The 121,148-nt window shown below is 42.1% G+C and overlaps 1 protein-coding gene and 1 pseudogene across 2 annotated transcripts; one reads left to right on the top strand and one right to left on the bottom strand.

The window, feature by feature from the left end:
- Positions 1–10,304: 10,304 nt before the first annotated feature.
- Positions 10,305–111,297, top strand: LOC110489724 (heparan-sulfate 6-O-sulfotransferase 1-B). 2 transcript variants are annotated; one of them, XM_021562515.3, is made up of 2 exons: positions 10,305–11,103; positions 109,321–111,297. In XM_021562515.3, exons 1-2 carry the CDS (start codon positions 10,586–10,588, stop codon positions 110,030–110,032), a joined length of 1,230 nt encoding a protein of 409 aa, XP_021418190.1. In that variant the 5' UTR covers positions 10,305–10,585; the 3' UTR covers positions 110,033–111,297. The 2 variants fall into 2 exon arrangements, with proteins under 2 accessions (XP_021418190.1, XP_090055544.1); XM_090199418.1 differs by lacking the exon at positions 10,305–11,103 and adding an exon at positions 46,419–48,706.
- Positions 111,298–116,766: 5,469 nt separating this feature from the next.
- On the bottom strand, positions 116,767–117,942 carry LOC118938947 (uncharacterized; annotated as a pseudogene).
- Positions 117,943–121,148: the final 3,206 nt, after the last annotated feature.

Here is a 121,148-nt window from a genome sequence, read left to right on the forward strand (position 1 = left end):
CTAAAACTCTTTAACATCATCATTAGCTCTGGCATCTTCCCCAATATTTGGAACCAAGGACTGATCACCCCAATCCACAAAAGTGGAGACAAATTTGACCCCAATAACTACCGTGGAATATGTGTCAACAGTAACCTTGGGAAAATCCTCTGCATTATCATTAACAGCAGACTCGTACATTTCCTCAATGAAAACAATGTACTGAGCAAATGTCAAATTGGCTTTTTACCAAATTACCGTACAACAGACCATGTATTCACCCTGCACACACTAATTGACAACCAAACAAACCAAAACAAAGGCAAAGTCTTCTCATGCTTTGTTGATTTCAAAAAAGCCTTCGACTCAATTTGGCATGAGGGTCTGCTACACAAACTGATGGAAAGTGGTGTTGGGGGTAAAACATACGACATTATAAAATCCATGTACACAAACAACAAGTGTGCGGTTAAAATTGGCAAAAAACACACCAATTTCTTCACACAGGGTTGTGGGGTTAGACAGGGATGCAGCTTAAGCCCCACCCTCTTCAACATATATCAACGAATTGGCGCGGGCACTAGAATAGTCTGCAGCACCCGGCCTCACCCTACTAGAATCCGAAGTCAAATGTCTGCTGTTTGCTGATAATCTGGTGCTTCTGTCACCAACCAAGGAGGGCCTACAGCAGCACCTAGATCTTATGCACAGATTCTGTCAGACCTGGGCCCTGACAGTAAATCTCAGTAAGACCAAAATAATGGTGTTCCAAAAAAGGTCCAGTCACCAGGACTACAAATACAAATTCCATCTAGACACTGTTGCCCTAGAGCACACAAAAAAACTATACATACCTTGGCCTAAACATCAGCGCCACAGGTAACTTCCACAAAGCTGTGAACGATCTGAGAGACAAGGCAAGAAGGGCATTCTATGCCATCAAAAGGAACATAAATTTCAACATACCAATTAGGATTTGGCTAAAAATACTTGAGTCAGTCATAGAGCCCATTGCCCTTTATGGTTGTGAGGTCTGGGGTCCGCTCACCAACCAAGATTTCACAAAATGGGACAAACACCAAATTGAGACTCTGCACGCAGAATTCTGCAAAAATATCCTCCGTGTACAACGTAGAATACCAAATAATGCATGCAGAGCAGAATTAGGCCGATACCCACTAATTATCAAAATCCAGAAAAGAGCCGTTAAATTCTATAACCACCTAAAAGGAAGCGATTCCCAAACCTTCCACAACAAAGTCATCACATACAGAGAGATGAACCTGGAGAAGAGTCCCCTAAGCAAGCTGGTCCTGGGGCTCTGTTCACAAACACAAACACACCCTACAGAGCCCCAGGACAGCAGCACAATTAGACCCAACCAAATCATGAGAAAACAAAAAGATATTTACTTGACACATTGGAAAGAATTAACAAAAAAACAGAGCAAACTAGAATGCTATTTGGCCCTACACAGAGAGTACACAGCGGCAGAATACCTGACCACTGTGACTGACCCAAAATTAAGGAAAGCTTTGACTATGTACAGACTCAGTGAGCATAGCCTTGCTATTGAGAAAGGCCGCCGTAGGCAGACAAGGCTCTCAAGAGAAGATAGGCTATGTGCTAACTGCCCACAAAATGAGGTGGAAACTGAGCTGCACTTCCTAACCTCCTGCCCAATGTTTGACCATATTAGAGAGACATATTTCCCTCAGATTACACAGATCCACAAAGAATTTGAAAACAAATCCAATTTTTAAAAACTCCCATATCTACTGGGTGAAATTCCACAGTGTGCCATCACAGCAGCAAGATTTGTGACCTGTTGCCACGAGAAAAGGGCAACCAGTGAAGAACACACACCATTGTAAATACAACCCATATTTATGCTTATTTATTTGATCTTGTGTCCTTTACCATTTGTACATTGTTAAAACACTGTATATACAGTGCCTTGCGAAAGTATTCGGCCCCCTTGAACTTTGCGACCTTTTGCCACATTTCAGGGTTCAAACATAAAGATATAAAACTGTATTTTTTTGTGAAGAATCAACAACAAGTGGGACACAATCATGAAGTTGAACGACATTTATTGGATATTTCAAACTTTTTTAACAAATCAAAAACTGAAAAATTGGGCGTGCAAAATTATTCAGCCCCCTTAAGTTAACACTTTGTAGCGCCACCTTTTGCTGCGATTACAGCTGTAAGTCGCTTGGGGTATGTCTATCAGTTTTGCACATCGAGAGACTGAAATTTTTTCCCATTCCTCCTTGCAAAACAGCTCGAGCTCAGTGAGGTTGGATGGAGAGCATTTGTGAACAGCAGTTTTCAGTTCTTTCCACAGATTCTCGATTGGATTCAGGTCTGGACTTTGACTTGGCCATTCTAACACCTGGATATGTTTATTTTTGAACCATTCCATTGTAGATTTTGCTTTATGTTTTGGATCATTGTCTTGTTGGAAGACAAATCTCCGTCCCAGTCTCAGGTCTTTTGCAGACTCCATCAGGTTTTCTTCCAGAATGGTCCTGTATTTGGCTCCATCCATCTTCCCATCAATTTTAACCATCTTCCCTGTCCCTGCTGAAGAAAAGCAGGCCCAAACCATGATGCTGCCACCACCATGTTTGACAGTGGGGATGGTGTGTTCAGCTGTGTTGCTTTTACGCCAAACATAACATTTTGCATTGTTGCCAAAAAGTTCAATTTTGGTTTCATCTGACCAGAGCACCTTCTTCCACATGTTTGGTGTGTCTCCCAGGTGGCTTGTGGCAAACTTTAAACGACACATTTTATGGATATCTTTAAGAAATGGCTTTCTTCTTGCCACTCTTCCATAAAGGCCAGCTTTGTGCAATATAAGACTGATTGTTGTCCTATGGACAGTCTCCCACCTCAGCTGTAGATCTCTGCAGTTCATCCAGAGTGATCATGGGCCTCTTGGCTGCATCTCTGATCAGTCTTCTCCTTGTATGAGCTGAAAGTTTAGAGGGACGGCCAGATCTTGGTAGATTTGCAGTGGTCTGATACTCCTTCCATTTCAATATTATCGCTTGCACAGCGCTCCTTGGGATGTTTAAAGCTTGGGAAATCTTTTTGTATCCAAATCCGGCTTTAAACTTCTTCACAACAGTATCTCGGACCTGCCTGGTGTGTTCCTTGTTCTTCATGATGCTCTCTGTGCTTTTAACGGACCTCTGAGACTATCACCGTGCAGGTGCATTTATACGGAGACTTGATTACACACAGGTGGATTGTATTTATCATCATTAGTCATTTAGGTCAACGTGGGATCATTCAGAGATCCTCACTGAACTTCTGGAGAGAGTTTGCTGCACTGAAAGTAAAGGGGCTGAATAATTTTGCACGCCCAATTTTTCAGTTTTTGATTTGTTAAAAAAGTTTGAAATATCCAATAAATGTCGTTCCACTTCATGATTGTGTCCCACTTGTTGTTGATTCTTCACAAAAAAATACAGTTTTATTTATTTATGTTTGAAGCCTGAAATGTGGCAAAAGGTCGCAAAGTTCAAGGAGGCCAAATACTTTCGCAAGGCACTGTTTAATATGACATGTGTAATGTCTTCATTGTTTTGAAACTTCTGTATGTGTAATGTTTACTGTTAATTTGTATTTTTTATTTCACTTTATATATTCACTTTATATATTATCTACCTCACTTGCTTTGGCAATGTTAACACATGTTTCCCATGCCAATAAAGCCCTTGAATTGAAATTGAATTGAATTGACAGAGAGACAGAGAGACAGAGAGAGAGAGACAGAGAGATATATAGAGAGAGACAGAGAGACACAGAGAGAGAGAGAGAGAGAGAGATAGAGAGACAGAGAGACAGAGAGACAGAGAGAGAGAGAGAGAGAGAGACAGAGAGAGAGAGACAGAGAGAGAGATATATAGAGAGAGACCGAGAGACAGAGAGAGAGAGAGAGAGAGAGAGAGAGAGAGACAGACAGACAGAGAGAGAGAGACAGAGAGAGAGAGAGAGAGACAGAGAGAGAGAGACAGAGAGAGAGAGACAGAGAGAGAGAGACAGAGAGAGAGACAGAGAGAGAGACAGAGAGAGAGATAGAGAGAGAGAGAGAGACAGAGACACAGAGAGAGAGAGAGAGATAGAGAGAGAGATAGACAGAGAGATAGAGAGAGATATATATATATAGAGAGAGAGAGACAGAGAGAGAGATAGAGAGAGATAGAGAGACAGAGAGAGAGATAGAGAGACATATATATATATATATATATATATATATATATATATATATATATATATATATATAGAGAGAGAGAGAGAGAGAGAGAGAGAGAGAACACGTGCCTGTGTGTGTATTGGTATTGCTCCATAACCTTCCAGTGAACTTTAGGATACTTTTTTTTTTACCTGTCCTTGATTTATTGTATGTTGATTTATTGTATGTCTCCTCTCCATCGAGGAAGCTGACTTCAGATCTTTGGTCAACAAGAGAACTAATTAAATGCAATTACGGAGGGGTTGGAGCAGGCTAGGCTAGGTGCTCTGTCCTAGCACATTATAGGAACTTAAGGTACTAGCTAACATGCTCCACTGCCTTCAATCCCTACAGGCAAATAGCTAAGGTTAATGTCAAAACAGTCCACCAATGTACAAAACTGAGGACAGTCCTGTGCGACGAGGTCATTTGCACCAATGGTCATTCATTAGCAATAGAGCCCCATGTGCATGTGGAGTATTTTTATTCAACCTTCCATAGGGACTGAGTGCCCTAGCTAATTATCATTGAATGGCGTGTTTAGTAAGTCAAATAGTGGCTTTTACTTCTATACATTTGCTGAGTACAATTAACATGTTTTTTTTTATAGAAAGTCACAGTTAACTCTGTTTGATATAGCTTCAATTAAACCAAACAAGTCAAATGTCTGTTTACGAAACTGCAAAATACACATCCTTATCCTGACAACTGAATGATCTATCTGACTATGAGGTGGGAGTCAGCCTGTATCTCTATCATTGTGTTTGTGCTAAGTGCTATCAGTTCTTATTGAGGCCTGGGTCAGGCTAGTGCTCTGACTTACAGTATGTTGCTCTTCGTTCTGTTTATTATTTTGTAAATATTGTAAGTATTTGGTGCTAGTTTATTTGCACTTTGCAAAATAAAAGACTTCACATTGGGCAGAAAAACAATACTATCCGTGTGTGCCTCCTTACTGCAACAGTATATTCACTGTGGTAGACTACCTGACAGACCAACACACGCAAATGGTTTATATGCTAGGCCCACTGCATTGTAATACAATGGTGTTTTGAATTGATCCCATTCTAATGAAAGGGCTATGATAGCCTAGGCTTCTTCTCGGCCTGTCCTCTCGATGCCCTTTAAAGAAAATGCCATATCACAGTATAAAAATGAAAGTTTCCCAGCAGTCAGGGAACATAATTTGCACATTGGAGATAGGGAAATTATCCCAGGATATAAGTCAGTCCAGTTTCACACTGGGCCTAGTCGTTCAATTAACAGCTATTTCCTTTCTCCAGATTAGAAAACCATATGGTGTACAAAAATCGATATAAGTCATTATCTTGGGAAGATATGAACCTGTATGAATCTGCTCTGAACATCACATAACGTTAATGCTATTTGTTAATTCATATTTTTCTCCTTGAATAAGATCAATTTCAGGTTTATTCTTCTTACGTTTATGCATGGATACAGTGCAAGGACACTTTCCCTAGGCTACTTGAGATGAAAAATGTATTTTGAGCAGGCTATTATTATTATGATCACTTAAACAGCCATAGATTGTAAGAAAAGTACCCAAATTATCCCGAACAGTCAGAGATCGCGCCAAATGAGGTTTGATATTGACCTGTGACATTGAACTACTAACACATAAAATTATCAAAAACTGAACTTGATGCCCTCTCTGCACCAAATAGTTCATATTTGCATAAAAGATAGGAGGCAGATAGGAGTTCATGTACGGCACTGGATGCGTTGTAATACTGCAGCACTGTGAGGCACATAGCATCCTAATAATGCAATCCAGATACGCACCAATAGATTTGCATAGTTCAATTAGACATGTTGCGGAACACAATCTGATCATAAATAATGAGTGTAAATGCGTGGGCTGCTATTTTGGGAACAAATAGGCACGACATTTGAAGGCATCATTGCATAAACATCCTTTATTTGCATTCTTAAACGTTAAAAGAGCTATAATGCCGCCTCTTAGTACGTTTCAAGCTGCAAAATAACTATCATTGTGTGTGCTAAAAGGGAGCAGAGTCAAGCCTCCCACTAGTGACTGCTAAACAAATGGGGTTAAAGCATGAATAAATGGCTGCACACAAGTACTCTTACAGCGCCGGCACAGAAGAGTGCATGTTCCTAATAGAGCACCAGCACTCAATCGCAGAGATTATGTTGCAGATTTCAGTTCATTTCACTGACAAGTGTGTGGCATTTTGTCATGGCACTGCTGTGATCATGCTACACACGGTCTGCCACCAGCCGTTTCTATGGTTCATGGTCTGCAGACTGGCCAGCGTTTAGCATATGATTCAACAAAAACATACAGAGTAGAAAAATGTTCATGGTTTGATTAAACCTGCACTGTGTAAATACGTTTGTACAGCTGTTTTTGGAGACCCCTCTGGCAAGAATTGAGTATTTATTTTATTTTTTTCTAGATTTGAACACGATATCCCAGAAACCTCATATTACATTGGTAGTTGCCGCTGGGATGATGTAGCATCAACATCTGTTCTGAGACTTTGTGGCTGTGTTATCTAACTGAAACTCAGTGTACACAATTGTTACTTTGTGGCGGTGGTAACTAGTGACAACCCAACAGAGTCTGGAAATGTGAGACTGTCGATGCGATAACAGTTACGTACAAGATGGAAGACAACCCAATTCAATTTGAGCAACAATGTTGTCAGAACCAGTCCTAAAAAAGTGATACATGTTATATTTACATTGTCAGCCAGAAAGATACCATTCTGTATACCTCTGCCCCTTCTTTGGACACTGTGTTAACAAACCTCGAACTGAGCTTCAATGCCATACAACTCTCCTTCCGTTGCCTCCAACTGCTCTTAAAAGCTAGTAAAACTAAATGCATGCTCTTCAACCGATATCTGCCCGCACCTGCCCGCCCATCCAGCATCACTACTCTGGATGGTTCTGACTTAGAATATGTGGACAACTACAAATACCTAGGTGTCTGGTTAGACTGTAAACTCTCCTTCCAGACTCATGTCCAATCCAAAATTAAATCTAGAACCGGCTTCCTATTTCGCAACAAAGCATCCTTCACTCATGCTGCCAAAACTGACCATCATACCGATCCTCGACTTCGGCGATGTCATTTTGCAAAAATAGCCTCAAACACTCTACTCAGCAAATTGGATGCAGTCTATCACAGTGCCATCCGTTTTGTCACCAAAGCCCCATATACCACCCACCACTGCGACCTGTATGCTCTCGCTGGCTGGCCCTCGCTTTATACTCGTCACCAAACCCACTGGCTCCAGGTCATCTACAAGTCTCTGCTAGGTAAAGCACCGCCTTATCTCAGCTCGCCCATCCAATCTACCTCATCCCCATACTGTATTTATTTATTTATCTTGTTCCTTTGCACCCCAGTATCTCTACTTGCACATTCATCTTCTGCACATTCTACCATTCCAGTGTTTCATTGCTATATTGTAATTACTTCGCCACCACGGCCTATTCATTGCCTTACCTCTCTTATCCTACCTCATTTGCACATGCTGTATATAGATTTTCTTCAACTGTATTATTGGCTGTATGTTTTTTAATTTAATGTGTAACTCTGTGTTGTTGTACAGTATGTGTCGAACTGCTTTGCTTTATCTTGGCCAGGTCGCAGTTACAAATGATAACTTGTTCTCAACTAGCCTACCTAGTTAAATAAAGGTGAAATAACATAAAATAAATAAATAAAGGTAGCGGTTTTATTTATTTCATTTAACCTTTATTTAACTAGGCAAGTCAGTTAAGAACTATCCTGGCAAGTTAGTTAAGAACAAATTCTTATTTACAATACTGGCCTGGCCAGACCCTGACAACGCTGGGCCAATGGTGCGCCGCCCTATGGGACTCCCAATCACGGCCGGTTTTGATACAATCGAACCAGGGTCTATAGTGACGCCTCTAGCACTGAGATGCAGTGCCTTAGACCGCTGCGCCACTGATGCCTGTTGCATCACACATTGGATGACCACTAGCAAGTTATTGGAGCTTTTGAATATTTAAAAAATACAAAGAGTTGCAGCTTTAAGTGTGTGATGTATAGCCAAGTGGTGTAGCCTACACACAAACCACCAGAGTAAGGTACAGGTATCAATATATCTGGGCAAAAAGTATGTATATTTCGTCTCTGTGATAAGCTACATGCCCATACCATAATCATAAGTAGAGTACAAATCTCATCCGTATCACATCAAGAAAGCAATTTGCATTTGAATTAGAAGAAGTAAGAATACTATAGGCCTAATCTGGACAATCTATGGATGTGTTACATTCTTGGTACATAAGAACTGCATGATTATGACGGCAATAACTATTTCACAAAATTACTTGGTTTACCCAAAATCCTGTTCGGAGGATTGCGGATTTAATGCTTAGTCACTCCTGACTCTGGGAATAATCCAACCAGGATTCGGGAAAACCAGGGAATTTATTGAACATTCCAGGAATTGTGCAACCCTATACATAGCCCTGGGAGTAATATAGCACACTGTTTTGTGTGTCTGAGGTAAAAGAAGTATCGCCCCCTTCTAATGCACCCATGTAAAACACCTACCTTTTACATACCTGAAGCTTCCAAGGTTTTCTGCAGGTTTGATCTTCTGGTTAACATTCTACTACCGTATTGATAATCATTACTCTCATTTCGGTTAAATTTTTGTTGCTTGATACAATAATTTCAGAGACATTATTACAGTGTATCCAGGTAAACATTATACCTTGTTAAAACAAATTTCATCACATGCCCGTTGAAACTGAGGGGATAATTTTTGGAATACAATTATACAATACAGTGAAATTATGTAAATCCGGGGATTTGGCCATAAATGCACCCTCAAAATGTTGTGGTGTATGACACCACTGTTTTTCACAGTGAAGTGTTTCATTGACATTAGACCTACAAATGCTTGTTGTTTGATGAAGATAATTACATATTTTGTCACAGTGCCTTTCATTGAGTACGTTCACATGAACATTAATAATTTGATATTAATAAACTGATTATGGCAGTAGGCCGAGTATGGCATTAGTCATGTAAACACCTTACTCTTCTTATCTTAATCCGTGTAAACTCATAATCGAAGTAAGCATACGTTTATTAAAACACCTGGTTTTCTGAGCAATCTTTTGAAATAATAGGACATGTAAACGCTTTAATCAGAGTTAGAGCGAAACATTTAATCTGCGCACGAGCAGCGCGAGTTTCCTTCTTTTGCGCGAGTGAAATTAGTTCGGAGAAACTAAAAGTAGGCATTTAAGAAATAGTTTTCACATACAAACCATAAATGTCTGAACTCCGCACCGCAAAAATAACATGGTTGCTGTGGTACATTTATTCTGATTGGCAATTTTCTGCATCAGGTGGCCTGATTTGAGATGTGTCGATGCAAACAGGATTATTAGGGCAATCATTCTTCTTGCAAAGCATGTAAACGTTAAAATCGAACTATTACTATTCACATCGTATTATTGTGTGCATGTAATCACACTCATTGTATTCATTCCTTATTCCTTTGTATTCATTCCTTAGGATAAATTAGACACATTAGACTAATTATAAAACACATTGTAGATACCATATATGATATAGAATATGTTGTTAATTCAGTTTATAATAGTAATTTAATATGGTGTTAGAGACAAGGAATTCCACTGTGGGCGTTGTATTGTAAACAAATAATTACACGTGTAGGCCTATAGGTAGGTTTTCTTGCGTGTGTGAGATGAACGTAAATGTGTGTTGAGAAGTGGGTGTCGCTGTGCATGCTGGTCCTAGAGCAACAGAACAACCGGGTTTTCACTGGTTACCACGGCCACAAAGTGATAATTGGCTATATTATTTAAAATAAATGTTGGTCTTAATTTGAGGTTAGGCATAAAGTTAGCAGTGTGTTTAAAGTTAGGGCTGAGGTTAGGTTAAGATTTGAAAATCAGATTTTAAGAAGATAAATTGTAGAAATGGGCGGGATTTATGATTTTGTGGCTGTGGTAACTAGTGACGACCGAACAACAGTGTAGAGGGGGAAGACGATTCGAATGCTGCTTACTTTGGTAAGAAGCGAACAGTTCTTCTGCAGGAGCTGAGAGTGCTGTGACTGTCGGCGTACCAGGGTTCAAAGTTGCTTCTGATCCGCAGCTTTGGGATTTTGCCAACTCGGATTGAGGTTGCTCTGTGAAAGCGGGCGAGATACAATGTATCCAAGCCTGCTCTCTCATTGCTCCCTGGTCCTCTGACGAGCTAAAACCCCACTGTCTATGGAGGGACAAACGAAGAGCGCAACGCTCAGGTACCAAGTACCCCCATTTCGGTTATCTGGGAGATGGTAACAAATGAACGGCACTGGAGGGAACATGGTTGAGAGGACCAGCAAATTTTTGTTGATCGTCGTCGGATCCGTCTTCTTCATGATGATTTTATATCAGTACGTGGCTCCTGGGGTGATGAACTTCGGGTCTCCACAGGGGTACCTCGCCGAGGACAATATGGATATTTTCCCCACTCCGGATCCCCATTATATAAAAAAGTACTACTTCCCTGTCAGAGACTTGGAACGCACCGTTGATTTCGAGATCAAGGGTGAAGACGTGATAGTGTTTCTTCACATACAGAAAACTGGCGGAACCACTTTTGGCAGGCATCTAGTGCAAAATGTTAGACTAGAAGTCCCATGTGATTGCAGACCAGGGCAGAAAAAGTGTACATGCTACCGTCCCAACAGAAAGGAGACCTGGCTGTTTTCGAGGTTCTCCACTGGCTGGAGTTGCGGGTTACATGCAGATTGGACCGAGCTCACAAACTGCGTTCCTGGAGTGCTCAACAAGAAGGAAAACAAATCGAAAAAACTGAGGTATGTTGTTTTGACATTCCGTTTGCCATCTCATCAGTGATGCCGTAGGCTATATTCGAATAAAGAGCCACACAACCACAGCCTATGCTGTTGACCCTATGCCCCACTCAACCCAGCGGGCGGTGTAAACACGGGCAATCTGCTCCCAACTGTGAAGTGAAAGTGGAAAATTACTGCGTTATCAACAGCTCTTGTAAACACCGATGGGATTCCTGTTCTGTTTTAAGTGGTTGCAATATCACACCAGGGTACATGTTCACATCGGTGTCCTCTGGAGTAGAAAGTACACTTTTGCCACCTTTTTATCATGACATTATAGGCTACTTAAATGTGTCTATTTCTATGACTACATTATTTAGCACACTGAACAATATAATGATTCTCTACGGTTTTATCACATTGCTGTAGCTTACCTGATGGATTCACTTGACTTCAAACCTTTGTTGTTCATGGAGTGCTGCAAAAAAGCACACACATACCATGAATTCACACATTTTAGGTTTGGACCAGATATGGCCCACCCCATGCTTCATAAATGCCCGTTTTCACCTCAGTGTTGTTGAGATGTGTGGCACAGGCCTGGCTGCAGTGCAAACTTTGCAGTTTTTTTTGGGAGGCTTTGTTACACTCTAGCAACTTCCAATGCTATTTTGACAACAGAGACCCTCTGCAGAATTCTTCCCATTCATTTGGGTGGTGCGAGGGTTTCCCTCTGAGTGCGGGTCTCCTGGCACATGGTACCACAGTAATCAGCATGCTCCCTAGCTGTGGACCACACTATTATGGGTGTAGTTTCACCTATCACTATGCTTCCAGGGCCATCTTTGTAGTAGTTTTAATGGCCAGAGTCCCAGTGCTGGTTTCGTTTAGCCTGGTGAAAACCAAGTTCCACATTGGGGCTTAACAATCACTAATAACCTAGTTAAATTTGCCTAGTTAAATACGTTGTTTAAAAAAAAACACCTGTCCGTTATGTTACTATCAAATCATCATACAAAGTTAGGTAACAGAATGACGGAACAAACGGTCGTTCTGTTACGAAACTTTACATCTGCGCTGTTCTTCAAGTAAATTTGTTTTTGTTCAATTAAAAGATCTATGCACAGCGATTTTTGAACTTTTACTATCGAAAAGCGATATCCCAAGTATAAATACAGTAAAGTACACACACTAAAGGGTAAAAAAAATAATGTTTTTAACAAAAGAGGGGGGGGGGGGGTTTAGACACAACTGCAAACTTCTAGGAGTAGGGCATTCAGGGAGTTTGTCTAATGGTAATACTTGATGTCATCGGCCTTCCCCCTTCCTTGAGGAACAATGGAGAACAAAAGAGGAAAGCCCCCCCCACTTGTGCTATGTCATGACTTATCTGGACCACCTATTGAGATGTGCCTTGTGTTAATTTTAAGTAAATGAGGTGAAAAGCAGACTGGAGTGCCATTATCTTTGCAATCATTGGTTTTTGTTTGGCATACCTACATTTTTTTTAAAGTGAAAAATCTTGAGTCTCGGCATCACTATGCTACCATGAAATTGCCCTCATGCAGTATTATGAAAGTTGAGCCACAGTTTTAGGAGCGCAGTGGTTTGGAACATAGAATTGTGTCTGGGGTAATCATTCAAAAGGCATGCCGCATGCATGTTGCATACCCGTGTTTCCATGGCCAGTGTTAGTTGCCCTGATTCAAGGTCTCCTGACATGCTGTCAAATATACATGGCGGTGAACAGTAATACATTTGGTTAGTTTTATTTTGTCGTGGCAGACGGAGCCAACATCTGAGATTGGTTTACTGTTTTTTCTATGTACATTTCCATGTATATTGAGACATTCATATCTTAGAAATGCTTATTATATGTGTATGGCAAAAAAAATTGGAGCTCTATTTCCTGGGGGTGTTTTCATCTCTACCGTTGACCATTCAGTGTGAGTGATTGGCCTCTTTCACTTATATGAGCTCTGGATACCACTGACTGTTGTTGTTCTAGTCTCTGATGTGCCTGTATCACGGACGCATTTTAATAACGACTATATCCCTCCTTTCCCAACCACCGTGAAAAACAAAGCCCTGGATTGTGAGCGCCCCAAAAGACATGAAAAGGGGCCTTTTTAGAATGCGGCACAATGGCCGACCATCACGGATGGTCCACCACAGGCTATACTGATGGAAATTGGGCATTTCATGGATGATTATGTCCAATCACTGGCTGAGAAGGGGGTAAAAATACAAGCTCAAGTGGTCTATTGCTGCACACTGCTGGCTGAGCGCATCAATTATGTCCTGAAGCGCGGGTCTAATCTGGTTCTGCTGCCAGCAAAGCCTCATAGTTATTACAGATGTGCATCACAACCTGCAGCTCTGACCAATAGAGCCACATCAACAATTATCCCTCCCACCCACCTCTCTGTTTTTAACAACATGGATTGTGTGAGTGAGTTGGCTTACCCTTTGGCTTAATGAATGCACCACGTATTAGAAACCTGATTACGGTCCCCTCTAGCAGCTCATATTTTGTATTATATTCTACACAGCATGACATGTGCATCTAGCATATTCATTATCAGACAGCTGCCATTACATTTCGCTTCAAAATAGACACATGATTATCTGTGTGGTAATGTGAAGTAAACATGAGCGTGATGTTTAGGTACCTCAACCTCATCATTGCTGGGTTTGAGGGACTGGTCACAGCCAGGGCATGCTATTCATGCTATTCACCAACAGCCTTGGTTTGTCAAATGATTGCCTCGCCTGGTTTACGAACTACTTCTCTGATAGAGTTCAGTGTGTCAAATCAGAGGATCTGTTGTCCGGACCTCTGGCAGTCTCTATGGGGGTGCCACAGGGTTCAATTCTTGGACCGACTCTCTTCTCTGTATACATCAATGAGGTCGCTCTTGCTGCTGGTGAGTCTCTGATCCACCTCTACGCAGACGACACCATTCTGTATACTTCCGGCCCTTCTTTGGACACTGTGTTAATTCTTGCTCCTACTTGAGACGCAGACGTCTCAAGTAGGCACCTGGAAATGCAAATGCGCTACGCTAAATGTACTCGTTAAAACTCAAACGTTCATTAAAATATACATGCAGGGTATTGAATTAAAGCTACACTCGTTGTGAATCTAGCCAACAAGTCAGATTTTTAAAATGCTTTTCGGCGAAAGCATGAGAAGCTATTATCTGATAGCATGCAACACCCCAAAATGCCTGAAGGCGACGTAAACAAAATAATTAGCGTAGCCGGCGCTACACAAAAACGCAGAAATAAAATATAAAACATTCATTACCTTTGATGATATTCTTTGTTGGCACTCCTATATGTCCCATAAACATCACAAATTGGTCTTTTTCCCGATTAAATCCGTCCATGAATGCCCAAAATATCCATTTGTATAGCCTGTCTGCATCACGAAAAAAGCTCTCTTCCAACACGCAACGTCATGTTTAAAAATTATAGAAGTTGCCTATATTCTTTGACAAAACACTTCAACCTACTTTTATAACCCAACTTTAGGTATTTGTAAACGTTAATAAGCGATCAAATTGATCACTGGGCGATCTGTATTCAATAGCAGCTACAAAAGAAAACAGTGTCCATTTTCCATCTTCCAAAATCGATTGAGGTAGGCTGGATGGAATCACGGATCTATTTGTAATGTCTCAAAGGATTTTTGTCAATGAAAATGACGTTTTTGGCGACATCGTGTGGAAGCTGTAGGAATTGCATCCGTCTCCATATTAAATTTGGTTTCCTTTAAATAATCCATGAAAGGGGCGCATGGATACTTTTTTCAGATTTCAGTGACCAGTTTTTCTTGCGCTTTTCGATGAAACACACGCTCTGTTATAGTCACAGCCGTGATTTAACGTTTTAGAAACTTCAGAGTGTTTTCTATCCACACATACTAATCATATGCATATACTATATTCCTGGCATGAGTAGCAGGACTCTGAAATGTTGCGCAATTTTTAACAGAATGTTCGAAAAAGGAGGGGGTAGGATAAAGAGGTTAACAACCCTCCAGGCAAGCTTCAATGCCATACAACTCTCCTTCCGTGGCCTCCAATTGCTCTTAAATACAAGTAAAACTAAATGCATGCTCTTCAACTGATCGCTACCTGCACCTACCTGCCTGTCCAACATCACTACTCTGGACGGCTCTGACTTAGAATACGTGGACAACTACAAATACTTAGGTGTCTGGTTAGACTGTAAACTCTCCTTCCAGACCCATATCAAACATCTCCAATCCAAAGTTAAATCTAGAATTGGCAACAAAAAATTTTTGGCAAAAAAAGAATTTCGCAACAAAGCATCCTTCACTCATGCTGCCAAACATACCCTTGTAAAACTGACCATCCTACCAATCCTCGACTTTGGCAATGTCATTTACAAAATAGCCTCCAATACCCTACTCAACAAATTGGATGCAGTCTATCACAGTGCAATCCGTTTTGTCACCAAAGCCCCATATACTACCCACCATTGCGACCTGTACGCTCTCGTTGGCTGGCACTCGCTTCATACTCGTCGCCAAACCCACTGGCTCCATGTCATCTACAAGACCCTGCTAGGTAAAGTCCCCCCTTATCTCAGCTCGCTGGTCACCATAGCATCTCCCACCTGTAGCACATGCTCCAGCAGGTATATCTCTCTAGTCACCCCCAAAACCAATTCTTTCTTTGGCCGCCTCTCTTTCCAGTTCTCTGCTGCCAATGACTGGAACGAACTACAAAAATCTCTGAAACTGGAAACACTTATCTCCCTCACTAGCTTTAAGCACCAACTGTCAGAGCAGCTCACAGATTACTGCACCTGTACATAGCCCACCTATAATTTAGCCCAAACAACTACCTCTTTCCCAACTGTATTTAATTAATTAATTTATTTAGCTCCTTTGCACCCCATTATTTTTATTTCTACTTTGCACATTCTTCCATTGCAAAACTACCATTCCAGTGTTTTACTTGCTATATTGTATTTACCTTGCCACCATGGCCTTTTTTGCCTTTACCTCCCTTCTCACCTCATTTGCTCACATTGTATATAGACTTGTTTATACTGTATTATTGACTGTATGTTTGTTTTACTCCATGTGTAACTCTGTGTCGTTGTATCTGTCGAACTGCTTTGCTTTATCTTGGCCAGGTCGCAATTGTAAATGAGAACTTGTTCTCAACTTGCCTACCTGGTTAAATAAAGGTAAAATAAATTAAATAAATAAATAAATTCATGTGTTTTTGCACATCTAATTCAGAACCTCTAGAAAAGTAATGCAAGTACTTCAATCAAATAGCCGATAAGAGTGATGGCATCAATGCCATTTAAATTGTGAATTTGAAAAGAAAGAAATGTCCTAATCACATCATACAGGGCATTCAAAACCTGTCTGTTGTTTTGATCACTATAATGACCCTTTTTTGCAGTTTTGAAAGTGGCTCCAGTAGACTGTGTGTATGCCTCTGATTAATCCTCCTTGTTAGTTATATGTGGGTAATGTGGTCATGTGATACTGATGTAATTCAGTGCAGAGCTCAGACTTTTTTTTAATATCCGCCTTTAATGGATTTCATGGAGGGGGCAGTAACTCATTATGGCCATCATAAAGTCCACAGTAAAGGCTCATTATCGGTGGCCGGCGGGTCCCCCCCCCCCCCCCCCCCACACACACACACACATTTTCTGCGCAAAAGCAAACCTCTTTTTGTTGTTGCTGGTCATAAGACTGTAAAGTCACCAGGGCATCACCTCAAAGCACATTTAAATGAGGAAATCTGTTCCTAAGTATTCCCATGCATAACTAGAGAGGCATATGTGATTTGTAATGTAATCAATGTTTGCCATTTTTCTGGTTTTGTCAAATGCTATGTCTGTTTGGGATTCTAGTGGTCAATTTGCAGTGTACAAATGATTTAGAACTATGTTCCGGCCCCCCGACCATCAGCTCAAGGAAAAATCGGTTGAATGTAATTGGGGACCCCTGGCCTATATGTTATCACACGCACTCATGCATATATTACATAAACACGTGTACTGTACACACACGTGACAGGGGGGAAGAAGGTGATGAATGGGTGCTTTGGAGTTAATCTCCCTTGATGAAAGAGCAGTCTGTGGCATTAAGTTCTTGAAGGCTCTGAATGAAAACATGAAAAAAGATCCCTGAGTGTTCTCACAGCAAAACCTCTCTGGGGAGTAGGATTCTCAGGGTACTCATGAAATATCGAAAGTGCTTCCCTCAAGTATTGGTGTCTTTTTTCCCCCCAAAGTCAAGCTTCATCACCGTTGTGGCAATAACAGCTGCAGTGAATGAGGTCTTGCGAGCCGACAAGTACCTCAAACTAACTGAGGCATGGACCATCACCCTATCTCATCACAAGTATGCTCATATCACCCATGTTAATCTCTTCCATATGTCATGGGTCATTCCACAAGAAAGAGGATTTTGACACCCACCATCTCGGATTGTTCTGAAAATGTTTCTGTTAGAAACAGATAAGATTAGCATTCCTGCAACATTATTTTGTTGAAATATAATTTGATCTCTTGAGAAATTAAGCTAACTGATTGTATGCAAATTTGCCATTTTTTAATTTATAGGATTCATGTAATTTTCAATAAATATATAGTACCTAACATCCGATTTAGACTTTTTTCTAACAGTGAGTAGGCTGACATGAGGAATCCAAAGAAATGGTCAAAAGCCACACAATTAGCTTAATTTCTCAGAGATCAAATCATATTTCAACAAAATAATGTTGCAGGAATGCTAATCATATCTGTTTCTAACTACAGAAATGATTTCAGAACAATCTGAGATGGTGGGTGTCATGGCTTGCTTAAATTACATGGAACGACCCTCATGTTTTCCTAACCTCCTTGTTGCCTTAAGCAGAAATGGGCCCATTTTCTAATCCGCTTGCATGATTAATTATAGAGTCCCTCAAGAATGAAGACAGAGTTGCCCAGGTGTGTCAACGCTTTTGCTTGCATCGGTTTACGTAGGTATGTGAACTTTGGCAGACCGAGTTTCTTTCACATTCTCTCAGATTCTGCAATATGTTTTTTCTAGAATGGCTGTGTCTGTATTTGCGTGGGACTGGGTCAGGATAGTTGTTATATCAATTTTACAGTATATTGCCTAATCTGTGAAGTATGTCCTTCAAAATGCATTCAACAACATTTCCTCCCCCCACAGCACAAATGATTAGTTCCTGGAAAACATCCCCGACCTAGAAACAAGTTTGTGTCTCTACTCTACCAAATTCACTTACAATGGTTGATTATTTGAGCACTAATCTCTTAAGTATCCCTTGGCAACAGACTGTTTGGATTCCCTGTGGGACTGACTGTCTTGTCCTTTGTCTGCCAACAACAGAAAACATAATATTTAGAAAACAGGTACAATTACCCTATAGCCTTTGGGTTTTAATGACCCTCCCCGAGGAAGTTGCTGACACTATTTCAACGTAATTCCCTGTCCTAGAGAGAAAATGCACGTTTAGGTTCCAGCTCTGAAGAATGACAAAGGCTACTTATACAAATTGGGTGTGGGAATTTCCAGGTGGAGTTGATAAACATCAACAAATAGGTCACTGACGGCTTTCGGTGTAGCTAGCTAGCATGCTAACCTAATCTCGCTATTTTGCAAATTTTTATCGAGCGAGCTTATGTTATCTGTTGCATTTTTCCCTTTATTTTTACTACACCATGTTCAAAAGATTAGCCAGCTGGCTCTGGCTGATTCTGGAGCTGGATTTGTCAAACGCATTGATTTATGGAAATATTTGCCACCGATAGAAACCACTGGCCTATCTCTGAAGTCTGATATGTGTTTTTCTACATTGAAATGGACACCTCAAACGTCTGCCGGCTGCGGCCCAGAAAAGCCAAGTCAGTCCATGCTCATGGTTCTCACAGGGGATGTGAAATGATAGGCTACAATGACCTTCTGATTTTATTTTGTGGGTGCCTTTTCATTATCTGTTTTCTAGCTAACAATACACCAATGAAAGCAGTGGAGCATTTAGTGAAGCAAATCTTTAGTGGTCAAAAAACATTAATCTTGGGGGGACTGGGGGAGTAGGTTTGCAAAATGCTATCGTATCATGCAATTATACAATTTTGTAAAATGGTCAGATACTGTTTATGAATTTTTAATACAGACTAACTAAAAAATAAAGGAAAATTGACCTTTGACTGACGTTGCATCTGTTTCTGATTAATATGCACTGCCAGGCTGAAACTAAATGTAGGCTGAAAAAATGTAAATGTCATATAGGAAAAGCCACCTCATTTAAACAGATTTTCGCAAAGTGGGCAGTTCAGATTTGTCACTTCAAGCCCAAATATATCATACTTTGAAAAAAACTTGTATTTATTGATGTAAATAGTTGAGCAACATCATGGAGAAGATCTGGCCATCATCTTTAAGCTTTCTACTGGTGTGGCTGTTTTAAAATTGTCAGTCTAGTCTCTTGCTTTGTCATTTAGACAGACATCAACAATTCTTCCCCCTAGAAATTGAAGTGAAGAATTACAGTTTGTGGCGTTTACCTACTCAACCTGCACACTGAAGAGGATCAGTTTGCTGAAACATTTCTGCATAACTTGACTGCTGCGTGCATTTACAAATTTGGCCTCATGTTAATGAATAGAAAAATGTAATGACCCTAAGAATGTCTTGTATGAACAACGATTCGCTAATGCGCTGGTATTCCTGCAAAGGACAAATGTCGTCTACTAGTCCAGCAGCTCAGACTGTGCAACAACATTGGTGTTGAGTGTAACTACTGCCACAATAGCAGCTTGCCTTTCGCCCAAGTGATGCCATTGTTCCAGATTTGACACTGTAGCTTTTCTTGGAACTGAAGGTGATCTATTTCATCAAATTAAAGGACACTGTATATCCCCCAGATCTGATTATTAGTGAGTGGTTGTGGGGTTGGACATTTTATTGGATGTACCACACTTACCACCTCAGATTTGAATGCTGGTGCCAATAATCATTAATAATCAAATAGACTAGTCACCTTGTATTTATTAATCATTAGGTGACAGATGCTTAATTGATGCAAATATAAAGAGAGACCCTAGTTATTTTGAATAGCATATTCTACCATCCTCTTAATAGAACAGGAATTCAGTAGCCTATTCTAGATGAAGGATAATGTGTTGAGCTAGTAACTACACAATATCACCTATAGAGGCTTGGTGGGATAACGTGCTTGGTGTATTAAAATATAGGCTAGCTTGAGCAATGGACTTGGGCTGATTTTTCAAAAGGGGTCAGGAGGGTACGGGGGATGAGCAGATATAGATAACCTGTCAATTGGGGAATCCTCCTACCCCTGTAATCCTGTTGAAAGGTGTTCCTTAGAGGTAATAATAGCACCGGTGGTTTACGAATGTGATTTAGTGCATGGCTGTGGGACAGGGCCCGGCCAGCGTGTGGCAGGGTATGGGGGCCATGGTTAAGCTACTAATGGGCTGTCTGTGGAGACAAATGAAAAGCCAAAGCCTCTCTGGCTTGCTTTCCCTCTGTGTGCAGTGTTTAGCAGTGGTGCAAATAATACTTTTCGGGATGGTAAAAGGTTTTCAGCAATGGTGGGAAAAGTACCCAATTGTCATGCGTGAGTAAAAATAAAGATACCTTCATAGAAAATGACTCAAGTGAAAGTCACCCAGTCAAAATACTACTTGAGTAAAAGTCTAAAATTATTTGGTTTTAAATATACTTAAGTATCAAAAATAAATGTAATTGCAAACATCTACTTAAGTATCAAAAGTAAAAATCATTAAATTCCTAATATTAAGAATTTACGGATTGCCAGCAGCACACTCCACACTGTGAGTCTGCCATATCAGAGGGATGACCAGGGATTTTCTCTTGATAGGTACGTGAATGGGACTATTTTCCTGTCCTAATAAGAATTCAAAATGTAACGAGTACTTTTGGGTGTCATGAAAAATGTATAGGGTTAAAAAGTACATTTATTTAGGAATGTAAGGGAGTAAAAGTTGTCAAATATAAATAGTAAAGTACAGATGCCTAAAAAATGACTTAAGTAGTACTTGAAAGTATTTTTTACTTAAGTACTTTACACCACTGGTTTTCAGTGTAAACTAAAATGACTAAAACCAGATAAAGCATGTAAAAAGATAATGGAGTATTATATTTTTTAATAACATCATCTTTGAGAACTAACATTCACTGTCCGGGAGAATATAAAATTCCAAAAATGTAAAATTCCATTTCGATGGCTTATGCCTTGTTCTTATGCTATGTCAAAAATGTGTTTAATTGAAGGAAATTAGCTTTGAAACTGACATTTTTCTCTCAGCCCCATGACAAAAGGTGTAGAATTGCAGTAAACTAGCTTTATTTAAATATATGTGTGTGTTATATAATATACATATACAGTTGAAGTCGGAAGTTTTACATACACCTTAGCCAAATACACTTAAACTCAGTTTTTCACATTTATTCCTAGTAAATATTCCCTGTCTTAGGTCATTTAGGATCACCACTTTATTTTAAGAATGTGAAATGAGAGAATGGTTTATTTCAGCTTTTATTTCTTTCATCACATTCCCAGTGGGTCAGAAGTTTACATACACTGAATTAGTATTTGGTAGCATTGCCTTTACATTATTTAACTTGGGTCAAATGCTTTGGGTAGCCTTCCACAACCTTCCCACAATACGTTGGGTGAATTTTGGCCCATTCCTCCTGACAGAGCTGGTGTAACTGAGTCAGGTTTGTAGGCCTCCTTGCTCGCACATGCTTTTTCAGTTCTGCCCACAACTCTTCTATGGGATTGAGGTCAGGGCTTTGTGATGGCAACTCCAATACCTTGACTTTGTTGTCCTTAGGCCAGTTTGCCACAACTTTGGAAGTATGCTTGGGGTCATTGTCCATTTGGAAGACCCATTTGCGACCAAGCTTTAACTTCCTGACTGATGTCTTGAGATGTTGCTTCAATATTGTCACATAATTGTCTTTCCTCATGATGCCATCTATTTTGTGAAGTGCACCAGTCCCTCCTGCAGCAAAGCACCCTCACAACATGATGCTGCCACGCCTGTGCTTCACAGTTGGGATGGTGTTCTTCGGCTTGCAAGCTTCCCCCTTTTCCTCCTAACATAACGATGGTCATTATGACCAAATAGTCTTATTTTTGTTTCATCAGACCAGAGGACATTTCTCAAAAAGTACAATCTTTGTCCCATGTGCAGTTGCAAACCGTAGTCTGGCTTTTTTATGACGGTTTTGGAGCAGTGGGCTTCTTCTTTGCTGAGCGGCCTTTCAGGTTCTGTCGATGTAGGACTCATTTTACTGTGGATATAGATAGTTTCGCACATGTTTCCTCCAGCATCTTCACAAGGTCCTTTGCTGTTCTGGGATTGATTTGCACTTTTCGCACCAATTTACGTTAATCTCTAGGAGATAGAGCGCGTCTCCTTCCTGTTCGGAATGACGGCTGCGTGGTCCCATGGTTTTTATACTTGCATACTATTGTTTGTACAGATGAACGTGGTACCTTCAGGTGTTTGGAAATTGCTTGACTGATTTCTTTTGATTTTCCCATGATGTCAAGCAAAGATGCACTGAGTTTGAAGGTTGGCCTTGAAATACATCCACAGCTACACCTCCAATTGACTCAAATGATGTAAATTAGCCTATCAGAAGCTTCTAAAACCATGACATCATTTTCTGGAATTTTCCAAGCTGCTTAAATGCACTGGAAACTTAGTGTATGTAAACTTTTGACCCACTGCAATTGTGATACAGTGAATTATAAATGAAATAATTTGTTTGTAAACAATTGTTGGAAAAATGACTTGTCATGTACAAAGTAGATGTCTTTAACCCGACTTGCCATAACTATAATTTGTTAACAAGAGATTTGTGGAGTGGTTGAAAAATGAGTTTTAATGACTCCAACCTAAGTGTATGTAAACTTCTGACTTCAACTGTATATAGTGCTATTTTACCTTTTCTTTTTTTTTTTTACATTTGTAAACAAACTTTTATACATGTCAACGACAACTTATAGACACATAAAAACAACGACTACATCTGCCCAGCCCAGCCCCGCCTGCCCCCCCCCCCCCCCCCCATCCCTAATGCCTGCGTTATTGTTTGCCACCTGGTCTTAAATTGTACCAATTGTGTTTTCCTCAGTCGCCCATGCTATTTCAATAATAAATCATTTGATATTCCCATTGTGTCAATGATAGTGGATTGATTGACTTTACTATGTTTTCTAAATGAGTGACGACAAAAAAGAATAGTCCAGCCCATCGAGTATCTCACTACACACCTATATGTCATGTTTTGAAATATGCAGACAGATGGATTAAAAGTATGCTTATACTGTAATACTTCTGACAACCAACTTTCTAGCTCCGCCTAAAACTTCAGAACTTTGTAGTGTTACCAAAAAGCATGGAGTGAGTCATTATTAGTTTTACACTTATTTTGTCTCTTGTATAGTAACTTCTATACATTTAGTTTACACTGCATTTGAAAGTATTCAGACCACTTGATTTTTGTCCACATTTTGTTATGTTGCAGCCTTATTCTAATATGGATTCAATTGTTTTCCCCCCTCATCAATCTATACAAAATACCCCATAATGACAAATCAAAATAGGCTTTTAGACATTTTTGAAAATGTATAAAAAATAAAAACTGAAATATCACATTTGCATAACTATTCTAACCCTGTACTAAGCACTTTGTTGAAGCACCTTTGGCAGCGATTACAGCCTCAAGCCTTCTTGGGTAAGTTTGGCACACCTGTATTTGGGAAGTTTCTCCCAATCTTCTCTGCAGATCCTTTCAAGCTCTGTCAGGTTGGATGGGGAGCATCGCTGCACAGCTATTTTCAGGTCTCTCCAGAGATGTTCGATCAGGTTCAAGTCCGGGCTCTGGCTGGGCCACTTAAGGACGTTCAGAGACTTGTCTCGAAGCCACTCCTGCGTTGTCTTGGCTGTGTGCTTAGGGTCAGTCTCCTGTTGGAAGGTGAACCTTTACCCCAGTCTGAATGGCTGAGCACTCTGGAGCAGGTTTTCATCAAGGATCTCTTTGTACTTTTCTCATCTTTCCCTTGATCCTGACTAGTCTCCCATTCCCTGCCGCTGAAAAACATGTCCACAGCATGATGCTGCCACCACCATGCAGTTTGGCATTCAGGCCAAAGAGTTCAATCTTGGTTTCATCAAGTGCCTTTTACTGAGGAGTGGCTTCCGTCTGGTCACTCTACCATAGACGCCTGATTGGTGGCGTGCTGCAGAGATGGTTGTCCTTCTGGAAGGTTCTCCCATCTCCTCAGAGGAACTCTAGAGCTCTGTCAGAGTGACCATCAGGTTATTGGTCACCTCCCTGACCAAGGTCCTTCTACCCCGATTGCTCAGTTTGGCCAGGTGGCCAGCGCTAGGACATTTCTTCCATTTTAATGATGATGTAGGCCACTGTGCTCTTGGGGGACCTTCACAGCTAAATACACTTTTTTTGTTACCCTTCCCCAGATCTGTGCCTTTCAACACAGTCCTGTCTCGTAGCTCTATGGACATTTCCTTCGACCTCATTGCTTGGTTTTTGCTCAGCCATGCACTGTCTACTGTGGGACCTTATATAGACGGGTGTGTACCTTTTTCCAAATCATGTCCAATTCATTTACTTTACCACAGGTGGACTCCAGTCAAGTTGTAGAAACATCTCAAGGATGATCAATATAAACAGGATGCACCTGGGCTCAATTTCAAGTGTCATAGCAAAGGGTTTGAATATTTATGTAGATAAGATATTTCTGTTTTTCATACATTTGCACAAATTTCTAAAAACCTGTTTTCACTTTGTGGCATTGTGTGTTGATTGAGGGAAAGCATTTATTTTATGAATTTTAGGATAAGACTAATGTAACAAAATGTGGAAAAAGTGAAGGCGTACTTTCCGAATGCACTGTACACTGGGTTAAGAATACAAACTGTATTAAAACTGTAAAATATATTTTACATCTGCCCCATTGCAAAATGAATAGAAATGTGGAAAATGTGCTTTAAAACAGCAGTATTCTGGCTCTCCCACCAAGAGGAGGGTCTCTAAAACGGCACAAATCCTAGTGAAAACAGTGTGTGTGTGAGCGAGCGACTGGTTTTAACCCAACCATATTTTTATGAGTAAATTCTTTACTGTGGGATCTTGACCCCCAAGTGTGTTATCCTAACCCTGTAGCATGTGTAGACAACAATCTCTCTTGCTCATTTCTTTACCCACACTGTTCTGCTAATAAGAAAACAAAGTGCTTATCCAGATGATGATGTGTTCAATAGCTGCTGTTTATTATTTTTTTAAATGGCCACAGTTAGCATGTGTGGTCAGTCTGGGATTTTGACTGTGGTGGGTTATTTAGGAGAGGGCATTTAGCTGACTTGATTAAATTGCCCGAGCCATTGCCCGAGGCATTTGTCAGGCTATCAAGTGTTTCCCCTGTATTCATTTAGCAGGGGTGGGTCGTGGCTGAAAAATCATTACCGCCACTCCAACAAATAATAATTTTTGGGATGGTAAAACGTTTTCAGTGTAAACTTAAACGTCATTTTAGAGAATATGGCAGTACATCAAACCGACCTCGCAACCGTGTAACCACGCCAGCCCAGGACCTCCACATCCGGCTACTACACCTGTGAGACCAGCAACCCTGACAGCTGATGAACCGGTGGGTTTGCACAACCAAATAATTTCTGCACAAACTGTCTTAGGGAAACTCCTCTTCGTTCTTGTTTTCCTCACCAGGGTCTTGACCTGACTGCAGTTTGGCGTCTTAACCAACTTTGGTAGGCAAATGCTCACCTTCCATAGCTACTGGCACACTGAAGAAGTGTTCTCTTCACAAATGGCATCGTTTGTAGTTTGCTGATGTTCACAATGTTGTGAACAGAGTGCCCCATGGTGGCGGTGGGGTTATGGTATGGGCAAACATAAGCTACGGGAAACAAACACCATTGCATTTTATCGATGGCAATTTGAATGCACAGAGATACCGTGATGAGATCCCAAGGACCATTGTCGTGCCATTAATCTGCTGCCGTTACCTCATGTTTCAGCATGGTAATGCACGGCCACATGTTGCCAGGATCTGTACACAATTCCTGGAAGCTGAACATGTCTCCGTTCTTCTATGGCCTGCATACTCACCAGACATTTCACCCATTGAGCATGTTTGGGATGCTCTGCGTCGAGGTACGACAGCTTGTTCCAGTTCCCGCTAATACCCAGCAACTTCGCACAACATTGAAATGTAGTGGGACAACATTGCACAGGCCACAATCAACAGCCGGATCAACTCTATGCAAAGGAGATGTGTCGTGCCTCATGAGGCAAACGGTGGTCACAGCAGATACTGACAGGTTTTCTGATCCACACACCTACTTCTTTTTTTTAAAGGTATCTGTGACCAACATTATTTTAGAATTGCAGGAAATTCGAATTAGCTCCAGGCAAAAGTTCAAATTCTTCAGCCATTCCTGAACCTGCTGCGACCAAAAAACAAGCTACATATGGACAGTACCAAAACAAATGATCTAATTATTCTGTCTCTTCGCAGCAAAATCTGCGCTGAATTTGCCACCCCTGCTAAAAAAGAAATCCAGTGGGCTATCCGCATTAGCCTCCGTCCATGAGGACGGCCACCGCAGACACATTCCAAGTAATTGGGAGTCTTAGTCACTCTCACTCCCACCCAATCCCCTTTGGCAACATTGCATGAACTGTTCAGTCAAGTATGGCCTGCCCGCTATAACACCATTAGCTTTGAGGAGAAACTGCTTAAAGTGGCTAAAAAGGGGAGAAGATAGGAGAGGGAGGATGGCTTAATTGAAGTAAATTATTGAAGAGGCCCACTTCGCCACTGCCAATAAGCAAAAGGAGGTCATACCCAAACTATTTTAGGTCTGACTCCTCTGGATTTAATTTAGCTGCTCCTCTGAACCTTGTTTTGCTCTGTCTCTGAGCAGAGTGGAGAGAGGGGTCTGTGCCACGGCATCTTGACAATCTATTTCAAGCTTATATTTGATTTCTGTCGTTATGTATTGGAGAGTGCGGGTCTTCTTGCCGTGCATCTGTTGCCAAACCTTCAGTTAGTGGGTTAGTCAGTCAGGGGCAAGCTAATACGGTCATTGGCACATCTGAGGGTTTGGCTTCAAAATGGAAGTGCAGATGGAAATGGAATGCATAATGGGATTTCATATCAGATAGCGCCCTTTGTGCCCTATTTGTGTGCGGTCAATCCGCCTGCAATGGTTTTTCTCGTATTACGATAACCTGCTAACCAAATGCCAGTATTAGCCTACCTCACGATAACCTGCGAACTGGATACCAGTTGACAGTCTTTAGGTCACCCGAGTTTCGCCTAAATCATTTCTCCCCGTCGAATCCGTCTGACCTGACTTTTAGGCGAGCCCAAGGCACCGGAGCAAAGCCATGGCTCTCTGAGCCAGCGCCAGCATAGTCCTCGTGTTAATCCTATCAGATCAGTGGGGATTAAAGGCCGTCGGCACCAAAGAAGGCTCTGCGGCTTTGAAAATCCTTCAGCTTTGTTTGCCTGGGCAAGGATTGTACAGTGTTCACTGCTCTGTTGCTGTGTACATGTAGGCCTATACTGTATACAAGACAAGTTAGTAGTAGTTTATTTTTTAGGCAGTAAATCCAGTACATGCCTAAGGAGGAGGAGGATTTCCTTTGATTATAGAGTTGTGGAATATTATAGCATAAGCGATGCACTAATAATAACGTGAGAAGACACTGGGCTTAGATCCACCTGTTCGACTTGATCCTCTAAACAAATCATTTGATACTTGCTTGCTATGTTCTAATTGAGAAACATTTTTACCGGTGTTAGCTTATCTCAAGGCATGCTATAATGGCTTACATTGCTCAGCTCACAGATTCTAGGCTTTTTTTTAACATGGTTCATCATAAACTCACTAGGAGGACAAGGACAAGAAATGTGCCTGATGAGTACAGGGCATTCGGAAAGTATTCAGAACCTTGTGTTATGTTAGTGCCTTATTCTAAAATGGATGAAATATTTTTTTCCCTTATCAATCTACACGCCATAACCCACAATGACAAAGCAAAAACAGATTTTTAGAAATTTTGGGAAATGTATATAAAAAAATAAAAAAAACTTGATTTACACAAGTATTCAGACCCTTTGCTATTAGACTCGAAATTGAGCTCAAGTGCATCCTGTTTCCATTGATCATCCTTGAGATGTTTCTACAACTTGATTGGAGTCCACCTGTGGTAAATTGAATTGATTCGACATGATTTGGAAAGGCACACACCTGTCATAAGGTCCCACAGTTTTCAGAGCAAAAACCAAGCCATCAAGTCAAAGAGCTGTCTGTAGAGCTCCGAGACAACAGGATTGTGTCGAGGCACCGATCTGAGGAAGGGTACCAAAGAATGTCTGCAGCATTGAAGGTTCCCAAGAACACAGTGGCCTCCATCATTCTTAAATGGAAGAAGATTGGAACCACCAAGACTCTTCCTAGAGCTGGCCGCCTGGCCAAACTGAGCAATCTGTGTAGAAGGGCCTTGGCCAGGGAGGTGACCAAGAACCCGATGGTCACTCTGACAGATCTCCAGAGTTCCTCTGAGGAGATGCGAGAACCTACCAGAAGGAAAACCATCGCTACAGCACTCCACCAATCAGGCTTTTATGGTAGAGTGGCCAGACTGAAGCCACTCCGCAGTAAAAGGCACATGACAGCCAAAAGGCACCTAAAGAACTCAGACATTGAGAATCAAGATTGAACTCTTTGGCCTGAATGCCAAGTGTCATGTCTGGACGAAACCTGGCACCATCCCTATGGTGAAGCATGGTGGTGGCAGCATCATGCTGTGGGGATGTTTTTCAGCGGCAGGGTCTAGGACACTAGTCAGGATCGAAGGAAAGATGAACGGAGCAAAGTACAGAAAGATCCTTGATGAAAACCTGCTCCAGAGCGCTCAGGACCTCAGACTGGGGTTAAGGTTCACCTTCCAAGAGGTGAACAACCTTAAGCACATAGCCAAGACAACACAGGAGTGGCTTCGGGACAAGTCTCTGAATGTCCTTGAGTGGCCCAGCCAGAGCCCGGACTTGAACCTGATCGAACATCTCTTGAGAGACCTGAAAATATCTGTGCAGCGATGCTCCCCATCCAATCTGACAGAGCTTGAGAGGATCTGCAGAGAAGAATGGGAGAAACTGTCACACCTGTATTTGGGGAATCTTGTAGTGTCATACCCAAGAAGGCTCAAGGCTGTAATCGCTGTTGAATGTTCTTCAGCAAAGTACTGAGTAAAGGGTCTGAATACTTAATTGTACTTTATTGTACTTTTACCCCTTTTCTCCCCAATTTCGTGATATCCAATTGTGCGCCGGCTCATGGGTCTCCTGGTCACGGCCGGCTGTGACACAGCCTGGGATCGAACCCGGGTCTGTAATGATGCCTCAAGCACGGCGAGGCAGTGCCTTAGACCTCTGTGCCACTCGGCACACTTTTTCATTCGCAAAAATAAAATGAACTGTTTGTGCGTGGTTATCATAGAAATGTAGTGCCCTTAGTAGAAGAGAAAAAAAAACGAATCAATTTTAGAATAAACCTTTAACGTAACGAAATATGGAATGTCAAGGGGTCTGAATACTAACCAAATGTGCTGTGTGGTTAACCCACAGAAATCTGTAACAATCTAGAAAGAGCATGCCGGCGTGTGAATGACCCAGCCATCGAAATTGATTCTAGTTTCAATGGACCCAGCTATCATTCCTGAGCGCTACTGTTAAAGCTTTTCTGTAATATAGCGTTACCATGGAATGCCCCAGAAAAGGTAGCTAGATATCGACCTCGGTCGCTAAACACACGACGACACACGTCGCTAAACAGAAACATTCAATGAATCCCTGCCTTATCTGTTTGCTGAGTTAGACAGAAGAAAAGCAAGCAGCATTGACTTTCCCCAGGCCATTGCACAAACAAGCTGCTTTTACCTCTTAGATCTATCAATTGAAGATATACCTGACTCAACTGTAGCAATTTGAAGAAACAAGGCTTAAGAGCTCTGTTAAGGGTTATCATTTTCTGTCAGCCATTGACTGATTCAACCCAATTGATTCTCCTTGAGTAATTCTAGCCTCCTTATAGGCTCTATGTGCCTATGACTGACAGCTCACGGAAAATGTTGCCTCATGATATCTCCACTGTCAACGCTGCTATCGATTACAGTAGATATCATATAGGATTGCCTATCTTATCAGCGCAACATGTCAGCAAGCCTTTGGAAAATGTCATTCCCCTTGGCTTTTTTTGCTAAATGAACTTGACCTTGGTGGTGGGGTGTCTTTCTCAAAAGAAAATATTTGAACCAGGCCTTGATGGAGTGGCGTTCTGTCTTCTATCACACGCCGGCTAACTTGTTGAAAAATGGCACCCGGTAGTCATTTATAGCACAAAGACATGGTAAATGGGACATCTTCTGTGTGCACTAAATTGATTCTCCCGACAAGGGACAAATTGCAATGAGATGACTGATTAGCCGGAAAAGGGTTATTTAATTAGGACTTTGTGGCCTTAACGTATGAGTTTGAAGGACAGCGTTGGAGCGATCATCGCATGGTTTGGTTGTGTTCATGAGTTGACAGTGAAATAACAACTGATTTTGTAGCTTTTTCTCTACTCTCTTCCCCATCTTTTTTTCTGTGACCTAAACTTGAATAAAGAGTCCTCAAATGGTTCAGTCTAATAAAAGATAAGAGGCCTATCACATCAATCTGAGGTAATGTTCCTCCTCCAACTCCCCTGGAAGGGTAAGGTCCTCAGAGGCCACCGCTGTGTCAAGGAAACACTCTGATGGGAATTGAGCACATGCCAGCAGGATGTCTAATAGTTCGCTTAGTTTCGGTTTATGTGACTAAACAGGCAAGTATAATGTAGAGAGTCATTGTACTATCTAAACCGCTATAGAATTATATTTTTCATAAGTACAAATATTGTATTTTCCGCTGTTTGAAGCTGGTGTACAAAACCGAAAGTAAAAGACGCAAAAACAAAACTTAAGAATGGGAAGCATAGAAAAAGTGCACATAGAACAAAGCTACCGCTTCATAGACTTGCTTTTAATGAGAAAGAAATGTGTGTTATATATATGTCAATGTGAATTTGGTCGGGTCACCCAAAAAGTTACATATTGCTGTGTTCATACCCCTGAGTCAATAGAATATAAACAATAGAATCACCTTTGGCAGCGATTACGACTGTGAATCTTAATGGGTAAGTCTCTAAGAGCTTTGCACATCTGGATGGTACAATATTTGCACATGATTCTTATTAAAATTCTTCAAGCGCTGTCAAGTTGGTTGTTGATTATTGCTAGACAGCATTTTTCAAGCGTTGCCCTTGATTTTCAAGCAGATATAAGTCAACTGTAACTCGGCCACTCAGGAACATATGCTGTCTTCTTGTTAAGCAACTCCAGTGTAGATTTGGCCTTGTGTTTTAGGTTATTGTCCAGCTGAAAAGTGAATTAGTCTCCCAGTGTCTGTTGGAAAGTAGATTGAACCAGGTTTTCCTCTATGATTTTGCCTGTGCTTAGCTATATTCCATTACTTTTAATCCTAAAAAAACCCTCCCTAGTGCTTGCCGATGACAAGCATACCCATAACATGATGCAGCCGCAACCATGCTTGAAAATATGAAGTGGTACTCAGTAATGTGTTAGTGGATTTTCCCAAAACATAACGTGTTCTATTCAGGACATAAAGTTAATTTATTTTACACATTTTATGCAGTTTTACTTTTAGTACCTTATTGCAAACAGGGTACATGTTTTTGGCATATTCTGTACAGGCTTTCTTATTTTCGATCTGTCATTTAGGTTGGTATTGTGGAGTAACTACAATGTTGTTGATCCATCCTCAGTTTCCTCCTACTACAGCCATGAAACACTGTGACGGTTTATTAGGCTTGACATAAAAGGGTTGGATACTTATTAACTCAAGACATTTCAGCTTGTCATTTTGAATTCATTTAAAACTTTTCTTAAAACAAATAATTCCATTTTTGACTTGATGGGTTGTTGTGTGTAGGCCAGTGACACAAATTTCAATGTAATCCTTTTTAAATTCGGGCTGTAACAACCAAATGTGGAAAAAGTCCAGGGGTGTGAATACTTTCTGAAGGTGCTGTACATGACCCATAGGGCTGATATTTGCCAGGGATCTCATAATATGATATTATAACAACACTTAGGTGCCGATATGCATTGCGTTGCTAACGATTCTATATGTATTGCGATTCGATACTGTTATTTTTGTTGCGATTCGATGTTCCAAACATATTGCTCACCATACGTCTCCGGCGGAGGGACAAGAGGAGAACCACGAGAGAACGAGTTTTGATCAGTCATGGAAAGAAGTGCTAAAAACAAATGGGATTTTTGGTGCAGGTACAGCAAACTAGCGCAAAAATAATATTGCAACATTGATATACCGTCAAAAATAATATCCCGATATGTAACTGTATCGATTTCCCCCCCATCACTAATAACCTACAACATGGTCAAACAAGTTAATGTTTCTGACATTTTAAGACTGCTTAACAACTATTGATTTACTGTAGAACCACAGAGTTGCCGCAAGTCGCAAAAAAAAAACAGGAGCTGCCTCTGCTAACGTCATTTCTGCACCATTTCAACATCCTTCAATCACCTATGCTTAGACTAACACAGTGACAACTTGCATACCGAAAACATTGTAGTTCAATCAACGTAAGCTAAATATCATGTGGCTGTCCATGGTGCTGATTCCTGTGTGTGTGCGCATGTTTTGTTGTCGTCCTAGAAGAGGCTACCTGTCTAAAAGGCTTTTTAGTTAGCATATCTTTAATTGGCAACGATGAGCCAGCTAGTTAACGTTAGCCTACTACATCTACCTACATATTGAACTTCCGTTCTCTCAGGCCAGGGGCACAATGTATGAATTTATGGTTGAATCAGCATTATTATCATTGGCCGGTACACCACGTCCAAATCCCTATCCCCATTCATGGTTGCCCGAGAGGACGACGACACAACAAGATGCAACAATTCACGTTTTTTTCTGTCATTGACGTTTTGCCTATGATGTGAAGCCAAATTCAATCTGGCTTCCCTTGACAATTTCTTTTTTTGGTGCGCCAGGACCATTCAGAGTTGGGCTCACTCAGCTTAACTCAACGCTGATTGGCTATTCTTTTAATAATAAAAAAATATCAGGGAGGCCAAATGCTTGCTTGCTTCCCTTGCTATTGAATTCAGTGCTACTGGCGGCAACAATGTCATACTGTTTTTGACCAGACAGCATCAGATAGATGGGCTACACATACTGAGACAGAGGGACGCTGTTTTGCTCAATCGGATGCTTTCTCTGGTGACATACATTCAGCCACTTGTGGAATGAAGGACAAACACAGAGAGAGAGACTAAATAAAAATGATTTTATATTATTATTTTTTTTTTTAAACATTTTTGGGGGGAAGCCTGGCTTCCCTTGACATCCATGAATACACACCACTGCCTATTGGCCTTTATATATGACATTGGATGAATACTATTCTGATCCATCTCACTGATGTGATGGACTTCTCATCATATCACCGCTGTAGTTCTAGTAATGTGATGGTCGCGCCATACTACACAATGTGAATGAGAAGGGGACGGGGAGAGGCAAGGAGAAAATGCCTGTAGTGATGTATTGCCCCTGCAGTGTTAGACAACTCAAGATGATCTGCTGCAGAGGGAAAGGGAGAGTGAGGGAAGGACAAGGAGAGAGGGAGGGAGAAGAAGAGAGGGAGAGTGAAGCCAGGGACAGTTGCTGCAGTGTTACAGCATGGTTGTTAAAGGGTTTCACATTTAGTTTGTAATGGTACTCCATTCACACAATTGTTTCCAAATGTGTCTGCATCTTGACTGTATTCGCCCCATTTGTGTGTTCCTACCCCCCCCCCCCATTTCAGTGTGTGAGTATATGTCAGTGCAGTGGCTTCTAGTTTCCTAGGGTCTAAACCTACAGGAGAGGCCTGGTTGCCTATTCCCTCGTCTGACATGTATCCTAATGCCTCCCATTCAGAGCTGAGCGAGATTACCCTTCAGTTCTGCGTGCTGGTGCTGCTACCGCCGCTTATGACGCCCACGACCTAGCCTACCACTCCTCACAGAGCACAGCCATCAACAGAACCCCTGTGGGTTGGAGGAGACCTATGGTCGGTTCTGTAAGAAGGTGCTCCCATTTTAAAACCTGTGGCATGCAAATAAGCGGAGGAAATTGTGTGTATCCATTGGTTACATATTGAGATCCACTCCTCTCAGAGTGTGCATCATTCAATGGGACCACCCCGGGCTACTAAAACAAATGATGTGGGTTCTGACAGAAAGGGTCCCCATTTAAATCATACATGTGGGGAAATGAAAGCCATCCATCATGTAACTTCTACAGAAAGTGTCAGCCATTTTGATTTGGCCGATTTTGTATGAGTTTAACCAATTTGTCCTTAGAGAGGCATTGCTCATACTGTACATACCACTGGGGTTATAGCATTTGACAAGCAACCTCGACTCGGAAGCAATTTTGGTTACGTTCTATGCCTCACTCATGCCTTGTGCGATGGCTGACTTGGGATACAAGTCTGTCTCACCAAGCTACATACTCAATTCCAGCTTACTGTCAAGAGCATTGATAGACAAGAGGCTATGGTAAAGGAGAAAACCAAAGCCAGGAGAGAAATCTGAGGGAAGCGAGCGTCTGACAAGTAGGCGAGAGATCTCCTACCCGGTACGCAGCGAAATGTGACACGAGTGGGAGATGGGACTAGAGAAAAGATTGATGCGCATTCCACAGCAAAGATATTAATATCTATGTGGGCCACTATTTATACCGGTGCTATTGCTCTATACAAGGGGGATCCGAGGGCAGATATGTGGGGATTGCCAGAGGGTGAGTTACTCTACCAAGCATGATATACACTCACCGGACAGTTTATTAGGTACACCCATCTAGTACTGTGTTTGCTTCCAGAACAGACTGAATTCGTCGGGGCATGGATTCTACAAGTCGGAAACGATCCACAGGCGTGTTCCATGCTGACGCGACGGCATCACACTGTTGCTGCAGATTGGACGGCGGTACACCACCGCCACCAGCCTGTACCATTGACACCAGGCTGGATGAGTTCATGGACTCATGCTTCCTATGCCAATTCCAACAGGAACCGGGATTCATCAGACCAGGCAATGTTTTTTTTTTCCCCCTTCCACTCCTCAATTGTCCAGTGTTTGTAAGCGTGTAGCCACTAGAGACCCTTCTTGTTTTTAGTTGGAATCCGGTGTGGTCGTCTACTGCAATAGCCCATTCGTTTGGCGAGGTTTGGCGAGTTGTGCGTTCCGAGATGCCTTTCTGCGTACCACTGTTGTACTGCGCCGTTATTTCTATTTGTGGCCCCCATGTTAGCAGGCACGATTCTTGCCATGGCCCTTCGACCTTTCTAATCAACGAGCTGTTTTCACCTACAGGACTGCCGCTGGACTGGATGTTTTTTGTTTGACACACCATTCTCAGGAAACCCTAGACACTGTCATGCGTGTAAAACCCAGGAAGGCGGATGTTTCTGAGATACTGGATACGTCGAGCCTGGCACCGACGATCCTACCACGCTCAGTCACTTCGGTCACTCGTGTTTCCCATTCTAACGTTCAATCGAACAGTAACTGAATGCATTGATACCGGTCTGCCTGCTTTATATAGCAAGCCACGACAAAGTGATTCACTATCTGTAGGAGCAATCCATTTTTGTGAATGTGGTGGGGTACGTGATAATCTGTCTGGTGAGTGTATATTACTGCCGATCAAGGGCCAGAACGTCATGGCAGATAACTGCAGAAGAGCACAGTAAAGGTTGCTCAGTGATAACTTATGTGATGACGGAATATTTTGGAAATGCATATACCTTGGTCGGGGTGGGAACTTTGCATGATACCCACTGCGATTTACCAACAATGCAGTGCTGTAGGTGGTGGTATTCGTTGTGTCAGCCCTTGAACGGAGAATGCATTCGCTCATCTGTGGACCCCATTTGTGACTCAGTCAGCATGAAGCCAGAAATTGTGCAGCATTTATCCTATTTCCCTCCCTCCTGCCGATATTATTTGCAGTTATTCTTGGACCCAGCCTCCACTCCCCACAGCTGTTCTATTGGATGACTCGCAAATGTGCCCATCAGTGCAGAAAAAAATTCCAAACAAGAAATCATGGATCAAGAAAAAAAAAGTAGGAAGACTGGTGAAATGAAGGAGGGGGGAGAGAGAGACCGAATGTACAGTCCTGTAGGCTCCACGTTGACCTCTAAAACTGTTGCCGAAGAGTAATTGATGACAAAAGCGACCAATCGTTTATCTCCTCCTCTTCATCAGGGTACACAAAGGCGTCGCTCCGGAAAATAACTTGCCGCCTTTCATAGTTGTCTATACCCCAGCTTCCCGAGGGGTGCTCATTCACTCTGTCTGCCGGGCCGATAGTGTCGGCGTCAGTCTTCCAGGAAATCATGTCTTCAATCCAGTCCGTGTGTCTCCCCCATACCCCCACCCTGCTTCACTTTATAGCTCGCCGTGAATGAGCTGTCCATCAAAACCCGATGTGTTTTCCCCTACGCAAGAAATCCATGTCAACTCTGGCATAAATCAAGTCACCTTTTTTATTCAAACCTTCAGAAATCTGACAAGTTATCGCTCATCTTTAATGTTTTTTTAAAGAATAGTGACTGATAACTTGACTACTCTCTTAATTCCATTTTGATAGTCACATACAATGTTCCCGCAAAACATATTTTCCGGCACAGAGCAAATTTTAGGTCTGCTGAGCACAAACTTGAAAGTTGTGAAAAGTTTACGTGACTTCCAGTGTGCGTTTTACTGTAAACACTGAGTCTGTACCCCTTTAAGTTACAGTGGTCATGTAGGCTACTGTGGCTATTTGATCATAATGTAGGTCTATCAGAGTGGCCTACCATCATAAACAATAGAGAAAAAGCATCCCAAAACATTTTTACATGTAAATAGCTGTTCTATCATTCAGCCTACAGTAGCAGCCAATATGTGGTGCTCAATGTAGGCCAACATTCCATGAGACTTTTGAAAAAACATGCAGGACTTGACATTAACCTGTTTAACCACTTGACCTTCAGATAAGGTGCCTGAAAATTATGTTGTGTTTGATGCAAGAAACCACTTTACAAAATAAAATGCATTATTATTCTCATATTGATTATTACAGAGAATCAGGTAAATGATGCTTTCCTCTGCTACTTAGCTTATTCAAGCTTGGCTCAAAATACAACCCTGCCCCTTTCGGACAAAAAAAAGCTAGTTACCTGACTACATGTGTTGTTCTCTTGTAGGAAGCAATCACTCCCCTATTGCTGACTACAAATTATCTATAACTGTGCTAATAACTACCTAACTAGCAAAGGATATGAAAAACAATTGCACACATGGCTACATGCAGCTCTTACTTTAATCTCAAAATAAATCCATCTACTCACGACCACTCATGCTGTAAACACAATCCAGTTCAAAGTAAATGTGACAGGTCCGTGATATGGCAATGGTCTATCTGCATATAGGCCTACTGCAGCTCTGATTGTTTATGACGCACAGGACTGTGTAGAGTCGGGGCTGATTAGTGCATGTCAATGCAATAGAAGCCTACTCTGATGCGTTCTGCCTACTACAAAATTGCTTGCATAAATAATTTTGTTTTCGGTATGTTGCATTGAAAGTGGCTAACTTTGCGTTGATTCGATCACAATTGTCACAGTAAAGGGAAATGTTGATAGTGTTAACAGGGAAAACTTGAGAACAGTGGTCACCAAACTTTTTTTTCAAGATGAAAGCCGAGATCTACCGTGTAAGCCTATGCAACATTAGCCAATTAAAAACAGTTCTGTAGCAATGAGGTTTGTGCAGTAAGCTATAGGCCCAATACATTATCACCGCATATCAACTTTCCTTGAATTGCCCTGCCAATGCATTGTCGTTTTGGGCCGTTAAAATAAATAAATAAATATCCACATTTGAGGTAGGCTATATAATCACACCGGTAATAGATCCGTTGTTTTATTACTTGTGAGGCACAGCTGAGTGAGCATACATTTTAAATAATTTGCTTTTTTATTTTACTGGGCTGATGATGCCTGCATCTGATAGTCAGTATCGGCAGAGGCAGAGAGCAGCGGCCTCTCAACATCCCTGCGCTCTCCCTTTCCTCCACTGACACTGACCAAAAAGCCACACCGTCTTGCAGATGATGGCGACACTCGAGTCACACCGCTTTATTTCTGCCTCCTGCACAAATTCATGTTGTTACTCCTATGAACAGAGCGAGTGAAATATTCCTCAATATTAAAGACCAAAGCCTCTAATGATATAGATACACTTTCCTACTCCTTCATTACTGCTGCAGTGCTTGTTGTAGCGCTGAGTGGAAATAGGAACAAACATTTTTATGGCTTATAAAAGTGTTGAATACAATGTGTTGACGGTCTCTCTAGTCATGGTTTTAAACATTTTGATATCTCACAGTATCAGTTTTGCTGTAGCTTTATTTTATGCTTGCTACTTACTGCAGACTTGTTAATCTGAGCAATCCGATTGGCCAGTGCTAGGCCTATAGTGCACTTGATTTGCTCTCTGGCCCCGCCGTGAAGGCAGAGTTAGTACCTTCAGACACATGAAATGGTTCAAAATGGCAACCACTCGCTTAGCCTGCACACAGGGCAGCTGAATCGGGTGCACCTACCGTTAACAGCCCGAGACAAATAAAATATGAATACAAGGCTTTATTGTTTTTTTTTGTTTTTTTTTACAGAAATGTTTGTCAATCGACTAGGAATGCCTCGGAGATCGACCAGTTGATCACGATCGATCGGTTGGTGACCACTGCTCTAGAAAGTTGAGTGAAATTCAATCTCGTGCTTCTCTGTGGGGCAGTCCCGGGGAAGCTGTGCGGCAGTCTCTGGGTACTGCACGCGTGCAGCTTAGAGGGAACATTGGTCACATAGGACTGCTGCTGTAGCATTATTACTATTGAGTTTCATTGGAAATGGAACACGCTGTGGCTAATGTGTTAGCAAGGTAGCAAATAACATCAGGAGATTCCAATTCAACAATCTTATGTCATGCTTTTAAGAACCTGAACGATGACACAAGGTTTTTCAGGCAACTTCATTTTAGTCCAGTTGGCGCTATCTGCGAAATACTGCAGCTCCATGTCCTGCAATATTCAAACATTTTGCTTTGAATTACTTTCAATAGCAAACTCTGGCGCCGGTCCAGCATCTCTCCAGAGTTGAAATGTGATTCAGTGTTTTTCTTTCATTTTTTAAACCACCATATGGTGGACTCCCCTCTCTCTCTCAACACCGTACTCGGAGGAGATTACATTTTTTGTATTAATGAGATAAAAGATGTAGTAGTGGCTGTATAAAAAGACATGAAACTGCAGCCGGAGAAGCTAATTTGATTTTGAGATTGCCCATACTCGATTGGTTCCATTGTTTCGCTTATATCTGCTCTGGCCTGGAATATTTCACCGGCAACATTCCCAGGGAACATCAACAAAACAGATAGTTTATGTTTTTTGGAGAAGACTTCACCATGCCCCAAAAAAATGCATATGAAGATTAAGATTTTAAAACCGTCTGATAGGAAGTTGAGGGATTTGTCTGATTGATTGCCTCAGGGCAGACCGACATTAAAATAGAAGATTGAAAGACTCCTATAAAAAAAAAAAAAACGTTTAAGAATGTGATCTGACTTGCACTCGACTAGTGGCTTCAGTCCACTCCTCCACCTCCTCTCCCTCTCACTGCATTGTAATTATTAGCCCTATGGAGCCCTGGTGGAGGGAATTCTTTAAGCTGCCATCTTGGCGCCCTTCCAAAACAGATGTTTTTGAGAACACAGAACAGAGACCGGCATAATCCTCTGTTAGTGCACTACTGAGCGGCTACCAGAACTGGTTCCTTGAAAGAGATTCAAAGAAAGAGTACTTGCATAGGGTATTTGAGGTGAGTTTCTCGTTCCGTGCCCTCCTTTGTACGCTCTTTTGTGTCACAAGGTAACACCTTTAAATAGCCCCTTCAGAGGTCAATGTTTCAAGTTGGATTCATAGCAACCCACTAAGTGTTGTGTTGGGCGAGCTTGAGAGTGTTAGGGTGGGGAGAAAGCTGGAAGGGGTGGGAGGGGCAGCATTCATTTCCCCAAAAAGCTTAGAAGGGTCAGTGTGAGTCGCGGGGTGCCAGTCTTAGTTGGACGGCATGTGAACAGGCTCAAGCGTCTGACAACCGTGCTAATTGAATTGTGGAAAAATGCAAATGCCAAACCGAGGGACGTATTGGGTTCACTCTTAAACCGTGATGCACTACCTCCCATTGATTCATTAATTATTTTTCTCTTCAACTGACCACAGACAACAGCAGCTGCAAGCAAACTTGCTAGGCAGGTGGCGTCGTGGAGAAGTCGATTTCAGGCGTTTCACTCTCCCCTGCAGCTATGTCTTGAATGCACAGCTATGGGGCTTGACGATTCAGTTCTGGTCTTTGAATTCATTATATACTGTTTACCTAGGGGCATTTTTATACTTGAATTCCTCTGGCCAATGTTAGCCCTGTAATTGGCTGGAATTGTTATGGAGTTGAACCCAACCCCTCTGTATTGCAATAGGAGCTTTAATTTGTAAAACTGGAAAATGGACAAATGTGTGACCTCTGTTAACCACTTTATTCTAGCCTTCTGCATTGCTTACCCGTATTCCCTTACATGCTTTTGTACGCAATGTAGGCCTACTGCATAATGCTATTTATTTTGGCATGGTTCTGCAAAATGTATTCTCTGTGGAAGTGTGACAGCAATAACTAGTGGATGATATTTGCAGGTCACACAACATAACCCCACGGTAATGGGAACCCTTGAGAACCTGAGGGGGAGAGATATATCTTCTTAGCTCTTAGGCCTTCCCCCACCCCATCCCGCTCTCCCTTTCTCTCTTCCTCTGAGCTCTGTTTCTCTTGCTGTCTCGTATTCTCGCTCCCTCTCCATCTCAGCAGGTTATGAATTAAACTTTGGAAGAGACAAGAACCCCGTCTCAACACTGTTTCCGTTTTACAGCGGGAGTTGAGAGGACAGGCGTGGGGCGGTAGCCTAGTCAGATTGGCGTTGCTCTCACACAAACACAGAGTGAACAGAAATTTCAGCAGATTGAGTAAGAACAGTGCACAGGAAGTTCATAGGGAGGTATAGAACCCAGACAATACACCCCCCCCCACCCCCATGTCTCTCTCTTGGAACCTTCCGCTCTCAGAGCATGCACAGTGCATGGACTGAATGGAATGCCCCGGGGGCGGGGGTGTGAAATGTGCCTCTCATGGAAGGAAAAAAAAAGCCTTATTCCCCCAGAGTCTTGTCTGCATTTGTAATGAACAGAGGGGCGGGGTAAAACGTTTGCATGTTTTTCTGTAAATTATTTATTTATCGTGCCGCAAACCCGCACAGGGTGTGGACATGCACCAGACAAAGTCATGTGCCAGGGCAGAGAAAGGAAATGGGATATCTATTTCACTACCCCCGCTCTTATCTGCGGGATGCATCTCTTCCTCAGTGTGAATTTCAGCACATCTTTTAAGCTTTTGTTCCCACCTCAAATGTTTCATGTCAGAGGAAGACTGCAGTGCTGAACACTCGTTTTTCATCTCAAGGACAAAGGGGTTTCACAGTCTCAGGGCCAGAACCTGGCCATGGCAAGAGCCTGTCATTCCAGACTACAGCGACATGAGCTAAAATCCACCTTTGAGGTACAGTACACATGCACATTCAGTCTTTATAATGTATGCGGAAGTACACCTTCATGACTATAGATATCGTAGGTAAACGTTTTCCTCCTTGAGTCAGGATTTGCGCCATTGGTTTCAACTGAAATGGCAGTTAAACCCTGATAATGTGGTTCCCAAAATTGTTGGGGTTGAGGCCATAACCCACCCAAAGCTGTGCAAGTGATCACGGCACCACGCAATAAACAAAGCAAAAGCTTCCAGGGAGCCATGTTCATGTCCATACATACAGTAGAACCTGGGAAGAATTAGTCATGTTCCACCGGTCGTTCCTCCTGATCTGCCATTTGTGAAACACCACCATGCTGCAGGCCTGCATACCCAAACTGCATACAGATTCCTACGGGTCTCTCTCCATCCCCAACATGCAGTAGGTCTCTCCAATTCAGCATCCCCTCCAACACCACAACATCCCCTGCTTACTCTTTCACTCTTGCCCTCTCTCTCCATGTGGATTTGGTATGTTCCAGGCCGTGCACTTCAAAGGGCCACCAGGCTCATCCCTCATTCAGCCAGAGACACGGAAAAGGAGCGCAGGAAGGAAACAGGATATGGACAGGATAAAGAGAGAGGGGGGAATCCCCCTCTTTGTGATTTACTGAGCCTCAAGTTATTCTGAGGTCACTGTATGGAACGTAGTAGTGGGTAGTGGAGACTCCACTGCTTCTTTACACATTGTGTAGACCGCTGTCCTCCTACCACCACACGTGTCAGCTGGCTTAACAAGTTCTTGCTTTTGTCCCATTTCATCCACCTCTCAATCTTTTTCTTTCTCTCTCTCTCTCTTTGTCTCCTTTGGTTGTCTGTCATTTTTTTCTCCACATTCCTTCGCATCCTCTCCGTTTTGTGAACTTAAAAGCTCAGTTCAAATATGTATGGCGCTCGTGTGGCTGTGTAGCATATCCCCCTCAGTGCAAAACGTTTTTCTTTAAAGCCCTGACCCCCTTACCCACACACAAAATGTCATGAAGCTCTCTTAGCAGTTTAACACTAGCTTGTGTGTTCATTACAATATTGACCAAATGCATTTGCATTTGTTTGCATGTGTCAGTGTATGAATGTCTGTGTGTGCTTGGGGTCCACAGACACACATTGACATTATAGACTGTTGTGGTCAAGGACCCCTGCCACCCCCATGGCCATTAAATACAGGAAACGACCACTGGTTCATTATGGCAGTAATCACTCTGTGTACCAGCTCCCCTTCCCAAATGGTCACGTTATTAGAAAGCGCTAATTACATGTTTGGTAGCTGAGGGTAGTTGCCGCACAGAGGGAATGGACGCTTCTTATCAAAAAGGTGGCGTCTGTACCTCATTATCATTTAGTGGGGTCACAGTACCCAGGTAGCCTTTCAATGACAGCTGTTAACCCTGCACCAACGGGTGGTTAATGTAAGGCCCTGGACACTACCACAAAAAGCCCCGAATCTTCAACGTACTGCCATGTGTCCATTTAAAAACAAACAGCAGCTCAAGCCTTTAAAACTAATTAGGGGGTGAGAGGTCAATTTAAAGCTTTTAACATTTAACATGGGCATCAAATTTATGGGACCTTTTAACGCGCACTGGTTTCCTTGAAAAGGTTTAAATGGAAAAACTGCCCATCTCTGTCTGAATACACCTGAGGTTGGCTTCTGAAATAGAAAAAGAGGACTATGGTGTCCATGTTCAGTCCTAATATGGACAATGTATTATGACCTGGACAACATAGAAGGAGAAAGAGGACCTGCTACATCTTGACTGTAGTGTTTACGTTCAGACATGTTGGATTGTTGACTCAGGAGTTTCTCTTCCGAGCGTTTTTCTTGATAGTATGAGACATTTTAATCTCCTATACACAGGCTGTGTAGTCTTCATCAAATGGATAGCTGCCTGGAGTCTTATTAGAAGACAAATGCCATGTTGATAACAGTATGGCTACTTACAAGCTCATGCATCAGTAGAGATTGTGCCTTACCCTGACTACTACCATAATCATGCTTATGTATTTCCTAGAAATACTAACGTCTCATTCCGCGGTGCTATTTCCAACACAAAGCCTTGGGGGACAGTGTATTGATTGCTAATGGTCTGCTCTACTGTGTATAGACACATCTGGGGTATTGAAGGTTTACACCACTGTATAGCCTCAATGAGGCCCGGCCAGGGCTCCTGTGGGCAGGAATACATAAAAAAAAATATATATATATATTAAGTGGAACACGAGGACTATTAGAAATCAATCTTACGTTTGTTGATTTTTTTTGGTTCTCCGGATGGTGTCAGATTGTTATTTTTTTGTGAGTACTTAATGATATACTGTGTGTTCTTGTTTGGTCAATGATGATTGTCCGTTATGATTTAAATATATTTTTTAAGTGTAGTCAATGGGAACAATTTACATAAAACATAACTTTCAGCTGCACTTAACCATTATCATCCCTAAAGTAACATGGCACTTGGAAAAATTCAAGTAGAACATTTGAGAAAGAATGAGGCCCAATGATTTAATTTACTGATCTAATTTGACCCTGTGTAAAAAAAAAAGCAACGTAATTACAGCTCAGAGAAACTGCTTGGCTGGTCTGTGAGACACAACAGACCGACGCGTGTTATCCGACAGCTCAGACCTGTCTATTTTCCTGGAAGATCACACTTTAACATGCCAAAGCTTCTTCTCCATGCTAAGTAGTCCAATCTTCTGGTACCTTAGCATACACAGTGCATTCGGAAAGTATTCAACCTCTTCCCCTTTTCCACATTTTGCTATGTTACAGCCTTATTTTAGAATGGTTTAAATCTATTTTCCCCTCATCAATCTACACACAATACCCCATAATAAAGAAGCGTAAACAGGTTGTTTAAAAAAAAATGTTTTTGTTCAAACTTGAAAACAGAACTTATTTACATAAGTATTCAGACCTGTTGCTATGAGACTTGGAAATGAGCTCAGGTGCATCCTGTTTCCATTGATCATTCTTGATGTTTCTACAACTTGATTGGAGTCCACCGGTGGTAAATTCCTTTTGTTTGACATGATTTGGAAAGGCCCACACCTGTCTATATAAGGTCCCCAAGTTGATATTGCATGTCAGAGCAGAAACCAAGCTATGATGTTGAAGGAATTGTCCATAGAGCTCAGAGACAGGATTGTTTCAAGGCACAGATCTGGAGAAGGGTACCAAAACATTTCTGCAGCATTAATTGTCCCGAAGAACACAGTGGCCTCCGTCATTCTTAAATGGAAGAAGTTTGGAACCACCAAGACTCTTCCTAGAGCTGGCTGCCTGGCCAAACTGAGCAATTAGGGGAGAAGGGCCTTGGTCAGTGAAGTGGCTGAGAACCCAATGGTCACTCTGACAGAGCTCCAGAGTTCCTCTGTGGAGAAGGGAGAACCTTCCAGAAGGACAACCATCTCTGCAGCAATCAGGCCTTTATGGTAGAGTGGCCAGACGGAAGCCTCTCCTCAGTAAAAAGCACTCAGAAAATCAGAAGCACTCAGAAAATCAGACTGGAGTGAAGGTTCACCTTCCAACAGGACAACGACCTGTTGGACACAGCCAAGACAACGCAGGTGTGCTTCGGGACACGTCTCAATGGCCTTATGTGGCCCAGCCAGAGCCCAGACTTAACCCGATCTAACATTTCTGGAGAGACCTAAAAATAGCTGTACAGTGACTCTCCCCATCCAACTTGACAGAGCTTGAGAAGATTGGGAGAAACTCCCCCAATACAGGTGTGTCAAGCTTGAGGCGTCATACCCAAGAAGACTCGAGACTGTAATCACTGCCAAAGGTGCTTCAACAAACTACTGAGTAAAGGGTCTGAATACTTATGCAAACATAATATTGAATGTTCTAATTTTAATACATTTGCAAAAAAAATGTAAATCTCGTTTTGCTTTGTCATTATGGGGTATTGTATTCAGATTGGGGGGGGAAACAATTTAATCCATTTTAGAATAACGCTGTGACATAACGTGGAAAAAGTCATGGGTCTGAATACTTTACAAATGCAGTGTATGCCGGGTGTATGGTTGACTTCTAGGCATCCGACGTATAGCAGACATTATCACTCACTGTCTGTGATGTACACTTCACCAAGTCTTACACACTGGCGTGCAGAGGATATCTGCCTCGTTGCCACTGTCTAGTCAATAGAGCTATCTTACACTGTGACTGTTTCCGCAATAAGCTAAGAGGGGCACTTGTATGACTTTATCTCATAGGGATGACAGCTGAACTCTTGCTCTGGTTTTTCTTAAAGTTTCGTAATCATACGCCTGGTGGTTGAGTCTCTGCCAAAAGGCAGAAAGTCTGCTCTGAAGTTTTTTCGGCCAGCATCTGTTTGAGGTTAGTGGCGCATGGGATAGTTATGGTAGAGAGCTCATGGAGTGACAAATTAAAGAGTTTACCCACACAAGACACACTATGCCCTCTTTGTTTCAAAGAAGGCTGAAAGCCTGGTTAGCGTAGCTACGCCGTTCAGGTTCCCATTTAGTTAGATTGTTATTTGTATTGGATAATCCTTGTTTTGGATTCTGTACAGTCTGAATTTACTCACTGACTCATCAAGCCTGGCCCTTTCTGTAGCCCCCCACTATCCAGAAGGTCACAGTTCATTTAGCATGGTTGCCTGAGTGGTTGCCGCCAGACAACAGAAGGAGAAAGATCAAAGGTCAGCATGGGGACACGTTTCCGAGGGGCGCTCCTTTATTGGTGTGATTAGATTACCGCTCCGGAGGGGGAGGCATCTCGTGTCAAACGCTACTGTTTATCAAGACCTTGGTGGTGAGGTACTGTCCAGCCGGACAAGGCAGGGGGCCTAGCTATGGTTCCAGCACGGTCCCAGCACGGTCCCAGGATGCCTGGGATTTATCGCTCTTTTCCTTCCTCTGATGTTTATCGTATATGACCACTCTCTTCGAATCTTGATAAAAACCAGTAGCCTTGTTGAATCAGTTCATAGTACTATGTCCATGTTATCCCAAATCCAATCTGGATGGGAACATCTAACTAAAATACCGTTATGGTAATCATCTTGATTGATGGTTGGTGTCTTGGCTCTTGGGGATGGGGGTGTCATTGCATGAGCCTGACCCCCACTGGTCCCCATCACCCTGTTTTATACTCAGCCAAAGGGGGTCAGAAAGGGGTCAAGTGCCCAGTCGTCATTCATGTCGCAATAACTTGAGATCAAAGTACCCATCCACTGGTCCTCTACCTCGTAATAGTAGAGGAATCATAGTGGTTGTGGGGTACCAAAGGGAGTGATGATGCAATCAACCATGAGACCAAATAGAGTCCTGTCAGATAGCATTGTCAACAGTGCCTAGACAAGGTTTGGTGCATCCACTCCTGACAGTTAATGCCAACAACAGCTGTGGTACTGACAGTGTTTTATATTACTATAATGATGATGGTGATTATGATTGTGGCTCATTTGTTAGATCAAATGACGGGGTGGATATTCCACTCAGTGGGTATCTCTTTGTAAATCCACACCCAGAGTTCAGGAGGGCTTCTGTGGATTGTCAGTCCCTGGTGGTTAAGATTATCCCTCGGTGAGATCCCCGTTGCACATTGTAAATACTACTAATCTGTCCCCCACAGCATATTGTGTGGCATTTAGGGGCCCTATAAAGCGATGATATACTGTACTACACACAGACTGCTCCAATGGGGGTTCACTGGCACACATAAAGGTAAAGATTGAGGCTAATATAGGCTATCCAGCCTTTAACTTCTCCAACATCCAGCATCATTCCCCCCTCTCTTGCTACCTGGTCTGGGATTAGTCAACAGGAATCGGATGGATTATGAATGAGATATGTTTTTAAATGCAGTTCAAGCTGCCATTAGCACAAAAAAAAGCTGCACTGAGCTTATTTCTCAAATAAGCTATTTCACTGATCCCAGTGTCAGTTCCCCTCTGTCCAATTACAACATGCAGTAGTACAGCTTCATTTGCAGCCTCTTTCAACACTAACCAAAACATGGCGTCGTTTGTGGACACTTCCTGCCAGGAAGGTAGAAAATCATAAAAACGTGCATTTGGGAGGAAAATATGTGATCCATTTCTCTACAACGGCAGCTTTTCCTTCCCCATGCTGCTCTCCTTCTGGTCAGAACAGCAGCTCTTACCGGCAGCTGACAAAGGGCAGCTGACAAGGGTCTCTCTCGCACTCGGGAGAACAGGAGAATACCACTCCGCTTGCCCCGTGTTACAACGAGCCATGCATATTGCATAGACTCCTTTCTCTCAGAATCCCATAGAATTGTACAGAGTGAATACAGATGAACATGGGAATGAGATGTATTGTACACTTCCTAAGAATAGAATCGCTTAATGTGGTCTGGCACCTCCTAAATCTTTAATGCGCCATTGTTTCACTCTCTTAAATGAACTCGCATGTGTGCACACACACACACACACACACACTGAAATTCCTTTTTTTTTTATGCATTCTGTAGTTAATCCGTTGGCGCAACCCTGGCTTCAAAAGACATGTTTTGATGAAGCGTAAACATCTTTTGGTGACTGTATTCATATTCTCTTACACCCTTTTTTTCTTTTCTGACTTTCTCTCCTATTTGGTTTGCTCGCTGGCTGCTTCCTGCCTTGTGGTGTAACACCTACTACCTCGGGTCAAGGTAAGAATACTACTTCCTAGTACTTCCACATCACTGTCCCTTTCTTGTCCTTCGTCCCTCGTTTCATTCAACAGCAGTTTGGTGTGGATGTGTCAATTTGATTGAAACAGTGTTTGAAACATTTTCTCATGTGGATGCCAATAGGAATGCCCCACGGGAAACAGTGTCCCATTCCACTTCGGTGGCACTGCCTTTTGACCATATGGGCCCCAAATAAGGTGGACATGTGACAGCAAGCACCGCCGAGGCCTTGAATGAACTGGTGCTCTTTGATGTGGAGGAGGGGACGCTGGAGGAAGACAAATGACTTGTGTGGAGGGAAGGAGGCACAGTCAGAAAGATACCAGGGCTGACAACAGGAGAAGAAAGTGTAGGCTGAGGAAGTGGTGAAGTGGACAGGGAATAAGCACAAAGATGTAGAAGCAGGGTGACAACGGCATTGCTCAATTTGACTTTTCAATTTCAATTTGTTTTCGTGACAAAGATGAAAGCATATTGGCAAAGCCAAGCTATTCTTCATATCTTCCAGTCAGTGTCCTCTTTTATACTTATCCTAGCATCTCTCTGAGGTTTTTGAGTTGGCTTCTTGGCCAGGTATTTCTAAATAGATATTCTATATTTCAGGATAACATCCTTTTTTTAAACTCTTGGTTAAAAAATACAAGCTAAATAAGGTCAACTATTTATCGAAGTTGTTCATCAAGGAATGGATCTCAAAACACTGCCACGTTGTCTTATCGAGGAAAACATATTTAAAGGTTAATCACCCATCAAAGCTGTCTTCTCTCTTGAAAAGTTACCTCACTGTTAACAGTATCAAAGCAGTTGAAAGGGATGAAATGTCAAGAAGTGGATGGGAAAGTAATTTTTTGAATTTGAGTTTCAAGTGTCACTTTCATGTGTTTAATAGCTCTTTGGTGTGCTGATAAATACACTACATGACCAAAAGTATGTGGACACCTGATCGTAATCTCTCGAACATCTCCTTCCAAAATCATGGGCATTAATATGGAGTTGGTCCCCCTTTTGTTGCTATAACAGTCCAGAACACTCTTCAGTAAGGCCATTCTACTGCCATTGTTTGTCTATGGAGATTGCATGGTTGTGTGCTCGATTTTATACACCTGTCAGCAACGGGTGTGGCTGCTATAGCCGAATCCACAATTCGAAGGGGTGTCCCCATACTTTTATATATCTATTGTGTAACTCTGCCTCTTCGCCAGTACCTCAGTGGTGTCAAGCAGTAGTTGGCCTATACCATGTTTCTTTTCTGACATGCTTATTTTTGCCAGTGAGAGATTCATGCCACTGACCCTATGGATGTTCTAGCATTGGGAACATGCCATCATGTATTATGGACAACCATTGCTGCTCCCAGATATCATAAGGAATAGATGTCGTGACCACTGTGGTAACATTCTGTATGGTAAATTCACCTTTCTCCAATTTCTCTGGACTGCTGATGCCTTTTGTCATAAATGTCATAAGGAGTATGTATCTATTGGAAAACCACCCTTTTCCATATGTGAGATTAGGCCTATACTCTTGTCATGAGCCAACGGGTAATAACCCTTTGAATGAATAGTTTAATATAGAGTCAATGTGGGAGGGAAAGCGAAAACCAAATTTGAAAAGATTAAGGGGTTTGTGTGAGTATTGAGTGTTTTGTGTTGTCTCTCCTTTGTGTTTTGTTTTTACTTCTGAGTTTTCCTTTAGCTCCAGCTTTGACTCTAGGGTTTTGTTCACAGAGACATGTTGAAAGGTCGTGCCCTTTCTGTGACCCCCAGAGAAAGTTTGCGACCCTCTGGCATTTGTGTTGTGACGTGTCACTGTGGCCGGAACCTAGCTGGCTCTGAGCATTTGTGTTTCTCCTGTACATTTGCGTTAGAATTCTCTCAGCAGTGACCTTCCCACAGATTCTTCAATGCGTTATGATTAGGAGGATGGGCCCTGACAGTGGAAAGCAACACCAGCTATTGCCATAGAAACAGAATTATGGTGGTACGTTTTGCAAGCCAGTTTTTTGCAGTGTCAGGTAGAGCTTGGTTATATGGACAAAAATCCATATGGCAATAAATTGCCTGAGTTGATGGGACAACGATAAATGGTAAGATAAGTTTAACATTAATGTGCACCACATGTTTTTATGTATTATCTTTGAAAATACTACTACTAGTTTGATGGTTGTTATTAATTAAGCTATTATTTGTCACATTAACAATCACCTATATTAGCAAACTTATTTCATTTTAAACTTCACATTTCTCTAGTATAGGCTGCTTACCATAATGAAGGATATCAGCGAAATTCCTGCTGTTAGTGATCGGTATGGTCGTGTCGATCATGTTCGGTTTATCGTCCCAGCTCTATTGTCGAGCTCATTGCTCAGCCCATGAAAGGTGGGTGATAAGACCTGGGTGTTATAGATGCTTAACTTCATACAAAGGTGTATGTATTGCATGGGAAAATCCAATGCCCCTCTCTCCTTTATGTAAATTGAGATAAAGAGAGAACATTTTGCCACTGTTTAATGACCATCATGCATCACTTTAACTCCACAGGATGAGTCACAGTGTGTAGGAGTATTGAGAGATAAGAGAAGCTACTGACCCTGTTTCCAACTTGACACCCTGCCCTTTAAACAGAGATGGGTCTAAATTTAAACAAAGATATCTTGAGATGTGTAGAAAAGCCAACTTTCAATATAGGGTCTGGCATGTATTAAGCACTTATTCTTTAGACATGCTTAGTCAGTCGACACATCCCCAAACCTTAGAAGAGACCCCCCGCCCCACAATCCCACCCACTCCTTACTTCATCCCACCGTTCCCCATGGTCCCATCACTCCCTTGTGGGCATGTCTTGAGACATAATGTGGAGAGCAGAGCAAGACCTCTTTGAGTAAGCGCCATCTGTGCATAATACATGTCCCCAGCACCTCCAGAATGGATGAAATATTCAGCGGTTTCAGGGGATGAAAAAATGATGAACCGAGTTGGAAGGAATCCCACTAATTTCAAACTAGTCAGCTCCTTCTCCCACTTTGTAGCCTAGATAAGAGAAAATGCCCTATAACTGGGAATGGAGGCCAGCAACATTTCTGTTGTTTACAACCAGTTTGAAAAGATTACTTCCTTGACCCCCTTTTCTCTCGATGGACTGGAGAACACCTGGATGAAACCGATTTGTAATTTTCTTTTTCATTCCATTTTGTTTGGTCTGTTGTCCTGAAATTGACTTCTTTGTTCCCGGTTCAAACCAGCTGTGATATTGTTGTGCTCTTCGGCGCTTCCCCAGCGTAGCAGACAGACACCAGTTAGGATCAAACTGTGATTTGTGTTCTACTTTTTACCTTGTACTGTGAGCCGTTATCAACTAAACCCACTGCGTAAGCTTCCGCGTTATAGTCTGCCAAAATCAACAACATGAATAATGATCAAAGGAGCCACGCCATCTTGCAGGACAATGCTTTGTCTCTACAGTCTATGAAAGCGAAACTTGTCGGAATCAGACTCTCTCTTATGTGTGCGTGGGGGTTGGCAAGAAGGCTATGACGAGAGGGAATGTGAATACATTTCACAGATATCGGCATGCCCCATAATCTAATAACCCCTCCTTGCAGGTGCAAGCGTTTGGCACAGTTCCCAGCCTGCACCTGCCTAAACCAACCCTGAATAAGTATTTCTTTTTTTTTGTGGGCAGTTGCGTCTCTTGGAATTGGTCGGTCACCAAGATCTACCTGCACCAAATGGGGATCCATTCCCTGGCGCTTTGATTCCTCCATCAGTGATTCACGGCATAATTATTATGCACCAATTATGTTTAAGCAAAATGATTCAAGGTGCATATGGCCTTGACGGTAAACCTGGTCTATTAGTGTAGTGGCCAAGTCAGGCAGAAGGTGCTGAGGAATGATGGCGAGATGGAGATTGAGAGGCTGAGGCTACCGGGGAGGGTGGTTATGCTTGTAAAGGCCCTTATTAACTAGTGGGATTTAGCTTATGTCTCTTCGCGAGTTAAAGGAGAACAGGAGAAGGGGTCATCGGGGAGCGGCTATTACATAGCTCGGTTCAGGCCCTCTTCGTCTCAGAGGTTAATCTCAGTGGAGCGGTGCGCTTCTCTGCCCCGTATTTACAATAATGGAGATTAGCTCTTCGCTACGGTTCCGCCGGGTCTCGGCTAATATCTTTCTGCATGCACTCATTTGTTTATTCCTTCACACTTTGAGACCTCTCCGATATAAAAGGTGAAGCCTGAGCGCTTGAGACGTCAGCTGTTTTTTTTGGCTTCACTGAAGGAGAGTAGCAGAGGGATAGTGCTAGAAAAGGCTATGACCTTGAACATGCCTTACATGAAAACGTTACATGAATAGGTGAATATATTACCACAGAACAAAAGGCTGACTAACAGATGGAGCCAATACAGACCCGAGACAACGAGTAAACACTTGTTCTTTCGCAGACAAAGGTGGACACAGGGAGAAATCTAAATGATGGCCATTGTGTCTAAATTAAACAGGAAAATTGATGAGAAAGATGCACAAGTACCAGGTTTAGGGAATTCCAAACAAAGCATAGGTTACAAACGCGGGTGTCATGTCTAGGACAAAAGATAAATGGCAGGCTGGATGTCTCCTAATGATTATGGAGGTATAATTTGATTTCACATTCGCTCAACCTGTCCTTTTCACTCTCTCTCTCTGTCCGTCTTTTTTTTAAATGGTCGGTTACGGATGCCAGACATAACTCCCGATCTTAAAGGGGAAACAGTGGTATTAGCCTATCTACAAAACTGTGATCTTCAAATGTAGTTTATTTGATTAACTGGTTTAGACCTAGAAATGAATTGGCTTAATATGTGCTGGGGAGAGATGAAAACAGACCCAAAGACGTTAGTGTTGTCACGTCACCATACCAGAACTTTGACTTCGATACCAGTACCAGGTTTAGTGTCCCGATACTTGATTATGATACCACAACAACAAAAAAGAAGGCATATTAACCAAAGTCACAGAATGGCACTTGATCCACAGACAAACTCAGCTACTGCTCAGTTCAGTCATTGGGCATCTTTTGAGTTCAATGTCATTACATTTGAATATTTTCATTGACATTTGTTTAGAGACAGCCATGTATGCATTATGTAAAAAAAAATGTAACTAGGCAAGTCAGTTAAGAACAAATTCTTATTTTACAATGATGGCCTACACCGGCCAAACCCTCCCTTAACCCGGACGACGCTGGGTATTCAGACCCTTTACGCAGTACTTTGTTGAAGCACCTTAGGCAGCGATTACAGCCTCAAGTCTTCTTGGGTATGACGCTACAAGCTTGGCACACCTGTATTTGGGGAGTTTCTCACATTCATCTCTGTAGATCCTCTCAAGCTCTGTCAGGTTGGTTTGGGAGCGTCGTTGCACAGCTATTTTCAGGTCTCCAGAGATGTTCGATCGGGTTCAAGTCTGGGCTCTGGCTGAGCCACTGAAGGCCATTGAGACTTGTCCGGAAACCACTCCCGCGTTGTCTTGGCTGTTGGAAAAAGATTCCAGGTGAAGCTGGTTGAGAGAATGCCAAGCGTGTGCAAAGCTGTCATTAAGGCAAAAGGTGGCAACTTTGAAGAATCTCAAATATAAAATATATTTTGATTTGGTTAACACTTTTTTGCTTACTACATGATTCCATATGTGTGATTTCATAGTTTTGATGTCTTCACTATTATTCTACAATGTAGAAAATAGTACAAATAAAGAAAAACCCTGGAATGAATAGGTGTGTCCAAACTTCTGACTGGTACTGTATATATTTACAAACAAAAATATATGGGGGATTGGAAATTATGCAGACAAGTACATTGATGGAAGCCACAATTTATCTGCACTATTAAAGCACATCTACCCTCTAAAAAAAGAAAAAATAATCACTATGCATTAGAGGTCGACTGATTATGATTTTTCAACGCTGATACCGATTATTGGAGGACCAAAAAAGCCGATACTGATTAATCGGACGATTTAAAAATATATATATATATTTTTAAATAATTTAATTTGTAATAATGACAATTACAACAATACTGAATGAACACTTGTTTTAACTTAATATAATACATCAATAAAATCAATTTAGCCTCAAATAAATAATGAAACATGCTCAATTTGGTTTAAATAATGCAAAAACAAAGTGTTGGAGAAGAAAGTAAAAGTGCAATATGTGCCATGTAAGAAAGTTAACGTTTAAGTTCCTTGCTCAGAACATGAGAGCATATGAAAGCTGGTGCTTCCTTTTTCTTCAATATTCCCACGCAAGATAAACTAGTAATATCATCAACCATGTGTAACTAGTGATTATGATTGATTGTTTTTTATAAGATAAGTTTAATGCTAGCTAGTAACTTACTTTGGCTTACTGCATTCGCGTAACAGGCAGTCTCCTTGTGGAGTGCAACGAGAGGCAGGTGGTTATAGCTTTGGACTAGTAAACTGTAAGGTTGCAAGATTAGATCTCCCGAGCTGACAATGTGAAAATCTGTCGTTCTGCCCCTGAACGAGGCAGTTAACCCACCGTTCCCAGGCCGTCATTTAAAATAGAATATGTTCTTAATTGACTTGCCTAGTTAAATAAAGATGAAATAAAGGTGTAAAAAAAAAAAGGCCAAATCAGTGTCCAAAAATGCCAATTTCCGATTGTTATGAAAACTTGAAATCGGACCTAATTATTTCGGCCATTCTGATTAATCGGTCGACCTTTACTATGCATCAACTTGATAGGCCAATTAGCATGCACTGAATGTGATATGTGAGTTGTGAGGTACAGTGTTGTGCGGTATCCAGATTTTCATACAGGGTTATACAGTATTACCAGAAGTGCACACAAGGGACGCTATTTTTATTATTATTATTATTTTTACACGCAACTGGATATAATTTATTTGACACATCTTAGATTTCTTATAGTTATACTTAACGTATAGTTATAAGCAGTGGCATAGAACGCATCCCCTGCGATGCGGTGATGCCCCCAATGGTATTGAAAATCATAGTGTAGGTATTAGAGGTCGACCGATTAATCGGAATGGCCGATGAGGGCCGATTTCAAGTTTTCATAACAATCGGTTATCGGCATTTTTGGACACCGATTATGGCCGATTACATTGCACTCCACGAGGAGATTGTGTGGCAGGCTGACTACCTGTTATGCGAGTGCAGCAAGGAGCCAAGGTAAGGTGCTACCTAGCGTTAAACTTATCTTTAAAAAAAACAATCAATCTTAACATAATCACTAGTTAACTACACATGGTTGATGATATTACTAGTTTATCTAGCTTGTCCTGCGTTGCATATAATTGATGCAGTGCCTGTTAATTTATCATTGAGTCACAGCCTACTTCGCCAAACGGGTGATGTAACAAGCGCATTCGCAAAAAGAGCACTATCATTGCACCAATGTGTACCTAACCATAAACATCAACGCCTTTCTTAAAATCAATACACAAGTATATATTTTTAAACCTGCATATTTAGTTAATATTACCTGCTAGCATGCATTTCTTTTAACTAGGGAAATTGTGTCACTTCTCTTGCGCTCTGTTTAAGCAAAGTTAGGGTATATGCAGCCGTTTGGGCCACCTGGCTCATTGCGAACTGTGTGAAGACCATTTCTTCCTAACAAAGACAGCCAACTTCGCCAAATGGGGGATGATTTAACAAAAGGGCATTTGCGATAAAAGCACAATCTTTGCACGAATGTACCTAACCATAAACATCAATGCCTTTCTTAAAATCAATACACAGAAGTATATTTTTTAAACTTGCATATTTAGTTAAAAGAAATTTCATGTTAGCAGGCAATATTAACTAGGGAAAATGTGTCACTTCTCTTGCATTCATTGCACGCAGAGTCAGGGTATATGCAACAGTTTGGGCCGCCTGGCTCGTTGTGAACTAATTTGCCAGAATTTTACATAATTATGACATAACATTGAAGGTTGTAGAAGGTAACAGCAATATTTAGACTTAGGGATGCCACCCGTTAGATAAAATACAAAACGGTTCCAGTCTGACTGAGCGGTGGTAGGCAACAGCAGGCTCGTAAGCATTCTTTCAAACAGCACTTTCCTGCGTTTGCCAGCAGCTCTTCGCAATGCTTCAAGCATTGCGCTGTTTATGACTTCAAGCCTATCAACTCCCGAGATTAGGCTGGATTAGGCTAAAGTACCTATTAGAACATCCAATAGTCAAAGGTATATGAAATACAAATGGTATAGAGAGAAATAGTCCTATAGTAACTACAACCTAAAACTTACCTGGGAATATTGAAGACTCATATTAAAAGGAACCACCAGCTTTCATATGTTCTCATGTTTTGAGCAAGGAACTCAGCTTCTCTAGGGTATGTGGGACGCTAGCATCCCACCTGGCCAACATCCGGTAAAATTGCAGATCGCCAAATTCAAAATACAGGAATACACATAATAAGCATTCAGAAAATAGTGTGATACATCGGTTTAAAGATGAACTCCTTGTTAATCCAGCCGCTGTGTCAGATTTCAAAAAGGCTTTACGGCGAAAGCATACCATGCGATTATCTGAGGACAGCGCCCCGTGTAAAAAAGCATACAATCATTTACCAGCCAAGTAGAGGAGCCACTAAAGTCAGAAATAGCGATAACATTAATCACTTTGATGATCTTCATATGGTTGCACTCACAAGACTCCCAGTTACACAGTAAATGTTTGTTTTGTTCGATAAAGTCCCTCTTTATGTCCCAAAAACTCAGTTTGGTTGGCGCGTTTTGTTCAGTAATCCAATGGCTCCAAGGCGGTCACAGCAGACAGACGAATACAGACGAATACATACTAAAAGTACTGGTAAAGTTCTTTGAAACATGTCAAACGATGTTAACTTGTTATGGCTGCAATCCCACTAACGGGATAAGTGTCATCAACAACCGCTGAATAGCATAGCGCTACATTCAAGAAATATTACTACAAATATTTATATTCATGAAATCACAAGTGCAATATAGGAAAACACAGTTTAGCCTTTTTAATCCACCTGTCGTTTCAGATTTTGAAATTATGCTTTACAGCGAAAGCAATCCAAGCGTTTGTGTAAATGTATCGATCGCACGACAAAACATTAAGTACACTTAGCATCAGGTAGCTTGGTCACGAAAATCAGAAAAGCAATCAAATGAATCGTTTACCTTTTGATCTTCGGATGTTTTCACTCACGAGACTCCCAGTTACACAACAAATGTTCCTTTTGTTCCATAAAGATGTATTTATATATATATATCAATACTGAATGAACAATACTGAATGAACAATAAACACTATTTATTTTTTTTGTTTATTTTGCTCCTTTGCACCCCATTATTTCTCTCTACTTTGCACATTCTTCCACTGCAAATCTCTCTCTCTCTCTCTCTCTCTCTCTCTATATATATATATATATATATATATATATATATATATATAAATATCAATGGGCCGATTAATCGGTATTGGCCTTTTTTGGTCCTCCAATAATCGGTATTGGCTTTTTTTGGTCCTCCTATAATCGGTATTGGCGTTGAAAAATCATATTCGGTCGACCTCTAGTAGGTATTTTGAAATACACCGGTATTTGGTATAAACGGTATATCGCCCAAGCCGATGACTCACAAAACTCAAAGGCGCAGTCTAAACCTAGACTCAGCCTTGAATGCAGTTGTGTTCCTACACAGGTTTTAATTGTTGCTGAATTGTTCTGTTACAGTACAGACATTTAAGTTATCAGTGCACAACACCTAGAGCTTGTAGGTTTCTGATTCATCTCGCGCCAGCGGAATGGTCTCGTGGGAGGCCAATATTGATTCTGGAGAGAGTTTACTACCCGGCTATAAGTGTGTGTCTGCTAAAACAATTTTTGCTCACACAGCCCAGTCTGTCTGAGTCTGAGCGGACAGTTCAAAGTCTCATAAGGGCCCTTGTTGTTTTTGCCAACGTTTCTTCCCCCCACTGTTTTGATGCTATAAATAGAATTTGTGGAGATGAGTGCCCTCAAGGTGTTCTTAGACGAAGCTCGGAAGAAGTTTTAGCCACTTCATAAACTCCCTGGTTTCTCCATGGCTGGTTGGTTGTTTTGCCTTAGTGATGTGACCACTTCTGCCATTATAGGCCTGTGATGCCTGGTTGGCAGATGCTGATACAGTAGGTTGTCTGTTTACATGGCAAAAGGCTCCGAGTGGCCACAGGTCAGATCTTGGGCCAGTGCCAACGACTTGGCACTGTTGCATTGTTGGCACTGGCAGATTAGAGGGAGGTGCGATGTGATGTTGGGTTCCTTTGATTAGGGTGGGTGTGTCTACAGAGTGAAAGACTTTCAGTCTAGCGGGCCCCTGAGCACTAATCTGTCATTTAATTAGCTGGGCTATCTGTCACTCTAATTGCGGGGCGGTCACAGCCTGTCAGATTGGCCCTGGCATACCCGCTTTTACCCCATCCCCCGTTCAGGAACGGCAAGGGCTGTCTAACCTCGGGGAATGTGGCACCTCGTTCTGTAAACGGGACTACAGGCTGCAGGCTTTCCTTTGAAGCTCCATGCCGCTCCTGCCGGAGTATAACCAACCCGAACTCTCCTCCATCCGACTGCCTAACCACAATGTGCGAGTAAGCACTTGTCAACGAGGGTGTCTAACAACTCACCCAAAGCGTATATTGTTCATAAATGTTTCAACTGCCTTAAGCCTCCTGAAATACAGTATCAGTCAAAAGTTTGGACACACCTACTCATTCCAGGGTTTTTCTTTATTTTTATTTTCTACATTGTAGAATAATAGTGAAGGTATCAATACTATGAAATAACACATGGAATCATGTAGTAACCAAGAAAGTGTTCAACAAATCTAAATATATTTTATATTTGAGATTCTTCAAAGTAGCCACAGCTTTGCACACTTTTGGCATTATCTCATCCAGCGTCATGAGGTAGTCACCTGGAATGCATTTCAATTAACAGGTATGTGTTGTTTAAAGTTAATTTGTGGGATTTCTTTCCTTCTTAATGCGTTTGAGCCAATGACTTGTGTTGTGACATGGTGGTGTGTGTGTGTGGGGGGGGGGGGGTGTAATACAGAAGATGGCCCAAGTCCATATTATGGCAAGAACAGCTCAAATAAGCACAGAGAAACGACAGTCCATCATGACTTTAAGACATGAAGGTCAATCAATCTGGAACATTTCAAGAACTTAGACAGTTTCTTCATGTGCAGTTGCAAAAACCATCGAGTGCTGTGATGAAACTGGCTCTCATGAGGACCGCCACAGGAAAGGAATACCCAGAGTAACCTCTGCTGCAGAGGATAAGTTCATTAGAGTTAACTGCCCCGCAAATAAATGCTTCAGAGTTCAACAGACACATCTCAACATCAACTGTTCAGAGGAGTCCTTCATGGTTGAATTGTTGCATAGAAACCACTACTAAAGGACACCAAGAAGAAAAGACTTGCCTGGGCCAAGAAACACAAGCAATGGACATTAGACTGGTGAAAATCTGTACTTTGGTCTGATGAGTCCAAATTTGAGATTTTTGGTTCCAACTGTTGTGTCTTTGTGAGATGCAGAGTAGGTGAACGGATGATCTCCGCATGTGTGGTACCCATCGTGAAGCATAACGGAGGAGGTGTGATAGTGTGGGGGTGCTTTGCTGGTGACACTGCCAGTGATTTATTTAGAATTCATGGCACACTTTAACCAGCATGTCTACCACAGCATTCTGCAACTATACGCCATCACATATTTTTTGCGCTTTTGTGGGGCTATCATCTGGTTTTCAACAGGACAATGACTCAATACACCTCCAGGCTGTGTAAGGGCTATTTGACCAAGGAGAGTGATGGAGTGCTGCATCAGATAACCTGGCCTCCACAATCATCTGACCTCAACCCAATTGAGATGGTTTGGGATGAGTTGGACCGCAGAGTGAAGGAAAAGCAGCCAACAAGTGCTTAATATATGTGGGAACTCCAAGACTGTTGGAAAAGCATTCCAGGTGGAGCTGGTTGAGAGAATGGAAAGAGTGTGCAAAGCTGTCAAGGTAAAGGGTGGCTACTTTATTTAACACTTTTGTGGTTACTACATGATTCCATTTGTTTTATTTTGCAGTTTTGATATCTTCACTGTTATATTATAGAAAATAGTAAAAATAAAGAAAAACCCTTGAATGAGTAGTTGTGTTCAAACGTTTGACTGGTACTGTATGTCCGAGCAGCCTCGGTTGCTTGAGTCCGAGCAATAGTATCACCCCAGAAATACAGAGTGCTATTTGTATCGACTTACACAAACAATTGCCAGGCACAAACCCTCATGCAGCTATGCCCAATATCAATACGGGCCTCTTTCCTCCTCTAAAGGAGCATTCCTAATCAATGTATGCTTCTTTGGATTGGATATCTCCCTCTATCTCTCTCCCTGTCCCTGTATGAACTGGAATGAAAATGTACTCCTTTGGCATATTAATTATCGGCATGCGGAATTAAACCGGAATTGTCCCTGTCCCCGAGGGATGAGCTGTGCATGGGGAATAAAGAGACTTTATCTTCTGAGGTTATTCACTCTGAAGCGTGACAGTCAGGCCCACCCTTTTCTCACGTAATAACATACTGTAACCAACTATTGAATCCTATCAGCACCTTTAGTGAAATACAGCCCCACTGGGGATTGTCTCTTTCCTTTTTTGCTAGGTGATTCTACTTGGGAGATATATAAGAGAGGGGGAGGAGGCGGCTGGGGTTCATAATAATGTAGTAGGGCTGTGACAGTCATGGAATTTGGGAAGACGGTATTTTGGCCAGCCAAATGACCGCGGTCACCGTAATAATAGTTCAAAATAAACAATTAAGTGTTATTTTTTAATGAAAATGTTCTTCTCTCACCGCTCCTGACTACGTGCTGCCATATAAGTTGAACATGCGTCCCCATTCAAGTCAATGATAGCATAATGGTTGTACTGGCAGCCATTGCGAGTGTCTACGTTGTAGATGACAAAGGTTAAAGCTGCAATATGTAACTTTTTGACGACCCGACCAAATTCACATGTGAGTTATAGATCTGTCATTCTCACTGAAAGCAAGTTTAAAAAGTGGTAGATATGTTCTATGTGCGCTATTTCTATGTTTCCCGTTTCTAAGTTTTTTGTTTTTGTGTATTACTTTCGGTTTTGTACACCAGCTTAAAACAGCTGAAAATACAATATTTTTGGTTATGGAGAAGATATTTCACAGCGGTTTAGATGGTACAATGATTCTCTATACTTGCCTGTTTTGTTACATAAATCGAAATGAGGTAAACTATCATTTTGGTAAACAGGAAATGGCAACGCGATCTCTGCATAGTGCATCTTTAAGACAACAGGACAACAATATCCCATAACTCTTTGCAACAATGGAACCAGCTATGCTAGTTTGCAATGGCCCTGGAAATAAGTCTCTCACTGTTGCCGCCGGTTATAGACCCCCCTCAGCTCCCAGCTGTGCCCTGGACACCATATGTGAATTGATTGCTCCCATCTATCTTCAGAGTTCGTTCTGTTAGGTGACCTAAACTGGGATATGCTTAACACGCCGGCCGTCCTACAATCTAAGCTAGATGCCCTCAATCTCACACAACTCATCAAGGAACTCACCAGGTACAACCCTAAATCTGTAAACATGGACACCCTCATAGATATTATCCTTACCAACTTGCCCTCCAAATACACCTCTGCTGTTTTCAATCAGGATCTCAGCACTCACTGCCTGCATCCGTTATGGGTCCGCTGTCAAACGACCACCCCTCATCACTGTCAAACGCTCCCTAAAACACTTCTGCGAGCAGGCCTTTCTAATCGACCTGGCCCGGGAATCCTGGAAGGATATTGACCTCACTGATATAGCCTTTGGTTCACTCCAGACCTGACTGCCCTCGACCAGCACAAAAACATCCTGTGGCATACTGCACTACCATCAAATAGTCCCCGCAATATACAACTTTTCAGGGAAGTCAGGAACCAATACACACAGTCAGTTAGGAAAGCAAAGGCTAACTTTTTCAAACAGAAATTTGCATCCTGTAGCTCTAACTCCAAAATGTTCTGGGACACTAAAATCCATGGAGAATAAGAGCACCTCCTCCTAGCTGCCCACTGCACTGAGGCTAGGAAACACTGTAATCACCGATAAATCCACGATAACCGAGCATTTCAATAAGCATTTCTCTACGGCTGGCCATGCTTTCCTCCTGGCTACCCCAAACCCGGCCAACAGCTCCGCACCCCCCGCAGCTACTTGCCCAAGCCTCCCCAGCTTCTCCTTCACCCAAATCGAGATAGATGTTCTGAAAGAGCTGCAAAACCTGGACCTGTACAAATCAGCCGGGCTAGACAATCTGGACCCTCTCTTTCTCTAAAATTATCCGCCGCCATTGTTGCAACCCCTGTTACTAGTCTGTCAAAGCCCTCTTTCGTATCGTCCGAGATTCCTAAAGATTAGAAAGCTGCCGTGGTCATCCCCCTCTTCAAAGGGGGTGACACTTTAGACCCAAACTGTTACAGACCTATATCCATCCTGCCCTGCCTTTCTAAAGTCTTCGAAAGCCACGTTAACAAACATATCACCGCCCATTTCGAATCCCACGTACATTCTCCTCTGTGCAATCCGGTTTCAGAGCTGGTCAGGGGTGCACCTCAGCCACGCTCAAGTTACTAAACGATATCATAACCGCCATTGATAAAAGACAGTACTGTGCAGCCGTATTCATCGACCTGGCCAAGGCTTTCAACTCTGTCAATCACTGTATTCTTATCATCAGACTCAACAGCCTTGGTTTCTCAAATGAATGCCTCACCTGGTTCACCAACTACTTCTCAGATCGAGTTCAGTGTGTCAAATCGGAGGGCCTGTTGTCCGGACCTCTGGTAGTCTCTATGGGGGTACCACAGGGTTCAGTTCTTGGGCCAACTCTTTTCTCTGTATATATCAATGATGTCGTTCATGCTGCTTGATCCACCTCTACGCAGACGACACCATTATGTATACATCTGGCCCTTCTTTGGACACTGTGTTAACAAACCTCCAAACGAGTTTCTATGCCATACAACACTCCTTCTGTGGCCTCCAATTGCTCTTAAACGCTAGTAAAACTAAATGCATGCTCTTCAACTGATCGCTGTCTGCCCGACTAGCATCACTACTCTCGACGGTTCTGACTTGTGGACAACTACAGAATATGTGGACAACTACAAATACCTAGGTGTCTGGCTAGACTATAAACTCTCCTTCCAGACTCATATTAAGCATCTCCAATCCAAAATAAAATCTAGAATTGGCTTCCTATTTCGCAACGTGTCTCCTTTACTCACGCTGCCAAACACCCTCGTATAACTGACTATCTTACTGAGCCTCAACAAAATAGCCTCCAACACTCTACTCAGCAAACTGGATGCAGTCTATCACAGTGCCATCCGTTTTGTCATCAAAGACCCATATACCACCCACCACTGCGACCTGTATGCTCTTGTCTGCTGGCCCTCGCTACATATTCATCGCCAGACCTACTGGCTCCAGGTCATCTATAAGTCTTTGCTAGGTAAAGCTCCGCCTTATCTCAGCTCACTGGTCACGATAACAACACCCGCCCATAGCACCCGCTCCAGCAGGTATATCTCACTGGTCATCCCCAAAGCCTTTCCTTCCAGTTCTCTGCTCTCAATAACTGGAACGAATTTCAAAAATTGCTGAAGTTGGAGACTCATATCTCCCTCACTAACTTTGAGCATCAGCTATCTGAGCAGCTTACCAATTTACTGCAGCTGAACACAGCCCATCTGTAAATAGCCCATCCAACTACCTACCTCATCCCCATATTGTTTTTATAGACTTTTTTGCTCTTTTGCACACCAGTATTTCTACTTGCACATCATCATCTGCACATATCACTCCAGTGTTAATTTGCTAAATTGTAAATACTTCACTACTATGGTCTATTTATTGCCTTACTTCCTTACTCTATTTGCACACACTGTATATAGATTTTTCTATTGTGTTATTGACTGTACCTTTGTTTATCCCAAATGTAACTCTGTGTTTTTTGTTGCACTGCTTTGCTTTATCTTGGCCAGGTCGCAGTTGTAAATGAGAACTTGTTCTCAACTGGCCTACCTGGTTAAATAAAGGTGAAATAAATAAATACAAATTGGCTACGGTGCTGGTCCCAGATTTGTGACGATGTTGTCTTAACCTGTATATTTTTGACCTAGGCGAGTTTACCAATAGGAGCAAAGCAGGAAGTAAAATATGTGCTGTGATTCGTTGATTCAACTCAACTGTTTTGTTGTTTTTATATATATATATATTTTTTTAATTCAAATAACAAAAAAACAACTTAACATTGCTACATCAAACATGTCTAACAAAACAAAGGTATTAACAAGAAAATACTAAAACGTACAAAAAATATGAATACAAATAAGAATAAACATTTCTAGTGCAATTGTATTCACTCTGAAAAGATCTTGTTATAATGATTCAGGAACATGTTATTCTTGTTGTTATTCACTAGGGATAATGCCTTAACCAGATAACTAAATTCAATCAAAAATGTGTCATTTTGGTATAGAATTCCAGAATTTTGTTTTTTGTATGAAGTATTTGGCAACAAGAATTAAATAAAAAAATCACAATAATTTCAATGGTCTTGTTATCATTGCAATAGTAACATATAATATCCTTCATGTCAAAAACATGGGTAGTGTTCATAATGGTAAATAAGTATTCTGCAAGGTTTTCACAAAATTCTGACAAATTTACATTCAAAGAACAAGTGAGTCATATTATCACCCTTTTCACAAAAAAAAACTCATATCATCAATAGCCACAAATTTGGACAATGTAGAATTACATGGATATATCTTACATTTGTTTTGTATACAATATCTGTAAGGCTTTAACCAAGCTTTTTTTCAGACAATGTCAGGATTAACCATGTTCCAGAAAAATGTTCCTCTAGGCGTAAGTTGGTTCCGTGAATGGAGAATTTGTCTTATATATTTATTACAACAAGATTTCTCGAGTAAGCCCACGCCTTCCAAACTGAGTTCTGGATACGCTTTGTGATCATCACCAAAGCTAAGATGAGTTTATTAGTGTAGTTAGACCATTGGGAATGGCTTTGATCACAGAAATAAATTATCTGAAAGGTATTGGAAACTCATTCAATGTTATAAGTTGTTCATATGTAAGAATATTACCCCTTTTGTCAAAAACATCAAGAACAAAGTCAATATTCCTCTCATGCCTGCTGGGGTAGAACAATGACTTATTCCTTACAGTTATGTCTGAATTATTCCACAAAATAGCCTTATGTGGGGAAGAATTGTGCAGGAAACACATTTTCCAGGCCATTAAAGCTTGTTGGTGAAACCTAGCCAATTTAGTAGGTAATCTTTCAGGAATATAATTAAATTTCAGTAAAAATTGAAGACCTCCCAACTTATTAAACACATGATTTGGAATGAAATACCAAATTGATTCAGTATTGATCAAACATCTTCTTGAAAGTGTTATTCATGTCAACAAAATCCAACACTTCCAGACCTCTTTCAGTTCTTTTATTAGAGAGGACCGACTTTTTTAGTTTGACTTATTTTTCCAGATGAAGGTCTTGTTGATCTCTTTACAAGTAGAGGGATTTACAAATACAAATAATGAGGGGTACACAAAGCGAGACAGTCCCTCTGCCTTGGACAGAAGCACTCTCCCATAGAGTATAGAAAGATCCCTTTATTGCCAATTATTAAATATATTCCCGGTTTTCTTAATTTTAGGAGAGAAATGCACATGTTGTTTGACTAAGTGTTTTTTTGACAGATGTATTCCTAAATATTTAGCACAGTCCTTTACATGAATATCTTCTATTTCTTTATCATCAGTCATATAAACATAAGATTTAACATTTAGAATCATTCCGTTTGAATCCTGATGCAATAGAGAATGCAGTGATCGCTTTAAGAGCATGAGCGACATGGTCTTTGTCTCTTAAAAAAAGAGTAGTATCATCAACCAGTTGGGAAATGTGTATTTCTTTGTTAAAAATGGTTACGCCATGCAGATTTGCATTATTCAGAATATCTAGAGATAGAAGTTCCACAACCAAAATGAATAAAAATGGCGAAATTGAAACATCAAATTATTAGCCAAATATATTTTTGCAAGAAAAGACTTGGGTCATGGAAATAGATGGGAATTTTTCAAAATATAAAATCAGAGTTGTAGCCATTATATTGTGCCAAAGAGCTGATGCACTTAAAGAACCTTAAAGAATAATGGTTGATGAGATAGCTTGACAGTTTTCTAAAGAAAAGATCATCTATCTCAAGTCTGCATTTACAGATAGAATTAGAACAGCTTTACACAGATCTGGCAAAGATCAAGAGCAAAATGGATTGAAGAGGGGGAAAGAAACACTAGTTACTTTTTTGCACTTGAAAAGAGAAACTACAAAAGACTGCACTCAAAATTAATGATGTGTTAGGCAAAGATCCCATTACAATATCAACACATATCAACATTCCTTTTATGAAAACCTTTACAACTCACAATTTCAGGAAGATGGCTGTGAAAGCTACATTTGCCACATTCAGAATTATGTCCCTGTAATTGAGGATGTATTCCACTCAGTTTGCGATTCACCTGTGTCGATTGAAGAAATTAGAGGCCCTGAATTCAATGAAATTCTATAGACAGTTTGAGTTACCAGAAGACCCTATTTTTAATGTTTCAAGATTGCATTAAAAATGGGGAAATGGTCTCCACTATGAAACTGGGGCCAGATTCACCAAACCTTCTTAAGACTACATTTTTTCTTAACTGCCATTTTTTCCTTAACTGTAGACTTAAGAAGAAAGTTAAGCAAAGTTGCCATTCCTCAATAAAGTTATTGGAAATGTTCTTAGGGTTTTTCCTCAGTTTCTTCCTAAGAAAAAAGTTGGAATGAAAAATAAATGGGATTCTTGAAAATAATGCTTTAGGATTTCTTCTTGGAAATGTACTTAACTTTATGACGGCTAAACCCTTGTCTTGAGACGAATGGATACTTTTGGAAACATGAAAATGTTCTTGCATCACAGACACAGTTGCCTACCAGATATTTAAATACAGCAAGAAAACAAATTAAACATGCATTATCTAGCTAGCTAGTAATTAACAATATTTGAGAAGTGTTAAATAGCTAGCATTAGCTCGTCAATTTGCAAAGAAGAACTTGGTTAACTTAGTTATCGTTGTTAGCTATGTTGTTGGCTATAATGTCGGGACGCGTTGGCTAGCTAAGGTAGCTACCTAAATTACCGGTTGTGCAGTCCCTCTACCACCATCTCTCCTATCATGGACGACACCTTCTCCTCTAGCTGGTCCACATGAATGGTCTCTCAGCTCCCTTCTTCTTAGCAGCCGACTTGATGTCGGACCACTTCTTTTTTTTACGGCATCACTGTCCTTTGCCATACCCCCGACGGCAGAGACAGACTTGGCCCACCCTCTCTTTTTGGTGTCTGCAGTGACCCCGCAGTTATCAAGTCTCCCCAACAGCAACCTTCTCCTGGTTGCTATTTCCTCCATCATCACTTCACGCTCTTGTTTGCTGAAGTTTTTATTGCGCTTTCCTTGGTTATCTATTTTTGATTTTGATGTACTGTAGCTAACGTTTAGTCTAACTGTAATGTGTGAAAAATAATGTTTTTTTTGTGTGTGTTGCGAGCCAACTACAACATTTTTATTCTCAAGACAAAGCAAAAAAATGAATGTAATGAAATGTAAATCAACACTTTTTATTATAGTGGGCCAAATCCCATCATCCCTGTCACATAGGCTTATTTATTCGTTTCAAGTGTGTCACTAATGTCAATGCCACATAAGAAGATATTTACGAAGTTCCTAAGAAAACAACGAATTCCTAAGAACATTTTGAGGAATTGCATTTACGAACTATCTTATGAACTTCTTATTTTTTGTCTTAAGCAGCTTCTTAATTTTTTTTCGTAAGTAATGTTTGTGAATCCGGCCCCGGGGCCTTATTTCACTGATTCCGAAGCCCGATAATGATTAAACTCAACTGACATTACAAGAAATACATTCATTTACATGAGCACACATCATTTCAATTAACATTCTACATTATGGGGAGGCAGGGTAGCCTAGTGGTTAGAGCGTTGGACTAGTACCCACTATTTGTTCTTAACTAATTAAATAAAGGCAAAATAAATAAAAAATTACCATGGAAATGATTGCATCACAATACCAGGCACCCATGAGTTTACTAGTCAAATTGCTAGGGTTAGAGGTTATTTGGCTTAGTCAATTAGTTTAACTTTCACATAACTGAAATGACTAACTGCTTTTTTTGTTGTTGAATTCTTACCCCTTTTTTCTCCCCAATTTCGTGGTATCCAATTGTTAGTAGCTACTATCTTGTGTCATCGCTACAACTCCCGTACGGGGTCGGGAGAGACGAAGGTTGAAAGTCATGCGTCCTCCGATACACAACCCAATCAAGCCGCACTGCTTCTTAACACAGTGCGCATCCAACCCGGAAACACCGTGCAACTGGCAACCATGGTTAGTGTGCACTGCGTCCGGCCCGCCACAGGTGCACGATGAGACAAGGATATCCCTACCGGCCAAACCCTCCCTAACCCAGACGACACTATGCCAATTGTGCATCACCCCACGGACCTCCCGGTCGCGGCCGGTTACGACAGAGCCTGGGCACGAACCCAGTCTCTGGTGGCACAGCTGGCGCTGCAGTACAGGGCCCTTAACCACTGTGCCACCCGGGAGGCCCGACTAACTACTTTTAAGTAGTTTTATTTTCAGTTGTTAGTTAGGCCTCCTTGAAATAACCTTGTTCTATATGGTGAGTGGTTCTGTAAGATGATTTACTAGCCTGGTAGGTGGGAGTAGTCTAAGCTGTTTTACCATCCTGGAGATATCTTCTGGCCATTGTAAGTGTTGCCCATTAGCTGAGGTGACGGACTGACATGACGGGAGCAGGGTCAGCCCCAGCAGGTTGCTCCACCCGCTGCTCCACCCTCATTCCCAGCTGTCATCCACTGCGCCAGACAGGCATGGTGGCATTCCCCGGATACCAGGAATGACGACACAGCCAACAGAGTGGCAACGGAATGGAACTAGATCTATTACGCCCCGCTCTTTCCCCGTAATTATTTTCTCTGTAAGTGAAAGAGACCGACATGCACATTCCCCTGTGACGAAAACCTCTTTCCATATTGACATTCTAAGAAAAGTGAGCTGGCTGTACTACAGTAGCACACAGCTGTTATTTTAATACTGGTATGGGAAGCATACTTTCTTCTGTCTGGGAATGTTTGCTGTATCAAGGTGATCATTCCTTATGGACACAGTTCTAGATTCTCTTGGAAATGTGTTTTGAGTAAAGCCTCCCCACAGTGATTTTCTCCACCTGTACCCTCTGCTGCTACAGAGTGTATGTGTGCAGTAGTAGGCTAGATGGTGCAAGGTCTCCGCTGCAGCGTGCACTGCATATTGGAACAAAGGCCTCTGACCATTTCTATCCAACTGCCCTTTCTTACGCATCCCCACACGCTCTCCTTCTTATGACAGAATCATTTATTAGAATATTTTTAATAAATGGACACTTCCGAACATCCTTGAGGATTGAAAGGATTTTAGTATGGAATTGATAATACATTTCCAAGTTTATGGCCCACTACTTTACACTAATGGTCTGTTATGGAAATGTTGAAGCTGTTTAGAGTGAGTAAACACACAAATCGCTCCCTAATAATACCCAAAGGACGCGACTGACTGAGTGCCTTGAAGCAGTGTTTTTTTTTTAAATCATTTATTTGAACCTACTGAAACTATTTACTTTTTGGAATTCTTTCTGCTGTGGGGAATTAGCCTACTTAAAAGCACTTTAGGTTGTCAATTGATTTTAGTGTTGTTTTCTCTTATTTGCAAGGCCATTCCATAATGAAGAGTACTAACACCTAACAATTTCGAGATGATTGCGATTTCCTTTGTCGAAGAATGCGTCTTAGAGCCGACTTTCTTAGCACAGCAATATCCAAATTAAATCTGGTGTAGAGAGTTGGACATGAAGTCCTGTTATAGCCTATTGCTAAGGTTTTATACTTCCTTGAATAAGAACCAATCAGGAAATGGGTGATTGTGTCAGGGCCACAGTATGAATGAGCCCAGAGGAAAACTCTCCACAGTCAGCCATCTTACATTCAACAGTATTTCCATTCTGCTGGACCCATTCTTCCCCTAAAGAGGGGCGATGCAGAGGGCAGGGGATCTTTAACCTGCCACAACATTCCTTTATTCTGGCGTTTTCACGGCTTATCCTATTGCGCCTCAAGTCTATGTTTACAGGGCTTTGCAGATTTACCATGAGAATAGGGCCACGTCGGGGGATTTTTGCCGTGCACGCTCGACTGCATCTTGTTCAATATCACAACACTTTGATTTGCATGTTAATATGGCCCCCGCTGAAGTCACCCCATGAGACTCAACAATAAGCAAAGAAAGGATAGAGACTATATTCTCTGTATGTCTGTCTCGCTCTTCCCCCAGGAATAGTGATATTTCTTGTATCTTTTTTTTCGGGGGGGTGATCTTTTCTCCTCTTCGATATGCTCATAAATCAAAACACAAGACCGCTGCAACATAATTGAGTCGTTAAAGGCCAAAACGGTCATTTATAGGATTGCTATTGCAATTTGGGAGAGTACTCCCCTGCAAATGAACGCCGGCATCCATCTCGATCGATACAGGGCTGTGTGGTTGAGTCATCCAATCTTTCACGGATGCCTCCGTGAGACTAGGGGTTTTCTTGCTCAGACACCCCCCCCCCCCCCCCCCCCCCCCCCCATCTCTTTTGTGTGCATTCTAGTTTTTAGTTTTAGAGCTTTTTTCTTTTCCATTCCTATAGTGGATTCATCCCAGGAGTTTTCCAGGGCGATTTGTCAGATTCATTCTCTCATTAGGTACACATCTTCTCCCATAAACCCATCCGGCGTTGCCTCAATAAGGAGCCTCCATATCCTGGGGGCCCGGCTGCTTGTTGGGCCCCAGTGCTCCTGCTGTGTCTTGCTCCCCCCAACCTTCTTCGCTCTCTACCCCCTACCTCATCTTGACTGGCTTACAGTGTGCAGTAGCATCCTGCCACGCATCCTGAAAAACATGTATTTTTGTGTGTCATGAGATGGGATTTAATCCTCACATGCACAAACAGTCGCACTCTCTCACTCACTCACACACACACACACACATTTGAATTAAACATAAGCTATGGAAGGTAATTGTGTCAAAGCTTCACAGGGAGGTAAAACTGAAAAATGAGACCTATTAGCATACTGAGCAGGGGAGAAGGAGGGAAGGAGAGATGGAGGGTTGGGGAGGAGAGCCAGCGAGAGCGGGAGCATTTTTAGAGAATTTCAAAGAGCACGCCTCACCATCGTCTCATTAACTCTCTTTAGCTGAGGTGGCATGTTGAGTTTGGGTTGGAGAATCTTCGAGGGTTTCTCAGATCAAATCATGTTCCCCCCAACAGCCCTCTGGATCTTTGATCAGCCTGTGTTTCCCTAGGCAGGGCGATAGGTGATCACTGTGCAAACGGATAAGCACGTAGATGACAAGTGAAGGACAATAGCTCGATTACAGTGGGAGCAGCAGATGATGACGTAGTCTGAGCTTTTCATACATCGCTCAAGTTAAAACACGCTTTTGGTGGTGTTATTTGGATGTTTCTGTGATGTCTGGAGATTAGGAGTTGTTCGAGATGTTTTTAATCCACCGGGTACTCAAGATCAGAAACACAGCTGCAATCCCTTAGGGAAAGAAAAGAGAACGCTGAATGGGATTGAAGGAACAAATGTAAAGATTGTTTTTTCAGTCGTCGTAAGAGTCTTGTCGGCGCTCAGTGTACTTGGCAGGGGCGTTTTGTTGTTCAGTCCGGCCATGATACAGTGGGGCAAAAAAGTATTTAGTCAGCCACAGATCCAGTGGTGCACAATTGGTGGTTGACTAAATACTTTTTTGCCCCACTGTATGTTTATGCCCAGGCTTCTGTCTCTGGATCTGCCTCGGCTGGTTTTGAAGGTCTGGAAGAGCTGACTAAATCTCCAGGTTGTTTTAGCGAGTCTTTAGAAGCCTCATCGGAGCAGGCCACTTTCATAACGCACGCCCACCAATCAAAAGACTGTCTTTTCCCATAATCCACAGCACAAGGCCTTGAGAGTGACGGTCGTTTGGAGCTCTGACTGCACCATCTGTTTCATCATTAGCCCCATTAACTAGCACTTAGTTACCCCGTGGCTGATTGTCACTTCTCTGACACACACACACACACACACACACACACACACGTCACGACAGGCCTCTTGTTTGGTGCAGTGTTCAGTGCCGCACTGTAATTGTGTAATGGTAATCCACTCATCTTGGTCTCTCTGAGGTGCTGGCCTCTCCCTCCAGAACTCACACAGGTCTGTGCCTCTTCTCTCCCACTGGGTTGTAAAAGAGCATCTCTTAGCTTCCTGTCCTACACAACCACTGATTTTTTTATTTTTTATTTTTATTTTTTTATTTTACCTTTATTTAACCAGGCAAGTCAGTTAAGAACAAATTCTTATTTTCAATGACGGCCTGGGAACAGTGGGTTAACTGCCTGTTCAGGGGCAGAACGACAGATTTGTACCTTGTCAGCTCGGGGGTTTGAACTCGCAACCTTCCGGTTACTAGTCCAACACTCTAACCACTAGGCTACCCTGCCGCATTTGATTGCACTTGACGGGAGACCGCAATACCCAGGCCTTTTCTCTCTAAATACCTATGTATCTAGTTCACTCTCCCTCTTTTGTCAGTGGTAGTGAAAGAAAGAAAATGAATTTCTATAGCAAGGCTGCTTCATGATTTTAATCCTTAAGTTCATGCAGCTTTTGTTGATTTCTGGTGGAAAAAAATCTATAGTAACAAATTGCAATACTATTTTTGGATGGTAGTATATTTGTGTATGTGTATTTTTGCTACTGCATTTAGCGTTAGCTTGTGCTAGTTGGCTGTACCTGCCCCAAAACTATTATTTTTCATCTTACACTACAGCTTGTTCTCCATCTTATTTTTAAATAGTGAGCCAACGTGTTTTCAGCACTTTTATTTCCCTGACTGAAACTCATTTTCTCATGGTCTCTTTTGTCTATCTACAGAATATGTATAGAGAGCAATATGTTTAGATTGTCAAATCGCAGTATCAGATCACACTGAACAAAAATGTTAATGCATTATGCAAGAATTTCAAAGATTTGACTGAATTACAGTTCATATAAGGAAATCCGTCAATAGGCCCTAATCTATGGATTTCACATGACTGGGAATACAGATATGCATCTGTTGGTCACAGATACCAAAGAAGGAAAGGGTTGGATCATAAAACCAGTCAGTATTTGGTGTGACCACCATTTTCCCCATGCAGCGCGACACATCTCCTTCACAGAGCATTTCAGGCTGTTGATTGTGGCCTGTGGAATGTTGTCCCACTCCTTTTCAATGTTTGTGCGAAGTTGCTGGATATTGGCGGGAACTGGAACACGCTGTCGTACACCTCAATCCATTCCAGAGCATCCCAAACATGCGCAATGGGTGACGTGTGGTGACTATGCAGGTCATGGAAGAAGTGGACCATTTTCAGCTTCCAGGAATTGTGTACAGATCCTTGGGACATGAGGTTTGTGCTTTATCATGCTGAAACATGAGGTGATGTCGGCTGATGAATGGCACGACAACGGGACTCAGAATCGGGTCACGGTATCTCTATGCATTCAAATTGCCATCGATAAAATGCAATAGTGTTCGTTGTTTGTAGCTTATGCCTACCCATATCATAACCCCACCTCCAGCATGGGGCACTCTGTAAGCTTTTTGAGAGTGTGGAACCTTTCTGGCATCTTTTATTTCAGCTCATGAAACATGGGACCACTTTACATGTTGTGTTTATATTATGGTTCAGGATAGAATCGTGAGAATCGCAATGCATATCGGCACCTAAGTAACGTGATCATATTGTATCCTGAAGTCGCTGGCAATTCCCAGCCCTAGTATCATTTGCACTGCAGCAATTAACACAATTGTAATATTTTATAATTGTTTGCTGTTTTTCTGTGTGCTTTCTGCTGGATGATCTCACACCCTCGCTGGCCTTGTCCTTGGCCCTGGTTTGCTGTAGGTAAGTCACTTGTTAATCTCCTGCCTCTCATAAAGCCAGCTACTGTGATGAAATATGGCACTCGTTTTCGTCCTGTCGTTGCAACAGTGGCCACTACTGGCAATAGATGTTCATTGTAATTTCAACATCCTAGCCCTGCCACTTTGTTCGGGAAGCTGAGGGATGGGGCTGGTGAATTGTAAAACCAATGGGTATATCATTCATAAGCTATATCGTTCATTGAAATGACCATTGAACAGAAAGATGATTGTTCCTTTAATTAAAATAGGAGAAAGAGGTTTTTCTTGCATACCGCCATTATATACAGTATAGTGTGTGTGTGCCAAATCTAGACTTCTTTAGCAGTTGGCATTTGGCACTACTGAAAATATCTAAAATCCCATCAAAAGAATCCTGGATTGATTTATTAAAATTCCACCTAACTTGTTTTCTAATTGTAAAAGTTTGATTTGAAACAGACCTGCATAGACTAGACTGAATTGCTTTAGCAAACAGCTGCTAAAGCAATGGCAGAATAGTGTTATCAACAAGGCTGCTAAAGTAATGGTAGAATAGTGTTATCAACAAGGCTGCTAAAGTAATGGTAGAATAGTATTATCAACAAGGCTGCTAAAGTAATGGCAGAATAGTATTATCAACAAGGCTGCTAAAGTAATGGCAGAATAGTATTATCAACAAGGCTGCTAAAGTAATGGCAGAATAGTATTATCAACAAGGCTGCTAAAGTAATGGCAGAATAGTATTATCAACAAGGCTGCTAAAGTAATGGCAGAATAGTATTATCAACAAGGCTGCTAAAGTAATGGCAGAATAGTATTATCAACAAGGCTGCTAAAGTAATGGTAGAATAGTGTTATCAACAAGGCTGCTAAAGTAATGGTAGAATAGTATTATCAACAAGGCTGCTAAAGTAATGGCAGAATAGTATTATCAACAAGGCTGCTAAAGTAATGGCAGAATAGTATTATCAACAAGGCTGCTAAAGTAATGGCAGAATAGTGTTATCAACAAGGCTGCTAAAGTAATGGCAGAATAGTGTTATCAACAAGGCTGCTAAAGTAATGGCAGAATAGTATTATCAACAAGGCTGCTAAAGTAATGGCAGAATAGTGTTATCAACAAGGCTGCTAAAGTAATGGTAGAATAGTGTTATCAACAAGGCTGCTAAAGTAATGGCAGAATAGTATTATCAACAAGGCTGCTAAAGTAATGGCAGAATATTTCTATCAACAAGGCTGCTAAAGTAATGGCAGAATAGTGTTATCAACAAGGCTGCTAAAGTAATGGCAGAATAGTATTATCAACAAGGCTGCTAAAGTAATGGCAGAATAGTGTTATCAACAAGGCTGCTAAAGTAATGGTAGAATAGTGTTATCAACAAGGCTGCTAAAGTAATAGCAGAATAGTATTATCAACAAGGCTGCTAAAGTAATGGCAGAATAGTATTATCAACAAGGCTGCTAAAGTAATGGCAGAATATTTCTATCAACAAGGCTGCTAAAGTAATGGCAGAATATTTCTATCAACAAGGCTGCTAAAGTAATGGCAGAATATTTCTATCAACAAGGCATATAGCATCCTGTTCACATGTGTCTAATGACACACAACAAAAGAGAACCAAACAGACCAACACATTACTACCAGATGGTGTACCCCATCGTGGCGGTGCGTAAATAAATAGCCAACAGCTCATTTTGCCAGCGCTAACTGGCATTTAGTGCATTAAGCGACATCAAATGCCTGATGATTTATTTCCCGACGACTTTCATTAAGTTTAATCCGCCACCACTAAAAGGTGTTTAATTGCTGGGCTGCTCTTAAGAAAAGGAACCCGGGTAGCAATAATGCAGATTCATCTAATAGCGTCAATTTGTATTGCTATCATTTTAAGAAGACTTGTGTAAAAATAGTTTTTAATTTTTTTTTATGGGTTTGTGTGTGCAAGGCATTTTTCCCCAGGGCGTTGGTAGCTATAGGCTATATTGGGAGTTGCTTATAATGATATTTTATTGGTACGCGTGCTCTTATACATGTAAAGATAATAATGTTTATGGAGTGGTGTTTTTTTTAGTGAGAAGTTCTGATTAGAGTTATGTCAATGGTACCTGCGGTAGACTGTATACTGCCGTAAGACAACGTCTGCTTAGACAGGTCATTACTCGTGTTGACGGAACCTTGCCCTAAAGTCACATGACGCAACCCTGTTATAACGCATAGAACAGTTATGACCGTGCACCGTGACGTTATACCGCCACAGTTACTACGTCTGGCGTGTGTGTGAAAGTGGCAGGCGTTATATCATTCCCATAAAAGTTCATACAGGCTTGGTGTGTTTGCTGACATCACGGAGAAGTGTGCTGAAGTAAGTCAATGCTGCCCAAGGACAAAATAATGACCTGTTAATCCACAGCCAGTGTGTGTGTGTAAATGAAGACAGAAAGGGCTGTCACACTTGACAGGTACCCACTCCAGGCTTTCCAATAGGGGGGATGTTTATAACTTACTGACTGTTTTAAGAGGAGGGAAAAATGTCTTGCCACCTCGCTATATTTTCCTCGGCTTGAAAATTGTTAGTAACGCCGTCTCTTGTTTTGATGGATCACAACAATGGGAATCTGGAATCTTCCGTGGAATAGAAAGGCATGATATACTATACCTGCCTGCCGCAGCCATCTGGCGTTTCCAAGGTGACTGTATTATGAAAAATAAGCAAAAGGTTGGTAGACTGTGGGGGCTATCGGCTGTCAGGGAAAGTCCGGTTATTGACGGTGTTGGAGCCCATCTAGAACAAGTGGCTCCTACAATAGTTGTGTGGAGATACGGTTCGGATGCTGGGTGAAAGGAATTACGTTCAGTTTCAGTGTTTATTTCCTCAGTGAGGTCTGAACTGTGAGATTTGACAACATTTTCTGAGACCTGTGTGAAGTAGCTGTACCATTGAATACGTCTTGCATCACATTCCCATCGTCAGATGACATTGTCGTTGTCTTTGGCCACGGCAGTCCCTTTTGACAGATTTGCCCCGTACAGTACTAGTCAGAAAGTCTTCCCAGTTCTGTTTGTGCTGTCTTGCCATGGTCATTGCGTTGGCATGACAACGACCATAGGAGTTTGCTATGTAGAGCTCTGAGACAAGGCTAATGCAATACGTCAAGGAACTGTGAATTTCTCATTTGTCCTGCTGACATTCTCTTTGACACCTCTGTTAATGCCATTCTAGCCTTTGTGCGTGTATGTGTGTGTGTATATGACCGCCATTCAGGAAGTGGTGACTCACCACCTCTACACTCCTTCCCGGGGCCATATTCCAACACCTCTACAAGTGCACCACGCAGCACGGCCACGGGATATATCAAACCTGTACAGACCTGGGGTCAAAAGTCATTTGAAAATGTGTTTGTGGTCATTTTCAGTATAATTTCATATTCAGTATAATTGCTAGGGAGACAAGCTCAAGGTGGATATCTAAAGTAAGGGTCGTGCACCGACTCCCTCATGTCCCAACACATGCCCTGTATTATAGGAACAAGACTGTCAATGCCCCGGGCCAAGCAACTTTTTCCCAACCATGGTATGTGTTGGCACATAGTGCAGCTGGGGCCCTACACTGTACTTTAAACTTCACATGCTCTGAAATATGAGGGGAATGGAAATGGTGAATAAGCAGCGTTGAATGAATGGAATGAGTTTTTCAGAGAAGTCAGGATGTCATCTATTGCCACAGATGAGCGAGCAGCGAGGCAGTGAGAGGCAGTTGTTTCTAAGTGCTAGGCCGCTTGATCGGAATCCTTCCTGGTATTGGGCAACACACGCATGTACACTACACACACACACACACACACACACACACACAAACTAAATGCGGAAGACACATTTCAGTTGAAGGCATTTAGTTGTACGTTGTTCAACTGACTAGGTATCTCTCTTTCCCAAACGCACAGCATGTTCCCTGATATTAATCTATGAAAACAGCCATGAGAGCCATGGTACAGACTGGGCAGCGCCACCAGAGGTCCCTGTGCTAGTTGATCTTATCACGTGTGCAAATAGGTTTCTCTGGGATTGACTTATCTCTGGCTTCTGTCAAATAAATAGGCCGCTTTATACACACCGGCCACAACGGTATGGGAGAGGGAATGATTGAGGAACGTAACGGTCTGTACGTCCGTGTGTGTCTGTCCACATTTCAAATCAAATTTGATTAGACACATGCGCTGTGTTGTTACCTACCCTCACCTGGGGACGGCCCGTCAGGAAGTCGAGGATCCAGTTGCAGAGGGAGGTGTTTAGTCCCAGGGTCCTTAGCTTTGAGGGCACTATGGTGTTGAATGCTGAACTGTAGTCAATGAATAGCATTCTCACATAGGAAAGGGCCGTGTGGAGTGCAATAGATATTGCATCTGTGGATCTGTTGGGGCGGTATGCAAATTGGAGTGGGTCTAGGATTTCTGTGATAATTGTATTGATGTGAGCCATGACCAGCCTTTCAAAGCACTTCATGGCTACAGACGCGAGTGCTACGGGTCGGTAGTCATTTAGGCAGGTTACCTTAGTGTTCTTGGGCACAGGGACTATGGTGGTCTGCTTGAAACATGTAGGTATTACAGACAGGGACAGGTTGAAAATGTCAGTGAAGACACTTGCTAGTTGGTCAGCGCATGCTCGCAGTACACGTCCTAGTAATCCGTCTGTCCCTGCGGCCTCGCGAGTGTTGATTTCTGCGTAGTACAGTGTGTTACGTGCGTCTGTATGACTGTCTTGTGTGTGTATCTAATGTGTTTACCCCCTGTATTTAGACATTAATAATAATATATTTGGCTTAATTACGTTTCTAATTACACATGTTTGGCCCCACGCTGCCTCCCTCTGCGGGGAAGTGACAGCTGTTCATTTCCTGGCTCTGACTCAGACACTTGCGTCGAAAGGGAACACATCTCCGGCAGCTCCATCTTTCTGAGAAAATGCCCCTGGCTTCTTCCCGGTCTGAAGGAGTGTTTGCGGGAACATCTGGGGAAAGGCAGGCTGGTAGAGTGTTATAGGGGGAAATGGAAAACTGTTCTGCAGAGAAAAGACACACACACACACACACACACACACTGCATCTATGTGATGGTGGTGTCTGCCTTATCAATGTAATTAATGTCAACATTAGTGCTTGGCTCGGCCCATAATGGTCTCTCTCTCTCTCTCTCTCTCAATGCAGGCATTGCTATTATACTCAGCCACAAACTACCTCTCTTTGAAAGGGACAGTCTCTTATCGATCCAAAGCCCAAATCTGTCTGTCCTCCTTCCTCTACCCCCCCCCCCCCCCCCGCACCTGACCGTGTGATAGTGGGAGACGTGCTCAGCCAAGCCTGACGCCCAGGAGGAAATGGGCAGAACAAAGTCGATTTTAGAGAGGAGGGAGGGCTGACAAAATGCGAAGACCCAAGTTAATGTGCAGATGAACTGATAATCATCTCAAAGCCAGAGTACAGCTAGTGGGAGAGTGAGCTCTACAGCTGTGGTGCGTACAGCACTAAAACACCGTCATTCATCCACCCGCAGTATGTGGGATGACAATGTATGAGCCAAGATGTGAGGCAATGTAGGAGCCAAATGTTACTGAAGGATGTACACACAACCAGATTTGATGTTCAAGATGTTCTATATTGTCATATACTGTCATTCTCTCTCAAGTCATTTTTTACTACCTACCCATTTCTACTACCTTCTCCCATCACCCTCATTTTCTTTTTTAGGATCATAATGTTGCCAATTCAGTCAGTAGTCACTAAATAATACACCACCGTCATTATTGCTCCCCCATTCTCCTTTCCCCCTGTCCATCCATCTATCCCTCCATTGCTCCATCCCTCCTTACCTTGCTCCCTCCTCTCTCTCTCTCTGTGCGATTTGAGCCGTATAGTATTAAAATGTCAAAAGGCCTGCTCTTTTGGACTCTCCCGTCAATGAAGGCCAGTGGCGATGTTTAAGGGATGTGAAGTATGAGGATGTCGGAGGGCAGAGCTCCAACTGTTTACTTTGCTATGTCACGTATCATTAGGCCAGTCGGTAAGGCCTCGCTGCTCATCTCACCTGGCCCTCCACACCAAGGCCTCCCCCACCATAACATGCCCCAGGCCGCTCATTGATCAAACTCAAAAGCCTTTTAACACCTTTTTTTATGCCCCTCATGGTGTGTGTGTGCACACTACATTGATTCAGTACCCATCTATATCTATTGGCTCTGTATGCAAATCTCCTTTATTTCTGGACGTGAGCACTCCAATGATTCTGTTAGCAGATTTCTCACCTTACCCAAGGAGCGAAACAATAAACAAACCTGCCGCATAATGAGCTCGGGGGAAAAAATCATGTTTTCCCCAGCAAGACTTGGTGCTTCCAATTATCACTGTGTTACTGTGACAGGCTCCCCGCGGGCTGGGATCTCAGCACTCCTCCTGAGTGTTTGTTTACACATGTGTACAGTATGTGCCTTAGCATTTGTCTCTGAGGTGTCAAAGAGGCAGTGTGCATCTGATGCTCCTTGTCCTAACAGAGTTTATTCGCTCATAAGCACATAACCCACCATACATTCATCTTATGTGATAACTCGCCTGTGCGGCAGGCGGCTGCTTTACCCTGACTCCACTTGGGAGTCATTCCGAGCGTTGCACGAAGCTAGCTAGTTCCATAATACACATGGATATGCAGGAACTGTGGTCGACTGCTAGAATAATCATTTTTCCTAATTTTGTTGTTATTGCGGAGTTTGAGAATCTAATTTGGCTCAGAAGCTTATGAGATATTAGTGTCATTCATCAAGAGTACGCTGTTGTCAGCCAGACAGAGAGAGAGAGGGGGAGACAGAGCGGGAGAGAAAGAATAGACGACTGATAGAGAGGGACTCCGAGATGGTGAAAGCGAAATGGACAGAGAGAGAGGGAGAGAGGCTGTCTGAGAGAAACCTTAGGCGTGGTAAAAGCTATGGCGGGCTCCCCGTTGTGCCTGTCGCTCACCCTCACGGCTGAGCTCTGCCAAAACCACCCAACCAACCCTAAAGCTTGAAAGCCCTGGCCCCCAAGAAAATGACAGCATTTTGACAGCAAATGTTTTCCCCCCTTCCCCTCTTTACTCCCACACTTCTCTTCATGTGCAGCCCACCCACTCTCTCCATATTGTTTAGGCTGACAAGACAGGAGCTAAGCGACTGAGCAAGCCAGGAAAAGGAGAGGGAGAAAAGAAATTGGCAGTTCTCCAAAGAAGGCAAGAATAAGGAGAGCTAGTAAGGAGAATGGAGGACGGCGAGAGGGGGGAGAAGAAGCAGGGGAAAGGCATCTGCTTCTCGCTTCATCGATTCTCAAAAAAAATAGGGGAAAAGGAGCCACGTTCCTTTCAGATGGAAGGGGAGCAGCACGGCTGCTATCAACTGCCTGCTACCTCACATAGAGGTACATTTCCATGGCAACCCTATTAGAAAGCCAATAGAAAGGGACCTAAGGGTGAAAGGGGAATGCCAAACGCTGGGGCAAAGATGGTTGACTGTGACAGATGGTATAGGCCAGGGTACGGAGAAGGTTATTACAGAGAAAGGAGGGTGGAAACCCCTACACATGTTGGATCTTAATTTGATCACCCTGTTGCAGGACAACTTTCCATTGAAACTTGAACTGTATTTGAGGTTTAAAAAGGCTTCTGAAGTTGTCATTTCCACTTCATCACTTGACTTGATTTTACCTTACGACAAATGCATCAACCCCTACATAAATGTCCATTAATTATAATCCACATAATAACTCACATTTTATTTTGCTGCTGTAGCAAAGGGACTCAAATGTAAGTCCTGCATCTGTAGATAGATATAATCGTGTTAGGTACGTCTCCCGACCTCTTCATGTAGAAATTCAGGAAATATTTTCGGTCATGTAAGTCCCCGACTATGTTTTTCTCAACCGTATCGCTGTCTCTATGTGTTGTGAATCAGCCCTGCCCTGAATTTGAACCAGCAAACCACAGCAGTTTGCACCCACAAAGACACTCACTGTGTTCTTCAGGCAATAGCTTCTTGTTTTTCACCCTTCTACAGATCTCAAGCAAAGTAACACAGCATCAATACTTAAACTATTATGCCTCACTTGCATTCATTCATTCACTTTCCCCCTTTAAACACAGACACACACTTGCTGTAGACACAAGCACACGCATTCTGGCTCTGAAAAGTTCCACACAGCCGGCTAGCCAGCGCGCCTCTAAAGCGTGTAATCTTAAAAAATGTACAAAGCCAAAATCCCTTTGCTTCTGCAAGAAACCTCTGAGGTAATATGCGTGTAAAATATGACGTTTGAGATCCAAGGCTTTCCTTTTTTCTCTTTTCCTCTCGTGTCTCTTCCTGCAAGCTTGTTTAGAACACACACCTCTCCCTGCATGACAAGCAGGATCTCCGAAATGAAAAACCTTGAAGTTCATGGATTGCGGGTCAAAGGTTGCCGAGAGGTGTCCCACCACCGCTCTTATTATCTCCTGGATTTATGGAAGTGTTTCATTTTCCTATCCTTTATTATTCCGCCAGGCTCCACCTGGCAGGAGTTAGTCATAAATAACCATAATGTTAACCATGAAGCTCTCTGTATATCACTCGGGGTCTGTCGAGTTTGAAGAATAACAAATGTCTTTATTAAGTAGCCATACCTCTGCAGTATATCAAGTCTGACTGTAATTCCAAGCCCCCTCCCTCTGTTCTGTTCCCCCCCCCCCCCCCATGTCTTCTCTTTCTCTCCCATGTACATTCCCTACTGCGTTCCTGTTCATTAGTTTGGAGATATTATTCTGCGGGGCTCTGGACATGATTCACCGCCATGACACCTACTCACGTCGTCTCGACAGAATGGTTCAGTTTAGTGCACATTTATATCTCTGCTTGACTCGAGCTCGGCACTTTCCCTAGCTCCTCCAGGCACCCTCCACCAGCTTTCCCCAGTTGAAATGGCAATCTCACATGGACCCCCAACTGTACCCAGTTAAAATGGCAATCTCCAATAAGTGGCCAAAAAGGAGAGTTAAACGGCACCTGTTGCCAAGTATGTTGCCCTTAGCTTTCAGAAACTGCTAGAAAGGTTAGATATGACCTATACTTTGCTGTGAACTCTAGATAATCACTGGTATTACTACAGATAGGTAGCTTTTGTAAGTGCAAAGATCAAAAGAAGAAAGGAAGGAAAGACTATACATTTCTTTAAACAAACTGTCAAGTGAAAATCTCACTTTTAAACGTTCATATTCTATTAATGCATACACAAATAATGTTGACTCGTCCTATAGTCATACTTGTGGCCAAAGCATACATTGGAGAAAAAAACACTTCAAAAACACACCTCAAACTTGTACTTCAGACAGTTTCAGAAATGTTTGCTCTTTCCTAATTGAACATGTCATCCTCCACACCATTCAAACACAGAAAAGCTGCTTTTTAACATACTTAATTAAAACATTTTGGAAGGAAAACTATTTCACTCATATTGTAATTAATTATAGGTCATATTTCATAGAAATCTGGAAACGCCGGACAGTTACTTTAAGTAATAGGCTGTGTAATGCAGTTTAGTTAGCTGTTCTCTCCCCTGGCCTTGTATATTGGCAATGGTGTAATGTAAATGAAGGTAGACCTAATGCTCATACCAAGTAGCCTTTATCTGTCCTTTTTGTACTTTTGCACTCACCCTGAAGGCTGTATCTAGCTAAGTGTAAGCCTTAATTGCTAATGCTAATAGCCAGTCATTATGCAGTTGTGTCAAGATGGCGACTGCTGGGTTGGGTATTTGGTTACGTAAAAAAAAAAAAAAGTACTCTGGTCCTTCTGTACTGCAGTCAGAGCTTTTGTATACTGGCCATTATCAAATGTGTCTAGCATGTACTGGATGATTTGGGGCTGGTTTCCCTGTATATTGGATAGACTAAGATGATCAATACAACCAAAGTCATCCACTGATTTTATGACAATTGTTGTTCGACACAATTTCGGGCTGGAAGACTGAGACCTGATTTGTTTTTTTGCCTCGTTATTTATGACCTACTCTCTCTCTTGCAGAACACCTGCCACTGTCGAGCATCGTTGGCCATTTAACGACCCCCCCCCCCCCCCCCCTCCTCCCCCTTGAGTGACAGGGAGCCGATCTTGAATTCCACCAGTGTCCAGATTTATCATGCAGTTCTATTCGGCACACCTATCTGCACAAAAAAATGGATAATCTTTTATTTCACCACACTGGGTTCTCTGGCATCAAGGGGGCATCTGCCAGTATCGGACATGGCTGTTGTTTATGAGACCCCGGTGTGACAGAAGCCAATCCTTTTTATCCTTTTAAGGTTATTTATCTACCAATGGTCCCAGTACTGGAAACCCTGGCCGTATTAAACATGTCGGAAAAACCTTATTTCTTTTGCAGGAAATGTCATCTAAATTTGTAAGAAAAAAATCTTAGCTTTATGAACAAATTCAGAGAATTACAGGAAATGTGGCTTAAAAAAGCAAACATTTCACAAAAACCCAACATGTTGGGGGCTTCTAAAATGGTCTCTAAAATTCAGCCACGCCGACAGCGCCCATTGCCACGCCCCTTCCACACCCACCAATTAAGCCGTTTTTTTAAACCAGAAAAAACCCTGGACATGTTCACAGTTCCAAGAAAAGCCTGAACTGATAAATTATTCTGGCTCCCAAAAAAGAAAATGTTCTGAGCTTCTTTGATAGTAGAGGGAAACCTAATTGAAATTCTGCTCCCTGCCTTTCTTTCTCTCTCGCCTCTCCCTCTTTTTATTTCACCCACTTTACTGCCTCGCTGCTGACACTGTGAAATTTCCGCCTACTGCTGCCACCGCTACCAACTCTGCACCCACTCTTTGAGCGGTTCAGTGGGAGAGCAGAGCACACCGTCCGCTATCCATGTAACCGCGTGGGGGGATTACAGCTTCTCCTAAAATGCCACTGTGTCTTTATCACTGTGAATATTTCTCATCTAAGTGAAACACCCACCTGCACAACCATCCAGTTGTTTCTATTTAATATAGAAATGGATGTTATGATCCTGGGCGACTTCTGTTTTATATTTATCTCTGTGGATGTGTGTTTGTAACCTTCATTTCTTGATTATGGTTATTATATTCAATCTCCTCCCGAGGACTTGTGGGTCTTACAATAAATAACTCACAGTGACAACGGGTAAAGAACTTTATCTTGTATTAGTTCTCCAAACACAATAACACAGCCAAGTAGGAATCACATCAACATCAAAAGCTATTTTCTTTCCCTGTGGACACGCACAGGTGCCTTCTGGGAATAATTTAAGTGCTAAACAATAAAAGGTGTACTGTCAGTAATAATGACTCAATATACACTACCGTTCAGTTTGGGGTCCCTTAGAAATGTCCTTGTTTTTTAAAGAAAAGCACATTTTTTGTCCATTTTTAAAATAACATCAAATTGATCAGAAATACATTGTAGACATTGTTAATGTTGTAAATGACTATTGTAGCTGGAAACGGCAGATTTTTTATGGAATATCTACATAGGCGTACAGAGGCCCATTATCAGCAACCATCACTCCTGTGTTACTATGGCATGTTGAGTTAGCTAATCCAAGTTTATAATTTTCAAAGGCTAATTGATCATTAGAAAACCCTTTTGCAATTGTGTTAGCACAGCTGAAAACTGTTGTTGTGATTAAAGAAGCAATAAAACTGACCTTCTTTAGACTAGTTGATTATTTGGAAATGTACAGAAACAAAGAACTTTCTTCTGAAACTCGTCAGTCTATTCTTGTTCTGAGAAATTAAGGGGATTCCATGTGAGAAATTGCCAAGAAACTGAAGATCTCCTACAACGCTGTGTACTACTCCCTTCACAGAACAGGACAAACTGGCACTAACCAGAATAGAAAGAGGAGTGGGAGGCCCCGGTGCACAACTGAGAAAGAGTACAAGTACATTAGTGTCTAGTTTGAGAAACAGATGCCTCACATGTCCTCAACTGGCAGCTTCATTAAATAGTACCCACAAACACCAGTCTCAACATCAACAGTGAAGAGGCGACTCCAGGATGCTGGCCTTCTAGGCAGAGTTCCTCTGTTCAGTGTCTGTGTTTTTTTTGTCTGTCTTAATCTTTTCTTTTAATGGCTTTTTCTTTGCAACTGCCTAGAAGTTGTGCACCGGGGCCTCCCACTCCTCTTTCTATTCTGGTTAGAGGCAGTTTGCACTGTTCTGTGTGTTTCCAGCTACAATAGTAATTTACAACATTAACAATGTCTACACTGTATTTCTGATCAATTTGATGTTATTTTAATGGACAAAATTGTTTGTTTTTCTTTCAAAAACAAGGACATTTCTAAGTGACACCAAACTTTTGAACAGTAGTGTACACTGAACAAAAATCTAAAACACAACATGCAAAGTGTTGGTCCCATGTTTCTTGAGCTGAAATAAAAGATCCTAGAAATTTCCCATATGCACAAAAAGCTTATTCCTCTCAAATTTTGCGCACACATTTCTTTACATTCCTGTTAGTGAGCATTTCTCCTTTGCCTAGATAATCCATCCACATGGCAGGTGTGGCATATCAAGTGGGTTTGAAACTGTGGGTTTGCACTAAGGTTGGGCAGTATGCAGATTTGCACACCTTCGTACCTGTGGTATCCCAGGATATATATGGTATTACCGGTAGTGCACACAAGGGGCTAAAAAAGCCCAAAAACATAATTTACCAGAATGCTAACAAGTAAGTACTAAGGAATTCTCATAGTGGATGCTAGGGAAATACTAATGAGTGCTTGCAAACTTCTTTTTTTTTCAATTTAAAGTTTTATTGATTAAGTTTTCTTGTTTCTCAATCAACCAACAAAACACATTCCACATTCACAGATGTGACAGACTTTTAAAAAATATATATATCTTTTTTTAAATAATAATATATTTTTAACTTACATTTGTTTTTTGTTTGTTTTATATATATATATACATACATACATACATACATACATATATACATACATACATACATACATACATACATACATACATACATACACGCACATATATACAGTGGGGCAAAAAAAGTATTTAGTCAGCCACCAATTGTGCAAGTTCTCCCACTTAAAAAGATGAGAGGCCTGTAATTTTCATCATAGGTACACTTCAACTATAACAGACAAAATGAGAAAAAAAATCAAGAAAATCACATTGTAGGATTTTTAATGAATTTATTTGCAAATTCTGGTGGAAAATAAGTATTTGGTCACCTACAAACAAGCAAGATTTCTGGCTCTCACAGACCTGTAACTTCTTCTTTAAGAGGCTCCTCTGTCCTCCACTCGTTACCTGTTAATGGCACCTGTTTAAGCTTGTTATCAGTATAAAAGACACCTGTCCACAACCTCAAACAGTCACACTCCAAACTCCACTATGGCCAAGACCAAAGAGCTGTCAAAGGACACGAGAAACAAAATTGTAGACCTGCACCAGGCTGGGAAGACTGAATCTTGGTTTGAAGAAATCAACTGTGGGAGCAATTATTAGGAAATGGAAGACATACAAGACCACTGATAATCTCCCTCGATCTGGGGCTCCACGCAAGATCTCACGCCGTGGGGTCAAAATGATCACAAGAACGGTGAGCAAAAATCCCAGAACCACACGGGGGGACCTAGTGAATGATCTGCAGAGAGCTGGGACCAAAGTAACAAAGCCTACCATCAGTAACACACTACGCCGCCAGGGACTCAAATCCTGCAGTGCCAGACGTGTCCCCCTGCTTAAGCCAGTACATGTCCAGGCCTGTCTGAAGTTTGCTAGAGAGCATTTGGATGATCCAGAAGAAGATTGGGAGAATGTCATATGGTCAGATGAAACCAAAATATAACTTTTTGGTAAAAACTCAACTCGTCGTGGTTGGAGGACAAAGAATGCTGAGTTGCATCCAAAGAACACCATACCTACTGTGAAGCATGGGGGGTGGAAACATCATGCTTTGGGGCTGTTTTTCTGCAAAGGGACCAGGACGACTGATCCGTGTAAAGGAAAGAATGAATAGGGCCATGTATCGTGAGATTTTGAGTGAAAACCTCCTTCCATCAGCAAGGGCATTGAAGATGAAACGTGGCTGGGTCTTTCAGCATGACAATGATCCCAAACACACTGCCCGGGCAACGAAGGAGTGGCTTCGTAAGAAGCATTTCAAGGTCCTGGAGTGGCCTAGCCAGTCTCCAGATCTCAACCCCATAGAAAATCTTTGGAGGGAGTTGAAAGTCCGTGTTGCCCAGCAACAGCCCCAAAACATCACTGCTCTAGAGGAGATCTGCATGGAGGAATGGGCCAAAATACCAGCAACAGTGTGTGAAAAACTTGTGAAGACTTACAGAAAACGTTTGACCTCTGTCATTGCCAACAAAGGGTATATAACAAAGTATTGAGAAACTTTTGTTATTGACCAAATACTTATTTTCCACCATAATTTGCAAATAAATTCATTATAAATTCTAAAATGTGATTTCCTGGATTTTTTTTTCTCATTTTGACTGTCATAGTTGAAGTGTACCTATAATGAAAATTACAGGCCTCTCTCTTTTTAAGTGGGAGAACTTGCACAATTGGTGGCTGACTAAATACTTTTTTGCCCCACTGTACATACACACAAAGAAGCATTATTAAAAAATAAATATACATATATATCAAACTTGCAGCAGCACTATCAAGGTTCTTATTAGCTATTTCCAGCCTTAGCTGAGACAATGAGCAAATAATTAGTTTTTAGATTTTACAGCACCTTACATTTCCCTAATCACCCCATTCACTCTGTCCAATTTGAAATATAGTTGAGTAGTGGAGACCAGAGTCTATCAAACTTGGGCTGTCTCTTGCGGATGTCATAAGTGAGCGTTTCAAGAGGGAGAATGTCAACAATCTGGTCAATCCACATTTAAAATTTAGGAGAGGTCTTAGAGGCCCACAATAGAAGAATACATTTCTTAGCAAAGTATGTAATAGTCATAATCACATTTTGTCTGTCAGGATCAAGAACAAAGTCCTGCTGGACATTAAGAAGATAGATACACGGGGTCATATCAAACTGTACATCTAGTATTTTCTGTGCAGCAGTATGTACAGATTCTGGCAATCTCCCTACAGCTCCAAAATACATGCATATAGGTTCCGCTTTCAGAGGTACATCTTTTACAGTTAGGAGAAATGTCTGTTTTCATTCTATGGAGTCTCAAAGGAGTGTAATACAATGTGTACAAACATTTGTAATTAGATTCTTTAATTTTTACATTAGTAGAGGAGCAGTATACCCTTTTGCAAACCTCCGCCCATTTCTCATCACTGATAGTCAGACCAAGGTCCTTTTCCCAGATTATTTTCAAAGGAGTAAAGGAGGAGCCTCCTTTCTCAGAAAGGAGTCTATATATATATATATATATATATATATATATAAAATATTAATAAAATATATTTTGCCTTTAATGGATTGTGCTGTGACAAGAAGGGTTTCAACTTCATTCAACTGAGTTCTAAACCTCCTCTTGAAAGTAAATGAGGAAATGACATGTCTAATTTGAAGAGATATATTTTTTTTAATGGGATCTTGGCACATTGAATTCACTGCAGAGCTCTTGAAAGGATTTCAGTGTAGTGGTTTTCTGATGAAATAGGTCTGAAAAGGTCCTGATTCCTAGAGTATGCCAAAGATTAAAGTTGGCATCACTCAGGGCTTTTGGCAAGTCTGGGTTGCCTACTATAGGCGAGTGAGAACATATTTGGGAGAAAATGCCCAGGTATTTCTTACAGTCCCTCCACGCTAGTAGGATGCTGTAAATCAAAGGTTTAGGCTATGTTGCCCACTTCACTAAAGTTATTAATGAATATAATTCAGCTTAGGGGCAATGAACCACAGGATTGGGCTTCTATCTGAATCCACTTTGACTCTTGTCTGTTTGTGATCCATGTTAGCATGTTGCGGATTTGGGCAGACCAGTAGTACAATTGAAGGGAGGGAAGGGCAAGACCACCCTTAGATTCAGGTTTCGATAGAGTGGAGAACTTGATCCTAGGTCTTTTATTGCCCCATATAAATTTGGTGATGCTTTGGTTAGTTGTTTTGAAAAAGGAAACTGGGAGATAGCATGGGAGCATCTGAAATAAATAGTTCAGTCTAGGGAGGATGTTCATACGGATGACATTAATAGTAAGCTAATTGGGAGGGAGATCCAGGTTTGGAGATCATTCTTGATTCGATCCAGGAGTGGAAGATCATTTTTCTTGAAAAGGTTATTCAGATCTGGTGTTATGAAGATCCCAAGGTATTGAAACCCCTGTGTCTTCCATTGGAATGGACATAGTGTCTTCATAGAGCTGGTGAGTGTAATATTGAGAGGGCAGACAGTGGATTTGTTAAAATGTATCTTATAACCTGAAAACTTGCCATACTGAGCAATTGTGTCTAAAATGGGAGGGATTTCTCAGGGTTGGATATGTAGAGCAAGACATCATCCGTGTAAAGCGAAATCTTGTGCTGCAGGCCGCCTGCAGAAACACCCATAATACCTGGATTGCTCCTTATCAACTCTGCCAGAGGCTCCGTCCCCAACAAGTAGAGCAGCGGGGACAGCGAGCACCCTTGTCTTGTGCCCCGACCCAAAGGGAATCTGTCAGAGTTCAGTCCGTTAGTAGTCACCATGGCATTTGGATGAGAGTATAGTGATTTGATCCATTTAATAAACCTTGGGCCCATATTTAACTTTTCTAAGACTGGGAACAGAAAGCTCCTTCTTAGCATCCATTGAAGCCAGCAGGACCCCAGACAGGGGTCGTCTGTGCGTTTACTTGATCAATAATATCAAAAAGACGGTGAATGTTATCAGAAGAGAATCTGTCTCTAATAAATCCAGTTTGGCCCGCTTTTATTATTTTGGGAAGAAGAGTGTTTAGTCTTTTGGCGAGCAATTTGGTAATTATCTTGTAGTCGAAATCCAACAAGCTTATGGGCCGGGAGGATGAGCGGGATAGAGGGTCCTTGTCTTTTTTGAGCAACACTGTAATGCGAGCTGTGTGCATGGAGTCTGGGAGAACTCAGTTTTTGCAAAAATCATCCAGCATTGGCATGAAGATAGGGCTGAGCTGGGGCCAAAAAGCTTTGTTGAACTCTCTGGGGAATCGATCTGGGCCTGGGGACTTATTAGGGGGCATGGAGGTAATTGCCTCCAGGATCTCCTCAGGAGTAAAGGGGGAGTTGAGATCTTCTTGGTCGGTCTCTGATAGTTTAGGTAGAGAGATTCCCTCTAGGAAAGAGTGGAGTTCTGCCTCTGTGTGTTTTCTCTGAGGTATATAGTTTGCAGTAAAAATCATGAAAAGTTCAATTGGATCTTTTTTGCATCATATGTGACCTCGTCCTCTGCTGTTCGGATAGCCATGAATGTACGTTCTGACAGCTGTTTTTTTAATTGGTAAGCAAGCAATCTACTAGGCCTATTGCTATACTCATGGTATTTCTGTTTAGTAAAGAAACATTTTTCAGTCCAAATTCAGTTCGGCTTTGGCTGCTTTAAGTTGACTCCAGGAGGTGCTGTCTGGGGATTGTTTATGTACTATTCACAGCATTCCAGCTCCCTCTCGAGATCTAGCCTGTGTGCTTCCATTGCTTTTTCCTTAGAGGAAGCATATGCAATTAGATGACCTCTTAGTGTGGCTTTAGCAGCATCCCACATTGTGGCCGGAGAAACAGGAGAATCTTTGTTGCCGTGTGTGTTGTTGTCTATCCATGTAGTTACCAATGTATGGAACGCTTCGTTTGATAACATGGAGGTGTTGAATTTCCAGCTCTTTGACCTCGGGATGTTTTTGCAGAGGTCAAAGCGAAGGAGGACAAAGGCGTGATCTGAAAGTGCTATGGGTCCGATTGAACATGTGGCTGAATTTATGAAAATCTTTGGGATAAAAATGTAATCTATACGGGAGTAGGTGTTATGGACATTAGAGTAGTATGTATAGTCCATAGATGAGCTATTGGTCTCTCTCCAGATATCTATCAGTCCCATCTCTTTAGTAAGAGAGTTCAACATCATTGCAGATCTAGGATTTGTGGTGGGGACTTGAGATGATTTGTCTAGGGTTGGGTTAAGGGTACAATTAAAATCTCTGGCTACCACGCCAAAGGAAACACAATGCTCATTGAACAGGGTTATCATTTTTGACATGAAAGCAGGACTATCTGTGTTAGGGGCGTATATGTTTAAGATAGTAATTGGTTGACCATACAGTGACCCAGTTATCAAAATAAATCTCCCCTCTGGATCAGATATGTTTTTTGTCAATTATGAATGGAACATTCGTATGGATAAGTATGGCTGTGCCTCTACTGTTTGATTTGAAAGATGAGAAATACACCTGTCCCACCCAAGCTCTGCGGAGTTTGGCATGTTCGGCATCACAGAGGTGTGTCTCTTGTAATAGCGAGATGTCTGCTTTTTCCTTTTTTAGAGCACATAGTATATTTTTCCGTTTTACTGCATGACCTAGACCATGGCAGTTCCATGTCAATAGATTTAAGGTGCTAGTCATCGTCAACGAACAGTAATTGAACTTTAGTGCAAGTCATCTCTGGGTAAAAGTGGATAGTAATTACAGCTGCGTTCACATAAAAGGAAAATAAATGGTGTACATAAAATAACAATTTCTGAACACCCCAGCCGAGTTCCCAAACAACTAGACATATCCCGTTAGATCTATTACCCCCCGCTCAGTCTCAATTCTGTGTTCCGAAAAAAAACTAAAAAAACGGGAACAACGTCTCCCCCTCCCCACCAAAGAAATGCCTCATTCTCTCCTCTCCACCCCGCATTGAGTAAATGACAACGTAGCCCCGTCCAGACCACATTAAAAGAGGGAGAAAATAAAATCAATAGCCCAGCCTACATATACCTCCCCCACAGGGAACCACAAGTAATAATAGAGGGGGGCTTCTTGGAGGCCTTTTCTGTCGCTAATGCTCGAGTCCAGGTAAAAATGTTGCCTTTTGTAGCTGCCATGACTTTTTGACTAAAGCTAAAGGAGTTTAAACCTGAAGTGGAGGTAAGATTAGGAATTGGAAACTACTTGTGAGGAGCTCTTAGTTCATGCGGCCATCTCGTTCAAGGGTCACGTGATCCCCGCTTGCAAACTTTTACTACTACGACAGACAACCCACCTCAAAGTTATGCAAGTATCTCAAAATGCAGTTTGCAGCACGCACAAAACAAATATTAGTCAGCAGGGATCTTAATCCAGGAGGGAATTGTTACCAAGTAGCTTGATCTTGCAAGCTAATGTTAGCAATTAGCTAAACCCAGCTGGAGAGAATTTAGATATATACCTTACAAACATAAGTAGTGAATGTCATACAAGTGTAACTTGATCACCTCACTTAAGTTTGCGCTGCAGGAGTAACTCACCTCATGAAGCTTACATTTTGCTTGTTGCACTTCTTTGTAAACAAACACACATAGCTGTCTCAAACCGCTGTTTTGGGAAACTAGTACTGGAAAGCTTCATACTGAAAAATTATCTAATGGGTGAAATGAACGCGATCAGCTTTATCTATTACCTAGTGCACAAGTTGACTGGAGGTGGTTATTTAAAAAGTACTAGTATTCAAAGCCCAGAAAATGTCACTTACCAGAATGCTAACAACATTTTAACAAGTACTAAGGAATCCTCAGAGAACTGATAACTAAATGCTAACGAGTGCATTGCGAACATTTTGTGACCTAAAGTATACAATTAACTAAAGAATGCTACACAGTTTGCTGCGCGCACAAAACAAATATTAGCCAGCAAGGCTCTTGATCCAGGAGAGGATTGATTATCTGCGGTTACCAAGCAAATGCCTGCTTTTGGAAGAAGCTAACTAGCTACTAAATTAGCAAACCAAATGCACAACTGAAGAACATCTATCACATTAGACTGTTAGCTTATAAGATATCTAGCTGGCAAACATTTAGTTGTGAATTCCATACTGTAATTATATCACCCGGCGTATGCTGCACGACAGTAAGTGACTCAATAATCCGGTCTCATCATTGTGTGCCTGTAAACAATCACCACGTGACAGGGGGACTACCGTAAACTACATAACAATGTGACAGGTGAAATGAAGAATGCGATGTTCTTTATCTCCTAACGTATTGCTCAATTTGACTGCAGGTATCTACTTAAAAAGTAGACACAAATATTCACATTTATTAAGACTTTCAACGGTATTGAAAAACCATCCTGTGGCTTTTTCTAAATACCCCGGTATATAGTGTATAATGTATACCACACAAGCCTAGTTTGCACAAACTGTCACAAACCGTCTCAGGGAACCTCATCTGCATGCTCCTCGTCCTCACCAGGGTCTTGACCTGACTGCAGTTCGGCATCGTAACCGACTTCAATTGGCAAATGCTCACCTTTGATGGCCACTGGCACACTGGAGAAGTGTGCTCTTCAGAGATTAATTCCTGTTTCAACTGTGCTGGGCAGATGGCGTCGTGTGGGCAAGTGGTTTGTCGATGTCAAAGTTGTGAACATAGTGCCCAATGGTGGTGGTGGGGTTATGGTATGGGTAGGCATAAGCTACGGACAATGAACACAACTGCATTTTATCGATGTCAATTTGAATGCACATAGATACCGTGTCGAGATCTTGAGGCCCATTGTCGTGCCAGTCATCCGTCGCCATCACCTCCCGTTTCAGTATGATAATGCACGACCCGATGTCGCAAGGAACTCTACACAATTCCTGGAAGCTGAAAATATCCCAGTTCTTCCATGGCTTGCATACTCACCAGACATGCCACCCATTGAGCATGCTTGGGATGCTCTGGATCAACATGTACAACCGCGCCTTCCAGTTCCGCCAATATCCAGGAACTTCGCACAGCCATTGAAGAGGAGTTGGACAGCATTCCACAGGCTACAATTCACTCCCTGATCAACTCTATATGAAGGAGGTGTCATGCTGCACGAGGCACAGTGGTCTTCTGATCCACGCCTCTACCTTTTTTTTGTAAGGTGTCTGTAACCAACCGATGCATATCTGTATTCCCAGTCATGTGAAATCCATAGATTAGGGCCTAATGAATTTATTTCAATTGACTGATTTCCTTACATGAACTGTAACTCAGTGAAATCTTTGAAATTGTTGCGTGTTGCGTTTTTTAAAATATTTTTGTTCAGTGTAGGTTTAGAATGAAAGTATAATTACAAAAACGGAGGCAACAGTCGGAGGCAACACTTAAATATATGTATAATTTGCTTATGCTGTATACCATAGAATTAACAGTTTTCTCAACAAACTGAATTGTAAACAGTACATGATTTATTTGTATTTTTATAATAACTAGCATGTCACAACACTCAAAAATGCAAATATGCACAACATGCAAAAATAGCATGAATCGAGAAAGGCACTGAACATAACAGCATCTTTTGTGATTAAGTCAATGACTCAATATAGTTTCTAAGTAGAAGTGTAATTCCAAACCCCAGGCTACATGTTCAATCTCTTGTCTATTTAGAATCAAAGATCAAGAGTGTCTATTTAAAGGAAGTACTTCCCCTTCATATCTACAGTATTAAGGCTGTAGGGAAGGATTATCATTTCTATTTTGTATTTATCTTTGAATGTTAATGTTCATTCCCTATTTATTATCTATGATCAGGAAATACTATTTAACGGAAATACTCCACTCCCTATCTGTCATAGTGCCCCTCTGCATCTCCATATCTACAGTATTATATTATGGCTGTAGAGGAGGCTCATTTGAGACTAATCTAAGATGACATGTTCCACTGGAACGCAGAGTAGAAAGAACAGCAACCTGGAAGATGTTACAGTGCTAATGATATGCGGCCATCTTGGTGAAGTGCACAGGCAATTTGCTGTAAATGTATTAGTGGTCTCCGTGATATCGGTATCACCCAACCCATTATATCATTATTTAGGGTATGGGCTTATTGATGTTCTAATGAAGATTATTTGGTGTCGTATCGCATTTCTGTGTTGAGATGTTGCTGTCCAAATACCTCACAATGGTATTATCATTGATAAACACGGAATAAAAAATAATTGCAATGTTCAAGACGAGTCAAGTTCCGCTGTTCACACTGATAATCCCAGAGAAGCACAAGATGAGCCATCTTTTAGGTATCTACTTCAAATGTACGTCCAATACCATTGTCTTCGATTCCTATAGATGCCTTTTTTTAAATCTCTTTCTCAAAATGGACACTGATGAAGCAATAGTAATTCAAATGGCCTCGGGATACAGACACTTAACTCCCTCTCACTTACTTAATGCACTCCGGAAATCTAAAGCGCTTTCTTTGAGAGAAACTTTCCGTTGAGAGTCAACAGCGCTGTTGTGTTCGACAAGGCCTCTGAAAGGCTATGTAAATCCTTGCTCTATATCCCCCACGTTCAAGTCAAGTACTTCTGGCCCCCGAAAAGCTGAAAAGAGACTGCGTTCTGAGTTGTTTGCTGTTGCGGCTGAATGCTTGGTTAGACGCCCTGAAGCCAGTCTGTGCAGCCTCTCGCTGTAGCCTAAAAACGACGGTGTTGCTTGCCGTGTTCCCACTACCAGTGTTATTGATGTGTTTTCCTTTGAAATCCTGTGTTCCCGGGAATCTTCAAAGGGTCTTTAATGGGTTTTAATGTGACGTTGGAATTAGACGCCTCACTGTTGCGGCGGTGGCAGGTTTAGGTGTAACTAACCCAGTGGTGCTCCACGAAGTGTCTCTTCCCCCAGTGTTGAATTATTCAGCGTCGCTCTATTTTCACAGTTTGAGAATGCCAGCGGGGTGTTCTTAGTGGAAGACGAATAGAGATGGAGAATTGTGTGTGGGTGTGCCTCACTGCCTGCATATGTGCCTATGAGGTGGCCTTCTTCAACCAAGTAGTACACCACTAAGTCCCTGTCTGGCGACACTAGGCTGCATACTAATTGAAAAACCATGAAGCCCCAGCAAATACAAAGAAAGTGCACGTGTGGATTGGAGGAGGCTACGTGTCCAGAACCAGTCCGAATCTAGTCTACCTCCTGTCTGTTCATCTGTTTTTCCTTTCTCCTTTCTTTCTTTCTTTCGTTCTTCAATCTGAAATGTGTGTTGAGTGCCTTTAACATCTGGCCCCGGGCCCCCAGAGTCCTCTTCAGCACTGAAGCCCCTCTCAAATCCCGTAGACTGTCGTCTCTCCTATCAGCATGACAGGGCCTCTTTCTCTCTTTCTCTCTCTCTGCGGGTTCATCTCAATAGTCTAAGCTGGCTCATCTCCGCTCTTCCATCTGCACGGATGTGGAAGAACCTGACAGAGGAAATGACATGACACTCATACACAATCCATGTCTCAATTGTCTCAAGGCTTAAAAATCCTTATTTAACCTGTCTCCTCCCCCTCCTTTACACTGATTGAAGTGGATTTAACATCAGGGTAACATCAGGGATCATAGCTTTCATCTGTTCAGTCTATGTCATGGAAAGAGCAGGTGTTCCTAATGTTTTGTCCACTCAGTGACAGTTTCCAGATCACTGCAGATGAAAGAAGATAGAGGAGAGGAAACTATTGAGATACACACTTGCTCTAGGACTTTACTAGCCACAGCCCCACAGACCTCTCTCACCTGCCCACCCTTCTGAGAATATTACCAGCTGGACAGTGTTTCCTCTGCCATTGTATAGGCAGGGCGGGCTCCCCTGCTGGATCTCTTGCCCCCCACCTAAAGGATTGGACTGTTGGTGTCAGAGGATGTTGCCTCAGAGGCCTTTGCATGTGGCCTGGAGAAATTAACTGGGGATAAGACTGCAGCTGGGTGATGCTGAGGTTAGTCAAAGGTGTCACACTAAATAGGAAGCAACTTCATTTGGACGTTGTAGTAGGTGCATTCATTTTGTTCCCTTGCCGTTGTACCCGCCAAACTCTACCCCGGGAACAGTATATTCAGGTGTTGACGCCATGCCAATTGAAGATGACATCAAGTCAATTCAAGGCGGACAACCAAGGACTTCATCACTTTCTTGCTGTCCCTTTTGGCGCTGACGTCCCGCTTAGAAATGGCTTCCCCTGTTTCCTGTTTGTTGTGTAGAAAATAATTAGTTTAAAATCTAGTCCCTATGGAATCGGGAGTGGAGAATGGGTAATCCTCCTCACCCAGAGAGAGCTAGTTTTTCTGCAGAGAAAGAAAAGAAGTGAGGAGTGCCTACTGACGTGAGGAGTGACTACTGACGTGAGGAGTGACTACTGACGTGAGGAGTGACTACTGACGTGAGGAGTCCCTACTGACGTGAGGAGTGCCTACTGACGTGAGGAGTGACTACTGACGTGAGGAGTGACTACTGACGTGAGGAGTGCCTACTGACGTGAGGAGTGCCTACTGACGTGAGGAGTGCCTACTGACGTGAGGAGTGCCTACTGACGTGAGGAGTGCCTACTGACGTGAGGAGTGACTACTGACGTGAGGAGTGACTTCTAAATATCAGATGGGAGTCTTAAGAGACATTCCAATAATAATAACAATAATATAGTCTGTCAATGACCTACTCTTTGAGAAACACACGCATACATTTATATCCACAGATTTACACACACAGATGCTTTAAACAACATACTGAAACCATAGTCATACATTTTCACTACACATCAAATAGGCTAGTGGCCAATCCTCAAAAAGGCCTTTAGTTTTTGATAGCTGTAGTTTTTGCCTTTAGTTTTTGATAGCTGTAGTTTTTGCATTTTGTTTTTGATAGCTGTAGTTTTTGCCTTTAGTTTTTGATAGCTGTAGTTTTTGCCTTTAGTTTTTGATAGCTGTAGTTTTTGCCTTTAGTTTTTGATAGCTGTAGTTTTTGCATTTAGTTTTTGATAACAAACACAACAATTTTACATCTTTAATGTCTCCCATTTTGTGAAATGGATGGTTGTGGGAAAATATTTTACTGCAAAAGTGGTTAAATTGACAGATATTGTGACCACCCCCTAAACTCAAAACATGCAGTATAATGTCTGGCTGGACGGGGATGGGCCACATAAGATCATGTAACCTAATATTGCAAGCTCTAATATAGCAAAAATTGGAATACAAGTAGTCCGTTGTCTGTCCTACATACACAAACAAACAGCATTAGGAGATCTTAATGCTTCTTGGTATTATAGACCTGTAAACACAGAGATGGAATAGGTGGAAATATCAACTACAAATTATTTATGATGAATGTAAGCTTTACTTTTAGGTCGCTGATAAATAGACAACTTTCCAAGTCAAACGTGCTGACATTCAGTGCTTGTTGGTCCTGCTAGACAAAAATACACATAGTTACATGTTTTTTGATGATGTAGTTATTGTAATCTAATGGGCTTGAAGGAAAACAAGTGGGCTGAAACAATGAAAACTGTCATTTATTTTCAGTCAAAAGGTCCTCTATAGATGTTATGTTAAGCTTCTTGAAATTACGTTAGGGGACCCCCTAGATTTGACTGCCACGATAACGTTAAATGGTGGTTTAATCAGCTGTATTTACATGTTTTAAATGAGACATCTTTCAAATTTGTGTACTCTACTTATGACCTGTACGCAATAAAAATGTTGTCCAATACAGCTATGTTGGGTATCCAGTAGGCCTGCCATAATGACACTCAAACACCATCGTCTGGATATAGAAAAGGCAGCTGACTGCTTGGTACCAACTGTGTTATAACCTGTACCTCCAGGATTGGGCTCTTAAGTCACCTCCTTATTATTAAGAAGTAAGCTTTGATTCATTGCTAGTCCGAAAAGGCTGCCTGAATCCAACATGACCTTCCCGGTGGCTCGCTGCATTTGTGATGCGCATTGGGACGTTGTCGTGCACTCTTATGCTGTTTGGGTTGAGCTGTCTGCCCTGTCCTCGATAGGCCCATGCCACCATCAGTCCTCCCCTCTGGCAGTTACTAGAGACAGAGACATGTCAGGAGGCCATTCACCAGCCAAGATGCCATCTGGATAGTGCTGCTGTGCATTGCCCTTATATGTACCTATTTTGTTACCACCAATGGCTGGCCAGCCCATGTGACACCTGAAGAATGAGCTCTCATGCTGGGGTGACTCATGCATTGATCTGGGAAACTGTGCACTAATCCCAACACCTCTATAAGGACATAATGGCATACTTGGCAAAGGAATTATTTTCAAATATATATGTGACTGGGGCTGTGCTCATAACCAACGCCTCACAACCAACGCTTCATAGTCTATGACCTACACTCTAAGTAACCTCTAGGAAACCTGAGGTCACCCTCAGGTTCTGTCACTCTACTCATGTCCTGCTGATCCTGCCCCCAGACCCTAATCACAACCAACTACCCAGAGTAAATATTGGCCAAATAATCATCCTACATGACTTCCAAATGAATATAAAGGAAAATGTAGGACTTTACCTGCAGGACTTTTTGCCACATTCAACATAACAAACTCTGGTCACACTTTATTTGGATAGTCCCATCTGCTCTACAGATGGTCATACTATCTGCAACTGCATGCTAAGGTTAGGGTTAGGTTCAGAATAAGGTTAAGGTTAGAGCTAGGGTTAGTAGATGGTTAGTTTAAATGTTTCTGATTAGTCTGTAGAGCATCTACAGATGGACTAACCAAATAAACTGTTACCAACACTCCAACCACATGTCAGTTAGGTGTTGGAAAGATCTAAGGGAAGGTCTGTTTCTGACAGCTCTTTCACAGACTCTCTCTTTAACAAGTGGACAACCAACCATTCCACTACTGGAGTAGATTAAGATGTTACTGGGATCCCCATTAACCGACACCAATGACTACAGCTAGTTTTCCTGGGGTCCGACACATTTTTTATTTTATTTTTTTTATTTCACCTTTATTTAACCAGGGAGGCTAGTTGAGAACATGTTCTAATTTACAATTGCGACCTGGCCAAGATAAAGCAAAGCAGTTCGACATATACAACAACACAGAGTTACACATGGAGTTAAACAAACATACAGTCAATAATACAGTAGAAAAGTAAGTATATATACAATGTGAGCAAATGAGGTGAGATAAGGGAGGTAAAGGCCACGGAAGGTGAGTTGTATGGCATTGAAGCTCATCTGGAGGGTTGTTAACACAGTGTCCAAAGAAGGGCCAGAAGTATACAGAATGGTGTCGTCTGCGTAGAGGTGGATCAGAGACTCACCAGCAGCAAGAGCGACATCATTGATGTATACAGAGAAGAGAGTCGGTCCAAGAATTGAGCCATGTGGCACCCCAACAGAGACTGCCAGAGGCCCGGACAACAGGCCTTCCAATTTTACACACTGAACTCTATCAGACAAGTAGTTGGTGAACCAGGCGAGGTAATCATTTGAGAAACCAAGGCTATCGAGTCTGCAGATGAGGATGTGGTGATTGACAGAGTCGAACGCCTTGGCCAGGTCAATGAATACGGCTGCACCGTATTGTTTCTTATCGATGGCGGTTAAGATATCGTTTAGGACCTTGAGCATGGCTGAGGTGCACCCATGACCAGCTCTGAAACCAGATTGCATAGCGGAGAAGGTATGGTGGGATTCGAAATGGTCGGTAATCTGTTTGATGACTTGGCTTTCGAAGACCTTGGAAAGGCAGGGTAGAATAGATATTGGTCTGTAGCAGTTTGGGACAAGAGTGTGTGTCCCCCTTTGAAGAGGGGGATGACCGCAGCTGCTTTCCAATCTTTGGGAATCTCAGACGACACAAAAGAGAGGTTGAACAGGCTAGTAATAGGGGTTGCAACAATTTTGGCAAATAATTTTAGAAAGAAAGGGTCCAGATTGCCCGGCTGATTTGTAGGGGGCCAGATTTTGCAGATCTTTCAGAACATCAGCTGACTGGATTTGGGAGAAGGAGAAATGGGGAAGGCTTGGGCGAGTTGCTGTGGGGGGTGCAGTGCTGTTGACCGGGGTAGGGGTAGCCAGGTGGAAAGCATGGCCATCCATAGAAAAATGCTTATTGAAATTCTCAATTATAGTGGTTTATCGGTGGTGACAGTGTTTCCTATCCTCAGTGCAGTGGGCAGCTGGGAGGAGGTGTTCTTATTCTCCATGGACTTTACAGTGTCCCAGAACCTTTTTGAGTTTGTGTTGCAGGAAGCAAATTTCTGCTTGAAAAAGCTAGCCTTGGCTTTTCTACCTGCCTGTGTATATTGGTTTCTAGCTTCCCTGAAAAGTTGCATATCACGGGGGCTGTTCGATGCTAATGCAGAACGCCATAGGATGTTTTTGTGTTGGTTAAGGAGAGTCAGGTCTGGAGAGAACCAAGGGCTATATATGTTCCTGGTTCTAAATTTCTTGAATGGGGCATTCTTATTTAAGATGGTGAGGAAGGCATTTAAAAAAAAAAAACAGGCATCCTCTACTGATGGGATGAGGTCAATATCCTTCCAGGATACCCCGGCCAGGTTGATTAAAAAGGCCTGCTCGCTGAAGTGTTTCAGGGAGCGTTTGACAGTGATGAGTGGAGGTCGCTTGATCGCTGACCCACTACGGATGCAGGCAATGAGGCAGTGATCGCTGAGATCTTGGTTGAAAACAGCAGAGGTGTATTTAGAGGGCAAGTTGGTTAGGATAATATCTATGAGGGTGCCCATGTTTACGGCTTTGGGGTGGTACCTGGTAGGTTCATTGATAATTTGTGTGAGATTGAGGACATCAAGCTTAGATTGTAGGATGGCTGGGGTGTTAAGCATGTTCCAGTTTAGGTTGCCTAGCAGCACGAGCTCTGAAGAATAGATGGGGGGCAATCAGTTCACATATGGTGTCCAGAGCACAGCTGGGGGCAGAGGGTGGTCTATAGCAGGCAGCAACGGTGAGAGACTTGTTTTTAGAGAGGTGGATTTTTAAAAGTAGAAGTTCAAATTGTTTGGGTACAGACCTGGATAGCAGGACAGAACTCTGCAGGCTATATTTGCAGTAGATTACAACCCCGCCCCTTTGGCCGTTCTATCTTGTCTGAAAATGTTGTAGTTAGGGATTAATTTTTGGTGGTCTTCCTAAGCCAGGATTCAGACACGGATGGAACATCCGGGTTGGCAGAGTGTGCTAAAGCAGTGAATAAAACAAACTTAGGGAGAAAGCTTCTAATGTTAACATGATGTTAACATAACATTATGTTAACATTAGTAGTTAACATAATGAAAAAGACAATACAGAAAAAAATACTTCACAATTTACATTTTAAAAACAGTAACAAAGACATTAGACATATAGTTATTTTTTTGAACCTTTATTTAACTAGGCAAGTCAGTTAAGAACAAATTCTTATTTACAATGACGGTCTAGGAACAGTGGGTTAACTGCTTTGTTCAGGGGCAGAACGACAGATTTTTACCTTGTTAGCTAGGGGATTCGATCTAGCAACCTTTCAGTTACTAGTCCAACACTCTAACCACTAGGCTACCTGCCGCCCCTATACAGGCATTACTGTTATACATTCAGGCTGAGATAACATTCCAGTTTGTTAATGGGTCTCGTTGGCATTGAAGCGGCATCTGCCTGAATCCAACTGTTGTAGAAATGGAAACTGATCACCTCGCAGCCCTGAATATCCTGCCAGCCATACAGGAAGGATACTGGCCTTGTCGCTGCAGCTTGCCCAGAGTCAGTTAGCTGTGCAAGCTGGTCAGGCCCCAGAACTACAACCACTACTGGCTACTTTGTCTACTCACCCTGTTAGGACACACTCATGTCCTGTAACCTCAAAGACGTTGAATCCACCAAAGACGTTGAATCCACCTATACGCTACTAGAGTGGCTGACTGTTGTATTACAGGTTGCTTTCCTGTTACTTGGTTATGCTACTATGTACTTGTGTTGTGAAAGACATGAACACCATCTAGTTGGCTTCAGCTTTTCATACACAGCGGAGGCATGACAGTGCCACTCACAGTTCTCATACCAAGAGACGTATGAAACCCTTCTAAAATATATCTATCAATTTACCCACTTTTGCAGTAAAATATTTGTACACAACCATCCATTTCATAAAGGGGATACATTAGAGGTGGGAAAAGATGGTTGTGTTTTGTTCTACCTCAGGTAGGGGTATCACAGCCTTGCCACTAGCCTAAAAAAAAGTCACATGGCCATAGAAGGGACACACATCTTCCAAGCTAATGCTAGCAGGATGCCACTGAGTCTCGACTTTCCCCCAGCCCTCTCTCCTAACCCCATGTTTACCTGCAGGATCTTATACTTTTCACCCATTTGAGCCACACGCCAAAGTGCTCGAGAGAGAGAGCAAAATGGTGACTTCTAGAGAGATAATGAAGCAGCACTACTTCAGCAAAGTGTCAGTCAACAGAGCTAAATCCTGAGCCGTATGACCAGCCTGCTACGCCTCAGTAATAAGGCTAAAGCCTTGGCCAGTATTAGTATTGACTGGCCGCGCGTAAAGCGGGCAGGTAGGTAATTACCAGGTTATTGGCTCATGCAGCCACCCTCTAATGCTGTCGGGGCATGCACACGGCTGCCCAGTTTAATCACTGTGGAAACAGGGGGAGATGGGTGATTAAAAAGGGAGGGGGGTCTATCAGTAGTCAGGACTCGGCCTCGCACCAATGGGCTCCAGGGGCCTGCAACACCATAATGACCTCATAGGAGAGCGGAATGGAACAAGGCCTCTCCCCTTGGCAGCAAGAGAGATGGGAAGATAAGCAGGAGATGGAGAAAGAGGGGTGACAGAGTGAGATTAGAAAAGAATGAGAGAAAGAGAGAGAGAGGGAAGATTGGTGGTAAGTGGACAAAGGAGAGGAGTGTGAACGGAGTGTGAACGATTTGGGGGGAAGGCGAAGAAAACATTTGGGCGACAGACAAAAAATAGAGAAGAAGAAAGAGAGAGAGATTCTGGAAGTGAGACGGGTTAGAAGGAAAATACTCCTAATTCTCCCTCTTCGCTCCTCTGTATCACTGCAGTGCTCCGCTCCCGCCCTCCCTGCATTGGGACTTTGGCTGAAGTGCCTTTGGTTCTGGTCCAGATATGGCCGGGGCGGTGGAGTGTGTGTGCCTGCGCGGATGGCAGGTGAATGGGAGGATATGTCATCGTAATGGCTCTGTGTAATGTGGTGTCACGCCGTGTGAGGAACAGGCACCATTGTAAAAGGGTGCCTATGCAAGCGTTATTCAGAGGCTTCCACAGCACAGCAGCAGCAGCACAGCACAGCACAGCACAGCACCGGCCCCGGTCACTCTCCTTCCTCCTCTTTGCCATTTTCAATCTTTCTCATTTCACCTCGTGCTGTTTAATTTCCCTTTTCATTCTCTCATTCTCCTCTGTCTCTTTTGTCATGGTTATATTTAACGTTTTCTCTTTCCTTTTCTGAAGCTGTCCTCTATTTACCCCCCCACCCCCTTTCTCGCTCTCTCTCGGTTCTCTTCCCACTCTTTCTCTTTAACTTCCCCTTCGTGTAGCTGTTGCCTCCTACTGTGCATATCTTAACGTCAACATTGTTTGTTCTACTACTCTTAATCTCGGGTTTTTCTTTCATCTTTTCAACCAAAGGCGGCCGACCTATAGTCTTTATGTTGTTAGTTGGAGAACTGGTTGATTTTTAAACTAGCACTTGAGAATCTATTGAGTTTAGTGTTACCTAATTGTTTGAGAAACACTACTCTGTCCATCTATCTCACTCAATGTTGTGAACATAAGAAAACATGGCCTCACTTATCTTTTTAGAGAACACTGTAAAAACGGACGTCACACCGGCTGAGGGGCTTGTCAAAATATTGTGGTATGGATATCTCTTGCGATATGGATATTGGAATGTGATTTCAATTAATTGTGCCGCCTTAATCCGTGTGACTTAATTTACTATACAGTAATTGTAAATCAACATGTTCTCAGTGATTCAAGGAATATTTTGTGCATACTGCCATCAAGTGGCATTGTTATGAATTACATCCTAACTAATACTGTGCTGCCTCCAAGTGTCTGTTTTTAAATGTATGTAAAGTATTTTGTATGTAATGTCTTTTTCTTTATGTGTCGGACCCCAGTAAGACTAGCTGTCAACATTGGCGTTGCCTAATGGGGATCCTAATCAAATCCAAAATCAGTCATGGCTGGTCTCCTACACAAAGAACATGTGTGTGTTATAACACTCGATCCATCTTGTGAGACGCTGTCCTGTTTCTGAAATACCCATCTTATGGCAAATTGTCATCATTATTGCTATCCCATTAGAACAGCGCAGTCAGCATTTGTGGCTGATAGATACTACCAGTATTGGGCCCATCCATCAACAGTGATGCAGAGTTGCTCCGCTGTGGGTGGGTGTGGGAGTGCGACTTTATCGCCTGCTGTGTGGTTGCTTGTGCGTGAATGTGAGTGTGAACTAGATGGTCTGTGTGTGTATGCAAGAGAAAGACACACACTCAAATACAACAGCGTGGTGTCTAGCAAAAACTCTGAGAGAGAGCAGAGAGCAGAGACACAAAGTCTCTGTGTCTCAATTCCAACCCCATCATATCTCATTCTACCAGGTGTGCTGGTGTAGTGAAGGCCCCCCCGGGGGGGGGGGGGGATCCTGCCGTGTCGTACACTATGATTCACTCGTAATGTTGACTGAGCAGAGCGCTAATTTGTAATGAGATCAGAACTCCCACTTGAAACCCACCTCCAGACTCCAGTTCTCCCCAATACAGCTCAGCCATTCATCAAGAAATGCTCATTTTTTCCCCTCTCTTGCATTAGTTCCCCCTCTTATCTTCTCTAGTCATACCAGGGGGCATGGCAGGGAATTGAGGTGTGATACTCTATTCTACTTTTGTTTTGTGCATCTGTTTGCTAAAGGGGATAAACTACTTTTAAAAAGTTAACAGTTCTTTTGTTTCTCAACGTGAGAAAGTGCAATTTTTTTCCACACCCAATCCACTCCAATTATACAAAACTCGCTAATGCGGTCAAGTCCCCTGGAATTTTCCTGAGAATCACGGAAACCCCAAAGGCCTAGAATTCCAAACTCTAAAAGTATTGAACCTTGACTACTCCACTGATACTAGACAGAGGTGGGCGCGATTGGACACGGAATGAGAGACGATAAGAAGAGTAGTTGTCATCCCCTGTGTACCCCTTCGAAGACCTGAAAGTCTGACCTTTTCACCTGCACCTGCCAAAACAAGGGGCTCCTCTTTCCCCCCATCTGTTACCTGGCACAAAATGGCCGCCTTGTTGCGTCACTGTCTCTCTTTTCCAGCCAGGGGTGTAAACTAAGTAGCAGTTGGCTCTATTGTTGATTGAATTGAACTTGGCATTACTGTGCCCACTGTCTCTGTTTTAAAGGTTGTGTTATGACCCGGCAAATGTAGATAAGAGTATAGGGATCACTCTGAATCATTATCAGACCCTGTCTCCAGCTCTCTAACCCAAATCCTATTACCAAGGTCTGTCTGTTTTGCCAAGGCAGTGACCCTTGGCTGTTTCTCTAGTCAGATTGAATCTTAATGTCGTTATGACATAAGTACAGGCCAGACAGTGGAGTTTAATGGGAAGAATAGCGAACAGTTTGTTCATCTGGCGTGTAAAGGAGAACAGGGTTGTGTAGGCGGGGGCTATGGATGTTGGGGTCAGGGTTGGTCAACAACAATACACACACACACACACACACACACACTGCCCCCCGGAGTTGGAATGTATTTACTGTTGTCTCGGTGTCTGTGAATGTCTGGCTGCCGCTGCAGAGCAGTAGAATACCACACCAAGGTCAGGCCTCTTGCCATTGCATGACAGGTATTTGTGATTACACAGATGCAGAGGAATGTTCCGCCCCTGTTTTCTCTCTCGCTCTCCCCATCTTTTATCCTCTGGAGATGATTGTTTCAAGATGTGCGTCACTCCAGGTCTCTGGTCTGGACCCCGTAGCCCCTGAGGTCTGGAATTTTTGCTATCTGGTTAAGCGCCAACAATAATTTCCCCAATATATCAAAACTGAAGTCAATGTCAACATTCACTGCAGTGATTTGTGATGACACGAAGCACCCCTGATTCTTCAGACTGCCTCCCCCCCATTTGAGTACATTTATACGTTTCACAGGTGTGCTCGTCATAATTCACTTCAGTTTTTGACAAAACTTCCAAGTGGTCGGTAGAATGTGCATGGAAATCTTTATATGGTCACTGTTGATCCTTGAAGGCTTCCGTAGTTCATCTCATGTTGAGGAGACCATAGCGAAACCAGATTTGATCCTGCTGACTTAGTCAGTCGTCGCTCATTCGTGTTTCTTGAAATACCACTGTGTTGATTTAGTTTTCAGTCACTGTGATTTGATCTGTTGTGTTTTGCAGGAAGTTCTACTACATCACCCTGCTGAGGGACCCTGTGTCACGCTACCTGAGCGAGTGGCGCCATGTGCAGCGCGGTGCCACCTGGAAGACGTCCCTCCACATGTGCGACGGGCGCACGCCCACGCCCGAGGAGCTGCCGCCCTGCTATGAGGGTACAGACTGGTCCGGCTGCACCCTGCAGCAGTTCATGGACTGCCCCTACAACCTGGCCAACAACCGACAGGTGCGCATGCTCGCCGACCTCAGCCTGGTGGGCTGCTACAACCTCTCCACCGTGCCCGATAAGCGGCGCTCGCAACTTCTCCTCGAGTCAGCCAAGAAGAACCTGCGCGACATGGCCTTCTTCGGTCTGACTGAGTATCAGCGCAAGACGCAGTTCCTGTTTGAGCGCACCTTCCGACTGCGATTCATCCGCCCCTTTGTGCAGTACAACAGCACGCGGGCGGCTGGCGTGGACCTGGACAATGACACGGTGGCGCGCATCGAGGAGCTCAACGACCTGGACATGCAGCTGTATGACTACGCTCGCGACCTCTTCCAGCAGCGCTATCAGTACACTCGGCAGCTGGAGAGACGCGCGCACCGCTTGGCACTTCGGGGTCGCGGTCTCGACCCCCGGGATTTTCTCAGAGATGAGGGCGGTATGGGGGGCGAAGGGACAGCCAGGCTGCCCACAGAGGACTACATGAACCACATCATCAACAGGTGGTAGCCCCCACCCACCTAGACACCCACTTTCCTGACCTCCCCATTGTCTTTCATGGTGAGGTTGCATCAGAGTGATTGTTTAGGAACATTGAAATTTGGCACTTGTGGTCTGGGAAGGAGACTGTTGCAGAGGATTGGGTGACTTACCTATGGACTTTGTATGAGCCAAGCTGTGGGTTGCGGACCAGATGATATCCCTTCTAGCTCCTGGATGACATAAACGTTTTGGTTTTCTTAGACTATGAGGAGAGGTCAGATATTTGTGATTTGAAGCCCATGATAAACCTGAGTCACCCTCTGGAGTTCTAGAAGCAGCAACTGTCTCTACACTCCTCAGATTTTCCTTTACAAAGTAAACAAACTTGTTTTACTTGCCGTTCTATGTCTTAGCCCACAAGAATAACCTATGTGCTTAATAAGTTGTTTGAGGAGTTTCAAAGCAGTGAGATGAGAAATGACCTGTACTTTGGGCCAAAAGCATTTCAATAGTGTCTAAGCGAAGGACATTTCCGACAAGCTATCTTTTTATTTATTCAATTGCTTCTGATCATTTGAAATAGATATTTTTCCAATGTGAGAGACTATTTGGCCCACCTTGATATACAGTATGGCACTTGCAAGTGATATAAAGTCATGATTGTCATAACATACCCATCAATTTGCTGAAAGTTTACTAACATGTATCAAAGTTTAGAGATATATCTTAATATAAATGACGGATAAACAGATTTTTTTTTTACACTTGTATGTTTTTACCATTTTGTCTGAATGTCTATGAAGAGGCCAGTCTCTTTGGTTCCGATGTATTTTAATTCACCCGTTGGATTGTGATCTGTACACTAAAGGAGATGTACATGAATGAGAAGGTAAATGATTGACATGAAGGTTTGTTATGCGATTGTCTAGGAACATTTTCGACCACAGAATCTAGATACAACAATGGATGCTCACCAGGAGACGGACTGGGGGTCTCATACTGAAGGGAGACACTAAAAACAGGAAACACTGTCGTTCTTATTACTTGTACAAAGTTGTGTGTGTGTGTGTGTGTGTGTGTGTGTGTGCGCGCGCGCTTTTGTTTCTGTGCTGTCCCTTCTCTGTTTGGGATCAAGTGTGTCATTTAAAACCAGAATACAATGAACATGTGTAATGGATGGATTATTAGTCAAGGTTGCCATGCTCCCCAAGATGTGTTTTATTTTTAATAATGCATATTTAAATGTCTAAAAGTGCAACAGGTAAAATATTAAAGTTGAAGATTGGACAGCCTCTTTCCAACCACACTCTTTTTTTGTTAATAATCTTTTTTTAAAACATTTCTAAATAGAATGATCCCCTGGAGAACGGTGTGTTTAATTAAAATTCAAACACAATGGGTATGGACATGATATAACCATTATCATTAAATACTGTTGTATATGGAACCTCCATATTTATCCTATTTATAATTCTCCTCACAAAGTCTCCAATCCAACAGCAAATACTGTGACCCCACAGGCATGGCCAGTACTAAAAACATCTGAATGTTTTGGGAGTGTTAAGATGTTAAGGGATTATTATTATTATTAAGGAAATGTGGACCAGTGTGTGCAGATCCTGCAAATCACTCATAGTCTTGTCATCAATAGCAGAATGTTTGTTTGAGTGACTTCTACTTATGTCCCAGGGCTCATAAGCAACCATTTCATGGTAAAGTCTACACCAGTTGTATTCAGTGCATGTGACAAAATAACATTTGATTTGATTTGACAGTCTCCAGAGCAGAGGTCAAACAATGGGTTCCAGAAGATTTCGCTGATGCAAATAATTTTTTATCTTATTTGGGAAAGGTGTGTGTGTGTGGACATGTTTAACTATACTTGTGGGGACTAGAAGTCCCCACAAGAATAGTAAATAAACAACATTTTGGCCAACTAGTGACATTTTGTTTGTCCCCACAAGAAAAATTGATATTTCTAGGTAGTTAAGGTTCAAATTAGGGGTTAAAGGTTACTGTTACGAGTTACGGTTAAGATTAGGGTGAAGTTTAGGGTTAGGGAAAATAAGATTTTAAAAGGTAATCAATTGTGTGTCCCCACAAGGTTAGTTAAACAAGATTGTGAGTGAGAATTGAGTGATGTAGGGCATTTGTAAACAGTCTCCAGTCTGGTCTGGTCTGGTTTTACCCATATTGTATTATTGCTGTGAGTATTTCTGTTCTTCATGCAGATTGAATCTTCTATTCAACAATAATAAATAAAAAAAAGATATTCCTTTGTATTTCAGTCTCTGCTCCTATTCCTTGTACTCAGAGTGGACCGGGCAGCATCATTTGTACTCAGAGTGGACCGGGCAGAATCCTAAAAACAGCTCTGAGATAACCTCTCTTGGAGCGAGCTACAGCATGTTGCCAAGGACTCAAAGACATGGGAGCACATTGTGGTCATGTCCCATAGGGGATGAAGAGGGTAGAGTAAGTAAGTATTGGTTGTTTCAGTTCACACACAAATTACTTCATCAATGACCCACAATGAAAAGGATGAGGCTGCTAATACATATCATGGTAGCATCTCTATGAAATGTTTTCATAAGTAACATAGCCCATTTCATTTGATCAACACAGAAGTAATTCCCTTTATGAATAATGTCCAGCCACATTGTGGCCAGATGGAGAAAAACAATCAGATAAAACATCTTCCAAGTAAGAGACATAGCAGACAATCACTCTGGCCTTTTACCATTTTGTCAGGCAGACTCATTGCCAAGGTAAGTTGACGCTTAGGCTTAAATTAATAATCCGCAGATTAATGAGTTGCTTTGGGTTGAGAACAGGGACTTATTCTCAACCCAGTGTCGTCTGCACAAAGTCAGGAAACGGAAATCAGGAAACGTTTTGAGATTGTGTACAGTTGTGTAGGGTTTGAACAAGCGGCAGTGGAAACGGAGAGGGTTTGTGGACTATCATGCCCTCCCTGTCCCTGCAGAGCCAGGCAAACAAATGGCAACAGCTGGCCAGGTTTAACCCGGGGGGAAATCTGCTCGAGTTGAGCTCCACATGAGGCATAGCTGAGGGCATACCGAGGTCACATTCAATCACCCATTATGTATAATTATTCTCTCCAGAAAAACATTGCATTAACAATGTATAAAAGCACTGCCACAAAACACACGACAGCACCACAGCTGTTCTCTTGGAATGCTGGTACTGTGTTCATGTTTTAACTTATCAGAACATACAGTAGAGCAAACCGCTTGATGGGAAATTGGGTCATTTATAGGTGAAGTTAGTCATAAACGCTTTAGTATTTTCTAGTGTAAGCATGATTTTGATAAACAATGTAAACCTACATTTGTTGTCATATGTAGTGCTTGTGAATGCTATGCGGAGAGAACATCAACATAAAGATGGACGCAGTACAGGGAAACAGTGCCACTGGCTGCCCCACTACGTTATTGTTTTTGTAGCAGAGCTGAGGAGCGTTGCGCTGCTCGCCCAGCGAAACAAAATAAGAAATACATGATTGTGCTCTTCTATTGCTCGTGCAATGATGTCTGTGGTGGAGAACTCTGTTTATTGTTTGCAGTAACATCTTAGTTGGTGTAATATTGCAAACTGACATGTCTGTTTCACCATTAAAGATTCCATCTTTAAGGGTTCTGTTGTTTTTTTCTTCAATTTGACTGTTGAAACATTACTTGAATTTGTTTCCCACTTACCTACCTTTCAGTTCCATTTTTACAGTTTTCTTTCAAATGTGTGTGTCTCAATTTCCCACTGTGTTTAAAAGGAACATGTGTCCACAAACACAACTAGGTGCACTTGTTACTATATCTGACCTCAACCCCAGACATCCTGAATGAACTGAATAACTAGTCTTTATACTGATATAGATACATGTTGTTTCATGTATGAATCACAATGAATAAGTCAGCTCAACAGGTGGCTGTGTCTGGAGAGAACTCCAACTGGTGGCTGTGTCTGGAGAGAACTCCAACTGGTGGCTGTGTCTGGAGAGAACTCCAACTGGTGGCTGTGTCTGGAGAGAACTCCAACTGGTGGCTGTGTCTGGAGAGAACTCCAACTGGTGGCTGTGTCTGGAGAGACCTCCAACTGGTGGCTGTGTCTGGAGAGACCTCCAACTGGTGGCTGTGTCTGGAGAGAACTCCAACTGGTGGCTGTGTCTGGAGAGAACTCCAACTGGTGGCTGTGTCTGGAGAGAACTCCAAAGAAAGATATCATCAAAACACTGCATTGAAAAAAATCTGTGGATTTGGCAGAGAAAGAGAGAGGCTGAGGATATAGCAGGAAGATAACCCATGTAGTATTGTGCATTTTTCGGTTTGCTCCAGAAATGCCATTTTCCTTATACTTCTCATCACATTCAAATGGTGTTAGTGGGGACAGAATTGAATTAGCAGAGGTATTAGTGTATGTGAGATAAAACAGGTTTACTTCGTAGAAAGCTATATATGCCAAAAGATCAAAAGGGGGAGGCATGTAGCCCAGAGGTTTGAGTGTTGGGCCAGTAACCGAAAGGTTGCTGGATCGAATTCCCAAGTTGACAAGGTACAAATCTGTCGTTCTGCCCCTGAACAAGGCAGTTAACCCATTGCTCCCCAGTAGGCTGTCATTGTAAATAATAACTTATTCGTAACTGACTTGTCTAGTTAAATAAAAAAAAGACTGCCTCAAAACTAAGACTGCTTTTGTTATGGTCTCAATGATTCAGACTATTTGTGTATTTGGTCTCCCTTGATGAGTGATTCTAACTGTTACATTAATTGAATCAAACACAACAGCATTCCAACTCTGGGCGGTATTTATATCATTGAGCAAAGTATTTATTGACATAACAAAATCGTTTATGTGAGGTGACATAGGGTGACTGCACCAAAACTTTTCACTGAGCCTTGAGTGGATGTTGATTGAATAGTGAACTGTTTAACAAAGATTAGGCTCTGTCTCCATCTGCTGGCTATATGCTGCCTGTCAACAACAATTCCTGCTCATGTTAGCTGGACATGTCCCCATTTATTGTTTGAGTGAAAGATTAACTTAGAGAAAACATGTAATAAGCATGTATAAGCAGTATAAACATTTATAATAGCTTTATATTATATTATTTATCGATGCTGTACATTTTCAAGTCTTACAACATATACAATTGCATTATATAACCACATACAGTTGAAGTTGGAAGTTTACATACACCTTACATACATACACCTTAGCCAAATACATTTCACAATTCCTGACATTTAATCCTAGTAAAAATGTCCTGTCTTAGGTCAGTTAGGATCACCACTTTAGTTTAAGAATGTGAAATCTCAGAATAATAGTAGAGAGTGACTTATTTCAGATTTTATTTCTTTCATCACATTCCCAGTGGCTCAGAAGTTTACAAACACTCAATTAGTATTTGATAGCATTGCCTTTACATTGTTTAACTTGGGTCAAACGTGTTGTGTAGCCTTCCACAAGCTTCCCACAATAAGTTGGGTGGATTTTGGCCCATTCCTCCTGACAGAGCTGGTGTAACTGAGTCAGGTTAGTAGGCCTCCTTGCTTGCACACGCACATTTTCTATAGGATTGAGGTCAGGGCTTTGTGATGGCCACTCCAATACCTTGACTTTCTTGTCTTTAAGCCATTTTGCCACAAGTTTGGAAGTATGCATTATCCATTTGGAATGGAGGACCCATTTGCGACCAAGCGACCAGGCCTCTCTCATCTTTTTAAGTGGGAAAACTTGCACAATTGGTGGCTGACTATTGACAATTGATGCCCCACTGTACATTCACAGGTACACCTCCAAATGACTCAAATTATGTCAATTAGCCTATCAAAAGCTTCAAAAGCCATGACACAATTTTCTGGAATTTTCCAAGCTGTTTAAAGGCACAGTCAACTTAGTGTATGTAAACTTCTGACCCACGGGAATTGTGATACAGTGAATTATAAGTGAAATAATCTGTAAACAATTGTTGGAAAAATTAAATGTGTCATGCACAAAGTAGATGTCCTAACCGACTTGCCCAAACAATAGTTTGTTAACAAGAGACTTGTAGAGTGGTTGGAAAAACACGTTTTAGTGACTCCAACCTAAGTGTATGTAAACTTCTGATTTTAACTGTATGTACAATGCTACAGGAGTTTCCGTCAGCTGTTCAATTTTCTTAATTTGAAAATATCCCAGGTCTAGCCAGTGAACATGGCAAGCTCATCACCATCATCTTCCTCCTGTGTGCTTTCCCTCAAGGCATTCTCAAGTCTGATCCAGAACACCTCCTGGTCACGCTCGTCTGTGGGCCAAAACAAGTATGTTTTCCGACACACCATCTTTCATAACCAAGTGTAAGGAGAGAGACAGTAGAGTGTAAGGAGAGAGACAGTAGAGTGTAAGGAGAGAGACAGTAGAGTGTAAGGAGAGAGACAGTAGAGTGTAAGGAGAGAGACAGTGGAGTGTAAGGAGAGAGACTGTAGAGTGTAAGGAGAGAGACCGGGATCTCTTCGAGAAACACCATCAGAAGAACATCGCTCCCCTCACACAGAAGTCTGACTGGCCACCTGGAACTCCAGGGCCACCACTCACTGCGGAGAAAGTCACGGGTCACCACTCAGTGTGCATCTGGCATTGTAGATGGCTGTTTCAATGTTCTCTAGGATAGCCTTGCCCGGACGGGCGTCGAGGTGTTGCAAGCACAGTCGGAACAGAGCTGATCCTAATCCTAGTCCTTTCTAGATGGGCTACCAGCTCACTCACGGCTCATCTCTGGAGCTGTAGCAACCTTTCCCCGCTGCCTTATGCCTTCGAAGGCGAGGCCGCGGAAGGAGCAGGTAATAGATGGCACATTTCTGATTGTGCCAGATTAGGCACATGGTCACAGTCACCAAGTCCAGAAGGAAGGTGGCCAAGAAAAGGCTGTGGAAGAACTGGTCATAAGAGCATGCTTTGTCATCTAATTCCCGCATGTAGTGAGCTGTCCCCATATTGTCACAGTGGCGGTCATAGATATGGGCTATGTGCACAGTAGGATAATTTAAAGCTTTTGAACCAGGCATTTGGGCGGGTACTGTACAGTGGGTTGTCGCTGATATCAAGGAATAGCAACATAGGGAGGTTATCAAACAAAGATTTCTCCAAAACGTGTAAATGGTTGGACTGAATTAGTAAAACCTTCAAGGAATTCCCTGGAGGCAGTAAAATGTCGGGTAGAGGATCCAGGTCTGTTTTGTAAAAGGTCAGCATTTCCAGTGATTTAAGTGGATGAAGGACAGTACTAGATTGGTGTTACTGAAAGTGATGCCGGCCCCAAAATACCGTCTTAAGTTGACAAGGGGGACAAAGTTATTTGGATGGAAATTGCTCAAAATGGTGCTTCCTATGGATAAACATCTTACGCGCACTTACTCCGTGAAGAAACCCGGTCCAAAATGTTCAACTCCATCTCCTCCAGGGCCTTGGTAGCGTAACTCCACATACTCTAGGGCGGAGTGTTGTCTTTATCAAAATAAAGGCAGTTGTTATACAACACTGGCTGTTTCAGTTTCACAAGACCTTGTAAGATGGCAGGAGTTAATCTTTTGATATGCTTCCCAGGTCCAGGTAATCAAGATTTTCCAGGTCTTGGAAGGATCCTTCCTCAATGTATTTGATAATGAGGCCGAGGTCCAGCTTCACAAGTCTGCTGAGTTTGCTGAAAGGTTGATTGGTGATGTATCTAATGACACTGTATAGCATGTAAAAGTCTTCAAGGTTCTCTAGGTCACTGAAAGTGTTTTTTATTAATTTAATGATTTCATTTCGATAATGGACAAGCATCTAAGGTTCCTTAGAGGGAGGAGCCAGTGAGGGTTGAGTTCTTGAATCTTGCTTCTATCTAGATTTACATGCTGACCAGACAAGCAGGCGCGTGTGCGTCTGCCATCACACATTGTTGATTTTGTCCCTCCACACCAGATGCAATCAGGACACGCAGGTTGAAATATCAAAACAAACTGAACCAATTATATTAATTTAGGGACAGGTCGAAAAGCATTAAACATTTATGGCAATTTAGCTAGCTAGCATGCTGTTGCTAACTAATTTGTCCTGGGATATAAACATTGGGTTGTTATTTTACATGAAATGTACAAGGTCCTCTACTCCGACAATTAATCCACAGACAAAACGGTCAACCAGATTCGTTTCTTGTCAACTCTCCTTCTTCCTTCAGGCTTCTTTTTCTTCTTTGGACTTGATAAGGCGGTTGGCAACCAAATTTACGGTGCATTACTACAACCGACTGGAGTATGTGTAACGGATGTGAAATGGCTAACTAGTTAGCGGTGCGCGCTAAATAGCGTTTCAATCGGTGACGTCACTTGCTCTGAGACCTTGAAGTAGTAGTTCCCCTTGCTCTGCAAGGGCCGCGGCTTTTGTGGAGCGATGGGTAACGATGCTTCGTGGGTGACTGTTGTTGATGTGTGCAGAGGGTCCCTGGTTCGCGCCCGGGTTTGGGCAAGGGGACGGTCTAAAGTTATACTGTTACATTGATGCTGTTGACCCGGGTCACTGGTTGCTGAGGAAAAGGAGGAGGTCAAAAGGGGGGTGAGTGTCTAAAGTTATACTGTTACATATGGACCTCAGTTCATCTTTCAATCACCCTTGTGGGTATATACTCCTAAAAACCAATGAGGAGATGGCACGTGGGTAATCACTCCTAAAAACCAAGGAGAAGATTTGAGAGGCAGGACTTGCAGCGCTTAGAGCGTCACAAATAGAACCAAGTTCTATTTTAGCACCCGGCTACGCAGACGCTCACGAGCTGTGTTGGTGTATTGATTGAATAACATGTATGTATACTTTTATTTTGCAATGCTCGCACACGTACGACATGAGCGCTGTGGTCAGCATGTTAGGAACGTCTCATTTCTGAGGCCAGTAAACGTATCCATTTGAATGTTCAGCTAGTTATCATTAAGTTGTAAAGTTTAAAGACCCTCAAGGCTTTGGAAGGTGGTGTGAGAGATTTCCTTTAAACCACAGTTAACTAGATAAAGTATTTTAATTTTGCTCCCATCCTGCACGAGCTGAGATTCTCCCAAATCCCTAAGATTTGCTTTTTCGAAGACTACCACATTTGGTGTGGACAATTCAAACAGGAAAGAGACATTTGGAGGTAATTTGGATTTTCCAAGATTGATCTCCACTCTTGAAAGGTTGTCCGTTACATCTAGGAGGCCCCAAATAGTGAAATAAGATATTTCAAGCGAGAAAGAGAATGCAACCATTGAAAGAGTTTTCTTTGTCTCCATTTGAATTCCAGCCAGGAATTCTGTTTCTATCCCCATAAGGAGCAGGAGCTTCAATCTGTGGTTGTGAGCAAAAATGCCTGACTTTGGATGTAATCCAGAGTTGTTTGTTTATGTAGGCAAGAGCAGGAAAGCCACTGAAGTTCAAATGGTCAATGTTGTTGCCCAAAAGACTAAGCCAGGACAAAGAGATGGAGTTGTACACCCCATTCTGTACACTTTGTAGTTTATTCATAGAAATGTCAGCCGATTCAATGTTAGGAAGGAACTAAAAAAATGTATAGGACATTTTGTTAATTAGGTTTTTTTTGACAAATCGAGGACCGTTAACTGTTTCAGGTTGTGGAATACGTCAACCTTGATCACTGAGTTGTTTCTGGAGATGTTTCGAAAATAGAGAATGTGTAGTCCTTTGAATTCACCTCCACTTAGAGATGCGAGTTTGTTCTGGTCCCGGATTAGTACACCCAAATGACGGAACTTGAGAAATGTCTCAGGCGGACTGTTTTGAATTTTGTTCTTGGACAGATTGATCTTGGTGGCATTTTGGGGGATGGTCTGTAGAGCATCCGACAACATTCACAATGGTTTGACTCCTACACCAGATAGTGGTGGGGTCATTATAGTTGGCTGACACCCCTTACATCCATAACCCCAGCAGAACCTGATGTTGATGAGAAGCATGAATAAAATAAAGGATCTTGACATCTTCTCTTCACAGCCAATTTAACCTGAAGTAAAGCAGGCTTTTAAATCGGAAATACAGAAAAGTAACACGAGCTAGTAAACTGAAGAAAAAAAATCACCACAGCTGTGATGGAAATATAAATATTATAAATGCCAACAGATCTTTGGTCGTTTCACATGGTGGGATATTTTTGTGTCGGTAAAATGTATTATGCAATAAATGGTGGTGGAAACGAATTTAAGCGCAAATATTGATATAATAGCCATCATATCGAAAGTACATTTGGAGTCACGCGATGATATGGTTTGTGGTCCACCCATTACGACTCGAGAAACCATGCAGTTTATTAGGCTACAGATTATTATTATTATTATGATGATGATGATCTTCACAGGGGGGTGAACGTGCACAGTGATCTTGTTGCTACTTTCCAATAAATATGAAGGGTCTTTTTCTGGTGACATGTTGATTGGTGCTTGACTGCCATTTGACACATAAAAATATAATCCCATGTAGACTAGTCTACCTGCACAGCCTACCCCCACTGTATCTGCGAGCGCACATGACAAGACGAGAGTAGGCACATTTTCTATTAAACGCTAACCGTTTTTGTGACTAAACTATTAATGGAAACCCATTGAACATACATTTTGTGTGCTACGTAATCGCGCACTGACTTTTATACAGACCAGAGAATCTTCTTTCTCATGGTCTGAGAGTTGGTGCCTTTTGGAACATGATTCCATATGTGTTATTTCATAGTTTTGATGTCTTCACTATTATTCTACAATGTAGAAAATAATAAAAAATAAAGAAAAACCCTTGAATGAGTAGGTTTGTCCAAACGTTTGACTGGTATAGTATCACGGCTAAGGGTCCAGGCACTCCGTGTTGCGCCGTGCATAATAACAGCCCTTAGCTGTGCTATATTGGCCATATACAACACCTCATCGGGCCTTATTGCTTAATAATAAACCTTGCTGAAATGTATCCCCTGCATACAATGCTGCCTTCAATCATAATACTGCATAATAATAAGTTGAGACGTCTTAACCTAGCGGTTAAGAGCATTGGGCTAGTAACTAAAAGGTTACTGGTTCGAACCACCGAGCAGACTAGGTGAAAAATCTGTCTGTTCCGTAATTGCACCTGTAAATCG

This window comes from Oncorhynchus mykiss, chromosome 15 (assembly GCF_057628025.1).
Source record: "Oncorhynchus mykiss isolate SJ-2025 chromosome 15, ASM5762802v1, whole genome shotgun sequence".
Classification (NCBI taxonomy): Eukaryota; Metazoa; Chordata; class Actinopteri; order Salmoniformes; family Salmonidae; genus Oncorhynchus; species Oncorhynchus mykiss.

Coding starts and splice junctions, on each gene's coding strand:
- LOC110489724 (XM_021562515.3), top strand. CDS start 10,586: ATGAACGGCACTGGAGGGAACATGGTTGAGAGGACCAGCAAATTTTTG. Junction 11,104..109,320: donor AACAAATCGAAAAAACTGAG/GTATGTTGTTTT, acceptor TGTGTTTTGCAG/GAAGTTCTACTACATCACCC.